The sequence below is a fragment of the Ziziphus jujuba genome, chromosome 9 (assembly GCF_031755915.1).
Source record: "Ziziphus jujuba cultivar Dongzao chromosome 9, ASM3175591v1".
NCBI lineage: Eukaryota > Viridiplantae > Streptophyta > Magnoliopsida > Rosales > Rhamnaceae > Ziziphus > Ziziphus jujuba.
This window is the reverse complement of record NC_083387.1, coordinates 2,457,925-2,593,291: the sequence shown is the minus strand read 5'-3', so window position 1 is coordinate 2,593,291 and position 135,367 is coordinate 2,457,925. Positions and strand designations below refer to the sequence as shown.

General features: G+C 34.5%; 23 protein-coding genes and 1 non-coding gene across 42 annotated transcripts; 9 read left to right on the top strand and 15 right to left on the bottom strand.

The window, feature by feature from the left end:
- Positions 1-23: 23 nt before the first annotated feature.
- On the bottom strand, positions 24-2,945 carry LOC107426069 (gibberellin receptor GID1B). Of its 2 annotated transcripts, XM_048480836.2 has the most exons (3): positions 2,352-2,945; positions 1,956-2,022; positions 24-1,548 (listed from the first exon to the last, which is right to left on the bottom strand). In XM_048480836.2, the coding sequence occupies exons 1-3, from the start codon at positions 2,375-2,377 to the stop codon at positions 553-555; spliced, it is 1,089 nt and encodes a 362-aa protein (XP_048336793.1). In that variant the 5' UTR covers positions 2,378-2,945; the 3' UTR covers positions 24-552. The 2 variants fall into 2 exon arrangements, with proteins under 2 accessions (XP_048336793.1, XP_015891650.1); XM_016036164.4 differs by lacking the exon at positions 1,956-2,022 and having other exon boundaries at positions 2,352-2,941.
- A 14,458-nt stretch (positions 2,946-17,403) lies between these two features.
- Positions 17,404-19,194, top strand: LOC107426030 (protein VAPYRIN-LIKE). Its single transcript, XM_016036117.4, has one exon. The coding sequence runs from the start codon at positions 17,557-17,559 to the stop codon at positions 18,967-18,969; it is 1,413 nt and encodes a 470-aa protein (XP_015891603.3). The 5' UTR covers positions 17,404-17,556; the 3' UTR covers positions 18,970-19,194.
- Positions 19,195-24,941: 5,747 nt separating this feature from the next.
- LOC132805404 (uncharacterized) lies at positions 24,942-25,634 on the bottom strand. The gene has a single exon (XM_060820317.1). It carries the CDS (start codon positions 25,632-25,634, stop codon positions 24,942-24,944), a length of 693 nt encoding a protein of 230 aa, XP_060676300.1.
- A 1,057-nt stretch (positions 25,635-26,691) lies between these two features.
- Positions 26,692-33,458, top strand: LOC107426058 (serine/threonine-protein phosphatase BSL1). Its single transcript, XM_016036148.4, has 21 exons — positions 26,692-27,408; positions 27,570-27,630; positions 27,767-27,845; positions 28,060-28,139; positions 28,231-28,325; positions 28,467-28,566; positions 28,648-28,717; positions 29,171-29,272; positions 29,492-29,573; positions 29,667-29,837; positions 30,148-30,337; positions 30,420-30,621; positions 30,726-30,893; positions 30,973-31,211; positions 31,592-31,676; positions 31,755-31,853; positions 31,922-32,121; positions 32,209-32,284; positions 32,662-32,797; positions 32,875-33,014; positions 33,118-33,458. Exons 1-21 carry the CDS (start codon positions 27,204-27,206, stop codon positions 33,199-33,201), a joined length of 2,664 nt encoding a protein of 887 aa, XP_015891634.1. The 5' UTR covers positions 26,692-27,203; the 3' UTR covers positions 33,202-33,458.
- A 29-nt stretch (positions 33,459-33,487) lies between these two features.
- On the bottom strand, positions 33,488-34,371 carry LOC107426059 (uncharacterized). The gene has a single exon (XM_016036149.4). The coding sequence runs from the start codon at positions 34,098-34,100 to the stop codon at positions 33,654-33,656; it is 447 nt and encodes a 148-aa protein (XP_015891635.3). The 5' UTR covers positions 34,101-34,371; the 3' UTR covers positions 33,488-33,653.
- A 137-nt stretch (positions 34,372-34,508) lies between these two features.
- LOC107426039 (histone H2AX) lies at positions 34,509-35,438 on the top strand. Its single transcript, XM_016036126.4, has 2 exons — positions 34,509-34,833; positions 34,985-35,438. The coding sequence occupies exons 1-2, from the start codon at positions 34,624-34,626 to the stop codon at positions 35,204-35,206; spliced, it is 432 nt and encodes a 143-aa protein (XP_015891612.2). The 5' UTR covers positions 34,509-34,623; the 3' UTR covers positions 35,207-35,438.
- A 1,241-nt stretch (positions 35,439-36,679) lies between these two features.
- LOC107426077 (nodulin homeobox) lies at positions 36,680-45,070 on the bottom strand. 6 transcript variants are annotated; one of them, XM_016036173.4, is made up of 18 exons: positions 44,638-45,069; positions 43,668-43,729; positions 43,233-43,358; positions 42,970-43,128; positions 42,162-42,245; positions 41,957-42,085; positions 41,447-41,665; positions 40,756-40,893; positions 40,525-40,620; positions 40,110-40,268; positions 39,570-39,861; positions 39,352-39,477; positions 39,200-39,269; positions 38,834-38,897; positions 38,641-38,718; positions 37,689-38,222; positions 37,544-37,578; positions 36,680-37,255 (listed from the first exon to the last, which is right to left on the bottom strand). In XM_016036173.4, exons 2-18 carry the CDS (start codon positions 43,707-43,709, stop codon positions 36,724-36,726), a joined length of 2,883 nt encoding a protein of 960 aa, XP_015891659.3. In that variant the 5' UTR covers positions 43,710-43,729; positions 44,638-45,069; the 3' UTR covers positions 36,680-36,723. The 6 variants fall into 6 exon arrangements, with proteins under 6 accessions (XP_015891659.3, XP_015891661.3, XP_015891660.3 ...); XM_016036175.4 differs by having other exon boundaries at positions 37,689-38,213; XM_016036174.4 differs by having other exon boundaries at positions 38,641-38,709.
- Positions 45,071-45,737: 667 nt separating this feature from the next.
- On the top strand, positions 45,738-48,431 carry LOC107426051 (pentatricopeptide repeat-containing protein At2g22410, mitochondrial-like). Its single transcript, XM_016036138.4, has one exon. The coding sequence runs from the start codon at positions 46,130-46,132 to the stop codon at positions 48,125-48,127; it is 1,998 nt and encodes a 665-aa protein (XP_015891624.3). The 5' UTR covers positions 45,738-46,129; the 3' UTR covers positions 48,128-48,431.
- Positions 48,432-48,576: 145 nt separating this feature from the next.
- LOC107426033 (protein SLOW WALKER 1) lies at positions 48,577-50,445 on the top strand. The gene has a single exon (XM_016036119.4). The coding sequence runs from the start codon at positions 48,652-48,654 to the stop codon at positions 50,233-50,235; it is 1,584 nt and encodes a 527-aa protein (XP_015891605.2). The 5' UTR covers positions 48,577-48,651; the 3' UTR covers positions 50,236-50,445.
- Positions 50,446-51,340: 895 nt separating this feature from the next.
- Positions 51,341-60,246, bottom strand: LOC107426076 (sister-chromatid cohesion protein 3). 2 transcript variants are annotated; one of them, XM_016036172.4, is made up of 22 exons: positions 59,974-60,241; positions 59,665-59,881; positions 58,916-59,028; positions 58,540-58,632; positions 58,197-58,360; positions 57,861-58,097; positions 57,579-57,723; positions 57,301-57,479; positions 57,040-57,185; positions 56,798-56,925; positions 56,014-56,187; positions 55,481-55,642; positions 55,198-55,398; positions 54,985-55,122; positions 54,680-54,883; positions 54,420-54,564; positions 53,994-54,100; positions 53,557-53,694; positions 52,834-53,099; positions 52,608-52,732; positions 51,961-52,280; positions 51,341-51,580 (listed from the first exon to the last, which is right to left on the bottom strand). In XM_016036172.4, the coding sequence occupies exons 1-21, from the start codon at positions 60,007-60,009 to the stop codon at positions 52,021-52,023; spliced, it is 3,378 nt and encodes a 1,125-aa protein (XP_015891658.3). In that variant the 5' UTR covers positions 60,010-60,241; the 3' UTR covers positions 51,341-51,580; positions 51,961-52,020. The 2 variants fall into 2 exon arrangements, with proteins under 2 accessions (XP_015891658.3, XP_048336777.1); XM_048480820.2 differs by lacking the exons at positions 51,341-51,580; positions 51,961-52,280; positions 52,608-52,732 and having other exon boundaries at positions 53,009-53,131; positions 59,974-60,246.
- A 654-nt stretch (positions 60,247-60,900) lies between these two features.
- On the bottom strand, positions 60,901-63,725 carry LOC107426032 (NPL4-like protein 2). Its single transcript, XM_016036118.4, has 2 exons — positions 62,526-63,725; positions 60,901-61,331 (listed from the first exon to the last, which is right to left on the bottom strand). Exons 1-2 carry the CDS (start codon positions 63,504-63,506, stop codon positions 61,074-61,076), a joined length of 1,239 nt encoding a protein of 412 aa, XP_015891604.2. The 5' UTR covers positions 63,507-63,725; the 3' UTR covers positions 60,901-61,073.
- A 4,305-nt stretch (positions 63,726-68,030) lies between these two features.
- On the top strand, positions 68,031-71,001 carry LOC107426038 (rho GTPase-activating protein 2). The gene is made up of 4 exons (XM_016036125.4): positions 68,031-68,598; positions 69,184-69,304; positions 69,416-69,766; positions 69,869-71,001. The coding sequence occupies exons 1-4, from the start codon at positions 68,270-68,272 to the stop codon at positions 70,553-70,555; spliced, it is 1,488 nt and encodes a 495-aa protein (XP_015891611.2). The 5' UTR covers positions 68,031-68,269; the 3' UTR covers positions 70,556-71,001.
- A 772-nt stretch (positions 71,002-71,773) lies between these two features.
- Positions 71,774-72,651, bottom strand: LOC107426044 (uncharacterized). Its single transcript, XM_016036131.4, has one exon. It carries the CDS (start codon positions 72,463-72,465, stop codon positions 72,010-72,012), a length of 456 nt encoding a protein of 151 aa, XP_015891617.3. The 5' UTR covers positions 72,466-72,651; the 3' UTR covers positions 71,774-72,009.
- Positions 72,652-78,620: 5,969 nt separating this feature from the next.
- On the bottom strand, positions 78,621-82,510 carry LOC107426034 (RNA-binding protein BRN1). 2 transcript variants are annotated; one of them, XM_060811497.1, is made up of 9 exons: positions 82,154-82,510; positions 81,826-81,908; positions 80,749-80,800; positions 80,446-80,571; positions 80,271-80,350; positions 79,985-80,164; positions 79,424-79,757; positions 79,203-79,346; positions 78,621-79,118 (listed from the first exon to the last, which is right to left on the bottom strand). In XM_060811497.1, exons 1-9 carry the CDS (start codon positions 82,323-82,325, stop codon positions 79,078-79,080), a joined length of 1,212 nt encoding a protein of 403 aa, XP_060667480.1. In that variant the 5' UTR covers positions 82,326-82,510; the 3' UTR covers positions 78,621-79,077. The 2 variants fall into 2 exon arrangements, with proteins under 2 accessions (XP_060667480.1, XP_015891606.3); XM_016036120.4 differs by having other exon boundaries at positions 78,621-79,128; positions 82,154-82,498.
- A 2,607-nt stretch (positions 82,511-85,117) lies between these two features.
- Positions 85,118-89,167, bottom strand: LOC107426036 (uncharacterized). Of its 4 annotated transcripts, none has more exons than XM_016036123.4 (9): positions 89,055-89,167; positions 88,636-88,752; positions 88,028-88,089; positions 87,701-87,937; positions 87,456-87,623; positions 87,247-87,296; positions 86,543-86,675; positions 86,075-86,112; positions 85,118-85,658 (listed from the first exon to the last, which is right to left on the bottom strand). In XM_016036123.4, exons 2-9 carry the CDS (start codon positions 88,745-88,747, stop codon positions 85,562-85,564), a joined length of 897 nt encoding a protein of 298 aa, XP_015891609.2. In that variant the 5' UTR covers positions 88,748-88,752; positions 89,055-89,167; the 3' UTR covers positions 85,118-85,561. The 4 variants fall into 4 exon arrangements, 3 of the variants coding, with proteins under 3 accessions (XP_015891609.2, XP_048336690.2, XP_024933156.2); XR_003057281.3 differs by having other exon boundaries at positions 85,558-85,658; positions 87,222-87,296; XM_025077388.3 differs by lacking the exon at positions 85,118-85,658 and having other exon boundaries at positions 85,665-86,112; positions 87,222-87,296.
- Positions 89,168-89,480: 313 nt separating this feature from the next.
- On the top strand, positions 89,481-91,499 carry LOC107426037 (U1 small nuclear ribonucleoprotein C). The gene is made up of 5 exons (XM_016036124.4): positions 89,481-89,667; positions 89,778-89,820; positions 90,136-90,177; positions 90,268-90,520; positions 91,101-91,499. Exons 1-5 carry the CDS (start codon positions 89,660-89,662, stop codon positions 91,355-91,357), a joined length of 603 nt encoding a protein of 200 aa, XP_015891610.1. The 5' UTR covers positions 89,481-89,659; the 3' UTR covers positions 91,358-91,499.
- A 367-nt stretch (positions 91,500-91,866) lies between these two features.
- LOC107426041 (uncharacterized) lies at positions 91,867-96,434 on the bottom strand. Its single transcript, XM_016036128.4, has 8 exons — positions 96,108-96,434; positions 95,538-95,864; positions 93,754-95,285; positions 93,409-93,678; positions 93,120-93,200; positions 92,911-93,022; positions 92,751-92,817; positions 91,867-92,553 (listed from the first exon to the last, which is right to left on the bottom strand). The coding sequence occupies exons 1-8, from the start codon at positions 96,148-96,150 to the stop codon at positions 92,511-92,513; spliced, it is 2,475 nt and encodes an 824-aa protein (XP_015891614.3). The 5' UTR covers positions 96,151-96,434; the 3' UTR covers positions 91,867-92,510.
- A 61-nt stretch (positions 96,435-96,495) lies between these two features.
- Positions 96,496-96,567, bottom strand: TRNAP-UGG (transfer RNA proline (anticodon UGG)). Its single transcript has one exon. It is a non-coding gene; the product is annotated as a tRNA-Pro (tRNA).
- Positions 96,568-97,107: 540 nt separating this feature from the next.
- LOC107426072 (secoisolariciresinol dehydrogenase) lies at positions 97,108-98,969 on the top strand. Of its 2 annotated transcripts, none has more exons than XM_016036168.4 (3): positions 97,108-97,245; positions 97,574-97,645; positions 97,984-98,969. In XM_016036168.4, exons 1-3 carry the CDS (start codon positions 97,226-97,228, stop codon positions 98,783-98,785), a joined length of 894 nt encoding a protein of 297 aa, XP_015891654.3. In that variant the 5' UTR covers positions 97,108-97,225; the 3' UTR covers positions 98,786-98,969. The 2 variants fall into 2 exon arrangements, with proteins under 2 accessions (XP_015891654.3, XP_015891653.3); XM_016036167.4 differs by having other exon boundaries at positions 97,166-97,245; positions 97,571-97,645.
- Positions 98,970-99,046: 77 nt separating this feature from the next.
- Positions 99,047-105,276, bottom strand: LOC107426070 (bifunctional 3-dehydroquinate dehydratase/shikimate dehydrogenase, chloroplastic). The gene is made up of 10 exons (XM_016036166.4): positions 104,965-105,276; positions 102,715-102,823; positions 102,031-102,249; positions 101,458-101,798; positions 101,145-101,208; positions 100,413-100,521; positions 99,935-100,084; positions 99,708-99,856; positions 99,458-99,620; positions 99,047-99,338 (listed from the first exon to the last, which is right to left on the bottom strand). Exons 1-10 carry the CDS (start codon positions 105,162-105,164, stop codon positions 99,295-99,297), a joined length of 1,548 nt encoding a protein of 515 aa, XP_015891652.3. The 5' UTR covers positions 105,165-105,276; the 3' UTR covers positions 99,047-99,294.
- A 4,791-nt stretch (positions 105,277-110,067) lies between these two features.
- LOC107426043 (uncharacterized) lies at positions 110,068-112,235 on the bottom strand. Its single transcript, XM_016036130.4, has 2 exons — positions 111,789-112,235; positions 110,068-110,735 (listed from the first exon to the last, which is right to left on the bottom strand). Exons 1-2 carry the CDS (start codon positions 112,074-112,076, stop codon positions 110,475-110,477), a joined length of 549 nt encoding a protein of 182 aa, XP_015891616.3. The 5' UTR covers positions 112,077-112,235; the 3' UTR covers positions 110,068-110,474.
- A 912-nt stretch (positions 112,236-113,147) lies between these two features.
- LOC107426029 (auxin response factor 23) lies at positions 113,148-120,194 on the bottom strand. Of its 5 annotated transcripts, none has more exons than XM_048480312.2 (16): positions 120,095-120,194; positions 119,346-119,554; positions 118,646-119,207; positions 117,865-117,977; positions 117,450-117,545; positions 117,232-117,288; positions 116,777-116,932; positions 116,351-116,447; positions 116,131-116,221; positions 115,777-115,941; positions 115,538-115,657; positions 115,176-115,251; positions 114,881-115,052; positions 114,067-114,728; positions 113,590-113,780; positions 113,148-113,483 (listed from the first exon to the last, which is right to left on the bottom strand). In XM_048480312.2, exons 3-16 carry the CDS (start codon positions 118,767-118,769, stop codon positions 113,390-113,392), a joined length of 2,214 nt encoding a protein of 737 aa, XP_048336269.2. In that variant the 5' UTR covers positions 118,770-119,207; positions 119,346-119,554; positions 120,095-120,194; the 3' UTR covers positions 113,148-113,389. The 5 variants fall into 5 exon arrangements, with proteins under 5 accessions (XP_048336269.2, XP_048336272.2, XP_048336271.2 ...); XM_048480315.2 differs by having other exon boundaries at positions 116,351-116,435; XM_048480314.2 differs by having other exon boundaries at positions 119,358-119,554.
- Positions 120,195-120,771: 577 nt separating this feature from the next.
- Positions 120,772-127,952, top strand: LOC107426073 (protease Do-like 2, chloroplastic). Of its 3 annotated transcripts, none has more exons than XR_009640878.1 (21): positions 120,772-121,050; positions 121,174-121,350; positions 121,793-121,864; positions 122,027-122,100; positions 122,202-122,265; positions 122,583-122,627; positions 123,151-123,258; positions 123,824-123,901; positions 124,070-124,136; positions 124,312-124,370; positions 124,490-124,589; positions 124,746-124,825; positions 125,196-125,252; positions 125,742-125,845; positions 126,179-126,266; positions 126,353-126,438; positions 126,567-126,591; positions 126,707-126,778; positions 127,127-127,177; positions 127,249-127,317; positions 127,396-127,483. XR_009640878.1 is itself a non-coding variant. In XM_048480790.2 (21 exons), the coding sequence occupies exons 1-21, from the start codon at positions 120,874-120,876 to the stop codon at positions 127,638-127,640; spliced, it is 1,890 nt and encodes a 629-aa protein (XP_048336747.2). In that variant the 5' UTR covers positions 120,772-120,873; the 3' UTR covers positions 127,641-127,952. The 3 variants fall into 3 exon arrangements, 2 of the variants coding, with proteins under 2 accessions (XP_048336747.2, XP_015891655.2); XM_048480790.2 differs by having other exon boundaries at positions 127,257-127,317; positions 127,396-127,952; XM_016036169.4 differs by having other exon boundaries at positions 120,773-121,050; positions 121,814-121,864; positions 127,257-127,317; positions 127,396-127,952.
- Positions 127,953-128,394: 442 nt separating this feature from the next.
- On the bottom strand, positions 128,395-130,253 carry LOC107426074 (probable indole-3-pyruvate monooxygenase YUCCA10). Its single transcript, XM_016036170.4, has 4 exons — positions 129,466-130,253; positions 129,127-129,363; positions 128,878-129,003; positions 128,395-128,763 (listed from the first exon to the last, which is right to left on the bottom strand). The coding sequence occupies exons 1-4, from the start codon at positions 130,075-130,077 to the stop codon at positions 128,602-128,604; spliced, it is 1,137 nt and encodes a 378-aa protein (XP_015891656.3). The 5' UTR covers positions 130,078-130,253; the 3' UTR covers positions 128,395-128,601.
- Positions 130,254-135,367: the final 5,114 nt, after the last annotated feature.

The following is a 135,367-nucleotide window of genomic DNA, read 5'->3' as shown; positions in this document are numbered from 1 at the left end:
TGACTTGAAAACTAAAATGCAAATGTTGGAAACAGAAATCTTTATATATTAACTCTAGAACACAACGTATAACATACAAGTTCAGAACACCATGGAGACATTCCATTTCACGTTCTGAAATTAGTGCTTATATGAATATTAATATGCTAAACAGACTAAATCAACAATCAAGAATCACCCCCAACACTTCTCTCTTGCCAAAAGAAGTTAACCAGGGTAACCTTCTTCTATATAAACCGATGGTCCTGCCAAACTGGCCGATGAGTCCTGATCCGATGCTTCTGAGTTGCCAAAGCTAAGCCTAGCTCAGGCAGGCATATCTATATGCAGCTCGAAGTTGTATTAATCCTGAGTCCAAGAACCACAAACCAGTCCCTAAATTTGCAGAACCCTCAATGACCACCAACAAGTGTGACATAGTAAGAATTAATACTACACAAACTTACATCTACACACCATTACTGTGAAAGGGAGTAAAAAAAAAAACCCGAGTTGATGAAATGTCAAACTTTTGTTATGTGTGTCTGCCGGTAGGTAAAGTCAAGTAGTCTATTAACAGTTAGAATTCACGAATTCCTTTATCTCCTTCATGAGACAATGAAAGTGGTCATTATTCGGCAAGAAGTAGAACCCTATCGTGGCCTGCTCCAGATAAAGGAGTTTAACTTCACGACCAGATTTCTCGAGTCCTTCAACATAAGCCAGTTGCCAATCCTGAACAAGATCAAAACCAGCCACAACAACAAGACTTTTGGGGAAGTTGACCCCTTTCAGGCTTTTACCCCTGGGACCAAATATATTGCATGCTGGGTGGTCTCTGTCTTCTCCCTCAGGGAGATAGGCTCTCCAATACCAATCACGGTCTTGAATTGTAACAAAGTATTTACCGTCCAATCTCCTCTCCGATTCGGTTCTCTCCTGCCCACCAAACATTGGGTGAAGAAGGATATTTCCCAGCACCTCTACATCTGCTTCAGCTGCTCTTACTGCAACATGGTGAGCAATATTTCCTCCAGAACTATCTCCAGCCAGATATACATAAACTTTTGAATCCTTCCCACTTTGAAGCCATGTTCTTGTTACAACCCATTTGAGAGCAGCCCAGCCATCATCATATGCACATGGATACCTATGTTCAGGCGATCGACGGTAATTTACAGAGACTACAACAGCTTTGCAATTGCTTACAAGGCGACGACAGAAAGTGTCATAGATAGCACTATTGGCTGAGGAGTGTGTGAAGCTTCCACCATGGAAAAATAATATAACCGGGACGATCTTTGTGGTGCTCAAGGGCTTTTCTAGGTTCAAAATACCCCATTGAGCCTCATTTTCGGGCGCCGGTTGGTAAACCCGATTAAGAAGTCCAGTGGCTCGATCAACATGGTCAAATGAGAAAACCCCATCAACCGGATTTGTATTGGCTGCGACTTTACGTTCAAGGAACTCTGCCAACTCTCTGTTGAAAGTTCCATCAGGCCGGCGAAGGAGATTGTAAGCTAGCTTGAAATTGGAGATGAGGACCCATGTGTTTAACGGAACGACCCTCTACAAGAGAAGAAAAAAGTACAGTGATGAGCACTTTAATCGACCAAAAAGTGGATTAGATAATCCATTGCTCTAAAAACAAAAACAAAACAGACTGGTTATAAGCATAAGGAAACAAAAGATTAGAAAGTAAAAACCGAGATTTTTAAGGAAACGATGAAGAAAATCGTGAAAAAAAACTTCACAGACCCACAGAACACTTTCGAAAGGGTAAAGCGAAATCAGTACAAGGGCAAAACAAAACAGCGGCAGGACTAAATTCATCAAAAATTGCCAAAGAATTCTGGACTTTTGCACCAAATGGAACTGCAATTTGGCAAACTTCTACTTTCCAGAACAAGACACTACATGAAAGGCTAGATAGAACTACGAAAAATGAAATCAACCAAATGAAGAATGAACCATACCATATAATTAACCAGAAAAGGATCGGAGCTATGAGCTGAAAAATCAAGGTTTCGGAAAGAAAGGGTCCTGAGAAGTGAAAACAACTAAAAACCCTCCAAATCAAACTAAAAACAAATCAAACATTTTTCCCCAAAATGAAATTCAAATTCGACTTCCAACTTAGCTACAGAACCAGAAGAGACCAAAAAACCCAATAAGGCAAAAATCATAATGATTCAAAAACCAAGCATAAAAAAGAGGGGGGAAAATTTTTCCATGAAACCGAATCATTATACTTCCTCCAAATTTCCATAACAGAAAAAAAAAAAAAAAAAAAAAAAAAGTGGGAAAGAAAATGCAAAAAAGAGAAAGAGGGAAAAAGAAAGAAGACAAAAGCTTGATCAAAGATAAAGTACCCTGGATTCATTGAGGTTGACTTCATTATCACCAGCCATGGAGCTATATTCTCTCACCCCCCACAAACACCAAAATGATTCAAAACCCAGAACAAGAAGGCCTTTAAAACCCCACAATGATCCTGGGAAAAACACCCCGTTGATTGCTCATAATACCGGAGAAGAAGATGTATTCCTGTGTCTTCGCTGATGGGGGGTTGCTAAAGACGATGTGGGAAGGCGACGACTATACAGAAAAAACAGAGAAGCGTTCTGTGTTAGCTGTGTCTTTTTCTGGTGGGCTTCGTACTCTCTCTTTTAAAGTCTCACTGGGTTTTGATTCCTCGTTTGGGGATTACTGAACAAGGAAGAGACACTTCTTCTCTCTGAAATAAGAGGAAACATAGAACCGCTCAGACAGACCACGCAGAGAGAACAAAAATAAAAAAAGATCAAGGATATTAGGGAGAGAAAGTACAGACGAAGAGAGAGAGGGAGAGAGGAAATGGATTCCCAAGATAAGAGTGAGAGAGATTAGGAGAGAGTGTGTTGGGGAGGTGAGAGTCAAATGCAAAGGAACGTCGATGGTGGACGGAGACGAGAGAGACGACAAAGCGGGCGGCCAAATATAAACTGTTTATGTGGGTCCCACCATTCTTTTTAAAAATAAAAAACTCATTTTTATATTAATACTTAATGCTTTTTTATTTAAAAAAATAATAATAAATTTTCTTTTTTAATTATTATTATTATTATTATTTTGGTGTTATGAGACATTTTTCCTTACTATTCGTCTTTATTCTAGTCTCTTTTTTTTTTTTTGGGTTTTCTTGAGAGTTGAGAGAGCTTTCTTTTCTCTTTCTACTCTTGTGTTCATTATCTTTAAATACCAAAAAAGCCTTGTCTTGGGCTCTTGGCTAACTCACATCCTCTCTTTCCTGTTTTTTTTCTATTTTTGATAAACCACACTCTCTTTTCTCTCAGCTTACCCAATATTTTATCTTTTTTGTCATCTGATTCTTAACTCATCTCTAATATCACTTTTATATTTTGTCTTTTTCTTGTTTTTTTGACCTTTTTATCCTTTATTGTTTTTCTTACCTTATTCCCACAAAAACGATTGTACTCGAGTCCACATAACTAATCGCTAAATTATGTTTTTCTTTGTTCTAGATTTAAAAATTTTAAACTTTAATTCCAAATAAAACAGACAAAAAAAATCCACTTTTCCTTGTCATGGATGTATAAATATTGATATAAAGAGTTCATCTCTTACAAAAAAAAAATCTTTGATTTAATTAAATCCGAATGTTTTTATGCCAAATACTTCTTACTAGTTGTAATATTAATTATTATTTTATTAGCATTTCATAAATAAAAATTCTTAATTAAAGAAAATCAAAATTCCCTAACTTGAGAATTATATAGAAAGAACAAAATTGTATATTATTATTAGTCTTCAAAACTATTTTGTTTAATTAGTTCTTAAAAAATCAAAGATTTAAGTTATCAAATATTTTTAAAAAATAAATGCTTTTCTTTTATAAAACGGAAAAGATATTGTAGCATCAAATTTTAATCTAAAAATAAATGTTGTTGTGAACTATGTTGTTTTAAAATAAAAAACTAAAAAATTAAATGTCTTAGAATTAGAAAGTGGTAACAATTATAAAATGAATAATGCTAAAGCAAACTATTAAAATTTTCGCCCCGCCGCCCCACCTCCACGCCGGGGGGTCTAAAGATATACACAAATATTTTGTAAATATTTTATCAATTTAACTTATTATAATTAATAATTTAATTAAAAATAAATATAAATTAAATATTAACACATACCACATTATAAATTTATTGGATAGCTTTTCTATCATTATTATAAAACTTACCCCTATTTTCTGCATTTTTAACTAGAAGGGGGGTGGGGAGGGTTTGGAAAGTAGCCAAAACCGCTGTTGGCAATAGGAGCAACTATTAAAAGAAAATTAATTGATTAATTAATTAATTAATAGATTAAACGAAAAGAGAGCAGACAAGAGTTTCCTGCGTGCGGCCAACGCCAAGGCACGTGGCGACAAAGGGTTGCGTCTCTCGACTCTTTTGCCAAAAAATTGAATTCCGGAAACACCCTTACCATTTCAGCTGAATGCCCGAAACACCACTGAGAACGACACGTGTTTTGGCAGGTAGCGAAAAAGCGCGTGACGGCATGTTTTTTGTCAGAGCCTGAAGGATAGACCTTTTTTTTCCTTTCTTTTCTAAAATATTTTAAAGATGATAAATTAATCCAAAATTAAAATAAAATTCCTAATGAATAATGTGGGCTTTCCATTTTGTCGTATTATATGGAGTCCGTTCTATCTCTCGTCTTATGTTACGGACACGTGGCGAAAGCAAACCTCTCACGTTTTCTAAAGAGGGTCCCACACTAAAGTCATATTCTCAATACACGAAGGAGTTAATACGATGATCAAAGAAACTCTACAGGGTGTGGGACCATGCTCGGAGCCCCCTCGTGATGGCCAGCAAGGTGGTGAGATTGCCACGTGGAGTTCGCGGCATTGCTTTTAGTGGGTGATTGATTAGATCTTTCTTGTGACATTTGATGTGGGACCTTTCAATAGACGTTCTCCGTTGGATTGGGTATAATGGAAAAAATAAAATAAATGAAAATGGTCCAGTATACGGTGGTGCTAATGTTCGGACAAAAACTAAAAAGGAAAAGGAAAGTGTGGGGAACTTCACCAAAAGGACATGGATTTTTGTACTTGAAGTGAATCGGGACCATCGATCTATTCTTAGATGGGAAAATTCTGTAACAATATTATTCCTAAGACAATTCAAAAATTAAAAACCTTTATTTTTATATATATATATTATATAAATAGAAAGAAAAAAAAAATCAGTGGGAAAGTTTACCAATGTTTTGTTTGTTTTGTTTTTCCCATCCTAAAAATACTTTGGAAATAGATTTGTTCACCAAATGAGGAAAATTAAAAAAAATGGTGTGAGCAATCACACCCAAAAGTTGCCAAAAAACCCAATCAAGTCGATGATCATGATTATCCTTGATGCCCATGAAATTAGATAAAAGTCCAATATACAAATAAATACAAAATTCATTCATTGTGAGAGAAAAGAGGGTATAATAAAAGCAAAGTAAGGTAGTGCTTTGTATATTTGGATGGATTTGTTGTCCTTATATGAAAGGGGTGGCTAAGCATGTGCCACACACACACACTCAATTCCACACAGACTATACCAAGTGTATTGCCGTGTACCAATACAACTTCCCAATTTTCTTCCCCCATTTTTAATTTATTTCAAATAAAAATAATATTTATTATTATCTAATAGGACATTTTTTTCATCTTTTGGGATTTAATATCCTTATTTAATTTTTTTGGTGTAGTAAGCATGCGGCCCACATTGGGTTTGGCGTGTTGTGAGTTAGGTCAACAACTAGGAACAGCTTTTGGCTTCTTGTGCCGATTGGGTCAATCTCACCTAGTGGAAACCAGTTATTTCAAATTTGTGTTCTTATTATATAACAATCCCCACAGTTTCTTTTTCCTTAACGCGGTAAATGGGAACCCTCCTCTGTCCCCTTCATTTGGCATACCATTTTTTCCCCTATCTTTTTCTTATTTCCTTTTTTTTTTTATCCTCCTCCATTTTGAATTCTATTTGTATTTTTTTGGCATTTTCTTTTTGTTTTGTATTTTGTTTTTTTGGGGGTCAAAAGGTGCTTTTATTGACAAAGTGCGTGTATATTTATATGTGGAAATTATTCACCACAGATTGTGGTAGGTTAATGTCAAAAGCGGTAGGAAACCACTTGGATAAATCTAGAGTTAATCAGAATAACAATACTTTTATAATGAATAATGGTAGAATAACCGAGATATTCATTGAATTTATTTATCAATGTATCAAATAAAATAATAATATATAATTAATTTATTTTTTTATTTGTTTATATATGGTTGAATTTATTGGTCCATATTTAGACTATATAAAATATCTATCAATCAATAATATTTTAATATATATAATTTGATAAATAAAATTTATAAATATTTTATTCTTTATGTCATTCCCCTCTTGGAATTAGAAATATTATAGCTAATTTGGCTAAAAAAAAGTTAGACATTTGATTCACCACTTGAGTTATTATTAAGAAGTAATTGAATTAACTTTTACTTTCTGAAAATGATAACAAAATAAATTTTGATTTTTGCATTAAAATTGTGATTTTTATTGTAGTGGTTTTGAGGAAGAACAAATTCAAGGAAGCCTATAAGAACTTTGCGAGTTTTGTGATTTCAAATTAAAGAGACGCTATCAATGATGGTTTCACATGTATGCACTTCTAAACTAAATAAATAAATAAAAAGGAAAGAAAGAGTATTGTATTTATTTATTTATTTATTTTGGTAAGAAAGAGTTTGGTCTGGTTTGGTTGCACAAAAGGGTTCCCTTTACATCCACTAAGTTCAACTTTTTTTTCTCAAATTGGTACAAAATATACAAAGAAAGCGATATACAATGAATGTGAAGTGATTAGTGATTAAAACATAACTGCCAAACAATGTACATTGTATGTGAAAGTATTGGGTGATTAGATTATATTAGATTAGATTCTATCTTGAAGTAAAACAAAGCATCACGTGTGTGTTTTAGAATCATCTTTTTTCTGCTCCTTCACCCAATTAATTTTCTCATCTACCAAACATCCAATTCTTTGATTATGTTTTGTTTTTGTTAGGTGACACCAAAATTCTTAAGCATCCCATCATTTGGAACAAGTAAACGGTCCAAAATTCTCTGTATTTTGTCCCAATTATATATAAAGCCGCCTTTAGCAATTATCATTAATCTACTTTATAGTCCAAGTCAATTGGTTGATTTAGTTTCCAATCATGCATTCACGCATTAAAGCTATATACAAAAACAAGACCTGGTTGCTTATATCATGAACCGCCTCAGGCATGCCTTCTTATATTAAAAAGCAAATAGTCCACTTTTTTATTTATGGGAAACCTACTGAACTAAGCCCAAAAATATAAATTAAATAAACAAAAGAAAAAAGAGATTAAGTGAGGTGGGAATGGGATTGACTTTCAGATCAAGTGTCTGAGGTGAAAATATATAGAAATGTTGGTCCTCATCAAAAGGTAGTAACATGAAGAAATCTTGTTTATGAAACTCATTGATCATCTTGTTTACTAGATTTGAGAAGAAATCTGTGGAAGCCATGGATGAGCTTTGAGGTGGAAAAGAAAATAAGTCAATCTGAATAATTATAATGATTTGCAGAGTTTTATTATTCTGTACTTTCGGAGTCTTTTGTTGGGCAAGTGCGTTGTAAACTATTCAATGGGGGTGACATAATGTCTCTAAAAACAAATGATTTGACAACTAGGGCATGTGTTAGTTAAGCCAATTTGGGATAATTTTAGTCATTGTTTGCAAATTACAAGAACCCCCATACATATAAAAAAGTTTTGAGAAAGAAAACCAAAAGCAAAATAAAATAAAAGAGCATAAATGCAATATTTTTAGAATTTTGCTGTCACAAAAAAAAAAAAAGTATTATTTTTTATTTATTATTATTAATTTTTTTATGGCAATAACATGTAGAAACTAGAAAGTGATTTGGGAAAAAGCACTTGGATGAGATCCAATAGCAAGGCACCAAATGAGTTGCATGAGTAGATGATTGCTAGGAATATGGACAATTGGATAATTGGATAGAGTCAGAGCACATTGAAATATGGAATTCCCATTGCTGAAAGATAAACATTGATTTCATTAAAATTAAAAATAAAATTAAGGGCAATAAAATGATGATTGAAGGAGATGATGAAAGCGATGACGACTTTGGTGAAAGAAAACGACGTTTGGGTAAAACATAAATTGGTTCCCTCCGTTGAGTGCAAAGGGTGTGTTTGCACGTTTACAAGATGTCTCCCAATGAGAGTGAGTGAAACCCAATTTCTTGCCAAACCCATTTTCAATTCCCATTCATTAAAAAAATAATAATAAATAAATAAATAAATAAAAAGATAAGCCTCACCTTTTTGTTTTATTTTTTTCAACTTCTGAGCAATTAGACAACTTCAAATTTCAAACAATGTTATTCTTCTATCTTTATCAGTAAAATATGAAAATAAAAAATATCGAATCAGATTCCCGAATCTACCTTTTTATTTTTGATCCATTGAATTTTTCTTTCTAATGTCTTTTTCAATTCTAAAGGGATTGAGGTTTGACAAAATATAGCCCAATTGGAGATATATTTGTGGCCCAATCCAGAGTGAAGTTTGGTATTTCTTTGTCAGGCTTGAAGGTTTACTTTGGGGCTTCGTGAGGCTCGTGTACTCATGAGTAGAGAGGAGGCAACCTTCTGGTGTTTCATTTATATATCGGCTCTCCATCTGGCTAAATGCTAGAATTAAGATAGCTTCCGAGATTGTTTCACTAATGAAGAATTTTGCAATGTAAAAAAATATAAACTTGAAAGTACATAGCGGATCTTGAGGTTTATTTGCAATCTAAACTTGCTAGGCTTGATTTCTCTGCTGTAAATTCATAGGTTTATTGATTGCAGCTCTTATGCTAATAATTGATGGAAAACTTCTTGTAATATTAACTGCATATCTATTCAATTACCAGCTTACAACTAGCAGGTGATTATCATATTGGATTGCTGACTCCGCCGCAACATGTTAGGTCAGCAGCCAATGAGAGCTGCAGCCAAAGCAATAATCATTTCTGGCGTTGCAGTCAGTAATCAATGGATACTACGAATGTGTTTGGGTGTATGACATGACCACAACAAACTGAACTCAAATAGTTTTTTTTGGGTAAATAGTTTGGTGTAAAAGCTTACTTTTAAGTGGTTTTTGTTCTCAAAATAATTTCTACATGAGCTTCTAAGCTATTTACAAATTAAAAATCTTTGACGTGGGTTGATCCTGTCCTGTCCAGCAACCACTGAGGTCCACCGAGGCAGCACACATTGTCTTTCGATTGTCTGTGTTCTTTGTTAAGAATTATTTGTTGTAGAAACTTTTTTTTTGTGGGTGGAGGAGTTTACCTGCTCTATTCCTGAAGCTGCTTTAAGTTTTGATATGGAAGTGGATCGAGCTAGACTGTATTATCACGATTACAGAACAAATGAAAATATATTCTATTTGGCCCAATGGTTTGTTTTATATTTCATGATTTTTTTCTAGTTACAACTAAGGGCTTTTACTTATTGGATCCAAAACTGCCCTTTCACCCAAGAAAATAATTGAAAACCAAAACCAAACATTGATGTTACCAAAACCAGCACTAGCTACCATAATATCATGATACGTATTTTGCTTTAAAAGTATAAATGCTCTTATACCAGCTCAAATCAAAGCTCTGTGTACAAAACAAAAAGTTAAGAAAAAATCAATAACCTTAGCTCTATTGGAAATTATATTTGTCTTGAATAAACTTGGGTCAAAATTTTATGAGAATACAACATTTTTTTTTTGGATTGTTGGTTTAATTAGATCTTTCTCTAATGGCAATTTGTGAAGTCATTAACCCAACTTGAGAAAAAAAAAATTTGACAAACACAAAACAAGTTTTTTTTGCTGGAGGCTTTAATCAATTTATATTTGTTTGAAGGAATATATATATATCTATATGATCATATATATGTTTTAAGAAGGCTAACATAAACATTGCAAAGAGCATATAGTGGACAGCTTAAATTATTTTACCAGGTCTCATTGATGGCGATTCTATTTAACCGTGGTTCAACCCATATACCTTTACGTTGACGAATCCAAACCCCCTTATACGCACAGGTTGGTAGGTTTAATGCTTTCGCAGAAATAATCGTCCGTAAGTCTCCCATTCCAGCTACAGTCCACAAGTGGAAACAGGAACAGTTTGCTGACTGGTTAAACTTAAAACCACCCAAGACGAAGATCAAACGGTTCTGTTTGAATTTGGGATGCCCATTCCGCTTGAAGAGATGGACAAAGTTCGCTCACAGCTATAGAATTAATTACCACTGAATTCTTTTCATGAAAAATATTCCATTTCCTGAACAAACTCAACCTTCTGGTCTTGGGACAAAAACCAGAATTTATCTCTTGTGGTAAGCAGCTCCTTTAAAGATATCTTGTAATTACTAATTAGTCCTCTTTTCTACCCTAGCAGATTAATTTTATTGAAAATAGAAGGGGTCTACTCTGGGGCAATGGTGGCCACCATTGCCATTTGCCGAGTCACACCAAACAATTTTTATACAGTAGCTATATTTATATATATATATATATATAGCCACCATTGCCATTTGCCGAGTCACACCAAACAATTTTTATACAGTAGCTATATTTATATATATATATATATATAGCATACTAATTAACAATTAATGTAGAAAACATATTATAATTTTTTTAAAATGTGCAATTAAATGATTATCGTGTTTTATAAAGAAAACCTATAATTGAAATAGAATTGTTTTAACAATTTTGAAAAAGATGTTCAAATGAAGTGGATCTAATGGTAAGTTTCTCGTACTCGCGCCACGTCGTGGTTGTAACTCAATCAAAGAAAAAAAGTATCTTTCCCCAATTTTTGAGCTCTCTAACCTTAAACAATTTCAATAGTCACCCTTTTTTTATCTTTTCCAAACTTTGCTTTGCCAACTCTGTTTGAACAAATTATTCTTCTACAACCATCAAACCATTCAATTCAACTTATTTTCTTATTATCTACTAAGAAATAAGATGACAAAGTCATTTTCACACCTGATTGCTTGCTCTTACTCTAAATCATAGATTCTTGCACTTTACAAGGGCTTTGATTGTAAAATATTTTATTATTTATACTATTAGTATGTTTGATTGTTGTTTTTAGGTTTAATTATTATGATTAATGTCTACTAGAAAGTATCAATTGGGTATTAAAAAAAATATAAAAAAAAAAGAAAAAGAAAATTTAAGGATTTAATTCAATCTCAACAAAAGTATATGTATAATTAAAGCGTCATTTATTTTTCCTTAGAACCAAAGGGCTCATTTTGGGCCGAGCTAACCCTAAGAAGTTAGCTTGAAATATCGACTTAAATCCAGGTGATAATACTTTCTTTCACGCTTTCCCCACATACCATGATAGAGAAGAACTATTAGTTAAAGAAGATGCTTAAATGCCACATGGTGGCAAGAACATTTTATATGTAGGAACCACTAGAGGTGGGCAAAATCCAATCCAATTCGTTTAACCCGTCCAATCTAATCTATTTTTAACGATTTGCATTGGATTTTTACGTCAATTGGATTTGATTGGGTTCAAAATATTATAAATTATATGAATTGGATTAATTATAGATTGGAAATATAAATCCAATCCAATCCAAATAATATATTATATAATTAAAAAATTATATATTTTTTATTTTTTCATTTTTATATATAGATTTTAATATTTTTTTCATTTTTATATATTAAATTTTAACTTTTGTTTTTCCATTTTTATATATTAATTTTTAATATATATATTTTTTTACATCCCCAAATTTCAAATCGATTATTGAGGGAATGAATTTTGATAAATATATTATTTTACATTATTTGTTCTAACAATTTTAATTTGATTTTGTAGAAATGAGATGATGACATTAATGCCTACTACTTGATAAGTGCATAATGTGTATCATTTACTATATTTTTTTCTTTATTTTTCATTATAGACTATGTTGTATTATTCTAATTGTATTTTATGTTTGGATAATTATAATTTATTATTTATATTTTATATTTAGAAATATTTTTTTTATATTATATATTTATAAATTAATAAGTTTTAAATCGATCAACCAATCCAAACCAAACCGATCATAAATAATTTGGTTTAGTTTAGATTTAATATTTTAATAATTTAGTTTGGATTGCATATTAGAAAAACCTATAAATATAGATTGGATTGTATTTCGATTCAAAATCGAACTAATCCAATCCATGTCTATCTCTAGGAACCACATAACACTCCGGCTTCAAGATGGCATGAAAAAGAAGAAAAAATAATAATGTATGAGGGATAATGATTGCGGCTGTTACAAGTTCATTTTAAGAGAGAGCTTGAATTTTTAAACATTTTGAAAGGTATACATGAAATAATGAAATATTTTCTTAATTAAATGCGCTGAATAAAATGATTATCTAGTCCGAATATTTTGATTGAGAGTGCAATCACATTAAGTATGCAATCACTTTTTCACTTGCTCCTGTATTCGCTGTCTTTAGAGGCTGCCACATTTTCTTATTACTTTTCAGCAGCAGTAACATAGTTAATGTGACACGATTATCTTTCTTCTGCAGACGATTAAATTATATTGATTTTATATATTAAATTTTTTTACTGTTTAGTATAAATAAAAAAGAAAATACCAATAAACTAAAATAAACAAATAGTAAAATGCAAATTATTTAATAACTGATTTCTTAAAAATATTTTTATTTTGACTGAAAAACCAAAACAACTAACATTTACTTTTCATTTGTGAATAAGAAGTATTTACATAAAGCAAATTACTAAAAATATTTAAAATATTAAAAAAGTAATATCTTAAAATAAAATATTTTATATGATACTTGAAAAATCAAATATTAATTATAAATATTAGTTTTAATAAAATGTTTTAATAAAGTAAAATATAAATATATCTATATATATATATATGTGTCAATTGCTGAAATAAGTTATTTTTCTTATTTTTTTATTCAATGCTAATTTTATTTAATTCGTATCTTCTTTTAATTGAGCCAAAAAAAAAATGATAACTTCTTTTTAATTTATAATAAATAAAAAACAGTTGTTTTTAAAATATAAAATAAATATTAGATGTGTATGATTTAAACGAGTGGTAATATTGTAACTGTTTACAAAACAAGGATAATTATTTTACGTTGGTTATGTTATTGTTATCGAAAAAGTGATGATGAGGAAACGTGGCAATCTCTCAAAAGCAGTGAATGCTGGAGTGAATGAAAAAGCGATTGCACCTAAGTATTTCTTGTCTTGATTTTATAAAATCATTATAGAGATTAAAAAAGCAAGATCAAAATGAAAGTAATCTATTTGTCTTTATTGATTTTTTACTTTATAAAATAATATCTGAATTGAATTAGTGTCGTATATAAATGTATCTATCTATCGTGGATATATTTCTCCGCATGAGGCCAGCATGCATGCGGCATAATATGCAACGCAAATATTGTGATTTCTATAGAATATATGAATTGATTGAATTTGATATCATAAGGTAATTCAAAACTCTGAGGATCGAAATTTAAACATTTTTGTAATCATGAAGTATTTTTTCTAACGCTCCTAAAAACAGTTTATATATACATTAATATATATATAGTTGCAATTCAAACGTACAAGATGTCAACATCCGTAAAAGAAGAAAAATTTAAAAGTGTATAGATATAAGTGTGAGCGCCAAAATCCACCACTAATTTAACAATTCTGATTAATAGAGATTCCTAATAATCTAGGTTCAATCCATACACCTTTAAATTGAGGAATCCAAACCAGTTCCTACGTACCCATGGGGAAAAATCCATTTAAATCTAATGTTGTCACCGAGAATTACGTACGGTTCGTAAGTCTCCTATTCCGGCTACTGTCCCACAAATAGAAAGGGCAAAATCGTTCTCCAAGTCCAGCGTCTCCTTGAGAAATATTCTGAGAGGATAAAACCCAATCCTAAAACGATGACCAAGAGGTTCTGTTGGAATTTGGAATTTCTCTTGGACGAGAAGAAGTAAGTTCACTCATAGTCTACGACACCATCCTATACCATGCACTAAAGGAAAATGGTCAATTTCTTGAATAAAATCAGCTTTCTGATTCAACCAGGAAATTTCTTTTTATCCTTAAATTTTATTTTATTTTATTTTTAAAAAACAGAAGAATTTATATATGTGATAAGCAGCTCCTTTTAAACCTGTATGTCCAACCAACTCCGATGAAACTTGATTACCACTTAGGTCCAACTACAGTCATCGTTGGCTCCTTTTAAAATCTTTGCAGGCTGCACGAAATCTTAAAAGATCTACTACTTCCAATTCATCCGCTATATGTGATAAAAGTTCATCTGGTAAGTCAGAGCACCGTTTGATTGTAAGACATTCTGCTTTTTGTTTACCTCATAATTCTATTTTATTTCTTATATTTATACTAATTAATTAAGGTTGTTTACACATCATATCGAGATAGGAGACAAAGACTATTGGCTAAGGTTTTTTTTATGTCATAATTGTTTACTTTTGCATTTATGTTTAAAGCAGTTTTAATTTATTGAGGAATGAGAATAAGAAAAAGTAAAAAACAAAAGTTTCGTTATTATAAAAACAACAATAACAACATGGCTTAAAGTTCGTATAGGGTAACTAAAAATAAATTTAGTTCTCTCGGTATATGTAAGCTGAATGTGACTCACCTACCCTTGTTTTTCTAAAACTGTAGGTTTTTATTTTTTTATTTTATTTTATTTTTATTGTTATTATTTTTTAATTTGGATTCCTTCTTTTGAATTCAATTGGCAATTACAAATTGTCTCGGGACCAGCCTTTTGCCCTCCCACAGATAGATACATCGTTTTCCTTGGACTTTCCATTTTGTAATGTTCCCTATCAGAAAGACAAAAAATTGCATTTGGTTGTCCTACTCGCCTGCCTATGATTATTAAATACAAACACTTTGTGTACGTGGGTAATTTGAAACCTATATAATAATAACAATCAAGAGTAGGGGTGGGTAAAATCCAATCCAACCCGTTCAATCCGCCCAATCCAATCCATTTTTAACAGTTTGGATTGGATTTTTATATTAATTGGATTGGATTGGGTTCAAAATATTATAAATTTTATGGATTTGATTGATTATGGATTGGAAATATAAATCCAATCCAATCCAAATAATATATTATATAACTAAAAAATTATATATTTTTTATTTTTTTCATTTTTATATATTAATTTTAGAATATTTTTTTCATTTTTATATATTAGTTTTTTAAATTTTTTTCCATTTTTATATATTGATTTTTAATATATATATATATTTTTTTTTCTTTTACATCCTCATATCCTAAATTCTAAATCAAATTGTAAGTTGTAATGCTAAACTAAACATTTACTTTTATTGCCGCCCACCACCAGTCCATCACCATCACCATAATATATATATTTTTTTTATATTCCCATCATATATATATCTACATATATTGTATCCAATTGTTACTTATATATATATATATATATAAATGTTTAAATATAATTTATTGCTAATTTTATTGTTTTGATCTTTGTAAAGCTTACAGAATCAACTAAAATTAGTGAACCTGTGAACGTTGATTGACTTATAATTTACCAAAGTTTTAAAGTTAAAAAAAAAAAAAAGAAATTATGCATTGATTCTTGAGTAAATGAATTTTGACGAATATATTATTTTACATTATTTGTTTTAACAATTTTAATTTGATTTTATAAGAGTGAGATGATGACATTAATGTTTGTTATTTAATAAGTGCATGATGTGTATCATTTGCTACATTTTTTTTCTTTATTTTCCATTGTAGACTATGTTGTATTATTCTAATTGTATTTTATGTTTGGATAATTATAATTTATTATTTATATTTTATATTTGGAAAATTTTTTATTTGTATTATATATTTATAAATTAGTAAGTTTCAAACCGATCAACCAATCCAAACCAAACCGATCATAAATGGTTTGGTTTGGTTTGGATTTAATACTTCAATGGTTTGGTTTGGATTGTAAATTAGAAAAACCGATATGTATGGATTGGGTTGTATTTCGGTCCAAAACCAAACCAACCCAATCCGTGCCCACCCCTAATCAAGAGTAGCATATGCTGGAAAACACAAACTGGAGCAAGGTGCAATGAAATAGAACACTAATTACTTCTTGAATTTTTAACAAAAACAATTAATTGACATAGAAAATTATAAACAAATAAATTACATAAGCAGATTGATATTCCCAATAGTAAAAACAGTAGAAGAAGATACAAACAAGACCAACGATCAACAATTACTTTCATGATTTAACAACTTAAACAAACAGAAATCTTTCATGCCCGTTAAACCCTGAGGAGTAACCTACAGAGTACTAAGTATGCTTCAATTTGTTCATCCTATACCAGACAAATAATAAGCCATTACAAGAAAAACAAATGTGCAGCAATCGAATCCCGACATGGCAACATCAATATTAATTGAATGGATTATATAATAATATTATAAAATTTAATAGGGTAGTTTTAATAATCAAATGAAACGTTAATATGTCCTTACTGGCTAAGGAGTATCAAAAGAAGTGGCCAATTAACAATGACAATCTGAGCTCATCATCAAAAGTATTATTTAATATCTCATTAGTCAAATAACAATGATTGTTACATATGCTTATGGAGCCTAACATGAAAATTTCTCAGAAAATTATATTTGAAAGAATAGCGAAGAGCAGAACATTGTGACAAATCATGATCAAAAACATAGTTAGGGGTTAGAGATTGATCATAGGCCATAACATAGAAAACTTAAAATTATTGGGCAGATGAGTCATAACCCATTTACGAAAACTATTTTTGTTTTTAAATTTACATGTTGTATAATATAATATGTATTTTCTAGATAAGCAGATGCTTAATCTCGGTCTAATTTACCTAGCTTAATCAAACAGTCTGAAACTTTTTTTTTTTTTTTTTTAACGTTTTAATAAAAAAGACCAGACTTTGGAAACTTGATCAAAATTCCACCATTTGATTAGGAAGTTCAAGTTGATCTTTCACCTTGAAAACTACCGAAAAGGAATACTTTCTCAAATGTCTTCCCGCTTCGAAGAATAATAATGCTGCTTCGTATTCAAACACTCTTTCATTGTCAAAGTCCCTACCTATCAAAACGTAAACCAATTTCATTAATAAATTATTTTTAACAATTAAAATAATTAAGATAAACAGTTTAAAAAAATATTGAACAAATAGGAAAAACGGAAGACTAAACACCATACGCCAGCCATCACCATTTTCTATCTTCTTCACTTTCATTTTCTTTCAAAGTTCTCTGTTTCTACCAAACCAAACAAAGCTCAAATTTTCTGACAAAAAAAGAAAAAGAAAAAGGAGGGTTTTCACCATGGATAGACTGGTGAAGCCAGATGTAAAAGAGGTGGAGCTGAACTTCAAGAGAGGCCAAAAGTGCAGCACAACTTTCAGGCTAAACAATCTCATGCACACCATGTCTGTTGCAGTGTCGCTGACCACCACAAATCCTTCCCTTTTCTCTTTCCCTCAACAATTCTCTATAATCCCACCTCTCTCTTCGTCATCATACGCCCTCCTCCTCTCTCAGCCGTCTGATCAACCCCCTCTGATTTCCCCTGCTGACGTCATCTACGTCCGCACTTCCATGCTCCCTACCGGCAAAGCTCATCAGGACGATCTCCGCCGTCTGTTTTCCAAACCAGGACCCCACGTTTTCAGGGACGCAACCATACCCATCTCCTTTGTGGGTCCACAGGTCGTTGAATTCCTCATCTCTAACCACGCTGAGGTCCCGGAATTGAGTTCTTCCTTACGCAGAGCCATTTCTGGGTGTTCTCAATCTCAGGTTACAGAGTTGCTCAATCCCGCCATAGATTCCGGTAACGCTTATTTGATTTCTACTCTGATCGACGCCGGAGCTGACGTCCACGGAAGAGAAAATTCGGATAAAGGGTCGATTCTCTCTTCAGCGGTTCGGGCCGGAAACATTGAGATCGTTAAGATTTTGATAGCGTCTGGCTGCGAGATCGATGATTCCGTAGACAAAGTTTTGCACGAAGCTTCGGCGATGAACAGGGTCGATTTGGTCGAGATTCTGTACAAAAGTTTCTCGGATATCGATGTCAATTTGGTGGATTCGGACGGTCGGACTCCGATTCATATCGCCGCGGCTCGCGGCCACGTCGGGGTGCTGAGGTTCTGCCTCTCGGTTGGAGGAAACGCCGACGTTTCGGATAACAACGGGTGGACACCGCTTCACTTCGCAGCAGCAGAGGGTCATTTGGAAGCGGTGGAGTGTCTGTCGGAATGCTCGAATACCAAATACGTGGTCAACAAAGAAGGGAAAACGGCTTTCGCTCTCGCAGCCGATAATGGGCATTCGCATTTGCTCAGTTTGCTTCGTCTAGACGATTTGTTGCAGAGAGCGGCGAGACTTGACGACGTCCATGGGTTGAAGAGTTGCATAGCTCAAGGGGCAATGGTGAATGGGAGAGATCAGAATGGGTGGACCCCACTGCACAGAGCTGCGTTCAAAGGAAGAATTGAGTGTGTGAAGGTGTTGCTTAATCATGGTGCTCTTGTTGATGTCGTTGATGATGCTGGTTTTACTCCTCTCTATTGTGCTGTTGAAGCAGGGCATGTTCAGGTTGCTCTGTTGTTGATTGCCCATGGAGCTCGACCCAATGTCAAGAGTCTCAAAGGAGTTGTGCCTATTAATTTTGATCGTTTTAAGAATCATCCTGCTCTTATTCATCCTTTGAATCATGAAAAGGAACGAGCTTGAATATCCTCTCCCCCCTCCCCCCCCCCTCCCAAAAAAGAAAAAAAAGAATCATCATGATCCAAAACTTGTATATATATATATATATATATAAATATATATGCTTTTTGGTCCTTTGGAGCTTCAGTTAGTTCAATCTCCATGTATATTAGGAGGAGGATCAAGTTTACTAGAAAACAAAATGAACTGAGATTTTTGTTTAGAATTTAAACTTTAGTTTCTCTTTTTGATGTGGTTTGTGATGGGATTTTTGCTCTGTTTTATGTATTTGTGATCGTTGATTATTAACATGTAGTTTATGGGTGGATCAGGTCCAGAAACTTCGAGCTGTGAAGCTTACTGTGACATTCCTAAGTGATTAGTCCCAAACCTCTCGGACTGGAAGTGTTTCTTTTACTTGGCTTTGAGGAGCAAATCATGAAGTCAGAAAAAACGACAAAGCCATATTCGTTTTAGTTAGAAATCTTTGTTTAAAAAAAAAAAATAAAAAATAAAAAATAAAAAAGGTAAAAAGAGTTGTTATTTCTTCCGAGGCGATTCTTGCACAAAGAATAACCAAAACGAATTAAGCATTTGAAGGAAAATGCAAAGCAAAAACTTCCACCAGCCACCGAATGGGACTCGCGTGAATAATACGTGAACGAGAAAGACTAGTGAAATTGTATAATTTGAATTTTGGATCCATAAAAATATGTATGGTTTTCTTTGTCCTTGTGGGGCAGCATGTGGAAAACTTTGACGATCTTTTGAGTGTGAAAGTGTGCCTTTGAAAAATAGTCATATAACGTGTTGCCAAATATGGACCCAAATTGAAGTTATAAATTGAATTCTAATATTTGTAAATCTTATTTGGTAAATAAATATCCAAGTTCTTTGTAATTCAATACTTAAAAAAAAAAAAATGGAAAAATACTGAGTAAAGAGGAAGTTTGAGATTGTATATGTATGGTTGCCAAGTTATACAGTCATAGATTAATCTAGAAGATAATAATAATATTAATAATAATTAAATAAATAAATTTTATCAAAATATTAGATGGTCAATTCAATCAACCAATTTTAATAAAAAAAATTAAGTAATTAATAATCATAATAAACAAAATGGATTTAGAATATATAAGATTGGTCCCCTCCTCTTATTAACAATAACCAATATTAGTAACTCCCATCTGGTTCAAAATCGTGTTGAAATCTCTCTTTTCCAATATATATATATATATATATATGAGATTGGACTTGACATGTAAAAAAATACTTATCTAGAAGTATGCCAAAAAGCAACCAAAAAAAAATAAAAAAATCTTTCAGATGACATTAAAAATTATTATCGTATTAATAAAAAATATAATAAAAAAAAGCAGGTAAAAAATTAATCATTCAAAAGCAATTCCCACAGTAGTATGGAATGGTGTACGCAGGCCACCTCTAGTTTTTACAATTTTATCGGGTTTCTTCACAGGGGAAGTTTTTTATTGTATTAATTTTTTCCTGCAATTTTGTTATCGGTATTATTATTTTCCTAATAGTGGCATTTTAAAATGAAATGTTTGTTGGGTGTTTGAAGGCATGGACAGAGAAGTACATACTGATGAGGAAATAACCCAAAAAAAAAAAAAAAAATGTAAAGTCCTCGATCAATGCCCGATTATGACTTGCAGGTTTGGTTGAACTGCAATGACTGAGCTTTTCTTTTGTTTTTTTTGTTTGGGTCAAGGAACGAAATTTCTTCAATGACCGAGTAGTTTGAAAACTATTTCTGAAGGTTTACTCAATGTGATTGTAAGTTTTAGCAACATGATTGATTTGGCCTTGTCATTGATTTTCAGAACCTGGCCTTTTCATGAGAGACCAATATACAGGGATTATGAGAATATATTACTCTTTTTGTCTTATTGGTTTATGTCGTTGAATAGATTGACAAAACCTTTGTCAACTACCAATTTTATGATCTAAGGTAAGTGATAGTTTAAGAAGTTTAAATGTATGACCTCCTGTAAGTTTAAAAGTTTAACTTTCCTATAAATAATAATTTGCACATATTTCCATGGGGTTGATTTCGAGTCATGGCTCTGATAAACTCAACTTTGCATGGGTGTAATGTCTAATCTAATGGCTGATTATATGTTATAAGTTTTTATTCCATTTTATTTCACAAAAAATGTTTTTATTCAATTTTTGTTTAGCAAAAAAAAAAAAAAATTTTTTTTTATACAATATATATATATATATATATTTATTTATTTATTTCATCAATAATGCGGTCATGGGTTTGAAAGGTTAGACTTACATTTGCGCCCAAAGCCGAAACAAAGGGTAAAACATGCTCCGGGCCAGGGTTTAAAGCCCAAATACAGTACAGGATGGTATGTGCTGGGCCTGAGTTTCTTATTCCATCAACGTCATTGCCACGTCGGCAATACGACTGACACATTTCCTTTTATCCCCATTGGTATCATGCTCAATTTGTATCAATCGCTTTTTCATATTTTTTTTTGCCCAGAGGAAAACGGTTGAGAAAAACAACCAAAATACCCAAAGGCTCTAAAGCCTACAAACGGGAGTTGACCAACAGGCCATTCTCCTGAGTTACAAAAGACGGAAAGATTCTTGGAAGAGAATCTATGGGAATACTCCCTACAAAATTATTAGAAAAACACTATCTGCTAACAAAGTGGGCTAGAAAATTAGCTTCTATAGGGATCCAATGGAAAGTGACACTTTTGGAATTCTTTTTTAAGATTAATAATGTCTGCAATAATTCCATCTGACATCCAGTGGGTATAGCAGCGATGATGATTCTCAATACGCAGGATTACATTCCTTGCATCGGACTTTGCCCAAATCTGCCTTCAACCTCGCTCTTTAGCAAGAAGCAGACCTTGCAAAACGCCATAAGCCTCCGCAACCTCGAGAAGGTCGGTTTGAAACTGAGCTGACTTAATGGCAAGAACTAACCCTGAGTGGTCTCTAGCGATTATGCCAATGAAACAAATACTGTCTTTGACCACCGCATTGATGTTGATCTTGATAAAGTAAGATAGGGGTTGAATCCAAAGGTCTTTGCGATAATGACAATCCGTGCCTGCAAAACTCTCCTTAGAAAGAGTAAATTTAAAATTTGAAAACCTGTGTCAAAGGGTGATCATAGTCTTTTCAATGGAGAAGGTGCTGTTTTCCGTTTTAACTGCATTTCTTATCTTCCATAACTGGTCCAAAATCATAGCGGCATAAAGGAAGAAGTCCTCCTTATCTGAGATGTGCACGGGTAGAATTCCGATTGGGTTGGCCAAAAGATGGAGTTTTTCCTCGACTGAAAGATGAGCCAAAGATTCCCATTTGATGTTCCAGGTAGAAGAGAACCATAGCATCTTAGCCACCTTGCAATGAAAGAAGAGATGATTGTCTGATTCCTCACTATTGCATCCGTGTATGCAGTCCAAATAGCTCACAGCAATGTTGCGCCTTCTTAGATTAAAGGCTGTGGCTAATCCTCCATTCATAAGTTTCCATAGGAAAAATTTCAATCTCTCGTGAATTTTGGATGACCATAGGAATTTCCACCATGGAATTTGAGAGAACTCATTCCAAAACGTTGTTATGAAGGTTGATTTTACTGAGAAGGAACCGTTAGCATTTCCATTCCAGATAATTTTGTCCTCTAGAGGGAGGGTGGCGAGGGGAATCTTGAGAATGTTGTTGACGGTGTCTCTATCGAACAATCGTTGAATTTTCTCCAAATTCCATCTGCCAGCAGAGCTCAAAAGTGAACTCACTGTACCCACTTCATTGTGGTTCTCTTCATGTAGGCGGGTAGGTTTGAAATGAGGATTATTTGGCACCCAAGGGTCTTCCCAATAATCGATGCTATTCCCCATTCCTACTTGATAGCACAGGCCCTTGTGTAAGATTTTCCTAGTCGAGAGAATGCCCTTCCAGTGTCTAGAGGAATTTTTCCTTACGGAACACATCATGAAAGGTCTTCCTGCACAATATTTAGCTCTTAGAGCTTTGACCCAGAGTTTGTTATATTCATTAGCTAAGCTCCACCCTAATTTATTGAGGATGGCCAAATTCATATCTTTCAGTCTTCTCAAGCCGAGGCCTTTTGCTGATTTTGGATGACATACTCGCGACCAAGACATAGGAATAAGGTTATTATCCGAACTGCCTTTGTCCCAAAGGAAACAGTTCTCCATTTGCTCTATTTTCTGGCACCAGCGGATAGGAAGTTGATATGTTGACATTGCGTACAGGGGTATGGCGCTAGTGACCGATTTTAAGAGAGTAGCTTTGTCCACTTGAGAGAGGAGTTTAGATTTCCATCCCTACAGCTTGTTCTCGATTTTCTTTTTCAACTCCTCATAGGATTGAATTGACTTTTTCCGCACAAACAGAGGATTACCAAGGTATTTGGTGTATGCTGAAAGTTCGGCTACCCTGAAAGTTTTCTTTATGGCGCATTTAATGCTTCTTGAAGTATGCTTGGAAAAGAAACAACCTGATTTGTCCAGATTTATTTTTTGGCCGGACCAACTGCAGTATAGATTTAAACACTTCTGAATCTCACGGACCTTGTTGATATTTTCTCGGTGGAAAATGATTATTTTGTCGGCAAAAAACAAGTGGGAAATAGCTGGGCTTGTTCGCCCAATCTTCACTCCGTGGATTTTTCCTTCCTGTTCTAGCTTGAGAAGCATTCTTGATAGAAGCACCGCATACATGATGTATAAGAATGGGGAAAGAGGATCACCCTGTCGGAGTCCCCGGTGGAAAGCTATATTGCTGAACACACTACCATTGAGCAAACGATCAGCTGAGCCAATAGAGATACAACCTAGGATGAGGTCCCTTATCTGGTAGGAGAATCCAAAGTTGGCCAGGAATCTAGATAGGAATCCCTAATCTACTATGTCGTAGGCTTTCATCAAGTCTATCTTGAATCCAACTATGCCGTTTCCCCTGCCTTTCTTCTTCATTGAGTGAATAATCTCGTTAACTAGGATGGTGGTTTCTCCAATCCATCGCCCCGGGATAAAGGCAGATTGATAGGGGGATATGATTTTGTCCATTACTGGTCAGATTCTTTCGGTGATAAGCTTGGCTAAAATCTTGTAAGAGGAGTTACAGAGACTCATTGGTCGAATGTGATTGAAAATGGTGACTTGCTTGACTTTAGGAATGAGCACCAGAAAGGTTTGGTTAATGGCCTGAGGGACCAAGGCTGATCTGAAGGCATTTTGAATCATTTTGATTGTGGCTTCTCCCATTGTGTTCCAGTACTACTGGAAGAAAAAAGCAGGCATCTCGTCTGGCCCCGGGGCTTTGATGGGATGCATGCTCTTAACTATACCGAGAATTTCTTTAGGGGAAGGTATAGCTCCCAATCTTGCATTATCTGAGTCCGAGATTCCTCTTAGTATGAAGTCCTGGAGAAAGCCGCAGAATGAAAGAGATTCGTCTTGGTATAATTCTTCGAACTTCTGAGTCAGAAAACCTCCAATCTCTGTTCTATAGCTTAGCCAATTGCCGTTATCATCCTTTAAGGAGGCTATGAAATTCTTCCTTCGTTTTTCAATCGTAGAGGCATGGAAAAATTTCGAATTGCGATCGCCTACTTTAAGCCAGATTTCTCTCGATTTTTGTTTCCATACCAGTTCCATTCGTAACCGCCACTTGTCAATGTCTCGTTGAAGAGATTGTTACAGACAGATATTACCTTCGGTGGCAGGTAGACTAGCTGCATGAGCTATTTAGAGCTCTAAATCCCGAATTTTGTGTTGGCAGAAACCGAAACTGTCTTTGTTCCACTTCCGCAAGGCCTTCGTTGTGTTCTTAATTCTCATGTAAAGGGGAATACAATTGCCCTCCCAGGATTCACATTTCCACGCATCATATATGACTTTTTCGCATGATGGGTCCCTGGTCCATGCTTCAAAGAAACGAAAAGGACGGGGGCAGGGAGGATGATCATGTTTTCAAAAGAGTTGTATGGGCAGATGGTCAGATCCTGATGGCGGCAAATGTACAACACCAGCCTGATTGAATAAAATCCTCCACTCGGAGCTTGCAATAACGCGATCTATGCGTTCTTGAATGTTGGCGTTGCCCCATCTCCTATTGCACCGAGTATAAGAATAACCACTGTAGCCAATGTCAATTGCACCCATCTCGAGCATAAAGTTGCTAAGGTAGTGGTTGGATTTGCTGTTGACCAGTTGTCCCATTGACTTTTCTTCTTGACTTACGACGTCTTTAAAGTCGCCCATGCACATCCATATGTGGCTCCCTGAATTAACGGCGTTCACCAACTCTTGCCAAAAATCTTTCCTCAACGTTCTTTTGGCGGGGCAGTAGCAAAACCAACAATTGACGACCTTTCCATTGTTTAAAATGGCTTCAACCTCTATTATCCAATCTGACTTATAAACTACTGTCCAGTCCAGTTCTTTTGACCATAAAAGAGCAAGACTTCCTGTTGAATGGTGTGCATCTATGGTGCCAATATTATCAAAAGGTAAATTTTTTGCAATTTTATGGATGCGAGAATCCACCGCTTTGGTTTCAATCAGGAAGAGATCAAGCAGGGAAGATTTCCCAACGAGGTATAGCAAACCTCGCACTGTCGAGGCTTTTTCCAGGCCTCGACAATTCCAAGATAGTATACTCATTTGGGGGGGGGCTTGGTAAGGCCTGCCTTCTCGGCTGTTGGAGTTTCCCTTGTTGCTGCCTCTTTCTTTGGGTTTGGGTTGATTATGAAAGTGTCCTGGTCTTGAGGGCAAATCTGATGTACCCCTTGTGTTGGCAAAGTCGTGTAGGTGGTAGTGGAAAAAAGTAGTCCCCTACTGGTCCTGTTCCGCGCTAAATCCTTCAATTTCTTCCTTGGAGTGGGTGTAACTTAATTGTGAGAATTAGCATCTTCGGTCATCTTCATAGTTGTTTGTTGGCTTCGATTCTCGTCACCTTTCCTTGTTAGGGCCTGAGCATGTATGCTGGTGCCATGCGTTTGAAGGTTGGAGTGTTCTAACTCTCCATTTTCTATACTATTAGTGAGACCTATTTCTGGCTATAAATCAAGTTGAAAGACTTCATATCTCAATCCCATTACTAGTTTGTATTAGTGAAAGCCTAATCTCTATAAAAATCGATACAGATACTATTACAAATTGTGAAAATGCAAGAATACCCAAAAAAAAAAAAAAAGAAAAAAAAAAAAGAAAAAAAGAAAAAATCTCACTACTTGTTCTTTGCTTTTCCTTCAATAACATTCCACCAATAGGCGTATCCCATCCATTTCCCGTATTTGTAGTTGGGTTTGCATCTCTATCCATCACTCGTCGTTTAAATAGTGTTTCTACATGAACTCAAATATTTTGTTAATTTATTTTAGGATTTCGATTAATTTATTAAATTACTAACAAATTATAATATAATTTTTTAATAGCAGATATATCTTTAAGATAAATTACTTATTTAAATAAAAAAAAAATGATGTTTAGGTTAGAAGAAGGAGTCATTGACAATATGTTCAAAAAGTGACTCATCTTTCCGTGACCATGAAGTTGTTACATTCAACCTACTAGAGGCTTCTTTTATGAGCCAGTCCAGAATTATAAAATCCTTATGGTCTTTGATAATCTTAAAATCCTAGTCGGTAGACCAGTTATATGCGTGTAGAAATTAAGGGGCTAGTGGTTTTACATTTGTATAGTTTTATTAATAAATTTGTATTATTTTTAATTTGTGTTCAGACACAGAGGTATTAGTCAAAACTATTCAGTCAGAGGGTGTTCCTTTCAGATAATGAAAAACAAAAAAAAGAAAAAGAAAAACCAGATACCTCTCTTTTTTTTTTCTTTTTTTTTCTTTTTTCTTCCTGTTTTTTTTGTTTTTAAAGAAATAAACAAAACTTTTGGTTACAAACAGAGGGAAAACTAATTTGTATATCAGTTCACAAACCCGCCCTCAAAAAACACCGCAATTTATGAAAAAAAAAGAAAAAGAAAAAAAATCCAGCCATTAAATTGGAAAAAATAAAGGAAAAAAAAAAAAATCAGCTGAGAGAGGCATTAGAGGGTCCGGAGCTCAAGCCCGGGCCCCACCTCCAGCATCGCCATCATCATTGCCGATCTTAGGGTTCTAATTCATTGTACCATTTTAGTGATTGGTTTCTGCAAGTATTAGAAGAAAGTGTGTGTGATCTGGTAGAAATCTGATATCTGAGCGGGTTTTAGGATTCGATGGGCTCGAAGCCTTGGCTATACCCGGCTCCGACCTATTGTGGCTTGGAGACCTACTGGGATACCGAAGAGGACGCCCCTGGTCCTCGCTGTGGTCACACCCTCACCGCCGTCGCTGCCACTAAAACCTATGGTCCTCGTCTGATCCTCTTTGGTGGAGCCACTGCCATTGAAGGCGGAGCTTCTTCTTCCGCCCCTGGCATCAGTATGTAGATATATATATATATATATATATATATTTATTTTATTTTATTTTATTTTATTTTATTTCTCTCTCTTTTACTTTGTTCTACTGTTAATTGAAGTTAGCATTTTTGTAATTAAATTCTGTAATTTTTTATCTTTGTTGTGATTGATTGAATGTAGGGTTAGCCGGTGTGACAAATTCTGTTCATTCCTATGATGTTCTTACTCGGAAGTGGACTAGGTAACTTCCTATTTGCAGTTTTCTTTTACATTTTTTTTTTTGGCATGGATTTTTGTGGAGCTGAATTTTGATGGATTTGGAACTGAATTTTGATGTCCTTGATCATTTCGCTGCTTTGGGTGTTGGAATTATGCAGAATCAGGCCCGCTGGTGAGCCACCATCTCCGAGGGCAGCACATGCCGCAGCTGCAGTGGGCACTATGGTTGTCTTTCAGGTGCTTAAAGGAATAGCTGAAATGGGGGAAAATGGGATTTCGAGATTTTTTGTTACTGTGTTATTGGATGTTGGGCTGATATTGATGGATTTTTGGTATTTTTGATTACCGTGTTATTGGATGTTAGGCTGATATTGATGGATTTTTGGTATTTTTGATTACCGTGTTATTGGATGTTGGGCTGATATTGATGGATTTTCTTTTGTACGGCTAGGGTGGCATAGGTCCCGCTGGGCATTCTACAGATGATCTTTACGTTCTCGACTTAACCAATGATAAGTTCAAGTGGCATAGGTGAGATTTCTTTTTACTCATTCTGGGTTCTTGAATTTTGATTTGACTTGCGATTATCAATACTTTTTCTTCTCTTACAATGTGAATGTAGAGTGGTAGTGCAAGGGCAGGGACCAGGGCCTCGATATGGCCATGTAATGGACTTGGTTGCTCAAAGATATCTTGTTACTGTCAGTGGCAATGATGGTGAGGGCATTTCTGTTCGGTTTTATTTATCTCTCTGATTATCTTAATGTGAGAAATATGATCATTTTCCATATGTCCATCTGCTGTGCGAGAGTGCATGTTTATGCAGACAATGTAATGGTGAATTTGTTGTTCTTTCAGGAAAAAGAGTTCTGTCTGATGCTTGGGCTTTAGATACTGCTCAGAAACCTTATGCATGGCAGAGGCTGAGCCCAGAAGGTGATAGACCTTCTGCTAGAATGTGAGTGCTATTTTGCATATCAATGATTCATATGGATTTCTTTATTTTTCAGATGGCTAAAGTTTATTTTTTATTTTGTAGGTATGCAACAGCTAGTGCCCGCTCAGATGGCATGTTTTTGCTCTGTGGTGGAAGAGACACTTCTGGAGCAGTATGTTGATTCTTCTCATGAATACTTGAAGAACCAAATTGATAATAAATATTAAGCATGTGCATATGACATTATGGTGTATTGTGGTGTGCTAAATAAAATGTGAACTTCTAATAAAATTTTATTATGTTTTCAATGATGTAAAATTTTGATAGAAAGGGAGGAGTACTAGACATGGGGGTTCTGGAAAAGCTTTTTTAAATATATGTGAGCTACTTCTACAATTTTGTTGGTGTTCCAAATATGTGTACCCGAATTTACAGAAGTTGTCTCTCAGTCAAAAGTAGATTTTCGTCAAGTATATGGAATTCTATGATATACGCGTGCTAAGTGACTTCTCTTCTTGAAGGGTTATGGATAAAATGTATGCATTTTGTGTGTCACTTGCTAATTTTAGACCTTTCAATGAAATGTTGTTGTCTCGTTCTTGTAATTGTATGTGTTCTTCCGCAGCCATTGGCAGATGCTTATGGGCTACTTATGCATAGGAATGGTCAGTGGGAATGGACCCTTGCTCCTGGAGTGTCTCCTTCACCTAGGTATCAACATGCTGCGGTAAGTGATGAGATATAGATCAGAATAATATAGTTACCTGTTTTTTTCCATTATTTGATTAATTATCTTTTTCTAAGCATGATGCTTCTTTGTGTTGCTCAATATTTATACAGTGACTGTTATTTATTATAGGTTTTGATGATGGTTTTCTTTTGCATTAGACAGCCCTTTTTTTTTAAAGGCAATTTTTATAGCATACTTGTATTTCTATGCTAGCAGGTTTTCGTTGGTGCGCGTTTACATGTGACTGGAGGTGTTCTGAGGGGAGGGCGTTCAGTAGAAGGTGAAGCAGCTGTTGCAGGTACGTATCTGGTCATCTCCATTGTCATGAAAATGATTGTATTTTAAGGAACTTGTTCTTGATTAAAGGTGTCATATCCCCCTGTTTTGATAGTATTGGACACTGCTGCTGGAGTTTGGCTAGACAGAAATGGGCTCGTGACATCGGCACGCACTAGCAAGGGACTTACTGAAAATGATCCTTCTTTGGAGCTTATGCGTCGTTGTCGTCATGCAGCTGCATCTGTTGGTGTTCGCTTATATATCTATGGTGGCCTGAGAGGGGGTAAGGGATTTAAGACACAGTTGACAATAAAAGGGTTTTGCTTATAGAACTATAAATATCTTTATTTTGATTTTGAAGACCAGGCATACTGAACTTAGTTGTCTAAATGAAGTATTGTCAGTTGCAGAATAGATTTCTTTTATAACTGTTATATTTCGCATAATGGCTTTCTCCCTCGTCATTGTAAGGTTCTTTGTTTCACTTTCTGTTAGATTTTTGTTTGCTATAAATAATTCTGAAGTTTGACATCATGTATTGGTGTTCTCTTGCAATCTTGATTATATTTGCATCATATTGTTGTTTTACACAGACATACTGCTAGATGATTTTCTGGTTGCTGAAAATTCACCATGTCAGCCTGAAGTAAATTCTCCAGTTTTGACATCCGAGAGATCTACACCTATAACAAGTCCCAAAATAAATCATTCTAACAGAAATTCACAAGCAATATCATCATTGGATGGTGGCCCAGAGACTCCCTCTTCTGGTGGTGGCTTGAGGTATTTTGTTATACCATCTCATTCAAATCCTGACTCGGTTTGATGTTTGTAAGAATTAAGGGATTGACATTAATCTTTACAGCATGGACAAAAATTCTTTGGAGAAACTAAGGCTGGCTTCTGCTGCTGAAGCTGAGGCAGCTACCGCTGTGTGGCAAGCAGTGCAGGCTGCTTCTAGTGCTCCTGCTGAAGAAACATCAGTATCAGATGACAATTCACAAGCCGCAGAAACAATTTCAGATGGCAGTGATAATGAGGCAGATGTGCGGCTCCATCCCAGAGCTGTATGTCCTTTGAACCAATTAATGTTTACAAATTTTTTTTTTTTTTGTTTTTTTGTTTTTTTCTGAAGCTGCATGATTAAAATTATTAAATTTTGTTATCACAGGTTGTAGTTGCTAAAGAGACTATGGGAAACCTAGGAGGGATGGTGAGGCAATTATCATTGGATCAGTTTGAAAATGAGAGCAGACGAATGATTCCCGTAAATAATGATTTGTCTTATCCTACCAAAAAGTTCACCAGGCAGAAGTCTCCTCAAGGCTTACATAAGAAGGCAAGCAACATTTTAGGTTTAATTTTTATATATTATGTCCTGTGTTCTTGTTTTTCATCATACCTATTTCCTTGTGTAGATTATATCTGCATTGCTGAGGCCTCGGAACTGGAAAGCACCTGCCAATAGGAGGTTTTTCTTGGATTCCTATGAAGTTGGTGAGCTCTGTTATGCTGCTGAACAGATCTTTATGCATGAGCCAACAGTTCTTCAGCTGAAAGCTCCTGTAAAAGTATTTGGTGATCTTCATGGACAATTTGGTGACTTGATGCGGCTATTTGATGAATATGGATTTCCATCAACAGCAGGAGACATAACGTAAGTTCGGCAATTGTGCTCATGCAATGTCTGACTTTCTACTCGTAGTTTGTTTGTATGAATAAAACAGAGGCATTACAAAGAACTGACTATTAGAACTTTGGATTATATGAAATTAGTTATCATAGAGTAGTAATTGTTTATGGTTACATTGACTTAATTGTGGATTGAAATACAAAATTGGGAACTTTGTGACATCCAAAGTGAGAAGCCTGCTGTTTGTGTATGATATAGGTTGTAGCTGCTGTTTGCTTTTCTTGCAGGACCTTGGTATAGAAGTCCTTCAAAAAAAATTATTTCTTGATCTCTGTTGTTACTTCAGTAGATGGACTGAGTTTCTTTGTTTGTAGTTTTATTTATCGAGTCTAATAATGTTGCAGGTATATTGACTACTTGTTTTTGGGGGACTATGTTGATCGAGGTCAACACAGCTTGGAGACCATAACTTTGCTCCTGGCACTCAAGGCAAGCTTCTTCCTTTGAGTATTTGAAATTTTTTATATAGTTCTACTCTCTCACTTAGTGCCTTTGTTGATCTTGCAGATTGAGTATCCTGAGAATGTTCACTTAATACGTGGAAACCATGAGGCTGCTGACATAAATGCACTTTTTGGTTTTCGCATAGAGTGCATTGAGAGAATGGTATGTATATGTACACTTCATAAATAAGTATTGATGGTTTGAGTGTGTTAGTGATTAATTTACTTTAGGGAGAGAACGATGGGATATGGGCATGGACACGATTCAATCAACTTTTCAACTATCTACCACTTGCTGCGCTAATTGAGAAGAAAATTATCTGTATGCATGGTGGCATTGGAAGGTCTATACACTCAGTAGAGCAGATAGAGAAGCTTGAGAGACCAATAACAATGGATGCTGGATCTATAATTTTAATGGACCTTCTATGGTATTCTAATGTTCATATCATGTTTTATTTGTTATTTATTATTTTTATGTTTATGTTTATTTGGTCTTTTGACATCTCTGTATACAGGTCTGATCCTACAGAAAACGATAGCGTAGAGGGTTTGAGACCAAACGCTAGAGGGCCTGGTCTTGTCACTTTTGGGGTATGCACATTTTAGTTCATTGAAATATATTGAAGAAAAGGTTACATATACATGTACATATACATATGATGTTGTTATATGTTCTCTAGAAATGAATTTTAAGGAGAAAGTGTTTTCTAGCAGTTTGCTTTTATTTCTTACATAGGTATATGGTAGATTTACCTTGAGGACCAGTTGAAAAGTAAAAGAATTATATTAAGGAACATATGTAGCTTATTTCCTTTGGAACTTTCTTTACTTGCTTGCAATATCGGCTAAAAGTGGATCTTGAATCCCCTTTGGAAATTTGTCAGCATCTTTACTTGCACACTAGTGGATTTCCGTGTTCATTACTCTGCATACTTTTAACATCCCACCGCTATCCTTCCAAATTGCAGCCTGATCGTGTAACAGAATTCTGCAAGAAAAACAAATTGCAGCTCATTATAAGGGCTCATGAATGTGTCATGGATGGATTTGAACGCTTTGCACAGGGACAGTTGATTACTCTCTTTTCGGCTACAAACTATTGTGGTAAGCAAACTTGCATTGGTTTCTTATTTTTGTTTGCTGGTAATTCCAATCTCATATGGCATAATTTATCTGCATAGGGACGGCAAACAATGCGGGAGCTATACTTGTGGTTGGCAGGGGTTTAGTTGTAGTTCCGAAATTAATCCACCCCTTGCCTCCCCCTCTTCAATCACCTGAAACCTCTCCAGAACGTGTCATTGAGGACACATGGATGCAGGTAAACGATTTTCCTCACTTCCAATACACATTAATCTATAGAATCAATTCTGCCTTCTGTGTAGCATCTCATTCCGTTTCCTTATATTTATTGTTTACTGCAGGAGCTTAACATTCAGAGACCACCTACTCCTACCCGTGGTCGCCCCCAGCCTGACCTTGACCGGAATTCCCTTGCATATATATGATATCCCTGACAACGGAATGTTTGTATTTCTAGTTTTAGACGAGTTAGAAAATTGGAGGAAAGAAAAATAGTTGTTCCTGAAATTTAGTTTGTAAATTATGTGTACAATATGGCCCGCAGAGGGGATGTAATTTATGCTGTGTGACAGAGATAAAATTATAGGAGGGAAATTGGTGGGTACAGTTTTTTTGGGTGTTGTAGTATAAATAATAATGTTATACCATAAATTTTCGATATAGAAGTATTTGTTTCCTTTTAGTGAGTCATTTTTTATGATCAAGTTGAGATTGTCCATGTAAAATATTCTTTATTGCTATAAAATGCAGATCTCTGATTGGATGCCTCATTATAGGTCACAAGGCCGCCAGCTGACAGTTTATTTAACCCAAAAAAAAAGTAAGAAGAGTAACAATTTATTAGAGTTCCACGAAAGCAGAAAACTGGGACTGATTTTCAAGATTTTGGTGGAAAGATGCGGGAGTGAGGAGAAATCACAGCCTCCTGCACGTATCGCTTGGAGTTATTGGGATCAGGGACCCATCGGATTTCGCTCATGTTGGGAGTCTCGACGAAAGCCATTGTGAATTCTCCAACCTTCACTATCTTCCCTCTCTTGCCGGCCCTAAGCACCAGATTGTTCCTGGTGTATGAAAATATTCCATGTTCCAAACATATTATGTCCCCGGCTTCGAACGCTTCGCACTCTTCACCCCAGAACTGGAAGTGTACAGCGGCGGTCTCGTCGGCCACGAGTGCCAAGCATGTTTTATTCTGGCCTTCTGTGGTTATCCTTCCCTTCTCTAGGAGTATGAATTGTGTGTTTATGTTGTTCTGAGCTGCAGGCACTATATCTCTGAGTGATGATGATTCAATTTTTTTGGTTTCTGACACCATGGCCATTCTTCGAACACCTTATGCGCACCACCTCCTTTTTACGAGTCTAAAACCGCGTTAGCCCAGAGGGATTTTTGACCGTGGTAGCTATGAGCTTACGTAATATATACATACATATGTTAAGAAATAAATAAAATAATATATTTAGAAAAAATAGAGGGAAGAAAACCTTAAAAAAAAAAAAAAAAAAATTAGAAAGAGAGGGATAAAAAAAAAAAAAAAAAAAAACCTAAAAAATGCAAATTCCGGAATTAAAATTTAGACCAAAATTCCCGCGCCAAATCAAGTAGAAATTTGAAATCCGCGAAAAGTTAAATCCGAAAACTTGCTTCCACGTTGGCGATCCGTGTGATACCCCGATTAACCAATCAAAAACGCTCTTCTCCACCTACGCTCTGCCTATATAAATTCCCTTTCTCTCCGGCATTTTTCATCCCGCCAAACTAACCAAAATCTTCGCTTCTCGCAGAAAGATCAGAATTTGAAAATCTCATAGAAATCCAACCAGAACACCCCAAATCGGGCAACTATGAGCACCCCAGCAGTTGCTGCAACCACCACAAAGGGAGGCAGAGGCAGACGCAAGGACTCCAAGTCCGTGAGCAGATCTCAGAAGGCAGGTCTTCAGTTCCCCGTCGGCCGAGTCGCTCGCTTCCTCAAGGCCGGTCGCTATGCTCAGCGTGTGGGTTCCGGCTCCCCTGTCTACCTCTCTGCCGTTCTTGAATACCTTGCCGCTGAGGTCTTTTTTCTCATTTACTCTCAAACATCCTTCGTTTTTTCTTCGTTTGGCTAAGCAAAATTTCGATTTGTCGGGAATTGCTTCACATTTTGGGTTTATTATACCATGTGGTGATTGTTTCTTTATATTATTATTATGGGGTTAAATTCAGGTGTTGGAGTTGGCTGGGAATGCTGCTAGGGACAACAAGAAGAACAGGATTGCTCCAAGGCACATTCAGCTTGCGGTGAGGAACGACGAGGAGTTCAGCAAGCTTTTGGGATCGGTGACTATTACAAATGGAGGAGTATTACCAAATATTCATCAATCTTTGCTTCCAAAGAAGGCTGCCAAAGGGAAGGCCGAGATCGGCTCTGTGTCCCAGGAGTACTAAAGCGTAGCGCGGTTCGATTTTCTCTTAAGGAAATAAACAGGCTGACCTTTTAGATGTGTAGTTTTTGAAATTTTGATGGGTATTATAGTTTAGTAGCAGTTTGTAATGAAACTAGTATTTTTCTTTTGTAAAGCCTACTCTACCAAATTTCCATTCTGATTCTACTTGTTCAGATTTGAAATGAAAAATAGAAAAGAAAAAAAAAAAAAAATCTCTGAAGCCGTTTATGTTCCATCTTTTTTTAATGTCTCAAATGCTATTGCTGAGCGATGCGACATCTTACTGATTCTATATGATCTTTTACATTTATTTGAAGTTACTTTTCATGAATTTTAGTGCTTTTCGATCCTTTTAAACAAAATTTCCATCCACCACATCTAAAAACCTAAAATGATAGAATACCCATGCGGCGTAGCATTGAATCAGCTTCTTGCTTGTGATTATTTTGAAGATGTATTTTCAATAATACGGTTTTGGTTCTGAAACATGTTATCCTTTTGGTGTTTGTCTAAAGACATATGTTTTACATGAACCTTGGAAGATAACTTGGGCAGTCATTATGGAGTCAAGCCCACTATAATGAGCCTTGATTCGATTAAAGTGATTTTTCCAAATACAGCTAAAATATATCTGTTCACACCCATAATTTCTTACTGTAAATTGGAATTGAAACCGACCTGTAAGTGTGTATGCCATACACATTATAGGTGTATTTAGAAATGCAATGAGTAATTCTGTTCTTTGTGGCAAATGAAAATTCGTTGATCTAATCGAGTAAATTTGTTGTATACAATAATTAAATATGTACTTTTCCAAATAAACCCAAAGTATTTATTGTATATGAAACATTCGTTCCCGTTCCCAAAGAATTCTGTATTGAACCAACCAAATAGGACCGATGCAGCAAATTTCCTGATGATTATTTATTTCTTTGTATACAGTAAACAATATGGTGACAAACAACATTTATGGTCAAGGGTGTATCATACGGTAATTTTCTTTTCATTTCTTAGTCATCAGCCGCTAAAATGAGCCCAGCAAGCAGATCGTAAATATACTGTTGCAAGCTTACCTTGGGTGTATACAGTAATATCTTAATACTTTCTAAATACAACCCTGATAAATCTTATAATGCATGGAATATTGTTTTACGGGTTTCTACACATGCATGCCTCAGAAATTTGTTGGTGCCCCTTTTGACTTTATTTTTACTGTTCCAGATACACGAAGAACTTTTAAAAAGACAAAATCCTAAGGGTGTTGAAAGGAAAATAGAGTTCCTACCACCTAGAATAAGTATCACCCTCTCCGCTTTTGGAACACGTTTTCAAGTGAAAGAAATTATATCGAAATGGAGGAGATTGAATGCTAAAATCTACACTAAACCTATTCTCTAAAAAAGACGGTCTACTAACTGCACTGCATACAAAACAAAAGAGCTTTCAGGTAACCCCAAAAAAAAAAAAAAAAACAAAAAAAGAAAATTTCTCAGTGAAATCATATAAGCATTCTTTACATCATTTAGGACGTAATACGAAAATTCTGTTGGCATCCCACATCACTCTCATCACACCTATTTTTGTTACAGCTTCCTCAAATGATACTCCAGTGGCTACGCACGGGTATGGCAGCCTCGTCCCTCTCTTGGCTTTCAGCTCTTTAACGTCTATTACACACGTTCTTAATTCCTCCAAGTTCCTTCCATACCATTGGCCATGTACCTGAAATACCCTCCCTTTACCAATTTCTTCTCCAACCGAGTCTACAAGCATAACATATTGACCCGGTTTTGTCTGAAGTTCTGGAAGACCCATAGGAACAGCTTCTGATGGGGAAGAATCAGTGATTCTGGCGGCACCACTTCTCAGCATAGTTTGAGGATCTCTACTGGAATTTGATTGGATGTTAGCATCTTCACCAGGACTCTCAGGAGTATCATGGGACCTAAGTCCTGGCCCAACCTGTTTGTCTGGGAAAGAAGTTTCACCCTCTAAAGTCGCACGGTGATCCCTACCTGTGCGGGCGAGCCTTGCTTTTCTATTGTTCAGCCTGTAGATTACACATAACGATAAAAAAAAAAGAAAAAGATTATAATATATATCTGCACAAGAAAGGAGTGTACCTTGTATCAAATAAATAACTAAATTAAAAAAGATTTTCTGGTGACGTTTTATATTTGGTTTTTCAAAGATGGTGTTGGAAGCAAACTTGAAATCTTCAAAAACGACACAAATTCTGTTCCATTATAAGATTGTAAATTTATGCCATCTGATTGCTAACTGTAGAATTAAATTATACTTAGCACTTGGGCATATGCAAAAGATCAGGCATCCTCACCAATTTTTTAACTGAGACGATGTGACTTCAGAACCCTGCAAAAAACACAACGGAGAAACTTCTTAGGAAAGAAATTGTGTTTTTGTTCAAAATAGCGAAAATTTACTTTGAATTATTGATAAAGTTTGAAGAGCGTTTCACTTACATGACTACTTAATTTATCAGCCCATGATTGAACCAAAGCTGCATTTCGTTGCATTTCAGGTTCATCTACAAGGGCTCTCTCAATTAGAGAGATTTGTTTATCGTTCATGATAGTTCGCTTTCGTTTTCTCCGCTGCTTTTCTTCACACTGAACAGTTTCAACCTTCTCATCTTCTAGATTACTGCCATTCCCACTCTCTTTGATGGGCAGGCTTGATTTTGGGAATTCACCGTTGTCCATTTGATCAACGGCATTCTTTCCTCTTGTGGTGCTTGTATCTGAACCACTTGTTTCAACATTCTGAGCATCTCTATCAATCTCTGCCATGCCTCCAGATGCACTCCTTCCAGATTTACCTTTGTCTTCCATTATTGCATCAGCTCCTTGATCCTCTTGTTCATTCACAAAAGTTTGGTCGGCATCTTGAAAAGCAGAATTCTCACACATTTCCTCTTTCAAATTACCACTTTTGTTATTAAGATCTGTAGGTTCTTTTTGCAACGGTGATGAGCATCCCCCTGCACTCTGAGCCTCCTACCAGGAATCAAACTTTACTTCTCAGGTCACTATGTTGAGAAATAGCTACATCACCATTCAAAAACTCAATAAGCCAATTTGAGAATTGGCTGATTTAAGTCATTTATAAAAACAAGGAATTACATAGAATTGAAGGTTTATTCAAATTACGTATGCAGGTTATTTTTCAAAGTTTCTTTTTTCTATCTTCCAAATATATAATTCCTAGCACTTTTATGACCTTTGATATTCAAGTTAACAAGGCAACAAAAATAATTCATTTGTATGAACTTCACCAAGTGGTTTTAAAAATAATAAACACGTATCAACAAACATTCTGAAATCTAGATCAACAAATTAACATTATCGAGCGTGAAAGGAACAATTTCTGCAAAACAAAAATGTGTGAAAGAACGAAATGAACTTCCAGCATTACCTGATGATGCTCGCTGATGTTGAGTTTAGCAAACTTATCCCAAGATATTGACTCCTCATATTTCTTTTCCTGAATTTGCTTAAGAATAATGATTTGAAATATTTTAAAAAATTGATAAAGAAAAGAGAGATTTGAATGTGAAACAAATGAAAAAGAAAGAAAAGAAAAATCTAGAGAACATTGGTTTTTTTACTTGGACTCGATTTTCTTCAAATTCAGTTGAACTAAGTAACGATTGCAGCTGGTTAAAAAACACCCTGCAACAAAAATGACCAAAAGGACATTGTCAGAGGCCCAGAAGTCCAGAAGAAAATAATGCAAGGCAACTTCATTACTCATGTACCCATGTCGTAACCCAGCAATTTAGTACTACAGAAAAGTTAATTTTCGTTTACAAAATTTAAGCATCCACACTGGTCTATTATAATAAAATTTTATTTTAATAGAGGTAACATTCTCCACAATTATATTCTGGCAAGAAGTTATCAGAACATTCTTGAAAGAATTTGAGCAGAAAAATTATAGGAAAGAAAATTAATATGGTTGAGGAAAAAATCACCTTAAGAGCTGTAAATCCTCCTCATTCAAAAAATTAGGAATTAACGATTCTGCATGACTTAGCAAGGAACCTACATGTAAAAGTTACTTGTGAGGAAGGAAATAATATCTGCAATTTCATCCACAAGAAAAATTTTTGGAATTGATAATTACGCAGATTCCTGCAGACAGTGGGAGCTTTGGGAGAATGCGAATTATGTATAAAACCAGGCAACTCATCAGATTGATCCATTTGCAAGCATTCCATGAACTTGTTAAGAAAAAGGTTCCTCTCCTGCTCTGTGAATGAAGAAACAGAGTCTGATCAATATACATTTCAGATGCACCGAACAATTGATGACAAATTGCAAATTGATAAGCAAGGAATCAACCTTCACAGATGGTGGGGACAAAACAATGAAGATTTGCAATTACTTTCACAAATAATGATGTTCTCTGGTGTGCATAGGAAGCCTGGGACATATTATTTGAGACTGCAGTAAAATCCAAACTTGGTGGGTTTCTTGGGTTGATTGATGAAAATACATCCAAAACCCATCCAGCCGCTGCAAATGAATCGTATTCAATAGAACCATCTTCTTCCTTCACTGGGAGTTCAGAAGAACACCAAGTGGATAAAAAATCTCCATGTGGAAGCGAAAATATTGCAGTCAGAACCTTCGTCTGGAGGGACATACAAACAACACAGTCACAAACATATTCAAGACAGATGCTTGTAAAGGAAAATACATGATGATATATGTGTCAAATATTGATAATGCATTTAGTTTTCATGAATCGAGATATTACTGCTTCTTCGGTCTAAATATCAACCCATGATGATAATGATTGAAAAACGACTGCTACTCTTATTAAAGTAGAGTTAAAAAAAAAATGGAGTACTGAAGCTCAAGAATGATAATAGTACGTACAAAATATACTGTAATGTAAGATCGGAAGTTTGAATCATCAGAGAAGATGTCAGCTAGGCGCATTGCATTGAGTTGCAAAAACCCCATTGGGAAAGTTCTATTAGAATAAGCAGTATGCTTGGGATTTCTACCAAGTGCAGTCTTCAACAACTCAAGAATCTGCACCATGATAAATGAATTGATATCGAACAGCATGACCATAACAGGTGCGCATAAAAATATCATTTGGTTTCTTCATGATCAACCTACAATTGTTCTTTTTACTTATTTATAGTAATAAATTGATAAAAAGGAAAAATTGCAGCTAGCAGATCAGCAGTCAAATAGATCATCAATAGACCTACCACACAAAGTCTGATCCTTAATCAATTAACCATCACTTTTAACTCCAGTCTATAAATAAAAGATAGCTAACCTCTAATGAAACAGACTTAGCCAGATCCAGGCTTCCAGGCGAGCTGGCAACTTCATCCAGGTAAGAAATGCTTTCTGCTTCACACAGACTCAACAACTGCAGAAAAGGGAGTTATGTCTGGATATAAATTGAGGATTGTGCACGGAGGTATTATTACACAATAGAAAGCTGTATTAGATTCTAAAGCAGCTTTCATCTCTAACTAAATAGATAGCTATCTTTATGACTCACAATTGATAACACTTTCGCTTTCAGCCTAGATACAGCAGCCACGACTCTGGCACACTCTACAAAATGTGGCATTGGCATATCGTTTAACTTCAAGATGGCTTGAGCTAGAAACAGAACACCACCCTTTCCACATAGTTCCTGTATCGTACCAAAATCATATAGTTTATTCAAATGATAAGAACAGTGAACTACATATGGCAATTAACCAAATTAAAATAAGAATTTAAATACCAAAACACTTTACAAGGATCTATCAAGACAATCTTAGATGAAACTAATGTAGTGAAAGAACTTAAAACTTTGTCTCATTAACTTTCTGATCAAAACTATGACCTATTAACCCAAACCCAACTATTGGCTATCTAGAATTTAGCACATCTTGCTTACATACTTGACCTACTCATGCATTCCATGCAAGTGAGTTTAAGAGAAATGGGTATCTGCATCAGTATTTAACAAGAGAACTTCCTTTCAGTTAAGACCACACACAAGTCTGTTTCCCCTTTTTTTTTTTCTTTTTTTTCTTTTTTCTTTTTTTAAAGAGGTGCAATCTATGTCCACGTGTTTTTTCCCCCCACTTCAAACTTGCAGAGTACATGTACAAGACAGCTCCTGAATAAAAGTGCTTCTTTTTTTTTTTTTTTTTTTTTTTTTTTTTAATAAAAGAGAGAAAGAGATGCTGTTTGAAAACCTTATTGCTGAGTAGTCGCTCACGAAACAATTTTTGCTGGCAAAGCGACTGAAGAAACTGTAAAGAGGCCTCACATTGTTGGCAGAGATAGTTAACCATTTGTTCGGCGGTCAAACTTGATTTGTTACCAAAATCAGTATGTTGTGTTGACAGCTCGATCTCAAGAAATTTAATGGCTACACAAACTGCTCCAAAAGCTGCATCCATAAATATGTCAACCTGTCACAGAAAGCTCTACGATCAACAAGTGCATAAATGTGTCAGCAAAGAACATAACAAGCTTAGAAAATTATGGATAATGTTCATTAAAGTTTTGGAAACACAGATTACTTATTCAAAAAACATATGTATATATATATATATATTTATATATTATCTATGACAAAAAAATGCATAACAATCTCATGAACATGCAAACGAATGGTTATGAAAAGAGACTGCCAAAATTATCTAACTGAACCCTGTTACCAAAAAGAGCAACTTAAACTGAGCCTCTGAACCAAATTTTACCTTAGGATGTGCGAGCAATACATGCACAAGATCTTGCCACTGTGAAGATATACATGCCGTTAATAGATGTAGACTGCATGCCACCAGTGTAGAATGTAGAAGGGGAAGAGTACTGAAATTATGGTTTTCCTGCACCAAGAAAGCAAGGCTGAGAGTAGAGAAACAGAAAAGAAGATAGACCTTGAAAATAAGAATTTAGTTGAACCTGTTCATAACAGGCCAAAACGATTAGCATATAGATCGTCATGTCAAGCAGTTGCTCTGACACTTTCACATCATCTAGCAAAATCTGTGACCAAAATCCAGTGATGAATGAAAATCAGAATAAAATTTTATTTCACCCCTGCATTCTGTCAGAAGAACATCCAAATCGTTGGAAATTGAGAGATGAAAGGCAACATATTTCTCTAAGAATCCATAACAATCAAAGTGACAGATAAATAGAAAAATTTTTAGTCAACTAACCAGAAAACTTACAACATTCACTTTAGGTCCCAATTAAAAGTTACTTAATAAGAAATTAATAGCTAAAATCACATGCGCTATAACAAGTTTCAAACACATACAATCAAGTAATGACATAACGTGCTTGTGAGTTGTGAGAACATGTCAATCTAAAACTGCAATAAAAAGGCTAAAATGAACTTGCTCTTTGATTCAAAGTTAAAACACCCATAGTGCCCTCCTCTATAAATCAGCACAGATGGCCAAAAATTGTAGCGACAACTCTCCTTCTTCTCCCATTAACATTTGTCAAATTTAGATTACCAGAAATTCCAAAATTATTTAATAGTAAAGAGTGGAGATGTCTGCTGGCAAATCCGCCAAAAGTTATATCATATGTGGTTCCAATTCAATGAGTAAACCCTCAATGATTAGATATGTTTATCTTCTAATAATTTGTAACCTTCTTGTAATGCATGAAAGTAAAAAAAAAAAATATATATATATATATAATAAAGGAACAGAAAAATATGAAGAAAAATAACTATAGAAGCAGTAGCATAAGCAACCTGTTCAAGCTTAGCATGCCGAGGTGCTAAATCACACAAGGAATGCAAGAACCGAATGCCACATAACAAATATCTCAGCAAGGCTTCATCTCTATCTGATGACATGAGTACTGCAATTAGGTGCAATGGAAGTGACGCTGCAAGCTTTTCCATGTCAATCTGAAACATTACATAGATTTTAAAATATGAGTGATTGTAAAAAGGCAATCACATAACAGATAATAGCAGAATGATGTCAAATACAATTAGAAAAGATGTTTAACCTTTAATAAAGATTCTTTCTCAGTAACATACTGTACTGTAAAATTTTCTGAGTCCCTCAATAATATATTAAGATCCTGAGAACTGAGCCCATTTAACTCCCTCACTGCTGAAATTAAGTCAATGACCTGTTCATAGAAATAAAATTGAACTTCATCATGCTAGACAGGAAAACTGAGTCCTAGGAAGTAGGAATGGATAGAAGTTAATAAGGAACACCAGGTAAAAAGAAAAATAAATTAAAATTGGAAGAAATAAAGAAAGAAAACTATAAAGAGGATGACCTAAAAACAAAAAAGGAACCACACAGGCAACTCTTAGTTATTGAAAATACTTAATTGTGGAAAGAAACAAAGAAAAAACCAAAAAGTGGGTAACTTGAAAATAAATATATAAAAGGAAACATAAAGGTAACTGTTAGATATTGAAATGCTTACTTGTGGAGCACTGCATGATGCCTCTTCCTTACTATGTCTCATTCTTCAAAATCTAAAACCAACTGAAAAAGGAAAGAAATATAATAATAACAATAATAAAAAAAGATGAAATAAGTAGCTTACATAATTGAATCAAATTAGACCCGTTTTAGATTCCTGGGCAAAACATGTCTACAAATACACCCTTTAAGAAGCCTAAGAGCCTGAATCAGCTGAAGCCACTGTTCTAGCACATAATGAGGTATACAATTGGACCAACTGTAAGCTAGTATTCACATGCACACTGAAGTGATATACATATACGTACTATATCTATGTATTATACATATACATATAGATATACATACACACACACACACACACACATACATATATATATAGCAGATGTACTGTAAGTACATAATAGATAGTTAATATACATATGTGTGCGTGCATGATTGTCAAAAACACATGCAGAGAAAATTCTGCAACATTCAACTTTAAGTACATTTGCAAATATATAGGGATACGTGAATATGATTTTTTTTTTTTTTTTAAAAAGTAAAATACTCTCAAGAAATCTGAAAAGTACGCATTTTAGCTAGTACCTAACCAACCAATTTCGGTATACGCCAAAATTTAACTCGTAAAATCTAATTGTAGATTTATCCAGTAAAAAAGCCATTATACATATATTTCTCGAAGAAAAACAAAAGTTAAATAGAACTCCGATATGCATAAAAATCTTTAAGAACCCATTTTTAAACCCTAGATTTAAACCAAACAAAAAAACGAACTGAACGTTAAAACCCTATCAAATGCAGAGACTTTCCAGAGACCGCACAGTAGGAATATAAAAACACAAGCAACTAAACGAAAACAAGAAGTTATATCAAAGCAAATAATTAAAAAAAAAAATAGTAAAAAAAAGAAAAGAAAAGAAAAACCAGTTTACATACAAGTGAAAGAATTCAAATTTGAGAAAGCTGACCTGAGAAAGGTATCGAGGAGGTTCGAAGAGCGAGATTCGAAGCTCGAAAAGGAAGAAAATAAAAAATAATAAATATAATAAAAAGAAAAAGAAAGAGAAAATGAGAAGGAAAATAATTTCGCGGGTTTTCTCGGTGGAGGTCTTGATTCGTGAATTGAAAATGTGTGATTGAAGCCCACGTTAATGTTAGCATACGCTTTGTTTCTTCTGTAGTTGCCGTTTTATTTTGGTGGTTGTGTGAACGGCGATACTGTCTAACGTGCGCTGATAGGGATCTCCGCTTATCCTGAGCTCTACAAAACGTATAAACCCCTTGCCTTGCCAGAGCCAAGTGTATAAAAAAAAAAAAAAAATTGTCTGGTTTATTTGTTTTCAAGCCAAGCCTCTCTGTTTGTTTTTGTTCTGTATCCTTTTCTTTTTCATGGGTTTTTCTAATATCTCCTTTCTAACAATATTTTTAGTAAATTTATATTATATTATATGTATATATATTTTTCAGATTTTTTTTTTTTTTGAAAATATTTTCTGAGATATTTAATATGGAGATTTATTATTACTCCAAATTTAGATGTTTAGAGGATTTTAAATGAAAAGGAGTCGGAAAATAACTTTTATTTTGCTTTATATATAGCAATTGGAAGCATAAAAATAATAATGAAACAAAATCATGAAAGTTTAGAGCCAAATGATTTATAACCCAAATCATTTAATATGCCGTCTTAACCTTTTTTTTTTTTTTTTTTTTTTTTGGGGGCAATAATGTGACCTTGACAACTATTCTTATATATTAACTTTAAAAAAATAAATAAATAAATAAAATTTTTTTCTTAATAGTCCAATTTCTTTAGGGTTCTATATGGTTTTTAAAAATTTATGTATATTTAGTTAAATAACTTTTCATTTTTTAATTCCAAAAGCATAAAAGAAGTCCATTATCGTATTCATACCTCATATTTATTGTAATCTATTATTCTCTTCTTGTATCTCTTTATTAAATACGTGTTCCCATATACGTGTATACGTTTTTTAAAAGTCATATAGAACTTAATTATCTATTTTTAGAATCACCGCCATATAATTATATTTTTCAAACTATTGCTTGGAAATAAAATCTAAAGATTCTTCATTACAAAAATAAAAATAAAAATAGAGAGGACATGGGATTAAAATTGCTACAAATAAAATACATATATTCATACAAGTACAACTTGATTTAAAACATATTGTAACCGGAGATTCAAAAGTAAAATGCGGAGACATGAGAGTTAAAATGGAAAATGTGATTTGTTTTCACTTATTTATTTATTTATTTTTGAAATAGATATGAAAACATGATTTGTTTTCACTTTTCGACCATTGTTTTCAGAAAACTGGGAATCAGGGCCAGTGGAATATTCTTTCTCTGTGAATTTTGTTGAGCTGAGGCGGAGGAGTTTGGATTTTACTTTAATAAAAGTAACTGGCCGTTTTCAAATCTCATTAGCGACTTCACATGAAACATCTGATCAGTCATTCTCTACACTCAACTCCATTAGCTCTGCAATCGCTGAGGTGGTTCTCATCAAACAAACTCCAATTCCAATGGAAATCAAAAACCAACGTAATAATCACAAACCCAGTTTTGCTAGTCATGGAGTCTTGCACGACAATGCTCCAGCTGAAGCAAATCCAAGCGCACATGACTCGCACTGGCCTCATTACGCACACTTTCCCGGCAAGTCGGGTCTTGGCCTTCTGTGCTCTTGCCGGTGCCGGTGACATTCAGTATGCGCATACCTTTTTTACCCAGATTGAAAAACCCAATACTTATATCTGGAACACAATGATAAGAGGCTACTCTATAGCTCAGATTCCTTCAATGGCTGTTTCATTTTTCCGCCAAATGATCCGGGAACGCGTCGAAATGGACAGCCTTAGTTTTGTTTTTGCCCTCAAGGCGTGTGACCAGTTTCCGGGAATTTTAGAGGGTAATTCGGTCCATTGCGTGATTTGGAAATCGGGTTTTTATCCTGATTTGTTGGTACGGAATGGGCTAATACGTTATTTTGCTGAACGCGGCTGCTTATTGTTTGCACGCAAGAAATTTGATGAAAGTTCTATAAGGGATGTGGTTACATGGACGACAATGATTGATGGGTATGCAATGCATAATTGCTCAGAGGAGGCTGTGAATTTATTTGAGTTGATGCTGTTGAGTAACGTTGCGCCAAATGAAGTTACCATGATCACCGTGCTTTCGGCCTGTTCTCGGAAAGGAGATATTGGTATGGCACAGAGAATTCACGATTACATAAAAAAGAAGAATGCAGATTGCAGCCTGAATTTGCTTAATGCTATGTTGAATACGTATGTAAAATGTGGTTGCTTGATCATGGCAAAAGAGATTTTTGACAACATGAAAACCAGAGATGTGTTTTCCTGGACTAGCATTGTTAATGGCTACGCTAAAAGTGGTGACTTAGATTCAGCAAGGAAGTTTTTTGATGCTATGCCTGAAAAGAACCTGATATCTTGGAATGCAATGATAGCAGGTCACTCTCAGAATAATCAACCAAAGGAAGCATTGAAGTTGTTTCATGAAATGGTGGAAGCAGGTTTGGTTCCAATTGAGAATACTTTGGTGTGTGTACTCTCTGCTTGTGGTCAATTAGGCTGCCTGGATTTGGGTCAATGGGTTCACCAATACTACATCAATACAAAAGGGATTCAACTTAGTGTGATTTTATCGAATGCATTCATAGACATGTATGCTAAATGTGGAAATATTGATGCTGCCGCTAATTTCTTTAATGAAATGTCAGAAAGGAATTTGGTTTCTTGGAATATCATGATTGCTGGATATGCTGCTCATGGTCATGCAAAGCAAGCTCTTACCCTTTTTGAGCAAATGAAAAATATGAGATTAAAGCCTGACCATATCACATTTCTTGCAGTCTTATCGGCTTGCAGCCATGGTGGGTTCGTTTCTGAAGGCAGAGAATACTTCAAAAGCATGGTTAGGGATTTTGGACTCGAGCCTAAAGTGGAACATTATGCATGCATGATAGATTTGCTCGGCCGATTCGGAATGCTTGAAGAAGCTTATGAATTGGTAACAATTATGCCAATGGAACCAAGTGAATCTGCTTGGGGTGCGCTTCTAAATGCATGTACGAAGCATAAGAATGTTGAACTGGCTAAGCTTTCTGCTCAGAAACTCTTAGACTTGGATCCTCAAGACAGTGGAATTTATGTGCTGCTGGCAAATGTGTGTGCAAATAGTAAAAGATGGGGTGATGTAAGAAGGGTTAGGAGCTTGATGAGAGAGAGAAGAGTCAAGAAGATTCCTGGACATAGCTCTATAGAGTTGGACGGTAAGTTTCATGACTTTTTGGTCGCTGATGAATCACACCCTCAGGCTGAAGAGATTTATAGAGTATTAAAGGAAATTCTTTTGGTCTCTAATTTGGAGGACTATATACCAAACATATCTCAAACTTTTTTAACATAACGTGTATGATAATGATTTATTAACAAATAGTCAATTGATTTCGGAGAGGATAAAGTGCTATAGAATTATGTTAACGTTGATAACTCTTTAGTTGACATTTTTGTTTAGTTTGAACAATAACTTTAAATTTAATGACAGTCATAGTATAAATTTTATGAACATAGGATTATAAAATCTGTCATGTTAATCTCAACACCCGCCTTTTTTTTTTTTTTTTTGTCTGCCGCACAATTTTCACCTATATTTTTAATATACCTATATATATAATACATTTATATTTATGAGAAACTAGGACATCAAAATAATAACAACAAAGATTTATGTCCAAAGAATTTTAAAAAATATAGTTTCTATACTTTTTTTTTTTTTTTTTTTTTTTGTGTTTCACTTTTTTTATGCACATTTATCTATATATATATATATATATAAACGGCGCCGTATTTAACTTTTCCTCGTCAATACTCAAAACCCTAACTTAAAAACTAAAACCCCTAGAGACAGATCCTTTTACTCCAGCTCCATCAATGGCGGAACCTCAACCATCCAAGACGTTCCCTGTGAAACCCAAGCTCAAACCTAAGCCTAGAACACCGAAACAAACCCCGGAATCCAAATACTGGTCCTCCTTCAAGTCCCAACAAATCCCAAACCTCATCTCATCGATAACCTCTCTCACCTACTCCCCTTCTTCCTCTCATCCCTTCGCTGCTACCCACTCGGCGTCTCTCACCCTCTTCAGCTCCCAAACCTTCTCTCCCACCGCCACAATCTCCTCCTTCTCCGACGTCGTTTCCTCCGCCTCGTTTCGCTGCGATGGCCTTCTCATCGCCGCGTCTGACCTCTCGGGTCTGGTCCAAGTCTTCGATGTCAAAAGCCGAAACCCACTGCGAAAACTGCGCTCCCACACACGCCCAGTTCGATTTGTTAAATACCCAGTTGCCGATAAGCTCCATTTGATATCCGGTGGCGACGATGCGCTTGTTAAGTACTGGGATGTAGCGGGTGAGACCCCGATTTCGCAATTGCAGGGCCATAAGGACTACGTGAGGTGCGGTGATTGCTCACCGGTGAGTTTGGAGATGTTTGTCACTGGGTCCTATGATCATACTGTGAAGCTTTGGGATGTGAGAGTAACTGATTCGAGGTCAGTGATGGAAGTCAATCATGGAAGTCCGGTAGAAGATGTAATTTTCTTGCCCTCCGGAGGTCTAATTGCGACAGCCGGTGGCAATTCCGTCAAGATTTGGGACGTGATTGGTGGTGGGAAGATGGTGTATACCATGGAAAGCCATAACAAGACTGTGACTTCGCTTTGTGTTGGAAAAATTGGAAAAGACAGTGGGGAGGAATCACAGCAATATAGAATTATGAGTGTGGCATTGGACGGGTACATGAAGGTTTTCGATTATGCGAAGATGAAGATTACTCATTCAATGAGATTCCCGGCACCCTTAATGTCGGTGGCGTTTTCGCCGGATTGTAGGACCAGAGTTATTGGAACATCAAATGGAATCATATATGGAGGAAAGAGGAAGACAAAGGAGGAAGCTGTGGAGAGTAACTTGGGGGATTTGATGGGTTTAGGATCGGTAGAGGAACCGCAGAGGCGGGTTTTAAGACCTTCTTACTTCAGGTATTTTCATAGAGGGCAAGGAGAGAAACCAACTGAGGGAGATTACTTGGTTATGAAACCAAAGAAAGTGAAATTGGCTGAGCATGATAAGCTGTTGAAGAAGTTCATGCATAAGGAAGCTTTGGTTTCGGTGTTGGGTAGTAAGAATCCAGAGAAAGTGGTTGCTGTAATGGAGGAATTGGTGGCCAGAAGGAAATTGTTGAAATGTGTTTCAAATTTGGATATAGAGGAACTTGGATTGCTGCTGGTGTTTTTGCATAAGCACTCAACCATACCAAGATACTCGGCCATGTTGATGGGTTTGACAAAAAAGGTTCTTGAAATTCGAGATGAAGATATTAGAGGTTCTGATGCCTTGAAGTTTCATATTAGAAACCTTAAACGTTCTGTTGACGAGGAGGTGAAAATCCAACAATCTTTGCTGGAGATACAGGGTATAATCTCTCCTTTATTGAGGGTTGCTGGAAGAAGATGAAACTTTTATCGCATTTTTTTTTTTTTTTGGTTAGCTTTCACCTTCATCTCTCTCTCTCTCTCTCTCTCTCTTTTTACAAGAAAATTTTGGCCATTTTGTGTTCGATCTAAATTATTCTATGTATTTTCGTCTTAACATTTTAAAGACATTTTGTATTTCATGAGGAGAATTGAGAAATCTAATATCATAATTGTTATTTTCCCTGTCAAACTTCAGTTATGCTTATCTTGATGTCTCAAGCATTTTTTCTAGGAAGATATATATTTGATGATGTGCCTGTATTACGACGTCCTTATTCCAGATCAATATTCAATGCAATAGTTCCTCGTCTATTCACGCTGTTCTTTTAAAATTTGTAAGGATTAAGGGATTGCTAAGCTGTCTTCTTCTGAAAATTTGATTGATCTTGCTTCATCTGGCTATCAAAACTTAAATGTAAATGGAGGATGACACGAGATTTGCAGGCTTATATTCATCCAAGGCAGGAGAGGGGAAGTTTGATTAAAATTCAGAGGTCTCAATAAGTTTTTGATTCCCATCCTTCAAAAATGTTCTTAACTAAAGTAATAATAACAAATAAATAATGTTCATTTGACTGGCGGCTCAATGTTCCAGAATTTTTGTAAGGTGAACAGAGCGACATTATTATCAATTTCCATGTTTCAAATAGACTGAAACATTTTTGTAAAATGTTCTTACCTAAATCATTTTTTTTTTCATCTTTTTACTTGATTTCTCTCATTTATTCTATTATTTTTCCGTCTATTTAACTTGTGGAAATATAATGAAAAGTTAGTTGTTTACTTCTTGTTAAATGAAAGCAATAATAAATAATTCAACTTTTACATTCTTTTTTTTCAACGAGCAAGAAATATATATAGAAAAAAATAAAAAAATAGCATATTGAAAATACTCTTAAAAAAAATTTTTTTGGGGGGATAATAAAAAAATTAAAAAGAAAAGTACACCCTGTCTTATACAACAAAATTTTTTTTAAATAAAAATAAAAATAACCCTCCGACCCTCACGTCGCATATTTTGTGCTTCTTAAAATAAGAAAAACGGGAGAAACAACGTTATCTTAACAAATGCAATACTGCCAAGGTGAAAATGATGGTTGGATATGCTGAGATTTGAAAACGCCAGCGCATTAAGACAGGTATAACTGATACGCCAATTTGTACAAATTAAAGATTACATTCTCCATCCCCCACTAGACACCACCCTGACAACCCACTGCAAAACTCGATTATATGAAAACAATCTTATCTTACAAAACCTATACAAAATGCTGTGCCTTGAAACATACACAAATGCTGCAATTTACAGTTCTGACTTGAGGACCCTGCGAAAAATAAAAGTGAAAACCATTCAGTTAGCTAAACAAAACATACAAGAAATTAACAAGTAATTATGGTGAATTATATCAGATCGAGGCACAAAATAAACCCGTGGAATTTTCTTTTTTCGGTTCACGAAAAGAAGGAGAAAAGAGATCTAATGGTATATGCTACTATAACTCAATACTACTATGCAGAACCTGTAATTACTTTAAGGAGACAAATGTAATTGTATGATGCGTAATCCCCAACTATTCATTTTGATAAGGGCAATGCTAATGCAAAATCTCATTTCGGAGCCACACACATCCCATCAAATCTCAAAATTTACAAAAATCCTCTTAACCAAAGAAAATGGCATTGAAGTCAATGATGTATTTCATACCTGATGTTCTAGAAGCTGTTAAATTATTATCCTTTGCTCTTCCTGAATCTCATGTACTAATCAAGCTTTTTTTTCTTCTCTTGAAACTCTTAATGACCTCAACTTGGATGATGACCTAATTGAATTTATCAAAGGAGCATCTTCCTCCACCTCATCATCTTGCTTCTGTTCCTCTTGAGCATCTTCATGATCAGATACACTTATTGAATCCTCTTCCTCACTTGAACTGTGTTCATCAAAGAGTTTCTTTCCCTGTATGTTACGCTGTTTTCGTGGACGACCCCTTTTCCTTACAGTCATCCCTTCTTTTTCATCTCCAACTAATAAAAAATTAAAAATTACACCGTAGCACAAAAAGAAAAATTAGATCAGTTCTCATTGGTCATCCTCATGAAACTATATATACATATAAAGAATGAAGCTTCTAAATTAATATTAGTAAAAACAAAAGGAGCCTAATTTACAATTACAAAGTGGAAAAGCCTTGCAAGGATGGGAAGAAGAGAAGCACACTTCAACCATTATGGCAGAAAGTCCAAATGCAAACAGACAATCGAAAAATTGGCTCCCAATAAACTATTTCCTTCAGTTAAACAAGTAACTGTAAAATATTTAAGCGTTGAAGGACAATGGAAGTTTCATGTTACCTTGGAAACCTTCATTCTTTGCATACTTTTCACGTAAGTTGTCAACAAAGGTGTAATAGGGGCGCCAGCCACTTGGATCTTCATCTGTATCTACACTCTCTGTACGTTTTTGGACATCTTTCATACTGTTTGCAAAGAAATATAAAGCATTAAGAGTGTGACATACAGAAAGTTTAACTAAAATTCTCAATATGATATTGATGAATTGTAAAAAAAAAACTCTTACACGTCCAGGATGTCAGGTGTAGGCAGTTTGGATACAAAATGGAGAACTGAGCCTTCGAGAAAAGACAATTGCTTTGGAGCATCTATGAAAGCATGTTCAATTCCATACTTGACAATTTTTAAAATGTCCAATCTATGCTTATTCCGAGCAGCACCAATGAATGTTCCAGAAAGCCGAGCAGCAAGTTCTTTACATTCTTGAAAATACTTGTTAGCTAATGATTCATCATCCCCCTTGATATGTTCAACCATATACCGATGGTACGCCTAGTCAAATCCACAAGAAAAAATTTTTACAGCTGAAAAGATTAATGAGCAAATTAACACGAAAAAGTAAAGAAAGTGGACTTCAATGTCTTAACAAACTATTGCCATACATGACCTATGAGTGAACCATATTTATTCAGAAGTGAGATAAGGTTTTTCTATCTGGACTTTTTAAAATCTGCCTCAAATCACAGTATAAGAGATTTATTATTACAAGCTACACCATATTTATTCAGAAGTGAGATAAGGTTATTCAAGCAAAAAAAAATGAGGCAAAATCATATAGGACAATTTTAATCCGTGTAAGCATTTTTCTTTTGTCTGTGAGCCCTTATCAATAAGTGAGAGAAAATAAAAATATTGAACAAAGATCCTTTTGATACTGTTTTACCAGCAGAAATATGTATATTTGCTTAAACTAGCCAAACAAAGACCCTAAATCCATATCGGATCTTACTTTTTTAAGAGCTTCCAGAAAGATGTTGGGAAGATCGCAATCTTTTTTCTTTAGAACGGTAATCAGATGCTTAACAATCTCTGCTACACTTGTTCCATGCATAACAAAGTGCGAAATGATCTCTGGACCAAGATATTCCTGCATTAAATGCCATAATACATACCATTAGAGAAATTAGAAATACAAAATCTAGCAAGCAAATCATAAAATTTATATTCTGGAAATTTCACATGCTTAATAGAGATTTCAAATGCCCATATTGAAAACTACAAGCCAATACAATACAGATGGATATCCTAATTCCAAGTCCATCTCCCTTGCTCTTGCAAAGAACAAACAGATGCAAAGGCAAAAGCTTACTATTTTTTTAACTTTTCCTGTTAAACGAGTATAAATTATCATTCTTCAGTATTGAAAAAGGAAAAAGTTAGGTTCACCTTAGAAACTGTCTCACTAGCAACCAACTTTGCAGCAGCAATCATGACTGCATCTCTATTTGTCTCCTCAACATACTCTTTATTTGCATCTTCATCTTCTGTCTCATCTGTTAACAAGCAATTGGGAAAAAACCAAAGCAAAACAAAACAGCTTACATATCTCAAAGCAGAAACCTAAGCAACATAACTAGAAGCATGAAATCTGGCTTTCAATCTTGATCATGGCTATATGCTTACCTTTGAGGATGTAAATTATATTTTAGTTAAGCATAAACTAGAATAAGGAGGATTTTACGGCACCTCTTAAAAGGTGCTATCAATATAATATACAAGTAGGATACCTTTAAAAGTTACTATCAATCAAGTTTACTACAGAGATTAGGATATCAGATTCAGCACAACAGAAGAAATAAATACGTAAATCACCTGAAATATTGAGCTGTTGCTGACAGAGTTTCCAAAACTTTTGTAGAACTGACACATCTGGACAATATCCTAATCTTTCCAGCTTTGTTGAAGAGAAATTTGTCTTTCTGAACAAAAACCATAATTCTGCAAGTATAGTACAAACCTGAAACAGAAGATATATATTATTGCCTGAATTTGGAGCAATAAAGTCTGATATATCAAATGGCAGCAGTGTTCTAGTGTTGAAAATTCAAATTATGAAGTGGAAAAATGCTTACCCTGCAGGCTAGCAGATTACCATGATTGCTCACTCCTTCCACTTCAGAAGGGCTGTTAAGAAAGTACTCTAGTTGCTCAAAAAGAGTATTTCTTTTCAGTAATAGAGACGACAATGATGGCTCAGTGACAGTCTCATTGCTTATGATCAATTGCAGAGACCAGGCCAAATGCATATACATGTTCAGAAGCAGAAAACTGACAACCTGAACAGCATTAGCAGCAAATTAATACCTAATGGCAAAAAAAGAAATTTGGGAGCACAAACGCAGACTTCTTAAACCTTAGGCAAGCAACATTAACACACCTCATCATCCATGGTTCTAAAACTTTGAAGAGTTAGGACAAAATCTTCATACAAGCTTTCAATTGGGACAGCCCTTGACAACTGAAGCTCATACAATCTTTTTAAATTTACAAGAAGAGAATACTCGTCACCACCATCCTGCAATTCTAAAAGATATTAATGTCATTCATTTGGATAATGGGGGAAAGAGAAAAGCTGTGGGCCTAAACATACCGCCACTTCTTTCAGAGCAGATTTAAGCTTAGCAATGATCTCATCCTCCAGTTCCTTCAACTTGGTACGGGCATAATCTTGTAGCTCTCCTTGACTCTCTGTGGAACAAAAGTTAATAGCTTTCACACAAGATCGTATAGCCTCCTTCTCACCATGCTTAAAATATGCCTCTTTCATCAGTTGAAGGACATTTTTGAAATTCTGAATAAGGAAAACATATAAGCATCTGCATCATGAAATGAATTAGAAAAGAATTATTTATAGTGAGGAACTAGCAACTTACCTGCTCTTGCCTCTTAAGAGAATAAAGCTCAAGATTCATATGCACAATAATATCAACTAGTGATGATACTTTTGCCTTGTCGGAAATGAATTTGCGTAGAAGCAAGGGGAGATTCTTCATCATGGCAATAGTTATATCCTTTCTGTTGTTTTCGAATACCTCCTAAATATAAACTTATTACAGTGAAATCTTATTGAATGAAAATGCACAATAAACAAATGGTAAGAAAGCATGTTAATATTAGATTAAAAAATATTCTCTGCATCATGTGCTTGCCAGTTGACACAAGTACCACTAGCAAGAAGAAATCAAACATAGATGGTGAAATATTCTGAATTTTAAATTGAAAAAGTAATATGAATGAATGAAATCAAGAAACATTGAATATTGTAAGTATTGTATTGTTGAACTTATAAAAACATTGAACACTCTATGCTCAATTAGAATCATAACAAATCATTAGAGTAGACAATTATGACTAAAATTTACCAGCGGAATAAAATGAACAAAAGAGGAACTAACAAATCACATACTTTTTGAGCTTTAGTGTAATATTGCTTTCGATTATCAGTAGCAGGGACTATCCTCTCACCAACAGCCTTTTTGACAGACGCACCAAGAAGTCGTACCAAGTTCGTTGAATCCTCATCAGTAAGCTCAATCAATGGATTCCCATCCAAAAGCATGGAGATGATACACTTCCAGTCCTGCAAGTAAAGTATAACAATGACAACTTGCTTTTGATAAGGTCAGAAACCATCATAATTTTTTTTCAATTTTTTCTTTAAACTAACGGTTAATGCATAAATGAATTTTAGATAACTAAAACATATAAAATTAAGCTTGAAGTTCAACCATTCCCCATTTCTTAGCGATAAAATAGTTCAATTTCAAACACCTCTATCCCAGTGCAAATTAAACATGGCAAAAAAGATTTTTTTTACCAGCTCAACCACAATAGTTGGCCATAGACTGAATGAGTACATTCCATTCTCTAATCTTTCCATAATGACTCCATTAACAAAAATTAAATAAATAGCTTGCAGGATTTGACACTACTGCATCCAACAGAAGGTTGTTAGATGCACTAAGTAAATCCTAAAAAAAAATCTATACATGAGTTACATTGGGACTAAATTGGCTGTGCCAATTGCCCGAAGTCTTAACACAACCATCACTCAGGTTGAAAATATTAAGCCACTCATAAATGCAAACAAAAAAATTAGCCCCTGCATGCCCAGGCTCCAGATAGCAGGCAGGACATGTCCCATCCTTCCTCTAACCTTTCACAGCAGCACTATACTAAAAGCTAGATACCTTCATGGCTTTCATGTACTCCCAAACATCATCAATGACATAGATGCTTAGAATTTGATCTGTGGAAAACTCTCTTAGTATCTGCAACATTCTACCAAGATGAACCTCAGACGAACCGCTTCCATCACCTGGAAAGAATATTAAAATCTTTGTTAGCATACATTTATAAACATAAGAAGTAATTCAGCTAATATAATCAGGATCTCAATATGGAATAATATCACTCCAGAATATATGTCAACCTTTTGAGCTAGATTGGGAGCTATTAAATTTTTGAGCAATTAAGTGATCATAGACTAATGCTCCTATAGCATGCCTGATCTCTGGTGGATCATCAATAAGCAAATCATATAAAGGACCCAAGTCATCATCAGGCAGAAGCTGATGCCTGCAGCAAGCCAAAAAGTCAATTTCAGTCAGTGAATATTCTCAAAAACTAATGAAAAGTAGCCAAATTCTATTACTAAAATGAGAAGTACAAAAACACTTAAACAGGCAGTAACCTTAGCAGTTCTTTTACAAGGCCTATGGCACATACAGCCACAGAAATGTCAATATCATCAGCAAGTTCAATCATCCTATTAGAAAATCTTTCTGTGAACAGACCAAGAGTTGGCACATTATCATCCACCTCATATAGATTTTGCAATGCAAGGACAGAAGCTTTTCTAACACCAGCACTCTACAAATATAGTAAAAAGAAAAAGAGCAAGTTAGACTGTCCTGCACATAATCAGCAACGCTAAACTAGTACTTGACTAATTAACAGTTTTAGCCTCACTTTATCATTCAGTGTCCATCCAAGATATTTCAAGTATAAATCTTGCAAGAACAGTGAAGGGTAAGAGAAAATCCACTCCCCAAGTGATTCTATGCAACACATCCGAATATTTGGATCAATATCCCGGTAACGATGCATGAATAACCTTCAAAAAAGCATCATGACAATAACTTAGCCATTGAAGAATAAAAGTAACAACCATGTTTATATGAAAATGACTTTGTCATGGTCAAATAGTTCTTCTTTGCTTCTTTCTTATTTTACCAATTTGGAAAATCATACCCAGTGAATATTTTGCGCATCATCTCCTCTAGTGCTGTTATCTTTTCATGAGTCATCGAGAACCTTTTGTTCAGTGACTCCACACGAGGCCCCTCAGCACGTTTTTTCTTTTCAGCATCTAACTGTCTACGAGTAGTTTCTCGTTGAGCACCAAGCATTTTAGCAATAGTTATGAAGGATGTGACAAGTTGGAGACCCATAAATGTAGCAACTTGACGGTAGACTCTTGGGGGAGTGCTGCATAGCATACGAACCAGAAAGTTCAACCAGAGGCACAGAGCAAGTTATATCATAGTTTTAGCTATATAATGGAGCTATGAACACTTGAATACATACCATGACAAAGCAATTACATAGTCCATGCACTTGTCAAACAAAACCTGATCAAACAATGGCCCATGTTGGCACTCACGGACCAAAACATCCCAAAATGATTGAAGATTATCTTTGAAATTCTTAAACTCCTTCCTTTTTGAACTTTGGTAATCTTCAACCTGCCCCTAAGGTTCCCGAAGAGTCAAGCAAAAGCTTTGGGCACAAGTCTAGACAAAAGAATTATTACATTATAAAAGAACATAAAGAAGTACAAAGTTGAAAAAATAGATTGAAAGGGAATAAGTAATTCCATTGAAATAGCAGAAGAAATAAAAAGAACATAGTAATGAGTGTGGCAGGATACTCTTCTAGCAAGATCAACCAGAGCAACCACCACATCATCCACATCAGTCTCATCTAAGAACTCTCCTTTAATATAGTACTTGGCGCCACATGCCTGTACATTTATCAGTCTCATCAATCACAAGCTCACATCACAAAATAAAGTATGATTGAGAGTTTAATAATCTTTAAAAGAAAACAAGGGTGACCAGCAGTGAATTTCCAACTAACGATAGAAGAATCCACACTTAACTAACTTAGAAAAATAAATAAATAAATAAATAAATAATTTCTACACTACCCTTGAGCTCACATTTGGAACTAGCAAATTCTGTTACTCTTTGAATTTCCCATTGACCATTTTGGTTTAGTAATTTCTTAAAACAACTTCATAGTACCTCAAAAAGCATTGTCAAGAGTTGGACTATTGCAGATTTTGGATCACTTTCATATTGCTCAACCCACAACTTCACTGCTTGAGGAATAAGTTTGCCATTGCCTTTAATAACCTCTGCAGAAAATTACATACCAGAGACAACTTTGATTTCATGGACTACACTTTTGAATTCACGATCCAAACTACCAAGATGAGTTCAAAAAGTCAAAGGTCACGGTAATTAATGTAAACAAAGGTCTTAGACGAAATAATATATACCTAGTACCATAACTGAAGTGCATATATGCCTTCACATGGCAATTTTTAACACTAAAGCATATATATCAGCTGCAAAGTTGGCATGCACAAGCACAGATACTTCACACAATGACTGAAGTAGATTATAAGGTAAGAAAAGAAATGCAATTACGTGGCAGTAGTATCTTATTAATTCATTGTCGAATTAGAGGCAGGGACACTACAAAATTCAATTTGCACTCATAAGATTTATTTATACTTCTACGAAATAGGTATAGTTTATTGGATAAAATCGGTTCCTTATCATAGAATTTTCCATCGTCCTTAGCTATCAACATGAATTTTCATGATAACTGACCAGTACCCAAAAAAAACCACTCCCAACAGGTATCAGAACCCTAAAACTGTAAAGAAACTATGTAAATCAGATTGTTTCCTAAACAGATCTAGATTCTTTGAGAAAGATAAAATAAAACAAAACAAAACAATACGATACTGCATTAGTTAAACTACCAATCAAGTTCTGAGCGGTGGCTTTATGAGTTGCGTCTGAAGCTCCTTCCTCAGGGCGACTTCGCTTAGCTCTGGGACGAGTCTCTTCGAAATCATCAGGCGAACTCTCGCGGTCCACCCTCTCACTGGCATCGCTGACCCTGTCATGGTCGCCATCAGTACCATTCGCTTTTCCTCCTTGATTCTCAGCGTTCTGAGTCTGAGCCCTACTTCTTTTCTGCTTGAATTACAATGAGAAAAAAAAATATATATATATCAAGTCAAATTCGTTAACGAATTTAAATGAGAGAAATGGAGAAAGAAACTCACGGCGCGGCGAGTCGATGTTTCAGCTGGTTCCTCCATAACCAAAAAATCTGAAGCACAATATTTTCCCCCAAAAATTACAGAGAAACAGAGAGAGGTTTTGCCCTAGCAACCACTAGAGGGAGAGAGCAGAAACGAGAAACTCCCGCCAAAAAAAAAAAAAAAAAAGAGCAAAATGAAAATGAAAATTCTTAAGAAATAATGAGACCACACAGATCCTAATCATAGAATGCGCGGGGTGTTATCGGTTTGATAGAGAGCCAAGCGGTAGTGGAAACGTCCTCTAGAAGCGGAACCCAAATAAAACAAAATATAATTTTTAAAAATATGTTGGTGATTTTTTTTATAGAAAAAAAAAAAAAATATATATATATATATATTGGTTTTATAAGCATTATTATTAAGCTTAAAAACTTTATTTTATTATATGGTACTATTAATTTAATTTCCATTCACCCAAAAAACAATAATTTTATTTTTTATAATGATTTTGTTATATTTATATTACAAAATTTAATTAGCATATTATTTAAATATTTTAGTGGGATTATGTTTTTGCCTGCCTTTAACAATAATGTGTTCAACATTACTTCTTTTAAATTTATTTAAAAAAACATTTACTTATTTAAAATATATATATATATATATATAAATAATTGGTAATTGAACACATCAGATTTCTTTTATTTTTTTAATTATAAAATTTGAAGACAACCAAGTCTTAACTTAACAAAATAAAACCAGTGAAAATATAATTTTATATATATATTAATATATAAAAAGTTTATTAATATCCCTTCAGGAAAAGAAAAGAAAATATTGCCAGCATTATTCATAGTAAGCATAAAGGCTAAAAATAAAAAGTAAAATCCTCGAAAGCAAGTATTAGAACAACAAAGAACCATAATCAACTCAAACATTCTCACCACATTCAAAGCAAAGAAAGAAAAATAAACTTAACTAAAATATATTGTTAACATAATTTAATTCATATAGTTGATATAAAAATAATATACAATTTAAAAAAGCCTCATTTTTGTTTATTTTTACTTTCTAGCTCAAGACCACAGGTAAAGTTGAGTCGCTGGCTATTAAGGGAAACATTAAGCAGCAGCATTAGCCATGGACTCGATTAAGAGCTGGTAGCCTTCAGGTACAGGCGTCTGTGTGTGCACACACTCCGCCAAAGCATGAACATCTGAACCCAGATCTAAGAACCTGGCCAGCAACAGCAGCAAATGAAAATCTGAAATTCGCTTCACAAATGGAAGACTCTTTGCCCGGTCAAGATGGTTTTTCAGTGCCTTCATTGTAACTGGGGTGATGCGATTCTCAATTGGAAAGGTGGCTGAAAGTGGGCCCTGCAATTGCAATTCAAGTTCATGTGAGCACAACAGCAAATATTTATTGCAATGCAAAAACGCAAAGTAAACAATAAGGTCATAAATTTATACACGCAGAATATGGTATGCACAAACATTTATGCAGAAAAGAAAATTTTCCGCAAAAATTCTATAGGAAAAAACACACAACCATCACTCCTAGTTGCATCTTGCCATTGTTGAACATCTAAATCAAAAAGTGGCCGTGAAAAATCAACTTAATGCTTAAATATCCAAAGCAGAGATCTGGATAATGAAAATTCTAAAGAAAGTGGTGATAAAGTACAAAACAAGATGGTTGAATACATCAGATTGATACTTTCGTCAAAATACTTCAGATTGATACAACTCTAACGAAAGCTTATGCAAAAGTGCTCAGGCACGGCTATCTATTCTAGCAACTTCCCTAACCATCAGAAACCAGCCAGTGCCCTCAAATGCCTGCCATCATGATACACACACCTAACATGCAGAAAAGCATAATGATACATGGCCCAAGAATGTGAATCCAAAGCACAAGTTTTTTCAGCTATCACGTGGCAGGTTTCTTGATAGACTTAGGAGTTCGCCTTTGTGCTACAGAGTCCTCAATCCAGTCCCCTCTTAAACCTAGGCAGTAGGCTAGTCTCTCAAATTTTTCTAGTAAATCCCGAAGCCAGATTGGCCTTTCATACAACCATATAACTACAGTTTCCAAGGGGCTTCTATCACTCTTCACATGAATGGTCTCCAAATTGCAAGTAAAATGTTTGACCCACAAAGCGATGAACATCTTGTATCACCAAGAATTCATTAACCACAAGTAGCTACAAAGCACTGGCTTCAAAAGGCAAAATCAATCTCTAACTTTGGCAAGTAAAAAATACTAATAAATAGGCCCAGATATGTAATGATGTATGAGAAAACAACTGGATAAATAAGGGCTTCTCCTAATATGAAAGTATTACTACTTATTGATTGGTTGATTGTTAGTATCAACATAAAAACTCAAGGCCATTAATCAGAGAAAGTAAGGTATTTCTCCTTTAGTTAATGAATCAACGAACACAATCTAGGAAGCAATGTAACATGATCAAACTGAGTATAAGAACAACCTAATTCACATAGTTATAAGAAAGAGAAAGAAAATAATGCAAGTATAAAAGATGAACAAAATAAACTAGAGAAACATACCTGGTGATCAAAAATCTTGACCAACACCAAGAAAAAATCATTATCTACTTCTCTGGTATCCTTGACTCCAACAACAACATCTTTCTTCATTTTTGACAGCTTGGGATCAACATCCTCACCAATCTCCGTCTCAAACCAACCTTCCTTAAACAACCTAATGCACATATCACTCATCTGAAACGCCTCAAAATGCACATCAGCATTACCATCTTCATTCACCTCCAACTTCACCACAGCAGTCACCCACTCCTTCAATCCGCTCTCAGCATGGAGCTCCGCAGCCTGAAGAACTTCCCTATTAGACAAGGTGTAATCTTTCTTATCCTGACTAATGGTCTGCGTGAATATAAACCCAACTTTCCTCATCCCCAACCCAACAGCAATGGCTTCCACCAACTTTTCCTCATCTGGGTCTCTCAAAAGGAGTAAATTTTCTTCAGTCCCTTGCTGAGGCGGCTCATATATGAAATCCACCTCCACTTTTCCCACCTCCGACACCGTTCCATACATAAACCCACCACGTTTGACCGCAAAAACGAGCGTTTCATTCACATAATGCTGAAACACATTGGCGCAATCGCGATCGAACGAGACCAATTCGCAATGTGGATTTTCTTGGCGTGTGATCCTCATCTGCTTGGCAATAAGATCGTCCATGGTCATCTTGCGACCGAAAGACCCAGAAGGGTTAACAGGCGGTCCAGCAACAGTTCGCTCGCCGTCGTAGTAAAGGAATACAATAGACCCGTGAGACAGATTGAGAGAGGAGAGAAGGGTATTTGGGTCGGACATGTCGGTAAAGCGGGAAATTTCGTCATGGGTTTTGGCCAAAAGGAGGTTTTGGTTGGTAGAGAGGGTTTGATTGTGGAAAGGGATTTGGAGCTGGGACTGAATTAGCGATTTGAGTTGAGCAACTGTGATGTGCGGGTTGTCTACGGTGACTCGCTCGAGACCGTCTCTGCTTCGAATTCTGAGCATCATCTTCGCTCTGCAACAATTGGAAAACTGATTCTAAAAACCTACAGAAAATTGGAGAGCTCAATGAATAATGAAATAAAAAGAAATCGAAGGAATAAAGTAGTAATCTGGTTCTTGGAGTTGGATTGGAGACTGGGAAAGATGGCTCTGGAATTTATTAAAAACTTGGGGAAGGGGAAAGATGTAGAGTTAAAAAAAGAGTTTCAGGGGATTTCAAGTTACTTCTTCTTGAAGTGAAACTACTTCACTTGGACTAGTTTCCTTATCGTAATGGGTTTTGGATTTGAAAACCTAGTTGTTGTATCCAATTGGGCTTTTAGTGCGAACCCGTTTGATCCATTAGACAAGTTGTTTCGTTTTGGGTTTGAAATTGGATACCCAATAGGGTACCAACTCTTTTACGGGTCCTTTTACCTAAAAAAGATCTTTTTTAATGGGTCCAAATTTAAAGTCTTTTAATCAAAATTTTAATTTTGCTTTAAGAATACGAAACTATCCAATAATTCAAACACTTCAATTGTCCTTTAAGCTTTTGATAATTGATTTAAGGATTTCGAAGCTTCATTTGTTGACGACGGATTGTTTGAAATAATAAACCGTTAGACACAAAAGATATATCATTATAGAAGGTACATGAATTTATAGCATTGCTGATGTGAAACCAATGTAATTATAAGTTTTTTTTTTTTTTTTCTCTTTTGGTATTAAGTTTTAGGTGCAATAGTTGTTTATTGATATTTATATCATATTTAACATGCTGTGAATCAAATCTACTAAAGAGTAGTTTATTAGAAAAGCTTTTCCAATAAGCTAAAGTTTTAAATAAATAGAAGCAAAAGTTATCCTAATAAAATCTTAATTCTTCAACTTATTGGTTTTGGTTCCTTACAAATAAAGACAAGGTTCCATTTAAAAAAAAATGAAATGGATGGAAAACATTTATAGTGGAATTTTAATTATTTATTTATGTGAAAATGGGAGTTCAAGCCCCCCAAAAAAGCCATAACTACAAAAAAATTTCACGGGAAGAGCAAACTCAAACTAAACAATAAAATAATAAGGATTCTATTGAAAAGATTTTTGTATGGAATTGTTATATGGGTAATATGATATAATAAATTATTTATTATTTAACATGCAATAATATTTATGTAGAATCTACAAACTTTGATTTATTATTGTGTAATATTATACATAATTATAAGTTATTAAATTGAACATGTAATAATATTTATGTAGAATTTACAAATTTTGATTTATTATCGCATAATATTGCACATAATTATAAATTATTAAATTTATATCACACATGATAATTTTAAAAAATATAGATAATATAATTTAATAGTAATTACATGTAATACTTTTTCATTTCCTATAGTAAAAATTAAACACCTAGAAAAAAAAATATATACTCAAATTAGACAACCAACTAACAATTTTTTTGCATTTCCCATTGACATAAATAGCTACCAATTCTCAATCCTTTCTCATGAGCTCCTTGCATCCTTTTCATGATACCATCATAACAGGGATGCCTGACATCCACATCATCATTAATCCAATCAATGACGATAGTTGAATCTATCTCCATAATAATCTTCTTGAATATCATTCTTCGAGCTATTTACAGCCCATGAAAAAGACCCCAAACTTCTGCTAGGATACAGCTAGCATTCCCCGAGTGGATTCAATTTTAAGCTCACTATACTCAACTATATTTTTTATTTTTTATTTTTAATTTTTTTGCAATAATACTACTCTCAAATCTTGACATAGAATTCATCAATTAATGCAATAATGAAAAATCAACCTTAAGAATTATAGGTACCAACTTATAGCGGGACCCCATTAAAGCAAGTTTAATTACGAGTAATTTTATAGGGGTAACAGCTTGCATCATTAGCGATAAAAAATAATATGGTATGGTATATTGATGTGGTGACTAAATGCATTGAATAACTGATAAACAATGCAGTGTGATGTTAACTTTAGTAAGATTTAGAAAAAGATTTCAAATCGATTTTATATTATAATGGAAGAGCAAAAAATAAATGGGGATGCCGGATGAACATCTAATGGGGACAACAAAATCTCTGTCACAATCATGTTATATTGGTCCATCAACTCATATATTATATGATATATCTTGCATCCCATTGATTTTTTTTTTCTCCATTATTTTATTTGCTAAGATATCAGATCTATGTTGTATTGTTATTATTATTATTATTATTTTCAACATTAGATCCATCTATTTGAATGATTGAATCAGTGCTCCTAACAAACAGGCTGAGCAAAAACAAAAGCTTTCTATTTTTATTATTTTTTTTAAATTAAAATTAAAGGGGGTTAAAATTTAAAGAAATAAATTTGAAAGTGGCTTAGCAATCTAACGGCTAGCAAACGCAGTGTACGTAAGAGAAAGAGTGGCCAGTGTAAAAATGTGGGAGGGCCGGAAGGGAAGTGTGAAAAAAAAGGCATGAATCATGAAGAAAGAAGCCTAACGATAATAATTTTGAAATTCGAACAGGATCATTTTGGAGGGATATACGTAGAATCCCATACTATTGTGGGTCCCACACGATTACTCAAACACAGGACAGAGATTCAATCTGGTCCGCTCCTTCCCCTTGTTTTCCTACACGTGGCCCTCGTTTTCCTTTTCAAGGTTGTATTTGGTTTTTCATTCCATCTTAACACTCACATGTTCGGACCAACATATGACACCCATTTCATCCAAAAAAAAAAAAAAAAAAACATATCACGCCCATTTTTATTTGTTATTATTATTGTTACTTTTATACATTTAGAAAATAAACGTCTCTTTTTTTTTTTTCTGCTTCCGTAATTTTTTTAATCGTTCTATATTTTCTTTATTTTTATAAATATAATATTGGTAATCTGATGGTTTCTACTTCATTAAATAACATCGAAAAATAAACTATAAAACAGTGACAAGAAGGGACAACATTTATAGGTAACATGACCTTTTTTTTTCCCATTTAATTATTAACATGGAACAGATTCATTTTCCATATAAATTTTCAGTTTTTTTTTTTTTTTGGCGTAAACATATAAATTTTTAGTTTTGAATAAGTTATATGTATATATATTCATTATTTTAATTAAAAAATAAGTATATATTAAACATCAAATAAAAGAGTAAGTGTCAATATAATATTTACTCATTAGAAAAATTTTCCATTATGAGTGAGCAGTCTGTAGCTAGCCACTTCTAGAATCCAAACTTTAAAGGTCATTGGTGGATCCAAATCATGCAGAAATTCTTATGTTTTTCATCGGAAATACCACCGTACGGTTCTATAAGAGAAAATAGGATGCAAAGGGACCCAATGTTTCTATACAAAATGACAAATATTTTGGAAACAATAAAATGCCATATATTCTAATATTATTAAAAAAAAAAGGTATGGATTTTTTTTTTTTTTTTGGCTTCTTGTTAATTTCCTTTAATCACGCAAAGGACATAATAGGACTCCTCGTGATATTGGAAATATTTCGAAGTTGGGACCAATAAAATAATTCCAAATTTGCTTTATTTTCCAATGAAAAAAAGTTATGTCTCGTGGAATTTCTTGAAAATGATATCTATTCATAGTTCTTTTCTTTCCAAGTTGATCCTCATGTGAGTATGGTGTCCTTATTTTGGTCTAGCGCATACTTCATTTTTATTTTTATTTTTATTATTTTTGGTTTTCTATCAAAATACTTGACTTCATTGGGGGTGAGAATTAGCGTTTCTTCCGTTTTTTATTATATATTTCTTAACCAAATTAATATTATTGGATTGATATCATAATCTATTCAAACCGGTTTAACCATCAAATAGCAATTCCAAATCCCGATTTCTTTATTCCAACAATTTTCTTTGAAAGAATTTTTTACTTCATCATGCAAAAAAAAAAAAAAAGGAAAAAAAGACCAATTGCAGAATAACTGGTTTTGCTTTTTTGGTCATTTTTTTTCCATTTCCTTCTTTAGAATTTTAAGATATAATTTTAATTTTGCAATACTAAATGCAGAATTTTATAAAGATTTGAAGTTCTAACTAAAACCAGCGTTAAAACAATAAAGACAAATAATTATATTAAATGTAACAACATTTTTTTCCCCTAAAAAGTATGTAATTGATTATGATTCGGTTTGTTCCATTTATGCATAATTTTTTTTTGATCTTAGATCCTTAATCGTCAATGAAAGAATAAAAACAATCATGAACCAAACTTTTTTGTTTTTTTTGTTTTTTGAAATCATCATGATCCAAAACTAGTGGAATTAAATTACATTAATTAGATTGAAGAAAATTTATTTTATTTATCTGGATTTTTTTACCTATCCATCCATGAGGGCCATAATTGGCCATGATGCAATATTACTGGGCATTACAGCCAGGCAAATTACAGTGGCATTAACGTTATTCTTGTGAAGTAGGAGGTGAAATAGTCGACACTGTGGATAAAGTAAGCTCTTAAAAAGAAGAATTTGAAACGGGTGGCCGTTTGAACTTTGGAAAGAGGCTTCGAACTTCAAAAACCCAAACGGTCTCTTCAATGCAACAAACCAAAAACCATTAAAACCAAAGCAAAATCCTCACCACTGAAATTTTGAAAAATCTCTCTCTTCCACAATACTCCAAGTCTTAGAGAGAGAGAGAGAGAAACCCAAAAGAGAGAGAGGACTAGATTTTCTCAGACAGACAAAGATATTCTACTCCAAAGAGCTAGAAAGAGATAGAGAGAGAAATGACAGGTCCTGTAATGGTGACTAGAGGAGGAGGATGTGGTGGTGGAGCTTCTTCTGGTAAAGGAGCTAACAAGGGAGCCAAAAGCTCGGATGAAGAGCAAAACCAGCTTCCACTGCTGACTTTTCTCGTCGCTGCTCTGAGGAAATCCATGGTTGCCTGCAGAGTTGATAGAGGGGAAGATGTTATCTCCACCGTTCATCACATGGAAATCGGATGGCCAACAAATGTTCGCCACATAACCCATGTCACATTTGACCGCTTCAATGGATTTCTGGGTCTTCCTGTTGAGTTCGAGGTTGAGATTCCTGGTCGAGTTCCCAGTGCGAGGTGAGAAAAGTTCCTGTTTCTGTCTTCTGGTTACCCTAAAATTTATGAAATTTGATGTGGGTTTTGCTTAAATTTTATCGATGTGTAACCTTTATTCTGTGTACTTTTAGATCTAGAGACTAGAAAGCTACTTTTTTCTTTTTTTGGTAAATGCGGGTGGGTCTGTGAGGGAGACATCGTTTGAGCTCAGAAAGAACAGCATGTGAGCTGAGATTTAGCTTTATGAACTATAATGATGTGGAATTCGTTTGGGATTTCATGTTTGTAAAACTCTTAACCACCGTTTGGTTGCTGAGAAAGAGGAGGGAGATATTGTTTCATATGACACCCCTTGATGGGAATAACATTTGTATCACATATAAGTGAATAGATGAACCTTAGGCTTCCCCAAGTCTAGTGTCCATTTGTCACTACGATTCATGTGTTTGATGTTAGATTGGAACTCTTTTAGGACATCGGATGTTCCATTTAAGGTCTTAAAGGGATAATATGCCTTAAATTTCGGACTTTTCCTATATTGCTGCATATCCATCAACTTATTTCTTTGTATGAGTATAATTTGCGAATTGTCTGTTCCTTTTATAGTGCAAGCGTCTTTGGCGTCTCAGCAGAATCAATGCAATGTTCATATGATTCTAAAGGGAACAGTGTACCTACCATTCTCCTCCTGATGCAAGAGCGGCTATACTCACAAGGAGGATTGAAGGTAAAGTTACCTATAAAAATTAGCACTATTATTTTCTGTGTCACTGTAACTACTTGTTTTTGGCTTTTGTTTCTGAGCGAGTTTTGGTTTTCGTATTCAAATGCTTTGCAGAAAGAAGGTATATTCCGGATAAACCCGGAAAACAGCCAAGAGGAGCATGTAAGAGACCAGTTGAACAGAGGAATTGTGCCCGATGATATTGACGTCCATTGTTTAGCAGGTCTAATTAAGGCCTGGTTTCGTGAGCTTCCTTCAGGGGTGCTAGATGGACTTTCCCCTGAACAAGTACTACAATGCAACACAGAAGAAGAATCCGTTGAGCTCGTGAAGCAACTAAAGCCTACCGAGGCTGCATTACTTAACTGGGCTATTGATCTTATGGCTGATGTTGTTGAGGAAGAGGAAGCCAACAAAATGAATGCAAGAAATATTGCCATGGTTTTTGCTCCCAACATGACTCAGGTGTGTAAATAGCAGAGAATTCTCTGCTGTTTGCTAATACAACTTAAATAAAAATGCTAATGATTGATTGACTCGATTCTTTTGTTTTCTTTTCCTGTTCAGATGTCTGATCCATTGACGGCACTGATGCATGCGGTTCAAGTAATGAATTTGCTCAAGACCCTTATCACGAAAACGGTGAGAGAACGCGAGGAGAATGCAACTGGAGGATATTCACCAATGTCTTCTTGTTCATCTGATCATCAAACTGATGAAGATTTTGATAGTCAGCAAGAGATGGATACCAGCAGTGAATTTCAAGAGCAAGCATCAGATTATGATGACAATGCCCATTACAGCCATGGCAGTGAAGATTGCAGTGAAGACGAAGATGAAGCTGAAGATGAAAATAAAGATGGTGATGGCGATGGCAATGATGATGAAGTTCAATCACTCACTGAAATAGAAGAAAGCTTTTTAAGGCAATTGGATGGAGACAAAACTGTCACAAATAGCTTTATGGATCATTCTGCTGGTGATTTGCAAGAGGAGGAGTGTATGAGTCCTCGATGTTGCTCAGGCAGCAAAGTGGAGTCTGGCATATCATTTTCTGACAGCAAAGATGGAAATTCTGCATTAAGTACAAGTGATGGGGAAGCCTACTCAGGCAAAAGTCTGGTAACCATGGGAAAGAATGTTCATACAGAGAGCCCCTCAATAGAATGTGCAAAAATGAAAGACAAGGAGATGAACAGATTTGTGGAGTCTATTTCACCAGTTCCATTATTTTCATCTAATGAATCTATCTGATCTGGACATTTTCTTCTCCAAAGTGATATGGAGAATGCTTAGCTCCGTAATTTTGGTTTGCTCTCTATAGTCATGTTTGCTTCTGTAAATTAATATGATGCCCCTGCAAGTAGCTTATTAAACTGATCTTCGGAACGTTTGTTTGTGATTTTTGATTGTGGCTTGTGAGAGAGAGTCAGGATTCAGCTTTAGGCTGAAGGTTGTGATTGATGATGATGATTATCTGTGTTCAGCTGTAGAAAGGATTTCTAACCTTTGACATTTCAGATTGTAATGAATTATTGTCAAAGTCTTGGTTCCATTACCATTTTATGGAATGTTTGTGAAGTCTTAGGATAGTGTTTGTGTACTGTGCTTGACTAGCATGATCTCTCGAATTGAGTGGAGTGCTTGATTGTATTTCAATTCTAATGCTCATAATCACAGTTTTTCACGAAGTAACTCAATATTGGTTCTAATTTTCTTCTCATTTTTAAAGATGTGCTTTTTCTATATGGTTGGTTAGAGATCAAAGCACTCTTAACTGATCGTGCTGTTTACCGGCATGGAAAAGACCGCACAGAACAATACAGTAAAAGATTTTCTTGGATTTGATTAGTGCTATATATACATCAAAAGTTGCATAATATAAATAGATATTGCACAACATAATATATGCAGGAAAAAATCCCATCCATCCAAGAGTTTTCATCATTATTTATATTTTCAGGAGAGATTTGTGATGCACGTTAAGTGATAACATAAATTACTTTATTGACTATAATGAATATTTTAAATCATTTATTGAAAGAAAATCGTTTTAACAAAGCATGTGTTTTTAACGCATTGCTAGCTTACATTAATGGGTTTATTCTATCATCAAGATGGATAGTGGAACCTGGTGGTCTTAATGCTAATCACTGCTGGACTATTGCATTTTTCAAATCCACTTGTAGCTAAAAAGAGTACATTACCAAGCAGATTCTTAAAATCCAAAAACGCATAGGCCACGAAAAAGAGTTTCTGAAACTGCCTACCCTGCATTTTGCCAAGTAAAATAAATTTGACTCCCATTGCTTAAATCTAAGATACTGTGATTGATTCCAAGGGAATCAGAACCAACTAATATGTACCTGTACCCAGAAAGAAAAAAAAAACAGCATATTCCATTCTTTCAATTCCAATCAAAGAGATATAAAAGCACAAATCCACTGCATAATTTTTTTTTTTAAAAAAAAAAAAAAAAAAGTTCATAGTATCATTCAGAAAAACTGTTATTTACAATTGTCAGCATCTATACCGTGATATATATATATATTTGACATTTTTCACTGCCCAACCACCATTTTTTTTTTCAAAACCCAAAAACGAAAAAAAAAAAAAAAAAATCTAAAAAAGGGAAGTTTGCTTGGCCAAAGAAAAAGAGGAACAAGAAGTTTATTCCTTCTCCCAATTGCAAGTATCGGATAGACTTTCTAAGATGCCAAGCAAGTCTCCCAGAATATCCTGTTCTTCTCCATCTCGTTTAACAACTCGAATTCCCGAGTCGAATCCACAGAAACACAGGATTTCTGGTGGTTTAGACGATTATTATTACCACCCCATGCTTGATAAACTGGTTTCACTACATCATCATCATCATCATCATCTTCTTGTTCTTCTTCTTCCCTATGACGACCATCATCATCATAAACGTATTCTTCAACACGATCACCACCGTTGATCAGCTCATGATCAAGTACAGTGGGGGCATCAGATAAATCCCAGCTGCATGATTCAGCATCATCTTCACCCATCACAATGTCACAGTGATCTGCATCACGATCAACCATGGTGGAGTCGACACAATTGCTATCAGCCTCATCAGAATCACCAGTGGCTTCAAAGAGCAAGAAAGTAGACACATCCACCACCTTCTTCTTCATGTCCATATCTTTTTTTTTTTTTTTTTTTTTTTTTTTTTGGTGGTTCTTTTTCCAAACTTAGTCTTTTCCTCTAAAAAATTTGAAGTGGGAAGGACGGAAATGTAAGGCAAATGAGGGTCTTATAAAGGGTTTGTGGATTGTGGTTGGGTGTGTCTCTTTCAACCATACAGTCGATGAAAATTGAAAAGGAAAAATAATAGTAAATAATAAAATGAAACAAAGTAAAATAGATAAAAAAGGGTTTGAAAGACATATTCGGAGACTAAACCATGTGTTTTGTCTTCTAGAAGGAAAGGACAACTAGGATGATATGCACAAAAAAAGAACAAAACCTCAAAGTCTTCTAGAATGGATGGCAGTGTTTTGAGGGTCTGTGTTGAATGGATCAACTTTTCATTCTCTTACAAGAAAGTCTAACCAGTTGCTCTTTCTATTTCTTCCACCTGTCCCGCACTTTTTTTTTTTTGGATTTTTGTTTTTTATTTTTTTTCCCCCTAATCCTAATTTGTAAATCTGCTTAGGAGTTGGAATAGAATTTCAGCTTGTTTTGGTTTCACTGTTAGTATTTTTAATTTTAGTGCTGCAAATAACTTTTTTTTTTTTTTTTTGGTAACAAATTTTTGGTTTCTATGATCATGTTCCACATAAATCCTTGCAAAAATATTATCCAAGATTTTTGTTACAAAACCTATCTGATTTAAGATAATTTGTTTTCTGTTTGATGACCCAGCAAATAAAAATGATTTTTATAAAAATTATTTACTTGAAAAAGAATATTCCGAGTCAAAAAAAAGTGTATGTATTATGGTTTTCGGAATATGATTTTTAATATTGATTATACAATTGTGGGCGTTATTTCAACGGGAATTAAAGAAAGAAAATGGATTAAGAAAAAAAAAAAGAAAATAAATTATTCTCCGAGAAAATGACAACTTGCTAATGCTGCTTTAAAGTTTGCAATAATTTTCAAATTGCTGACCAAGAAACTGTTTGCATCATTACCATCTAAAATTCAAACTATCCGCCCCGTAAATATAAATATCTTGTGAGAAAATTTCTTGTTAAAATATGTTTGAATAGTATTATAAGATTCAAAATAGGTTGATCAGTAGTAAAACCATCTATAATACATTTTTAAGTTTAAGATTCAAAACTCAATTCGAAGAAAAATTCCATCCGTAAATTATAATAATACAAAAAATTAATATTATAAGACCGATTTATATTTTATACAAAAACGTTTGGATGCTAAAATAAGAAATATTCTTAGTCATGCTTTAAACACATAAACCTTAAATTACAACACAATCTTAATCAATCTAGACAAAAAACTGAATTGGGAATTACTAATTCTTATTATTATTATTTTAAAAAAAGAAAAGAAACATAATTTTGCATTTCATAATGATGAAGTTAATAGTCTAAAACGAAAAAGTTTCCCATAATGAGGAATAGCAAGGGAAGACTTAGTCATGTTGTGAAGGAAAGAATACCAAAATTCTTGTGAACTCCAAAATGGGAAATCGAATTAGTGGCTACAGACAAAACAAAATAGTAGAAACAACTTTTTTTTTTTTTTTTTGTTGGCTTTGAAAATTAGTAGTATTTATAATACATGTTTGAAACGTGAAATTTACGGAGTAAGTTTGGCAGTTTTCAAAGAGGTGAACAATATATTTATTTATATAATATTTATTTATCAATTAGTTCAAAACTTGACTTTCGTGGCAATCGCTATTTCCAAGCTTTAATAATATTACTTTTCCCATATTTTATTTTTTATTTTTTATTTTTTGGGTGAATTACTTTTTCTTTTCCACCACTTGCCATTCTTGTCAGTCTCGTCCATCATATTACGTGTATTAACTGCACACGAAAACGTATTAATACCCTTCTCACTAGAAACCGTCCGATTCAAGAAATCTGTTAACAACCTACCACGTCTTGTTGGATCGGACGGTGCTGATGATGACTTTTGGAATCATGAACCTAATAAAGCTTTGATTGATGAGTAATACATACTTTTGTAGGTAATCAAAACAAAAACTTTTAGAGAGAGGCAAAATCCTGACCTGAGAGTCTATTTCATATTAACCAACAAGAAATAATGATCAGAATTACGAGAATCAGAATAAAAATAAAGACAAAAAAGAGAGGAAAATCAGGATCACAAACTGGGGGGGGAGGAAAGGCTCTTCGTTATTGATGGTAGAAATAATTTGATACATAAGAAAGTTTATGTGAATATTAAAAAATATATAAATTAAAGTTTGTTAGTTGATAAATTATTTATATTGAAATATTATACATTCAAGTATGAATGAAGAATTATTATAATTGTTTTAAAAAAAGTTTTAAAAATATTAGAAATTTTTTTTTTCTATGTAAAAAGACTAGAATATGTTTTAAAAGACCATTCTCCTTGTATAAAAGCTTAACAAAAGAAAAAGGAAAAGATTCAGGTTAATCACCCTAGTAACAGTCACTAATCCTCATCCACATAACAAGTTGATGAGACCATTAGCTTCTGCAAAAATATGGTGTCAAAAACTGTACGGCATTTTAAGTATTAGACCAAAAAAAACCCAAAAGACCTTCAGATTTCCAGTGAAGCCTGGAGTGCAGATGAAGTGGAAAAGCTACGATAATGAGAATAATTTAGTCCGCATTATAAAATTTCTAATAGTTCATATTTTAAATAAAAATATTATTTTCTATATGACCCTCACTGCCCGAATTACTACGTTATCAGAATTTTAAAGTCCGAGAATAATTTAAGAAAAAGCACAAAGTCCATGTGAAGTTATTCCACTTAGTACTGCTCTAAATTAATAACTTGACTACAACATTGCCTCCATTGACTTACCGACTTTAAATGAATAATTATAATACAGTGAGGCATTCAAAATATGTGTCATTAGTATCTATCAAAATAGATCCAAATATATAATCCAAGGGCATTGTTTACAAGTTACTATAAAAAAAAAAAAAAAAAAAAAGTTTCAAAGACAGAGTCATAAATGAAAGTGGCATTGATACGTAGAGCATGGCAGGCAGCAACAGGCAAGGGTTAAAATGTAAATTCGAAAAAAAAAAGAGAAAATAACATGCAGGGTCGGTTGGTCAAATCTGAAATTAATTTTTGAAGATATTCCAAATACGAGAGGGTAAGATACTCAATAATATTATGGACATCGAATATTTTTTTCTTTTTTCTTTTGCTAAGATGGACATCAAATTGTTTACAGTACTTGAGCAAATTCTATATGTTATGATATTACCTGTTTTTATTTAGTTATTTTCTAAAATATTCTCCAATTCATATTTAATTTTATATTAAAATTTTATTTTAATGAAATAATAAGAATCACTTTGGCACAGCATTGATATGACAAATAAAAACATTCACAACATATATATATATATTGAATATAAAACAATTTCTTTTACGGAGTTTTAAAAGTATACATTTAATATACTTAACTATTACAAATTATAATTTTTAAAAAAAATTCAAATTGAATACACTGTTAATCCTTTCAAAAACTAATAATAACAATAATATGATAAAAAATAATAATAATAAGTTAGTCAAATAATTTTCATAAAACGAAAAGTCTAAAATGGCAATTTAGCGAGCTGCAAGTCTGCAACCCCACGTGACAATTTTCATTGTAATTATTAGAGCCCAGATTTCGAGTCGGCAAGCGGCCAAGTAAAACGATAAAAAAAAATAAAATAAAAAAATAGTAGTCCGAATTTTTGGTTTTTATATTTATAAGAATATTGTTTACTAGAAAAATAGTAACAAAGAACAAACAAGTGAACAACAACAAATGGTAAGAGGCAGCAGTCTATGAGCTGGGTTCGAACCTCACCAGCAACAACAAAAAAAAAAAAAAAAAAAAGAAAAAAAAAAAAAAGAAAAAGAAAAAAGAAAAAAAGCTACAACAAATAAAATAAAAAAGACAAGGAGAAGCATATGCCTTAGAGATCAGGTGCTTATCATCAGTCAGATTTCATACAATTCTAAGCATCCAACAACTAAAAAATGACACTCGCATCTTATTTGGATTCCTTTAATGGGAAACACCCAGATAGATTTTGGTAATGCAGAAGAAACAATCAGCTACCTGTTTTGATATTTATATTCTTGTATACAAAAAGGAAAGAAAAAAGAAGAAAAATAACAAAAAGGCAACAAAAAAACAAAAGAGGTGCATTTCCTATTATTTATTGATGTTATTGAACTTGTACACATACTGTTGGTTCAAAAAATGCAAGTCCAACCTTATGCACTGCAAATTTTAGGAAACCCAATTTGGTAGACTCCCGTTGAAGTATAGAGGGTTTTACAAATTACGACAACTGGGAGTAAAATCCAAGCTACGGAGCTAGGTTCCAACTTTTACACGAGCAAAATAAAAAAAAGAGTGGTATAGCGAAAGTCCAGGAAGAAAACTGAGAGAAAGCAAAAAAGCGATTTAATATATATAATATAAGCCCAAGTTAAAATTACATTCTTAATTTTGCTACATTAATAACATCCTCGTTCTTTTTACTCAGAACCTTAAACCAAAAAAAAAAAAAAAAAAAAAAGAAAAAAAGAAAAAAAAGGGCAAGCCAGTGGGATGCCCGTACAGCTGAAAGATACAAAAAGTCTCACCGCACAAATAAAAGAAATGATGAAGTACATATTCAGTAAGATCACATGTTATTCGTGCACAACGACAGTGGAAGATCCTTTTTATAAGCATAAAATTTCCTCAAAAAAAAAAAAAAAAAAAAAAAAAAACTAGAGCAGAGATATAAATTGTTATCATATTTGGCCAGAACATATCCATGAATAACAATCAATCTGTTTTTTGAATAAATAAAAATATATCATCTACGGAAAATCAACTAGAACGTTTTTTTTTTTTTTTTGAGCAAAATAAATCAACCACAATGCGGACACACATGAATGACTGAAATAATCAATATATGAATGTGCAAGCTGGTTCACCTTATAAAGATTTCAGAGACTTGGGATCTACTCCTTTTTAAGTAGCTAGCCATCGGATTCAAAATAATGAAATACAAATGAATTACATATTACATACCTAACCAAGCACCAGTGCTCTCGACCCAGTGTGACCAAGACTGAGCTTTTGCTAGCCATGGTAAAGACTGATCTTGACCTCCTTATCAATCTGAACTGCATGCATGTGCACCAAAAGAACATCTTATTTAGGATGTGGTCCTATAAGAAGAATTAACTTTTTATCTGGTCAATCCCTACAAACCACCACCAGGGTGAGCCACTAGAGGATATCGAAGTGAAGCCTCACAAGACCTTTGAAAAATATCCTGACCATAATTTGAAAAACATCTCATACAAGTCAATTAACAAACTTCCCATCTAAATCCAAGTGTTGTGCTACAGTACAAACAGGGAGGTAGTTTCACAACTCATCCACTGAATTATAAGGAAAAACATGTTCCTATACCTTCAATTGTAACCCTAAATGTGGCAGTTTCATTGTTTCATTGACAGTAGAAAAACCCAATCTTACCCCAAAGATTGCAAGAGTTATCAGCAACTGAGACGATTTCTAGAGCTGCCCAAACAGAGAAACATCCTTGCAGGTTATCAGGAAAATCAACAGCAGACTCTTAAAACAGTTGCTGAAACTTCAACGACCAAATACCTGCACCTTGAAAACAAGTGGAACCATCAAAGGAACATACGTTATGATTCTGAAATGTATTGAGGTATCAGCATGATAGATGTTACCTTAAAGAATCTTAAAAGCAAATGTAACAGTGAGTATGATCTACACAAGATTTGTGCTATAAAGGAAAATGAATATCCATTTATTAGTCTTAGATCTAATTGACCTCAGCAAGCACAATTGTTTGCACGTTATGAGCAACCAAAGTGGTAAATCGATTACGCCAATTGCATAGGATTATGACAACAAACTCACATGTGAATGAGATGCACAAGGTCCACAAAGATGAGGATATGTTATCAAAACAAGAATGCTAACCATGGCTACTTAACATCATTTGCCATATACTGGGGACAAGATGATTCACATAAATAATGTACAAGGATATATGCTTGACAGTTCTAAAAAATATTCAGCTCCACTTCACCAAAATACAGCAAAAAAAAATTAAGGAATGTATTGTACAATTTAGCCATTGAATTGTGGAAACAAAAGAATCAGGAACCATTCAATCATGAATGTTTCCACAAAATTATACAACTGGCACATGTCCATGAGGGAAGAATCAATAAATTGACAGTCACTGTCTAAATGAACGTCAATGATACACAAGTTACAGATTTGTTGGCACAAAGTGCACCATGAATTACAAATGTCAGGGGTTTCATTCCCATTGAGGCAATCACAAGCAGGATAGAATAATGCACATAAGAACAGATCATCGCAATCCATCCCACAATGTTGATATTGCAGTGACTCCCACCTATCCAGCTTGCATGGCCACTTGGTATAAAGAATTCAGCCTCCTTCCGATACTCACCTTCAAGTCAATAAGGTTTATTCTGTTTGTTGTCTCTCTTAAGCTGAACCTTTAATTTCTTACCACCTAATTGGCATCCATTCATCATACTAATAGCAGATTGAGCATCCTCTGGTGAGTCATAACTGACAAACCCTGCATTAAAGGTTGATCATAACAGACACTTCCAGGTAACTTATATCAAATTCAGAAGTAAAGACTGCTCTCACCAAAACATTTGCTGACACCAGTTGCTTTATCTACAAAAACTTTAGTGCTTAAGACCCTACCAAACGCTTGAAATGCATTGGCAAGTTCTTGATCTCCAAATTCTTGAGGTATATGATAAATAAATAAATTGGCACCAGGTGGACCTAATTCAAAGATAAAACAATTATCAAACTTTATCTTTGAAAAACCAAAACTTTAATTACTAAACAAATATAACAACCTTCAATTTGACCCCCAGTACTTTTACTCGTCCCTGAAGAAGTTGAAGAATTGCTGCTCACAACTGCATGTTGAACTGAACCAGGTGAACCGCTTAAAGGTCTGTGACTCATAATTCCTCCAGCATATGCCATTGGATGCTGAAGACCAGGCACTGCAGGATAAGCAGAGCCCACATAACTTGCCGGAGGCATAGCATAACTTCTAGGGGCAAGGTCAGGTGTAATTCCACGCAATGCATTTCCTTGGTTTACTGTAGGTATCATATTATGAAAACCAGGTTGATTCTGCATTGGTGATAGGGGGTATTGCATGGGACCATAAGTTCCAGGAGCCTACAGAAAAAAACAAAATGATAATAAATTTCACATTCCTTTAAATAGAAGAAAGTTTATAAAACATGACACATTGAGAAAACCCATCTATCAAGTCGCAAATCAGAGTAATTCATCTACCAAATCGAGAAATTATTAATGCTGACAGACTACTCTTATGAAAAGGATCAGCGAAGTTATGATATTTTAGCTTATGTATACTTTTTACAAATAAAAATAAAATTGACCTGGTAACCATAACCATTATATTGTGGAACATAACCCATTGGCAAGGCTCCAAATAAAGAAGGATGTTGTGAATCATTATTTGGTGCATTGGATGCCTGCGATTGAGCTTTCAGAGCTTTTCTAGCTTGCCTTTCCTTCTCTGTATCCGCCCATTTGACAACCAAAGGAACACTTGAACCCTGAAGAAGCAAAAGATAATGATCAGATTACAAATTATCCAACCAACCATCCAACTACCATCACAGCTTCACTAGAAACTTATATCAAGCAATCCTGAAAACAAACCTCCATTTTATACTTTCCATTAATGGCCTCTAAGGCTGCAAGGGCTTGTTCTTTTGTTTCATACTTCAGAAAAGCACAACCTTTCATAAAAACCAAAAAAGGGAGCAAGCATTACTTTAGTTCAGAACCAGGTTGTAGGATTCAATGGTTTTCAAATCGATCATAAAATAAGTACCCTTGCTTGTTTGCTGAGAACCTCTTAAAATTTGCAGGTCCTTTATTGTTCCATATTTAGTGAACAGGGCAGAAACTTCAGCTTCAGAGACATTCTTAGGGAGCATACCAACAAAAAGCTTGTGCTCTGCATTTCATGGAGAGTAAGAGAATAATTATAAATGGCCCACTGGCTTAATATAGAATAATAAACTAGACAAAGTAGATACAGCATCAGATAAAAATTAACATAGAAACAAAATCAAAATCAAATAAACCATTTCAGGTACATGATATGTAATTTCATAATGGAATTATATTACACCTAGCCTTTCCAACTCGCCATCCGCATACTTCACTTGCAACGGACTAGATGCCTGAATTGGACAGAAAGAACAGGATGCCTTTCAATCAGAGTATGAGAAAAATGAACACATTGCACAAAAATAGAGCAAAGTTGCACGAAATTAGTGCTAACTGGGAAACAATGCAAGTGACTAAAAAAATCCAAACGGACTACATTCTCCATCAAGCTCATTACAGGCAAACAAAAGTACATTTTACAATTACAGACACAGGCAAGAGCCCAACTGAGAAGCTTGCCTGGGCAACCACTTGAAGGTCCAGCAAGGCCTATATAAGGCTTCTCCAATCACTCTAATACCTAGGCCAGGAAAATGGCAAGTTGCATGAGCATAGATCTTCCATAAAAGTTGTCCAATCATCATGCTTGCTAACTTATAATTCTCAGAGGATTAAGTGTACCCAGGAAGGAAAGAAAAAGAAAAAGGAAAAATAAAAGATAAAGAGCCTAAAACGTGAATCACATTGTAAATATTTTCACTTAAGTGATCCTAACAAAGTCAGGGTGATCCACACCTTCTCCATCATGCTTCAAATTAAATTTATTATCTATAACCTAAAATGGTATTTTATTTTATTTAATTCGTTTGAGAGTTCGCTTTTGAAATATAGTAGAGAAGCACGTGAGTTGGTTAGAGTTAAAACAGTTCGATTACTACTCCTGAAGTTGAAAATTTATAGGCGGCAATTGTATTTATAAATCGTAAGCGTCCAAGCATATTGAAGGACATAATTACAAATAGATTTTAATACCAACATATCCCACATTGCAAGATACGTCGGTGGTACGAGATTCGTTAGAAATGTCCTAATGTACAGATGTCATAAAGAGATATTATGACAGACTAAATACACGCACTTCTAAAGGAAAAAAGGATACTACTACTTTTCTTTACTTTAATGGTAGTCAGAAACCGATAATTAAACCGTTAGGCAAGATTGCAATCACATTGAATCACATTCTTTACAATTATCAATATTTAACTCAAAAAAGAAAACAAAGTAAAAGGGCAAGAAGGCAGATCGAAGTTCCACTAACCCCGGGCAATGTTTTCTTGTTGTGACAAGCATTGACCGCCTTATCCGCCTCCTGCCTAGAGGGACAAATAACAAAGCAACAGCCTGCAAACAAACCACCCAGAAATCCAAAAACCAAAAACAACGAAAACACGGAAACAAATTAGGGTTTTTCTACACCAAAAGACAAGCTCAAACACAGGAATCTCAAAGCCAAACTTATTAAATCATAGCAAATCAAAGGCATTAGCTACCAGCAAGAAATTCGAGAAAATAAAAATGAAAGAAAAAAAATACAGCGAGAAATGCTAATAATGTATGAAGGAGATTCCAATGGAGGAGGAGAAAACCTCGAGAGGCGCGTGTGGCTTTGTCCTTGATGATGTTGACCTCGTCGACCAAAGCAAATTCTTGGAACATTGCAAGGAGCTGAGCTTCAGTCATGTGCTTCGGCACCTGACCTACGAACAGCTTCACGCTCTCCTCGCTGTTCGATTTTCTCTCTTTCTTCCCCTCCGCCATTAATGCCTTAACTCTCTGTCTCTCTCTCTTTCTCTCTCTAACTTCCTTTTTATTTTCTCTTTCTCTCTGTAGCAGAGGTTTCTTCGTGGAGTCGTCGCAGGGGAAATTGGGGGTTTCTGGATGGCAAAGTTGGATCTTCAATAGATTTATTATTATTTAATCACCATCTTTCACCCTCTGATTTCCCAATTTTTCACGGGAATGCCACTACAGCTGTCTCAGTTCTGGTCTTTTGTGTCGATGTACTTGGGTCAGTCTGAGTTGTAACAAAGATTTGGACCTTTTAAGGGATTTTCCTCTCAAATTACTTCATTACCCCTCAACTCTTTAAGAGATTCGAATCCATGCCAAGTCCCAAGTGCCAAGTGTATGTTCTATGTCTTTATATTTTCCAATGTGGCACAGTTTTTTTTTTTCTTTTAACGAAACCTATAATACATTAAACAATTATTGATATACTTATATCCCATCAATTGTATTATGAAATATTACGAGGATAATTTTGAGTTGCAGTTTTTTTTTTTAATTGATTTATGTTTGAAGAAAAAAAAAAAGAAAAAAAGAAGCCAACTTTATGAAGATGGGATGTGCTCCCTCATAGATAACATCGATGTGCCAATAAAGACAAAAGGGATTCAAACAAAATAAGACAAAAAGGTGTTACCCTCAACTTTGCCTGCTTATTATTGGTAACTTTGTGTCCAAATTTCAGTTATTGGGAAACAATGCTTTTGCATTTATTAAACAAAAGCATGTCTCACACTTTTTTTTTTTCCCCTCATTTTTTGTTTCAACATGCCCTTGCATTCCCATATATATGTAAATAGAGGGGAAGAATTAGATATAATTTATGTTTGACCTCTTTATATTTGTTTTTTATTTTATTTTTATCATTAGTTTTCCAACTTGCAAGATGGTTTTTGGAATATACTTATGGTGGATAATGCAAACTTATACTCCTCCATGTAATAAACGTATAGTTCGTTGTTCTTGTGTTAATTGGTTGATGAGTTGGTTTGCCTAATTTTATGCTACTATATTGAAGAAAAAAGAAAAAAAAAAATAATAATTTATAGAGATTAATTAAATAACAAAGTTGGGGGACATCCTCCTCATCCTATAAATTGTCATATTTTAATTATGAATTTATGCATGTCATTAACGCTAATCCTGTTATTGTTTTTTGTAATAAATGTTACTATTTTGAGATTGATTATGGATTACAACCGACATTTAGGATAAGGGATTTAAATATTTAATATTGAAAAAGGAAAAGGAAAAATGGGATATTTGGGGGCGGTGTTGACCAATGCCGAAATGGAGGTGGAAAGTCATTTTCAGGAAAGGAGTGGGAAAATGAGACCTTTTCTTTAATGTAAGTGGGGCCGAAAAGCAGCAATATGGATAGGCCTTGTAATTGGGCGAGGAATAGAGAGAGGGGTTAAAACGGTAAATAAAGGAGGAGGAAGGGTACAATGGTAGTTTAGCGTTGAAACCGAGGGAGAAAGATAAGTACGCCAGACTGTCCCGCCAAGGCTTCTTCTCCTCCAAGGTTTTACTTTTATTATATTTATTTATTATTATTTTTTTCCTTTGGGGCTTAAGAGAAAGTGTTTGCCTTTGCAACTTGCACTCTCAGAGTGGAAGAAAAAGTATTCGGTCACCCAACACCAACATTTGAATATCAACATCTCCAACTCCTCTTTCTCTGTCTTTTTCCGTTTTGAATATGTAACTTCAATAGAAAGAAACTATTATTTTTCTCTCAAATTCTTTTTTGGAAGCCTTTAAAATCGTTGATATTTGGACATTCAGATTTTGTTTTTTTTCCCCTTTTTTTCTTATTTTCTAAGCTTTATACGCCAAAAAAAAAAAAGAAAAAAGAAAGAAAGGAGGATTTCACAATAAAAAGAGCTTTTCTTTTATGGCGGTTTTTGTTTGAAGTCAATGGAATAATACGTACGTTATTTGAAGCAAAACATGATGATGCAATTTGTTGGGCAGTACCACACGATGTGCTTACCCAGTTTAGCAATTGGGGGCTTACCTAATTTATAATGAATTTTAACAAAGGAAGCAATATGAAATATAGTGGATAAATGCCTCTTTTCAGATATTTATGAAAGGCCAGCAAGAGCCGCCTAACAATGAGTATAGAGTAGGGACATAATCTTTGCATGGCCATGCGCCATGGTGGAATATCTCCTGCCCCAAGTCAAGAGTCCTGAAAATGCTTGATGGTGACACACTGACTTCCAAGTATGTTTTCTATCCCTAGCTTTTGTTTTCCATTGGATAGTGTTGCCTATTTTCTTTCTACATGGTGGCCATTGGACCTATTGGTTAGATTTTAAGAGAATGGAGATTGGGATTTGTTGTATTTGTTTCTGATCAATATCAAAACTAGGTCAGACCCAGTTTTTATCTTTTTAGGCGAATAGGTCAGACCCAGTTAAACCCAGAAGAGGGAGAGGAAAAAGAAAACATAAGTAAAAATAAAAAAAAAAACGTAAAAGCAAAAGAAAAGAACTAAAGAAGGACGCAGTTACCATCCAAATCCCAGCATGGATTTGAAACTCAATTTTCATGAAGAGCCAATGTGAAAGTAAAATGAAAGTTAGTGGCAGCTAAATCTCTAATCAAATGAATTTCTGTAAGACACATACTAAGAGATCCTAGGTTTCAGGTTGCTGTTCCTTTGACTGGCTTTCAATAGGTCTTGCTCATCAAAATAATTTTATTGAGAATATGCTCAACAATGATGAGGAAAAAGACAGGTAAATACAAGGAGAAAAAAAAAAAAAAATTCCTTTTATTGATTTATAACCAAGAAAAATCCTTTTATTGATGTAATGTTGACAAGATATGATAGCAGATACAACAACAATTTCTCAAAAAGAAGTACAACAAGAAGTCCTATTCAACTGGATCCAGCCGGAACCAATGAAAAGAATGCGTGATAAGGTATGTATGAATTCACTACACAACTTGATCGAATAATTGGGCCCTCAAGTGTAACGACAAACCTAGACCGTTCCACTGGAATTCAGAAATAATGGTTCCAGTGAAAGGTAAAAATACTGCAAACGGCTTAAGAGACTGAAGGGAAAAAAAAAAAATATATGTAACCAAATTTCTCTAAATAAGGCATTCTTGTTATGTGGGCGGTGCTTCACCACTTCAAACAAGTCACCTATCCAGAAGCATGGTCAATTTGCAGAAGGCCAATCCTGAGGCTAGATTGCACTCAAGCCGGCAAGCATGCGTAGCTTCTCACAGAGTATAAAGGTAATTGTAGTTTGCGGACCCAATCTCGCAAAAATCGCAAGGCTCCTGAATGAATATCAATGTAAAAATCTTAAAAAATAAATGGATAGGGAGAAACTTTATATAATATATGATTTTGCTGAATCTGTATGTTATTTTCAATGTCTCAAATATTCAAGGAGATGATAAGTAACAAGTTAGTATGCCTCACAATGGCGATAGGTGTTTTTCTTTTTTGGTAAATAAATATGATAGGTGTTAGAAAGTCTTGCGATGGAGACAATATTTCAAACAAGAGCAGAATCTGAAGCTAAAAAAATGATAGTCTTAGCCTTTACACTGACTTCACAGAATCCCAGCAGTGTTACATGAATGGCAGAGGATATATGGGTTACTTTGGTACTTGAATGTTGTTTATTATAAGGAACCAAATGCACCAAAATGAAATAGTGGTGAGCATGCAGGCATTGACAAAAACTCACCCCTTGTAAAGGGCTTTAGGACCTTCCGTAAGTGCAACCTGGAACCACACATCGCAGTGCATCAGATCAGAAAGAAAGGCAACATCAACTATGCACAGAAGGGAAAAAAAAAATAGAAGAGAGCAGTGGCACTTTAAGTATCAAACTAGTTATGAAATCTACTAAGAGCCATCTTATGGAAAGCTAGCATAAGAAGTGAGATAGCATGATAAAACCACCAAGAAGTTGACTTGCCAATTGCACTAACCAATGACTCATCATGTTAAATCTTTTACAAAACTAACCCCAGTACTCAGTACTCATCATATGCCCTCTATACCCTTCCAATTCAACATGTACGGTGAGACACAGATATTACTATATGTAAAGGTTTAAGAAATATACATTTGTATGACACAGATGTAAATATGAAAATAACATCAAGAATGACGTGAGACCATTGAAAAGAAGTAGAAGGCAAAATAATACCTGATATGCACAGTGGAATCCGTTTTTATAACTTTGAGCTAGTTTAGATTCTCGTTGCAACATGAGTCGGGTTTTTACCATGTCCATGGGAGCTGTTATAAATGTACTCACTGTGCCCGCAGCCATACTCGCGCTTCATAAAGAGCAGATTGGATTTAGTTTTCATAAATAAGATTTTAAGAAACATATAATATGACACTTTATGACAGTATATGATGGGGATCTGCTTTTGGATTACAGAAGGGAAATCATAGATTGGTTTTGAATAGTATGATGCTCAACCTGGAAAGCAAAGTTGTGAAATATTTTGGGTTTACTGGTTTATGGAAAATCCAGTCACATGTATGTAAATATTATAACTTTTCAAATCAACAACTGCCTCCCTCCCTCCCTCTTTCTTTCAGTTTGCCTTACAAAATTACTTTCATCATCACCCATGACCAGTAACTTTAACTAGTTAATGTGAAAGGCAATTTTCAAAACAACAAATATTAGTCTACTTAAACACTTTACCCTCCCTCCCTCCCTCTTTTAGTTTACCTTGCAAAATAACTTTCATCATCATCCCATGACCAACTGCCTTAAATAGTTAATGTCAAAGGCAATTTTCGAAACAACATATTAGTCTACTTCAACACAGCTTAAGTTAATGACATGACGGAAAAATAATAAATCTCACAACAGAGTTCATAGTAGTGGTATACAAGAGATGTAGATATAATCCTTCTTCAAGTGATGTCCACCTGGTCAAAATCTGCAAAAATAGAAGTTGAAACAAAAGTTGAGAATCAGGCTGAATGGATAATGTAGAGAGAAAACAAATTACTTTCAGACAACAAATTGAATGTTGAACTGACAAAATGGAAATTACTTCGTTATTCAAAGTGAAAAATAGCATTGCTTAGAACTTGACCCTCTTGGTTTCATCATATGTTGCCAGTTGGGATGCAGTCAAAGTAGCAGCTCTGGCAGTAGCAGGTCCAACCCCCTTCCAAAGAGCTTTTATTCCCTCTTTGGAAGTAATTCTGCGCAGTTCATCAATTGGACCTCTGGTTGAGGTTGGATTCATCTGTAACCGTACCTGATGACAGGAAATTTATTTCTAAGATACACTTCAATCAAGAAGAGAACTTAAAAAGTCCTTACATGTAGCATTACCTTCAAAACCTCAACTGGATTTGTTAGTGCAGTTGCAATGGCACCAGCAAATCCTCCGGATGCAACCTTAACTAAGATATTGGTAGACCCTAAAGCCCAATCACATGCATACTTTGAAGGTTCATACAACCCTAGGCGGAGACCTCCATAAAGAACTGACCTTATCAGTGCAGGTGTCATACCTAGATACAAAGATCTTGATCCTTCATTTTTCAATACTTGAACAAATACTTGCCCCTGCATTTGAATATCTTAACTTCATAACATATTCTGATAAATTCAATTAAGATACAAAATAACACATGCACTAAAAGCTTGGCAAGATACCATTCCATTCAAAGGACCTCTCTGACCAACAAGTTGCATCTGCAGCCTAACTTTGAGGACATCTACAGTTCCAAATTGAAACGCGTTAAACTAAAACCAATGAAAAGGAGATGAAAACTTTCTTTATTTTTATAATATTTAGGAGGCATGGTGGTAAAACATAACCAATTGCATGGTGGCATGGGTTCATAATTTGAATCTTTGTCAGAGTACCAAAGTTTTGAGAGAGCCCTCAACTGATACAACGTGACAAAATGGAAGGGGAATAATTCACTGTTAGTTATGCTTTCACTAGTGTAAAGCTCAGCAAAACAATTTTGTGTTAAAGCTTAAACCTTTTTCATGAATATAAGAAAAGTTCCAGACATAAATCCACAAACAAGTTACAAGGTTGCATCTCTGTTGTTCGACAGAGTGCCAAAGCTGTTGTCTAAGACAGAGCTACTGATATTGGAGGGTATTTAGCTAATTTCAAGAAATGAGTGATTAAGCAAGCTACAAACCGCATCAAAGGTGCATATATATATATAAAACTTAAAAAAGGAGAAGAAGAAAGGGAAAAAAAAAAAATCTTTCTTTTTCCTTCTTCTTTTGGCCTAGAGTTTTACCTAGAGGGTGAGTAATCCCAGTTGCAACCGCTACAGAAAGTCCACTGGTACCAAAATGATAAGCAGCATTTGACGGCGAGACCGCCCAAATCTGCTTCTCCTCGACTTTCATTGTCACTGAAAATTTCAATTAAACCATGTTAAATAACATACCAAATATTTCTGTGGCGGCCGAGAAAATGCTGGAATTCCATTTCTTAAATATTGGGTATCCGACAAAATCATGGTTTCAAAGATAAGTAAATTAAAACCCAACGTTGACTTTCCAATGAATAATAATTACATAAAAATAAACAAAAGGCGACCAAAAAGAAAAAACATATGATTCAAAAACCCCGAATGTTTTCCATTCCTCGGTTTTCTCAGAAAACCAAACATGAATTTCTGATCTGAAAAAGAAGAAGTGGGGTGCGTGTAACCTGAGAAAAAGATTATTTTTCCGAGGAATGATTGCTTCGTCAGCTTCTCTGCTCTTCCGAGGAAAAATCGGTTCAAAGGACCAACGGAATTTTATTACCTTATATATATATAGTTATAAAATTGAGAAATAAAACGACACCGTTTAGCATATTTATTAGGGGATTTGTTGCTGCAAAAGCCAGTGAGTCCGACTTGGTTGGGTCACGTTAGCAGGTCTTCAACTTAAAAGCCCAATATTGGCTGATTGGCTGAGTGGGCTGGATATTCACTAAAGAAGCCCAGACTCTTGTATATCATTCGGCTCCAAAAGCCCTTCTTCGCCGTCGTCTAGTCGTGTTCTCTCCGTCATTCGACGAGGTCCAAAAAAAAAAATTGTTTTTATTAATTTAAGTTATTCCTATCGTTTTGGTTCTGTTTTAATATTTTTTTCCCCCAACAAATTTTATTTATTTATTACTTGGGCAGAAGCTTTTATCTCGCGCTCTCTATCTCTGGTTAGGGTTTTTGCTACAGTAATACAGATATCTGATCCTCTTCTTCCTTTGGGGGTTTTCTGGCCTTGGACTAATTAATAAAATTTTTCAGTTCCAGCCAACGCACAGCAATGCCTCGGTAAAGATATTATTATCATTGTTTGAAATTTGTAGCAATAACATATTATTATCAAAATATTCTGTTTTGTTTTTGGTTTATTAATGTACATCTTTTGTTTGAATTTGCAGATATTACTGTGATTATTGCGATACTTATTTGACCCACGATTCTGTAAGACCTCTCTATTCTTTAAAATTCTGTTTGATGTTTTGTATTGGCAATGATTGGTTTTAGAACAATTTGATCTGGGGACCTTTAGGTTTTTGCCATTTGATCCAAATTTTAAAATTATTTGTTTACATGCCCATGTGTGGTTCTCTCAATTCTATTCAACTTGGTAATGTTATAGTTAGAGATTATCATGGGTCACCAGCATTTTTGTTAATGGTAGTGTATCTAGTTTCTTTTATAACATAAACAAAAGTCGTAAAGAGGCGGCATTATAAAAAGTAAGAAGTGCTGACAAGTTGGGTTTATATTTTTCAGCCATCTGTGAGAAAGCAACACAATGCAGGATACAAACACAAGGTAAGTTAAGTTATATGGACTATGTGTGACCTTCTGACTGTTACCTTTGCACATCATCTTTAAGTGTTTTGGCTGTATTTTTTATTTCAGGCAAATGTGCGAACGTACTATCAGCAATTTGAGGAACAACAAACCCAAAGTTTGATTGACCAAAGGATTAAGGAACATCTTGGGCAAGCTGCAGCTTTTCAGCAAGTTGGTGCTGCTTACAATCAACATCTACTGGCTCAGAGGCCCCGTCTTCCTGTTCTGCCGACACCCGTCATGCCACAGATTCCTGGTGCTCCATTGATTCCAGGGGTCAGGCCTCCGGTTTTGCCGAGACCAGTTCCTGGTGTTCCTGGTAAGTTTGAATTTTGACAAATACTTTTTTTCCACCAGCATCATGTTATCCTGCTAATACAGTGCCTTAAAAATACATGCCTTTGTTTGTAGATTTCTAAATTTTGTAGTACTTGTTCCAACTGTTACTTGCATGTTATGAACTTGTCTTGTAGGTGGTATGCACAATTCTTTTCATAATTGAACTTTTTATCAATCCTCATGCTGACTTGAGATGATACTTTAGTTTCTGGCATTATGAAGCTAGGGAGGAAGGAATGCTCTATTATGGGCCAACTATTTATGGTTTCTCGTGATCTGTCATTTGTTATCTTTCACTTGACAGTCTGACCAGTTACTTAATATTGTGTCTATCACAAGCACTGTCAATCCATTTGCTTGTCTTTCACCGGTGGCTGAAGGGCATAGGGTCGTACTGTTTATGCTGACAATTTTAGAACGAATTTCTGCCAACCTGTATAATCAATTTTATAGAAATACCATATATCTCATCTGGATGTAGTGTTCGAATGCATTACTACATACAATGAATCCTGTTTCAAAATTTTTCAGCATTCAATCTTTTCTTTTGCTGTTGGCAGGATATGCCTCTGGCCCAATGCCATCGATGATGGCTCCACCAGGTGCTCCTTCCTTACCTGGTGCTCCACCTGGCGCTCCCTTGAGGCCTCCTGCTGTGAATGTGCCCACCTCAATTCCTGGGAGCACAGCAACACCCACTTCTTCTAGCAGTGCCCCAACTTTACAAGCAATGTATCAAGCCAATCCAGCAGCACCAACAAGTGGAGGTTATGATAGTTTCAATGCTAATACTCAAGCTTCTGAATCAAACCAGTAGGCTGATTCAAAGTGGTGAGCTTAGGTGTCTAAGAAAATTGGAGTGTATCGTTATGTGTTACAACGGTTTGCATGGGATGTTAAACATTTGAGATTTGTAATTAAATATGGCCAATTCATGAAGTAACAACGAATTTTGATCTTGCTAGTGTTGTTCCTTTTTTTTTTTTTTTTTGGTTGCTGGGCAGCTGATGATGACATCCTGAAGCAAGAATGGATCATAAAAACAATCTTACAAATAGAATTTGACATTTCTATTGTTGACTAAACTAACTCGTGAGGGGACAAATGTGCTAGATGAACTAAAATTTCATCCCAAAACGGTCTTCTTGATCGTATTGAGTTTCATGCTCTCGTGAGGGACGACTTCCCTACTTCTTTTTCTGCTTGTGGGATAGTAGTAGCTGGAATAATTGGAGACTTACGGACTGTCATTTACTTTACAACTTTTATTTCATTTTTTTCTTTATTATAGAGGTTGTTCTATGGTTGAATTGCAACTAATGTACGTTTTTTTTTTTCTCTTTATTTTAATGTTTATGGAATAACTTGTGAATGTTCATTGTTAATTTACTATAGCAAATAAATTAATATTTCAGCCTTTAATGGCTCCTATGTCCACAACAAAGAGTATAATCAGTATAACCATTCTTTTCGTTTTGCTTTATTTGAAGGATTATTCCTTGTGGAACTATCTATGCATTTAGGACACGAGGTCTGTAACAACATCAATATTATTCTAACTAAAATGTCGATTTTTTTTAATAATTTTTTTAATATTTTTCATTTGAGACTGCTTCCAAGCCATTTTGTTTAAACTTTTTGAAACAATCAAATTTTATATAATCTGTTGCACACTTTTCTAATGCACTTGAGGGCTGGAAGAGCAGAGTTGTCTAATTTGTAAGAGGATAGTCACTTTCAGATGCAACACATGATAATATTGTACATGTACAAAAAAATGGATTGTGAACCTTCTTTTTTTCTTAGGGGGTGAACGAAATGTATTTTGTTTTCCCTCTTCGAATGATAAATATGCGGTAGAGGAAATTCCATCCAAAAGGTTTTATATTATATATATATATAAACTATAACATTTTGTTTACGGGAAGATAATTAGTAGCTTTCTCTCTCAGGTTATGGGGGGTAGAGTGCTAGGAGCAATACCTCCTTTCCTCCTTTGTAAAGAGCTGATGTCTGCAAAGCAAGTAAAACCAAAACAAATAGTTATAAGCTCGCTAGCCAGAAGAAAAGCATAAATAAAACTGTTTTTTGGAACACAATGCTATAGTTTCTACGAGCAGTATTCTACCCTATCCCTGATGCACATAACTGATAGTTTTGAGCATTATAAATCAAAACTAATTCGATTTAGTCTTTATATTACTTCTGACCTTTCGTACTCCAGTTTTTGAGTAACTATCCCATTCAGTAGCAGCTCTGAGCTGTAAGCTGATGCTCCTGCAATTATAGATAAGCCCACAAATTTTCACAACTTTCTAATTAAATGGTCTAGTGTTTTATAGAAAAAAAGATGGAGAGGTAATAATATACCTTTTTCAACAAAAGGTAGACAGATGGCTTCATCATCAATACAAGAAAGGATGAATAGATCATAGGGTATTCCTTTATCTTTTAGATCGGTTATCTGAACTTTCTCCACTGGCTGGAACATGGTTTCATTGACTCGACAATTTAAAAATCCGCAAATGTAAAATTCAACTGTCAACCAACTCAATATTAGTGGAGGCAAATATACTTACCTCACCATGAACTGCCTTGACCAAATTAGTAATTGTTTCTTTGTCAGGTTTTATGTTTGGGGTGATAAAGACTCTTAGACCCTGCAAAGAAGCAGCAAACAGGTTATAAGTTATAACAACCAGATATAAGTGTACAACAGCTGACAGATTTTGGCATAAAAGCATCAGACATCAACATGTGAGAGCAATCCATTGTCATGGAAGACGTCTAGTGTTCTAACAAAAGCAAGGAAAAACAAGAAAAAACCTATCAAGTTTAAGCTATACTGACACAAGTTTGCACACTCACCTGTAAAAGAGGATGCTGGTTTGCACGAGTCAAGGTAACAGGCATGCTAAAGCCGATTTCCTTTTCCTTTTTAGCATCCCTTAAAATGTAGTTTTTCTCATCAATAAAACAGCTTGCTTGTGCACAGCTCTCGAGCCATAAGTGTGTCACCACTGGTTTACCAAGCGCAATAGCTTCCAGCATATTTCTAGTGCGCACAAATTTATTGGCTATGAAATGTGTTGCATTCATAGAATTTGATGCAATGGATATGCCCAGTCTCGACACAATCTAATGCGAGATAAAAGATGACATTAAATTGTGATTTATAAAACTTTTGCTATTAAAGAAAGACCCAAAAGTTACCTTTTTCTGCTGCTTGATGGTATCATCCTCCAAATGCTGGCTAAACAGGACTCGAACATGTGCCAAATCTTTTTTCCTTCTCACATCTTTCCATGACAGTGCAGGTATTGACTCGGGGACACCTAGTCTAATAAGCTCTCTTAAAAGGGATGATTTGGGTACATTCCTGTTGCATGGCTTTTTGTGGTAATTATAACCCATAAAATTGGATGATTCCGCATTTTTCCCACTTTTAGAGCTAAATGTAGTAGCGCATTCTGAATCAGATGGCTCAAGAGTCATGTTAGACACCGATACTGACATGCATTTACTTTCTACCCCATCTGCTGGTGATGTAGAATCTTTGTCAGATCGCATGGAGACCTGATATAGAGCTGGGTCCAGAAGAGAAACTCTCATATTTGTCTTGGCTCTTGCACGTATAGTTGAACCTGCTGAACTGGGTTTATCAGAATTCTGGCCTAAAAAGCTTCCGTTTGACCCATCCTTTGAAGAATTCCAAGGTACACAAGGGCTAGTACATGATGACAACTCTGCTTTGCCCTTCATATCACTGTCGCCTCCCATCCTTTCTTGGTACTGCAACTTACTGTCTTTTCCATCAACTAATCTGAACAAGGCATTCAAGCTATTAGTGCCACTTGAATGGTTTGGAATGGTGCGGCGCGTTCTTTTTCTTCTAGTACAGTCCCATATATTTTCCAAGTTTGAGAAATTGGTTAATTTCCTCTTGTGAACTTCCTCACTGGCGTAATCTACTTTACAAATTTTTTCTCCCGCACTTGAAATTAAACAACTGCGTCTTCTTCTATAGACAAGCATGCCATTCTCCAGAATATCCATCATCCTTTCTCCTGGATTAACTGATTGACCCTCACTCCTTTTTAACCTTCCCCTTAACCCTGACCGTTTACTTTGGTGGGCACCAGGTGAAACAATCACAGAATGTCCTTTGAACTGTCCATTTCCGAGTGGTATTGATGAACTCGTATTATTCCCAAAGACCCTAAGTTTCTTCCTTCTCAAATCTCCTTCTGCCTTTCTTTGCTTAATAATAGGCCTAAGAGATCTTCTGCCTGAACTTTCATTTTCTTTAGCAGAATTACTACAACATAACTGAGTCTCACCAAACAATTTGAACCTCTTCCCTTGCATTTTTGGTGCCAACTCAGAACCTAACTCCAGAAACTGTGACTGCTCTTTGGCTGGGATGGAAGATCCTCTACTAATTCTAGCAGAACGTTTTTTACGCTTTGCATTTTTTGCAATTTTTCCTATATAGTCTCTCTCCTCTGTAACACCTCTTACCAAATTATTGACAGTGGTATCTTGACCTTGATAAGCATCTGCAGGACTGCAGCCAATAGTGTGGCCACATGCTAGGACTTCAATAGCTTCAGCAGCCATTTGAGTGTCGAAACCGATATCATACATGTCAAAAGTTGCTGTTCGGGCAGCACTAACTTTCGACTGCTTTTCTGTTGATTTCGAATCGACTTGTTCTTCCAACTCCTCAGCAGAAACTCCATTCCCTTCAAATCATTCATGGATAAAAGTTTGACAAAAAATAATCAGTTTTCATCCTGAGGGATTCAAGAAACATATATATATATATATATATATATATGTATATATGTATATATATAGATATATATAAATATTTATTTAAAATCGAAGGATACAAAATTAGGTGTAATCACAAACGAACAAAACCCATAAAAGAAATTAAAAAATCTGACTGACAGTCACAACCCCATGTGAGACACAAGCTAGAGAACACTGACCTTCACAGCTTTGATCGCAGGCATATGCCTGAGAATTCATCACCTTCTGGTTTGCCAGCTTCCTAAGCTGAAAGTCCAATCCACATCCTTGAATCCCTTTACCAGCAACGGTGATATTCTTTGGTCTCGTTCCATTTGTTTCTTCATCATCACTATCAAGCACCACTTGTTCGTCATACGCACATGCCCAACCCGAAGAACCTTGCACAGGCTCAGTGTCAAAATCAAGATTATCCAACGAAGTTTCAGCCAAGGGGCTATCAATTGCAACAGTATCTTGAAACCTTGACCAATCGCCGTTTTCATCGCCATCTTTGATTTGAAATCCTAATTTTACACAGCCAAAAAAAATAAAAATAAAAATAAAAATTCGATTACACAAATTTAATCTGAATATTGGTATTTAAAAACCCCTGATCATTTATAAGATTGAAACAAATTCTTCCAAACACCATTTTCCCCTTAATCCATAAACTTAAAATAAACGATTTTTATATGAAAAAGAAAACATAAAAAATAAAAAATAAAAAATAAAAACATTATTGAATTTGAGAGTAAAGAGATAATTACCAGATGGGGATGAAAATGGGTGAGACTGAGAATCAACAGCCATATTGGAATACAAACTCACTCTCCACGACTCCACCACTATATTCTTTAAACAGAGATTATCTTTTTAAGATCACTTTCTTTTGACTGGGGCAAAAAAAATTGGAAAGAACAGAGAGAGAGAGAAATGGTGGTGAAAATGGTGATGGGATTGGGAGGATTTGATTGTGTTTGGATTTTTGGAGGGGACATGAAAAAGTGTGTGAAAAGATTAAAATGTGTTTTTGGAGGGAATTTTTATATAATATATATTTATTCGTATAAACTAGCGACGTGTCTGATTAATTTGATACGACGAAAATCATGATGCGTTTTAAGAGTGGGAAAAAAATATAATAATTTAGGCGGTGGGGCATTCCGAGAATCGAACTCGGGACCTCTCGCACCCAAAGCGAGAATCATACCACTAGACCAAATGCCCGGTTATTTTTTATTGGTGTTCTGTTTTTAATAACATTTCTAATCAAACTTCCTGATTTGATTCCCACCTCAAGTTTCATAACCATCGAACAAGTGTTGAACTGGATCAACTTTTGTGTTTAAATATCTCAAACTCTCTAATTTAATTTAATGAATAAAGTGAGAAATACAATCTTTGTTCACAACTCGAACATTAATTTTCGTTTTTTTCTTTTTCTTATTTCCCATCACGTTTTCTGAATTTAATTCTCATAAAAACTCCATTAGAGGCAGCTCAGGGACCTATACCATTATAGTTCTAAATGCATGGGTCACAACGCACTTGGTCACTTGCACTATTTGTTGGACACATGCTCAAGTTGGCAATCTGTTCAATGCGTTTTTCTCTATTTTCTTTCACTTATTATAGTTTATTTTTTATTTTTTTATTAATTTTTATTTAAAAAGACAAAACAGGTTGTCTCTTGATTGATTAATTATTCGATATTGAGTTATCATATTACCACTTGAAAATGTTTTGACTTATAAAGTCCAATTTGAAACTTGCACAACTTGGCAAGGGCAATTAATGTCCATCACATTTTTATGTCTATCTGCCCCATGTGTTGTCCGTCTTTTTCTGTTTGCTAACAGCATCTCTTTCAGCTCTGCAGGACACAATGTTGGGGGTCGGCTTAAGGTTTGCTTCTCTTTGAATTTTCATGTTTTGTTGATCCATACAAATAATAAGTTGAATAGCCCCTTCTGTTCCTCTTATCATTTTCAGATTATTATTGTTGGACAGAGCTTCTGCTCATGTCCATGGCCTCCTAGGACTTTTATTCTTATTATTACTAACTTTTTTTTTTTTTTTTCATCTTGTAATTCTGGGTTTCTGTAGTGAAAGAACTTTGGGTCATTTTCTCCCATTTGTGTAGATTTTTAATCATTTGGTTTTTAGTTATCTGTTCTGCATTTGGTAGATTAGTATATGCAGAGCTGACTGTCTTTGGTTGTGCTTGAAGCAGAAAAAGGCTTACCATCTCAAGTGCTTTACTTGCTCAAAGCTTCAACAGGGGATTATCCTCCCAGACTCAAAGGTGTGTGCATCATAAATGAAAGGCTACCTTTTCCCTTATTTTGCTCCAAATGCTTGTAGTGGTGGTTTCCAGAAATTTATGCTATTATTTCGATTTTATGCTTTGGACTTGCTATTTGAAGGGTGTTATTGTTTCCACGATTAATTTTGCTTTGCCATAAGCTTACAACGTTCTTCAAACTTTGACCCTTTGTTTAATTACTTGGCATCTTCTTTTCCCTTTTTACTGATTTTGAAACATTTATACGTTTGTTAATAAAGCCAGCTTTAAAAGTATCAATGAAGCTATTTCTTGAGAATTTAAACTCCACATTGGTTCTATTATCTGTGACAAAGCAGGCTTGAAGGCAAGGTAGCACTAATTACTGGAGCAGCAACTGGCATAGGGAAGGCAACTGCATCAAAATTCATTAGTAATGGTGCCAAAGTTGTTATAGCTGATATCCAACATGAACTCGGACAGAACACAGTGAAAGAGCTCGGTCCAAATGCCACCTTCATTGCATGCGATGTTACTAAAGAGACTGATATTTCAAATGCCATAGATTTTACCATATCTGAACACAGACAACTTGATATAATGTACAACAATGCTGGAGTACCCTGCAAAACTCCCCCAAGCATAGTGGACCTCGACCTGGAAGTGTTTGACAGGATTATCGACATCAATGTGAGAGGAGTCATCGCTGGGATGAAACATGCATCGCGTGTGATGATCCCACGTAGAACTGGCTCCATTCTTTGCACGGCAAGTGTCACAGGACTAATGGGAGGGTTAGCACAGCACACATATTCTGTGTCAAAGTCGGCTGTGATAGGCATTGTCAAGTCTGTTGCTTCGGAGCTATGCAAATATGGAATCAGGGTTAACTGCATATCGCCATTTGCTATTCCAACTGCATTTGTGATGGAAGACATGAATCGGTTTTTTCCAGGAGTTGGTGATGAGCAGATAATGGAAATGGTACACGGATTTGGTGTCTTAGAGGGAACAAAATGTGAACCCAATGATATAGCTAATGCTGCACTGTATCTTGCATCAGATGATGCCAAGTACGTCAGTGGACATAACTTGGTAGTAGATGGAGGATTTACGTCTTTCAAGAATTTGGGATTGACCAAACAAAATCAGGTGCAATGAAAGTCCTATTTTCGTATACATTTTTTAAATGTTTAAACAAGACTCTTAAAGATTGGGGACTGGGGAGGGTGTTCCATAATTAGTACAGATAATGGGTTTGTAACGTAAAAGAATCAAACTTGTTCTTGTACCCAGCTTGGGGAAAGTGTCAAAAAAATGCTACAACCTTGTTAGGTAACCTTTATGTTTCTGGTTTTCTGTTTTCAGTATTTGTTTGAAAGATCAAGCATACGTGAAAGGATTTATCCAATCAAACTCAAGTGGAGAGAATAACCATATATATATATTTAAAATGCTTAGGAGTTTGTGACATAGCTTTCTGAGCTGAAGAGTTTATACATCAAGCTTTTTCCCATTAAATTTTTCCTGTACCTGTCACCTTAAAAAAGGATGACGCAAATTTGGGTTATCATTTTCTTTTATTTTTCGTCAATTCTTGAAAATTGGCACAGGACTCCATAATTAGTACATACAAAACATTCAATTCATACCATGGTAATGCAAAAGCATCAAACTTGTTCTTGAACCAGTTTGCGCACAAACTCTTCCGGGGCTGCAGGGTGACAAATGTAAAAGCAAAGTAAGCCAAATGGATTATCTGTAAACTTGAAAATAGAAGCCTTATATTTGAAGAAACTTAGAAGTCTTCAGTAAAACTAATGAAATTGGCACCTGGACCACCAGTGAACAGCCTGAATTGACCAAGGGCTTGCCTGATGAACATCTCAACTCCACTTACAACAATGGCTCCAACCTCAACTGCCTCTTGCAGGAGCCGTGTATTTCGAGGAGTGTAAACCGCATCAAAAACCAGTTCATATGATCTTAAGGCCTCCTAAATGAGCATGGAAACATCATAAGGACACAGTGGATAATATATCTACATTTTTATTTTCCAAAATGCAATAGGAAAGAGAGAAACCTTTGAAACTGGAGTCTCATTCAATCTTGGTTCCATTCCCACAGCAGAAGCATTTGCAAGAATCATCCCATTTTCAGGGCAGAACCTTTCTAAATATTTATATGGCAGTGCTTCCCCACAAACCGCCGCTGCAAGAGCTTTTGCTCTCTCTTTTCAAATGAAGATTTGGGTTAGAGAGGCAAAAAATGCTTCATATATTTATATATTAGAAAATATATATACTTTACCATAATTGCGGTTAAAAATAATAACTCGAGCTCCTCTGTCTTTGGCACCAAAAGCAATTGCTCTTCCTGCACCTCCTGCTCCAACCAACACAAATAGTTTTCCAGCTATAGGAGAATTACGTGTTATTCCCCCATTGGAGGCTTGTTTTTCTGTTCACCATGTGAAAAATAATTATTTTAGCCAAAGTTAATCAATAAAAGAAACCTGGCTTTTATAAAATTATCCTTTCCAGATAACCTGTAATTGGGGTTTTGGAACTCATTTGTTCAATGTACTGACTACAAATGACCGGACTTCATGAACTGTACTCAAATGGATCATAGTGAACTGGGGTATTACTGCAAAATTTTAAATTGATTACTTCATTATCCTAAGAGTTGAATAGTCATTTCAGATCCCTGAAACTGTCATCCCTTCACGTGGAATGAAAACACACTAAAAGAATTAAAGGAAATAAAGAATGTGGTAATGTAGTACCTCTTATTGCATCCTCTATTGCAGTAATACAAGCCTCACAATCTGTATTATAACCAACCAGCTTTCCATCAGTTGGCCTCCTCACTATGGTATTTACAGCTCCTATGGACTGATTGGCAAGGCATGCCATAGTTCAGAAGCTTTATATATACTGTTATAATAGTGAAACAACATTTAGATAGCTCTAAGTAACACCAAATTTACATTCTTCTTTTTCCCCTCTTAATTTTACCTGTTGTTGTTCTGTTCTACTTTACATTAGTTCAATGTCTATAATATCTGTCTCTCAGCGGAAGGTTATTTATGCCTATTTTTTGCTCCTCTCTTTTGGCCAGATAGATGTACAACTAAGCTATACACAAGAACTCTATGCTGCCAAGAAATTATACAAATTACAGCTAGCAAAGATTTAATGTTTGATAATAAAAGGCAAATAGGAGGGGGAAAAAATTAGAGAAACTCTGAAAAACAGCTTATTTTGCCTAAAATCAAACTTTCAAATTTGCTTTGACGTGAAGCTCAAATTATACTTGTTTTGGATTTAAAAATGAAACACAGAAAAAGCTTCCAATCCTGATGGCATATGATTATTGGTTAGTTAGTGATATCCCTGCTGCATCATTATTTGTAATCTACATATATGGCGCTAAAGTTAATAAAGAAAGCCATGAGAATAAGACTTCTTATTTATGAAGGGAAACCAAAAACATTATTAACATTCAGGGTCCAAACCTTTGCAAGTGGATGGACTTCATCACAACATCCTATTGCTGCTTCCTTATGTGGTATTCCGACACTAGTTTCACCAAGCGGAAAGACAACAATATATTAGTTGTAGTTCATACCATGTTGTGAGTGACTCGATTAGTGGCGTAAACAGAAAGTATTGAAAACAGTAAAAGGAAGTATCAGCTTGGCAATTAGTAGTTAGAAATTTATTTTTCTTCAACAAAAGGGAATTCCAAACAAAATAATCTTCCATTTCAGTAACAGAATATAACCAATAACTGCATATATATATATATATATATATAAATATATATACCTGAAACCTGCAAAGTCCATCCATGTATAGGTTTTGAAGAACTTAGCAACATCATCAACCAGCATGGGAACATAAATTCCGTTATATCCAGCATGTCTAAGGGCAAGATTGTGTAAAATAGGGCTTTTACTATGGCCTACCGGATTTGAAACGAGGCCAAAAACTTTCGTATCCACATTTATGTGTTCAAGCTTATAAACTTGTTTAAGGCTGACCAACGATGGTAAACCAGGAATCAACTGGCTTCCCACAGACCCATATACAAAAAATCCACCAAACTTTGGTCCCAATAGTTGGCTTATAAGACCTCTACTGCCTACTGCAAAAGCAATTAATGGCACCTGGAGAAATACAAAACCATAAACAAAACTGTTGAATAAATTACAAAAAGAAGACGATATGACTCACAAACAGAGACGGGGAAATAAGATAAACAGTATACAATACCTGTTTCATCAATAAGGCATCGGCAAGTTTTATAGAAAAACAGAAAGGCATTTTCGTGTTGCATTCTTTTAGCTAGAATTGATTTTCAGCCAAAATGCATTCAAATTAATCAAATTGTGCCCTTACATGACAGTGTGTAAGCATTTGAAAAATGGGAGGTAGATCTGTGATATAATCCACATCAACTGCGAGCTTGATGAAATCTGCACCAATGGATTGCATGCAAGCAATTAGATGACCAAGTTTCTCCATTGAAGGTTTCCCACCATTGACATAGCTTGATATTATTATTTGGCTATTAGAACACTTGAACCTATGCTTATCCATGATGATATCGAAAGCCACCTGAAAAAAAGGTTCCGTTTCAGTTGGAGAAAATTTCAGGTAAAATGTATGACAGTTTCAGTATTGCATACTTCAAATATCCAACTGAATCTGACAAAATGGGAGTTCTTAGTTACAAATCACATTTATGAATGCTGAAATTCTGAATAAAAAGGGTCCACAACTTAGTTACAAATCATATTTATGAATGCTATAGTTAAGCTGAAATTCTCTGACTTCACAGTGAACTACTTTCAACAGTTGTACTATGTTATTTGTGGATATATTTGCATTGTTTGCGGAATATTTGTAGTGGATTTACTAAGTGGGGGGAAAAAAAAAATTCCTAGAACATGAAAGCTCTAAGGCTATAAAATAATTAATATGAAACGGTAAGATTTATAATATTCAATATAATGCATATAGAAGAAGAAATGGAAGTACTTAAGAAATGAAATGTAATTTAATGGCACATGAGTACCCTACCTCATATTCCATTTCAACAAATTCTACATCTAACTCCAGAGCCAGCCTTAACACTTGCAAACCAGTGCTCTTGGATTCACTTTTGATGGAGATCCCTGATGAATTCAGCCTGAGAGAAATGCCAAACTCATGTTTTTCGCAATGTTTATCTTTGCATTGCAGTTTATTCGCAACTTAAAAAACTAACAAAAATAAAAAGGCTTCATTATACCATAAAAGACTTATTCCCTTTTTTTTTTTTTGTTTTTTTTTTTCATAAAAACATTTATAATTTTGTATTTTCCTCTTTCACATTGTCACTTATTCCATGAATGTCATCATTACTTACTCCTGCACATTCAATTATCATATCACATTATGGAGTAAAGAAGAATTAATGCAGTAAATACATCTTCAAAATTACTTTCCCTTCTATATTTTTCTACAAGAAAAGTTTTAAGCACTTCGTTCTTCTTCATTTTTAATTAATTATCTGCAAGTACATGTATAAATTGTTCTTCACGTTTATTTTATTATTATTATTATTATTTTCCCATTTTTCAACCCTAAGCGGGTCCAACAGAGTCAAATCTTAAGCAGTTTATAGAGAAAGAAAAACGAAATTAGAGGAATCTGGTTTCCAGCTCAATGACATCCACATGATTATTCTACGATCATTATTTTTTGACAACGACGTCCACATTGGTTATCATTAACAAAAATAATTGATAGGAAATAGGAATCAGTGCTTACGCACGTGATGAAAATAATTTGGCATAGATTTTTTTTATTAAAAAAAAAAAAGAAATTAAATATTCGTTCAATCATACGCATGGCAGTGGTTGGTTTGAGTCAAAATCAACGCGATAAGCCATCAGACAACTTAAAAGGGCATATGTGGTCATCTTATCTCTCTGACGGTAGCTTTTTACTGGACCACGTGTCCCTCTTTTATGACACGTCTCTTTCTTTCTTAACACGTAAACACATGTTCAATTATTTTTCCGTCGGTCATGGCTTTTATAATCCACATAAAACTTTGAATCATCGTGTTATTATCCGACAAATTACGTCGGCGTCCCACAAATACTAGTCCATTATTTGTTAGGAATTGGCATAATTTTTAATCGAATTCCACATGTTTTGTCATTTTAATTTTTAAATTCAAAATTTGATGCTTAAATTCTTCACTTTAAATTTTATTTACATAAGTAGTTTTTAAATTAAATTTTAATTGTACAAATGATTGTTTAACTGATTATGTTATAGCACTTTAAAAATCACTTTTCAAAAAAAAAAATAAAAAAAATCCAACTTTAAGGATCAAAGTGCATAAATAGTTTTTAAATTGATTATGTTTTAGCACTGATTATATTTTAGCACTTTAAAAATTATCTTATAAGTGAAATTCAACTTCAAAAATCAAAGTGTTAAAAACAAGAAACTTCAAAGACTAAAATGCCAAAATATGTTCAGTTCAGAAAGAAAACACTCCAATTATCTTTATTTATTTATTTAACATTTTCTAACTGTCATTTATTTTAATTTATTAGGAATAATTTTTATATTATTGACATGTCAAATATTGATAAATGCTATTTATTCAAATAATGAATAACTGATTAATTAAGGTGACACTAACATATATGTTTCATCTTAATCCTAAAAGCTATATACCAAATAACGCATGTGCTAGTTGTCACCAATGGATAGGTAAAGGCAAAAAAGACGTACCAGGTGGAGATAAAATAGGTAATCTCTTCACCATCTACTTTTGCATGCTACTTCTATAAAATTTTTTTTACATATAATAAAAATTTAAAATTTAAAATTATATTAATTATTTTAAAATCATATCAATCACTTTTTTTATCCTGTGTCAATGACACATAATTTAAACAAAAACATTGTAAAATAGGTGATTCAAGGATCTGAATTTACTTAACTAGTCCACCTAAAAGAAAGTACAGATATTGCTGATCGCATTTATTTCGAAGATAAAAAGTTTCAAAAGAGAGGGAGAGAGCTAACTTGGCCAGGATAAAGCACTAGAAAGAAAAGACTGATTTATTTTTTATTTTTTATTTTTTATATAATTTTAATCAAGAACTAGAAGAACTCACCATGCAAATCCAAAGGGTTTCAAAGTATCTATCAGCTTTTGTTCGATATGCAAAGAAACTTGTAACTGATCATTACTTAATTAAAGCTGTTATCAGGGGGAGGATGGGAGAATAGATTAGTAATTTAAGCAAATAGAATATTTCGTACCTGAAAGAGACAATAGCAGGCAAGGTTCTCTGTTTGATGAGGCTCTCAACCTCAGAAATGTGAGAGAATGACATGGAATCTATGCGAAGCTCCACAAGATCTGCACCTTCTGCTTTGGCTTTGTCCATGGAAGCAAGCATTTTTTCCATGGTTGGAGCTTCTAATGGCGTGCAGACTAGGAGACTTTTCTTCAATGCCATAGAGAGGAAGGGGGGGAAGGGGAAGAAAAAAAAAGGAGGAGGAGAGAAAAGAATGAGTAAATTAGTAGTTTTAGAGAGAGAAGAAGAAGTTTTAGAATATATGCTTACAAACACCGGAAACAGTTGGTTCAAGTTTTATATACATCTTACGTCATTATATATATATATATACACACACACATCTATATGCTGTCCTTCATTATTAGAGGTGTTACTTTGATACAATGATACCGTGTTGCTATATATCTGACCAATAAGATTCATTCATTTTATCAGTGTCGCATGTAAGAAACTAAACTGTAATTAATAAAAGAAAAAAAAAATTAAATCGATTGAGGAATATGTTCATGAAAGATTATTTAATAAAATCTAGCTTAGGTCAAAAATATTATTCGCATTATTTTTCTGCCAAAGTATTAAAAATCAGCAAGAGGGGTAAATTTTGTTTAAAAGCCAGATTAGGAGGACCTCGTATTTATATTATAACTTCGAATTTTTGCCAGCCACATGTATTTTCATTTAGGAACAGTTTTTGGTCTGTTTGTCTCAAACTCAAACAGAAGACAAGGAGATTTGATACTGCAGAGGTACTTCCGAAGGAACGAGACTATCTGTTCTTGGTATATAATCAAACCCCAGAAACCAAAAGTAAATAAATAAATAAAATTAAAAAATCAAAATCAATTCGCATTTAAAGAAACTTTCATTTTCCAAATTTTTCATGTCGTCAATTAAATTCTGAATCCTTTTTATTACCTTTTTCAGTGCAAGTTATGCAACGGCCAGGAGCAGTTAAATCTTTGATGAACCTTGATAAAGGGTTTGGGGACCACTGTGATTGAAACGGTGATAAGGCAAAAAGCCAACATTACCGGAAACATCGTCTCCTATACAGTTTTGTCTTTTAGCTGGAACATTGTCTTTTTGTCTGTACATTTTTAACCAATTGAAGTGACTCCTATAATCCCACTAACCACAACCTTGAGCAATAGGCAATAGGATATCCTGACCCACCTGTTGATAAGGCAGTATAGTTGTGTAATCTTAAAGGTTGTTTATATCCTTAGATAGGCTTACTTTGTTATAAGAAGTTATCTCTAATCCTTATGTCAAACAGTACATATACACAATTTTGGTTCAATAATATGTGTGCTTTCTCATAGGTGCTAAATCTTTATACACTATCATAGCATAAATTACTCAACCAAGCTTTCTTTCTTCTTTCTGTTTTGACATTATGTCAAACTCAACTACCCCAGTTTTTAAAAAATCTATTGTTACTGATCCTTATAACCATTATTAACGAACCAATGTGTACCAATAGCACACTTGTGGTTATCAATGTTGCTACCCAAGCCCCATTAAAGCTTTACTAAAACAACATATTTTCCTTGAAAGAAGCAATTTGATGGTCTTCTAGTAGGTTATGATTTATACGGCTTTATTGATGGCACGATTCCCTTTCTCTCACCGACTATTCCCGATGAGTCTTCCAATCCAGACTATCTTTTTTAGATTCGTTAGAACTTCTTACTTCTTGCAGCTTTTCTTGCATCCTTATCACTAAAGGTTTATCGGTTTGTTTCAACAGCAGACATGTCAGAGGAGGCTTGGCAAAAACTTGCGTTAGCTTTTGCGAAACCCTCGTGGTCTCGAGTTCATTATCTGAGAGAATTCTTATCAAGTCTCAAGGCTCATGCCTTGTTTTGTAATATCTAAATGATGTGAAAACAGCTACTGACGAGCTTATTTTGATTGATCTAACAGTAACAGATGATGATATTACTCTTTACATACTTAATGGATTGTCCTCTGAATTGGAGAGTATTTCTGCTATTTTTCGCTCTTGAGATAATCCGATCAGCTTTGAGGAGTTAATATGAAAAAATTATTGAACATTCTAACTACATAAAAATGCACGAGACCAAACTCCAAGACTCTCCTGTTACTGCGAACACGACAAACAGGTTTAATTCTTCATTATCTTCTTCAAATTCCAAAAATATCAGTCCTCTCTCTCAACCATGATGACCCAACTCTTCTTGTTCTAGTGGGTACAAAGGTTGTTGTCAGTTAGGTGCTCAACAAGGGCATTTTACTCGCTTTTACCCTTTACTCAAGCAATAGTGGATCTTCACGCCCAAGCAATAGCAGCTGCCAGCTTTGCCTTGAAATTCTCTTCCCAAGCCTTTCACATAGGATCCATCTTAGGCCAGCTCCAAAAAATCAGAATCATTCTCAACCTTGCTTTTTGATTCTGGTGTGTCTTATCATGTGGCATAAGATCTTCTGATCCTCTCCTTTCACTCCGAATATGACAGTACCGATGAAATAGCCATTGTAATGGGAACAAGCTCTCAATTACTCATATTAGCTCCACAACTTTACCTTCAAATTCTTATTCTTTTCATCTATCCAATGTTCTTTGTGTTTCCCAGATGACTCATAATTTATTCTCAGTATCTAAATTTTGTCAAAATAATAATATCTCTATTGAGTCCTTACCATCTTCTTTCTTCGTAAAGGATCTTAGAAGGGGGTTCAATACTTCTCAAAGGCCCACTTAACAATGTGGTATATGTATGGCCAGCAGCGGCTTCATCTTCTCTTGTTGCTTACTCCTCTACTCACACCACTATTTAAGATTGGCATCATTGATTTGATCATCCGTTTAATAAAATCTTACGTCATATTTTGTCTACCTACGCTCTTCTTGTGCACTTCTTGTCACTGTAATAAGCCTCATAAACTTCCATTTGGTTTGTTTGTTTCCCTATTTAGCTCTCAACCTTTACAATTAATATATTCTAATGTTTGGGGTATTACTTCTACTATTTTTATGATGGTTATAAATTTTATATAATTTTTGTTAACCATTATACGAAGTAACGTGGTTATTTCATATCTATCAAAAATTTAATGTTATTTCAGTTTTTCTTAAATTCAAATCCATTGTGAAAAAATTCTTTTAATTACCAATTATATTTTTTTTCATTCAGATAATGGAAGAGAATTAGTTAAACTGAAATCTTTCTTTCAAAATAATGGCATAAGCCCTTTTTTTTCTTTCAAAATAATCATAAGCCATTTTTTAACCACTCCTCACATATCTCAACAAAATGACTTTGCTAAGAGGCATCATTGTCACATTTGTGAAATTGGAATGGCGTTGATGACACAAGCTAGCCTGCCTCCTAAATTTGGTCTTTTGCTTTTATCATTGTCTCATATCTCATCATACGTCTCCCGACACCCACTTTCAATAATCTTTTTCCTTTTGAAAAATTATTTTAAGAATCACCATATTATACGAAATTAAAAAAATTTCGATGTCTATGTTATTCTGGGCTTAAACCTTATAATCATGCTAAATTAGACTCTCTTTCAACCATATGTTTATTTGGGCAGTCTTCAAAATCAAAGTAGATCCCGGTATTATGATCCTCATTCAGATAGCACGCATTTCTCATTACATGTGGTTTATGTTGAATTATTCTTCCCCTTTACTACTCTTTCAAAACAATCTGAACACTCCTCTCGCTTATCTTCTACATCCTCGTCAACTCCTTCCTATGACTCTGCCCACACACTCATCCCCTTTCAAACTCCTAATCCATCTGAAACTCTATGACTATCCCTTTCTCCATCTCCTTTGCATTCCTCTCACTCTAAAACTCTATCACATCTCAAATGAGACAGACGCTCTTCCACTTCTTCTCTACAACGTCACTCCTCGCCTACTGTTCAGATCTCTCCACGCCAACTCCCACCTCCGTACGCCACTGGTCAATCATCTTCATTGTTGGGTAGGACCAATAAGATTCGTTTATTTTATCCTAATACTGTCCCATGTAAGAAAAATGTAATTATTAAAGGGAAAAAAAAAATAAATCCTTTTACGAATATGTTCAGGAAAGATTATTTAACAAAATCTAGCTTATGTCGAAAATATTATTCACATTATTTTTCTGTCAAAAGTATTAAAAATCAGCAAGAAGGGTAAATTTTGTTTGAAAGCACGATTAGGAGGACCTCGTATTCATATTATAACTTTGAAGACAGAAGACAAGGAGATTTTATACCATAGAGGTACTTCCGAAGGAGACTATCAATTCTTGGTAAATAATCAAACCCCATAAACGGGGAAAAAAAAAAATAAAATAAAAATCAATTCGCATTTTTAAGAAATTTTCATTTTCCAAGAATTTCATATCGTCAACTAAATTCTGAATCTTTTTTGTTACCTAAACTCAAATCTTTGATGAGCCTTGATGAAGGGTAGGGGGACCACTGTGATTGAAATGATAAAGCAAAAAGCCAAGATAACAGGAAACATCGTCTCCTGTTTTTCTTTTTGTTTGTTTGTTCAATTACTCCTATGATCCCATTAACCACAAACTTGACTAATGGGCAATAGATATCCTGACCTACCTGCGAATCGAATGGATTCCCAATACATCTTCTGCACCTACCAAGCATTTGTGTTTAGCACATTCGGCAGATGAACTGCATTCAAATCTTTTTTCGCATTTCAGCATACAACTTTTCTGATTGCCGCAGGTAACATGATGCCCCACCATTACCATTTATGACCCTCTTTCATTTGTGTACACTATTCAACCTACCCACAGAGCTGGTCCCAAAGCCTATCTATTTCTTCTTTCCATGCGTAGATGAAAAATAAATAAAAATAAACCCTTCAATTATTAATGGCTATTCAGAATTAGTTATTTGCAACTTCAAAAAGATGACAAAAATGCCAGAGTGACTCGTGACTAATTGTAATGCCTCTTTACTTTGTTTGCACTGTGTATTTGTTAAGTATCAAGATCATGTGATATTTTGAGCTTATACGAGTACTTAGTTTTTTAGACATACATTTTCTAAAATTAAAATAGATCGCTTTGGAGATATAGATAAAATCTTATAACTTGTAATTTGTGAGCCATCTAGAGGGTGTAAATGTAATGTTGATGTATGGGAGATTGATAGCAGAAAAGTGGAAGCACATATGATTTAGTTGAGGAAATAGCAAGCAGAAAGATAGTTCCAAACCTTCGATCAAATTTGATCGATTAGACAGCTATGCTTGCTCTATATGTTGGACAATCAAATTCACAGCAGCATTGGTCGATGAGAACGCACCGTGAAAACTTTCTTGATAGGAAATAGATTCCAATTCCCAAGCCATCTTCAACAAAATCTTACCCAAGTCTGTCTTTTTCTCCAGCAAACCAGAATAGAATCAGTGAGCAACAACCTTGCTTATTTTCCACATTGGTGGCCTCTGGGCAGTGATCGATTATGTAGCTATGCTTGCTCTATCCGTTGGACAATCAAATTCACAGCAGCATTGGCTGATGAGAACGCACCGTGAAAACTTTCTTGATAGGAAATAGATTCCAATTCCTTGGCCATCTTCAACAAAATCTCGCCCAAGTCTGTCTTTTTCTCTAGCAAACTAGTATAGAATGAGTGAGCAGCAACCTTGCTTATTTCCACATTGGTGGCCTCTGGGCAGTACTCATCATCCAACCACTTATGCAGTGTAACCCTGAGCCATTCAGATTCCTGAATAGATATTGAAAAGGGTCAATTTTAGAACAAGAATGGATGGAAGAACCCATAGATATCAGATTTCAAGCAAAGTTCCTATAAATTCTAGCGCATCATTCTTATTCTTCTAGGATTGAAAACAGCAACTTGCAAGTCCCATAAAGATCTTTCATGATTCCAGAAATGAAAGAACACAACATTAACGTGTCTGGCTAGGTGAGATAGCAGTTTTGAGGCAAGTGACCCAAGTTAGAAACCATGACTGAACCATAACATTTTGTATTAAAATAGGAGAGAAATTGATGTTTTCGAATGCTTCGAGGGCTGTTTTTAGCAAGCAATGAACAGAAACAAACTTCTGTCCTCCATCCATGTCAACAAATAGAGACAAACAAGAAACAAAGCTAGCTACATTTCCTTTTACTATGCTGCTCGTCGCAGCGTGAAGTAATGCTGGATCATTAAAATTAAACAAAGAAGTTGCACAAGAGCTTCAACTCCCACAATTCAAGAAGAACCACAACCAATCTCAGATCAGCTAGGGAATTGAAATCTTAAAACAAAATGATGCTTTTTTCACAAGTTGGGATAATTGACAGATATTTATCCACAATGATATAGGATTTAGCGTCCTCAAAGGGCCAGAACACCCTTAATTTAAAGAACATTCCAGACAATCACCGTTGCCACCAAAAATTTAGATCCCAACCGTTTCACAGCGATGAAAACTAGATGAACAATCCTTAAAAAGTCTTTTTCTTTCTAAAAGAAACTGAAGCCACTCAAGAAGAGCACTATTAATTCCATTATTATGCTCAACAATTAATATCACATTGTGATCAAGTACAAACCGAAATGTTGATCATGATTTTAGCATCCAAAATGACAAGTTATTACGGAAGAAAAATCAAATCAAATGGTGATTAACAAAGTACTCGTTCAGTAAAGTTTTATAAAGTCACGCTCTCTTTAATAAAAAAGTAAAAACATAAATTTAGCAAAGTAACTATAAAGATAATATAAAAATTTAGAAGGAAAAGCTCCAAGAAATTGAAGGAATATATATACCTCCAAAGCCCTGGTAGGAACCAACCAATGGTCTGGGACCCTAAGGTCTTGAACTTGGGCATCTGGGTTTTCTTCCACTTGCTGTTCTTGCTTATTTCTAGGTGGGTTTGAACGACACTGTGATCTCAGAACAGTGTACGACAGATTGGGTGTTCTCTTACTTAGCAGCGACGAGATGAAGAAATTGAAGGTAGATGGAGGAACAGTGAGTGTAGAAGAAATTGTGGAGCAAGGAATGGAATTGCAGTTAGAAACGGCCATAGAGCGAGTGTAATACAAAGAATTCATGGCTTTGTCTGTTCCGTGAAACTGAGATGGTTTGGTGGCGGGAAAGAAATGAACGGTGAGAGAGTATCAGAAGGAGCTGTACGTAGGTGAGGGATAGGAAATTGCTTTCCTAGCATCGATTGAAGGAAGATAATACCAGGCCATCCACTCCAATGGAGGCCTTTGGGCCCAATCTCTGTTATACATTTTTTTTGGCTTTAATCGGATTGAAATCTAGCAGAAATTTTTTTTTTTTTTTAAGTGACTATTTTTAATTTTTTAAAAACAATTCTACACATATCGTAAATCGTGCATATTAATATTAAAGTTTCTCTAAGTTTTTTTTTTTTTAAATGTATTTCTAGGTTTAGTTTTTCAAATTTTTTTTTTAAGTTTTTCTGAGTTTTTCTAAATTTTTAAAGTTTTTACAATTTTTTTGATAAATAAATAAGTTTTTATAAATTTTTTACTGTTTTTCAAATTATTTTTAATTCTTTTTTTAAGGTTTTTTCTAAAAATTTTCTCTATTTTTTTAATTTTTTTCTATTTTTTTAATGTTTTCCTCATAAGTTTTTTTTTTAAGTTCACTTTTTGAAAAATTTTCTTTATGTTTACTTTATATATATATATATATATTTGATAATTTATTAGGACAATCTTTAAATTAAAAAATAATATAACTATAATATTTGAGTACATAAATAATTTAAATATTTAGGAATTTTGATATTTTAAAAAAGCAAATATAAATCATTTTAAAATTTATTATTGAATATTCATTTTGTTTAAATACATTTTATAAATTAAAACAAGAAAATATTTTTAGGTTGTTGACAATATTTTTAATGCTTTCCCAAGTATCATGCATTGTAGCAAATTTAATAAATATGAAAGAAAATTAAAATCAATTTAATCCTAGTATAATACTCTCCCATTTATGATTTAGCACAATGTCACTGATTAACCAAAATATATATTCTATCAGGCATAACAATCCCATAGATAGAGATTCTGTATTATCTATAAACATGTCCCAAGTCCATAATTCTATCCCCCAAAAAAAAAAAAAAAAAAAATAGGTGGAGTTCAAACTGGAAATTTCACTAAGGACTGGACCATAGATGGTGTAATGTATGTATAGGCCATATCCACATTACATAGAGGTACACAGCACAAGTTCACAGATATAAGTGCATGGTAACACCATGCACGAGTTTACATATATAAAATATTACCCCCAAAAAAAAAAAAAAAAAAGTTCACATATATAAAAGTACACAGTACAAGTTCACGAATGACTCGTAAGAAATGGATGAGCCACCAGCATTTCTCCACTAGAGAGATGGTGGCAATGATGAGCTTGGCTTCGATTTGTCGATTTCTTCCTTAGGACAGATAAACATCCTTTGGACCGCAGAGCAGAATTTCCTGCATATTGTATAACATGATACCAAATTGGAAAGTTAGACCAGTGCTGGTTTAGACTCTAACAAAGCATATTCAGAGCTGAACCAATTTGATTTATGGTACTTACTCCCATTGGCAATCTCCTAGAAGCATCATGTCTCTTTCGTTATCGATGTAGCTTACTTGCCATCCATTGCTTCCAGACTTCAAGCTTCCGTTGAAATCGAACATGAGATCAAGCTCAGAAATGAGGTCATCATACCCATCAAAGCGAGAGAGATCTACTGATCTCCCAAGAACAGTTCCATATTTGAGCACCTGGATGGAAAAGTGAGAGAAATTCCTAACTTAGCTTCTGCAGTCACAACAGCCTTTGGATGCTGCAAATGCAACAATTTATAAAAGGATAACTTAAAGAGGAATAATGACTTATATAGGCTACTTCATATGCGTTCCTAATGTTTCTTGTCATATGAAGAGACACGTTATCCTTTCAAAATCTTTAACTCACAATTTGAAAATAAACATACAGCCCCTAGCTCAAAAATAAAAGTAATTCAACATGAAATAATTCTTGCTTGAATTTAATCTAAAAATATTGTACCTTTGTGCAACTCCTGTTAATAACGGAGCAACATTTCTTGCATTGTTTGTTAGAAAGAACACGAGAGATACTCTTAGATGTCTCTGAAACCTGGATGGTTTCAGAAACACTTGATTGGGATGTTGGAGGAATGGAACAAGGACTTAAATGCTCACTAGAAGTGGCAACTTGTGGTGAAGGGAGCTCCGGGTGACTGCTATTGACTAAATTGACTCCAAAAAGCATGCATCTGCCACAGCCATTAGGTTGGGCAATTGGAGTTTCATCCTTACTCTTTGGCTCAAAAACAGTACATTCTTGGGACCCAGAATTGCTAGAGTTGACATTTGAAACAGAAAAGCTTCTGCTGTTCGTAACATTGTCACAGGCACTGTAAGTAGTAAATGTAGGGTGGCAATGGTTTATGAGGCTTGAAGTCACCATATTGTCAACAGGAAATGCTATAGCACGGTGAGGACACTGATAAAATGGATTTTGCATTGGAAGGTAGAGTTGATTTTTCATTCGGAATTGTGTATGGTTCCAATCCTTGATTAAGTTTGGTAGTAATGATGGATTTTGTGCACCAGCTGGCTCATGAGCATGTACATTTCCAATTTCTTGACCTTGCAAGACCTCTTTACACCTTTGAAGTGTATACTCGACTGAATTCGGCAATAAGCCTGCAGAAAAGGAGATTTTATTAGTCAGACACAAACTATGTATGATCATAAAACTAAGAATAAGATATCCTAAAGCTCTTTTTTTAATTCTGCAGGTCCATCCATAAAACATTTGGAGCCCACAAGTAAAAAGACATACAAAGAGTACTAACCTCTTCCGGCCAAGTTTGAAAAATCAGTTGATGATAGATCATGAGCACGCGCCCTCTTTGGTTGTGGAATGACAAAATTGTTGTTGGTGTTAGTGGATTCCATTGGCTTGATGCTCCAAGGAGAAAGACTTTCAGGAAGCAAAGCGGCATCTGTTGCAGCATCCCATTGCACCTGGAAGAAGTGCATGTTAATGAACTAATTAAAAGTAACTAGATGGATAGATTTACATAGCAACTATCAATTTTAAGGAGTCATACTATCAATTTTGACAGTTATAAAAAACAAGCTTCCTACCTTGAGGCGCCTCCATTCTGAATTGGGCCACCTCATGCAATCACGATCTTCAATACCTACTATAGTACCTGCAGATCTAATTGACAAAAATACCAAAGTCATTTAGGAAAATAAAATAAATAAAAAAGCTGGCTGCTTTGAGTTGGCAGATTATCAGAAACATATATCTTTTGTTTTCTGTATTATTTCTATGCATTCACAAGTCACAGAATTCTAGTCTTGGACAAAACTTAGGCTCCCAAACTAATAAACAGATAAAGATATTCTTGTATATCCTTTATCAGATACATTTATTTCTTCAATAATTGGTTAACATAAAACCAAAACATGAGATAAAATATCCACGAATAGCGCAAACTTGCCTCTTTTCTGCACTTTCTTCCCCTTCAAAACGAATTCTGAATCTCATTCCAACAAAATAGTCATTTTGAGCTGATTTCATGTACTTGTCAAAAGGTATAATATACTCAGCAGGACTTGTCCTGCACAAGCATAAAAAGGTTTTAAGCTTAAAACCTTAGAATATCCATATACCCAATACTACTGGTTGATGCACAACCTACAATTGTCCTAGCCTCTTGCATTTGATATTTCAACATACCAGGGACGGTAGTACACAGTAAACATGGTTCCAGTAGTAACGGCATGGCATGCACTGGCAAGTATGCCATGTTGCATGCTTTGTCCGGATATGACCGTCGCTGATGTATTGTTCTGTGTTGCCATACAGCGACGGATCCCAACTCGAAGTTCTCCATTTTCTCCTCTGCAAACAAAACATTGATATAGATTATTAAAACTGAAGGAAGCTCAATTTTAGAAAGTTCCTGCTAATCAGTCTTTTTGATGCATTTGCCACATGACTTATGTCCATATTCAAATGCTCGCAATAACAACAAAACTGCCTAGGACACATACACCTTCAGATGGAAGAGAGTGAAGTGAGAAAGAAAACCTAACAAAGACACATGCATCCCCGGCTAAAAGCTTCTTGGATGTGACAAATGTACTCCAACCGCTAGTGAGCAAATGCCGCTTTGGCTGACCTACATTAATTGTAGAAGAAATACAACTCCACATCAAGATTAGATTTCTAAGAAATAAAGGATAAGGAGTAAAAACACATGAGAAATTAGTTTTCTGAGAACTTCAGGACTGTCTGAAGTTAAAAATACCACGAAATATATGGCGAAAATGCCACTCCAACCCGTGCAAGTCAACTGCAACCAGTTCCTGTAGTGGTGGCTGCTGTGACATGTCCTGCAACAACACCTATAAACAGTGAATGAAATGGATTCTCAGTTAAACCATTGCATACAAATTTGATGTAGTAGAAAGTTGTATGTGGGAATAGAAGTTAAACTACATTCACAAGACAGAGCACTAACATCCTGTTTACATTTCTCAAAGCCTGAGAAAATTACTTTTTCTACAAGCAAGCTACAAAATAAAATATATCAAATGTTTTCCCCAATATGCCTCACATAAACTAAAACTTAGTCCCAACTACAAAGGATTGATTGCCTTTTTTTTATAATTTTGGCTCAGAGGCGAGGTTTTAGAATGCTATTTATGTAGAAAATCATTAATACAGTACGAACCAGTGGTGGAAGGTACTCATCAGCATATCGCTTGGGAACAGAGAATCCACCATGTGTGCTAGTGTCAGATGGAGTCAGTTTCTTGCTAAATGATCGCAAACCAGTTCTCTGAGGCAACTGTCTTGCAGTCTCATCCTCCAAACTTTGTTCATCTTGCTGCCAAGAACCAATGCAGTATTTATCGAAAGACATTCCATACAAATAAAAGCGACAATTGGAAACAAAAAGGTAATTAATTATATAAGTTCAAACTTCTGGCGAATGCAAAAAATCCTGACATCAATAGCCATTGAATTTCATTGATACATTATTAAATTACTTTTAAACTAATTACAAGCCTCAATCTTGCAAGTATAAATGAATTTTGGTAATATAATTGAATAATCTCACTTTTACTAAGAGTTTCAGGAGCCCTGTGGTAAAATTTCTCAACAGTCAGCTCTCAATTAACTAACCTCTGTCAGTGGAAGCAAAGTGATCTGAGCAAACACCTCGTCTGAGTGAACTTCAGCCTGAAAAATCATATGAATTATCCTCAGCACTTCAAAATACAAAATGGGAAAAAAATAACTTAAGACAAGTCAATGAACCAAATAATTTTCTCAGAAATAATTAAGCAATCCAATTTTCAAATCCAAACACTAATAAACATTCAGAAAAGAAGTGATATTACCTTAAGCTGAACATAAACAACCTTGCATAGGATCTTAGAAGGCAAATTGTAGATTGGCATCTCTGTTCTACCATCTTGGTTTGCATAAGCTTCAACCTGTACCAGATTTAGTCAACCACGTAAGGGGCAGCAATCTTTTCATGTAATAATTTAACTAGAGAATGATCACATTATTTATACAAATAGCATCAGGCATAGTAATGGATGCATATAATAAATTATACAAATGCAGCGAGTGTCCTCATATTATTACATATCATAACAATTTCTAGACTTGTAAACCAAAATGATCATATTTATCAACCAAAAAAACTACTTAGCAATAATAATTGGTTCCAATTGATGGGAATTACAACTTTACACCATATTTCGTACATATAATTCATTTTACATAAAAGGTCAGGGCAGAGCAAACCTGTTCCATGTGACCCTGAGGAAAGTAGAAAACCTTCTCACCAGGGCGTGGAACATAAACATGAGGCCCCGCACAGGCGTACCATAGCTCAGTATACAAATCATCTTTCTCACCTAAAAACCAAAATGAGTATGCCCAACATCATAGTCATAAAACTTTACCCAGAAAGGAAAATTACAAGCAAAATTAAAAAGGAAAAAAAAATTATTATTATGATAAAAAAGGAAAACCCATAGCAGAGAGATGATGGACCTGAAGATTTTTGGGACCAGCATTATAACACCACATAAGCATTTCATGGGGTTCGAACTCCAGATTTTGGAAATAAAACCAAAACACAGATGGATAGGTGTATACGACTCATTGACCATGCCCAAGCAAAGCCATTAGCAATTATAACGAAAATGACAAGTCAAAAAAAAAAAAAAAAAGTCTCCGTTGAAAATAATAAAGATTGCCCATCACGGGTAAACCTTGTGACATCACATAATCGGAAAAATAAATATTAATAATATGATTTTTTCATCGGCAAACAGAATTATTTTTGACTTTTTTTATTCTTTATTTAATGTATTTATTTCTCCTATCAGGCAAGCCACCACAAATTAATATATAAAATATTAAATTTGATAATCAATGTCCTCTGGAGAAGTATACCACCACCACCAGACCTCAATAGTTCAAAAGCAAAAATAATAATATAATAATAATAAAAAAATAAAATATATATATATATTTTTTTTAAAAGAAAAAGCTCAAATCATCTGGCAGGAGAGGTGACCTTGGTTGTTGTTGTTGTTGTTGTTGTTGTTGGTATCAGGGAAGCCACCGCCGTCAGTACACCTTCGCTCACTACTACAGGTGGTGGTCATGGTAGTCAATCCCATTCCTTGCTTTCCAGCCATATATCTCAATCACCTCTCTATCCTTCTCTTTTTAAAAATAGACTATATAATCCAAAATATATTTTTTTTTTCTCAGAGAAATGCAAAAAAAAAAAACAGAAAGGAAGAAGCTCATCATATATATATATATATATATATACATATAAAACGAACAAAAAAAAAAATAAACCACAAAGAGAGATAGATAAAAAGAGGACAAATAAGCTTTAACAATCAAAGAGCTAGCGTTCAATGTGAGATGCTGAACTCTTTGTAACCCCCCTCTCTGTTTCTCTGTCTTTGAAAGACCGTACGTTTCTCTCTCTAAAAGTTAAGCTAAGCAGTGAGGAAAAAGAGAACGAGAAGACCCAGCTGAGAGAGCGTATGTGTGGCATGGGGGGTAGAAGGTTGTTGTTTGTAACGTTTCACATATTTATGCTCTTTGCTATCTCTCTCTCTCTGCAACACCGCCATTAACAACAACAATAGCAACCAGAAAGGGAAAAAAAAAAGAAAAAAAGAACCAAAAAAAAAAAAAAAAAAGAAGCAAAAACCCAAAACCCAAAACCCAAACAAAAAGACCAGATAAAGATTTACACTGTATTGTACCCCGGCTGGCCTTTTGTATCTCTCTTCTCTCTCTCCACTACGTTATCCACGAGTCCTTCCCCATTATCTCTCTCTCTCTCATCTGTATTTGCTATGCTGGCGATATTTGCTATTCTGCGCCGATACGTTCTATGCCGCTTTATTTGCCTGCATTCTCATGCAACGCCGATTTCACTCTCTCTCCTTCTCCGCCCGGCCTGGATTATAACAAGGGAAACATTCATTTAATTATAATTAATTTTCTATCACCAGTCTTTTGTGTCAGCTTGTATTCATCACTGCCGTCAGTGTGGCAAATATGCTGTGGACCCCATCTGTGATCAGCGGTGACGGATAAGCATGATCAATCTTTCTGTCAATTTTCTGATCATCATAAGGCTAAAGTCTCTGATTTTGTATGCTTTTGATTTAAAAGTGGAACCTCCAAAAACGTACGTACCTATCTTACCCACCTCATGAAAAATTTTCAATGGGCTTCTTTGCATGGACAACAAGCGTCATTCAATTCGCTGTATAACTGATTTTTCATTATTTCATTATTAATTTATTTATTTTTCTTTTGGATAAAAATTATAATTGATTAATTTATTATTATTATTATTATTATTTTAGCTCTGCTGAAGGATCATGAGCTAATTAGCTAAAGAGCAAAAATAAGAGAAATCGCCGAGGATTTCATATATTCCTCGAGAAAAGGTGAGGAAAACGACAAAAAAATGAGAGCAGAAACCACTTACGAAGGTGAGGACGACACGCCTTTGAAGCATGCTAGGGGCATTAATGGAAAAGGCGGCTCTGTGTTACTGTCCACGTCGACGTTCAGTGTATGTAACCCGCCGTGATCAGACACTATTTTCCGGATGCTTATATACATATATATTTATATATATTTAACGCCGTTACTTTGCAGTTGCCGCCCGACCGTCTCTCTGCTGTGCTTCATATCAGACCCGACAAAAGAATGGAGTTTTCACACTGACACGTGGATGTCGTACTGTCCTTGGCCAATGACAATCACACACACAGAGACAGTTGCCTTATGAGGCGAGACAGCCGTTACGCTTCGGGTTTTCGCGGGCTTTTAAGTCGAGGGATCGTGATATTTTACGACGGTTTTTCCTTCTTTTTTTTTTTTTTTTCTTTTAATTTAAAGAATGGAAAGATAATCTTTACAAATTTTTCCACAATTTTTATTAAAAAAAAAAAATCCACAATTTGAAACCTGCATATCTTTAAATTGGGCTTCGTCGGCTTATCATCCAATGGGAGCCCAGATTTTCATAGACCGGGCCACAAATCATAAAAATGGAAATACTGATGGGCCCCATGAACTCACCGCAGCTAAAAAAAGGGGCAATTTGGACGTAGCTGGATCCAAAAACAAAATCTCGCAGGTCTTATAACCCAATTGGTCTCGTATCTAGGAATGAAGGAATGAAGAGCCAGCAAGGCGGATAAGGAAACCCGGCGCAGCAACGTTCTGATTTTGTTGGTTTCTCACTTGTGAAGTTTCAAAATGGCCGTAGCAGTGGGTAACTGCTGCTTCTCTGTGCTCACTTCCTCCGTAAAATTCCGTTGCTCCGCTTCTACTCAACGCCGCTTCGCCACGTTGCACGGACGTAGTAACTCCATCAATGACAGATTGAATAAAGCGAGAGGGCCTTCTTCATGCTCTGGTAAATCCGACTGCAAGGTATAAACCATAAGCATCTGGATTTTCTCTCTGTCACTTTTTTTTTTTTTTTTTCCCCCTTCTGAGAGCTTCGATCCTAGAATTTTTGCTAATCAGTGTTCGTCTCTGGTTCGATGAATGTAGAAAGAAGCCGCTTGTAAGAAAGAATTACGAGGAAAAGCAAAGGATGGAAGGTGTTATTTGTATGCGGAAGGCTACAAAGGCAGTGCTGATACGGCAAAAACTCAATCAGCAGGTTATAAATTTGGAATGCAAAGGAAGGACAAGATAGAGTTGCAGTATGATTTGAAGGACCGGCAGGTATTGAAAAGTTCAGCTTTTTTTTTTTTTTTTAAAGAATTCAATTTCTTGTTTGTTTAGGTCGGATAAGATTGTGTGGAAGTGAAATATTGGTATAGAATTTGCTCTTTTTAATGCAAAAAGAGCAATGTCTTGTTTGTTTAGGTCGGATGAGATTGTGTGGAAGTGGAATATTAGTTTGGAATTTGCTCTTTTTAATGCAAAATATGAAGATAATTTAGTCAAGCTCAAGCGATTTTGTGGTGCCATAGAGGAGGTAGGAAGTAGCAAGTGTTTTAAGATGGTTTAATTATAAGAAAACAAGAAGAATGAAAGGCAATGTTTGAATTGGAAGGTACTGTATCATAAATAAAAGTGATCTTCTACCCCTTTCTTTTTTTTCGTAGTGAAGAAAAGAGGATATCGATGAATTCTACTTTTAACCTTATTTTGATAGTTTTAGGTGCTTTGTTCTCAATTTCAGGTTGAATCAGGAAATCTTCAAGATGCAGCTTTTCTTAATGCTGTCGTAAAGGTAAAGTAAACTCTGGTATTTAATTTTTCAGTGGTAGGATTCATGAGCATTGAACACAGATATTTTCTGTTTGGAGTTCAGTGATCATGAATTCTATCTTTTAAATGGAAAAATATTTGCACAACCTATTACATCCAACCACTTTGTTTCTTAAATAATTAGGTTTACTGCACCCATACTGCACCTGACTATTCTCTTCCTTGGCAAAAACAAAGACAATATACAAGTACTGGCAGGCAAGTTTTGAAAATCTTCTTCAATTATCTTTTCCCTTAAATAATTTGGAATTATACTTCTTTCTTAGATGGAGATATAAGCTGTATTTTCCTTATTGCAGTGCATTTATGATTGGGGATGGGAAACTATTGACAAATGCACATTGTGTTGAACATGATACACAGGTAATCTACTATGCCATCTGTAGCCTAATACATATGTGACAACTATAAGACTAAATGTCATAGCAACTTCATATTTCCTTGTCATATAAAAACCACTATTTCCTGATTTTGTCTGGATGCTTAATTTTGCTTGTTTATTAAAGTATTCAACTCAACAAACAACTAGGATGTATTAATCTTACCACATTTTGATAGCACATCTTTTAGTTTTAATTTAAGTTTTTGTTGTCTTTAGATGAATTTGCAAAACCGTGTTATGGCATGTTCCCAATGAATGAGTGCCATTGAATATTTCCCCCTTCTTGGTATGATTTCAGGTTAAGGTGAAGAGGAGGGGAGATGATACCAAATATGTTGCCAAGGTATATCTCTATCATAATTATTTGTGTTATCTCAGTATGTTCTTGCTGCCCCTCATAGGTTTGAGGTGGCTTCCTTTATCTTCTTGAAGTAGTTGAACAGCCAAATATTATGTTCTTTAATGTATACTCTTTAGCATTTGAGCACTCAAAGTCACAAACCATATGTGGGACAAGTGTAACAAGAATAAGCATCGTGAGATGTTAATGAAACTGTTGGCAGGCATTAGTGGGATAGTTGGAGTTATTTCATAGTATTTGCAGGTTGTAGATAATGGGAAATGAAAAACAAGGGCTTTGTAACTCTCTTCAATTCTGCCTTATGATCTTGATTTTATGGCCTTGATGAATTTCAATTTGCATTTCACATTTGCAAAACAAGTTGTGAGATTCTTATTATGATATCACTCTTTAAATTTTGGTGAGATTTTCTGAGGTGGTTTCTTCAAATTGGTACCTTACTTCTTTCCTTTGAACATTAATAAAGTTTCAGAAGCTTATATTCCTTTCAGTGATTGAATTACAGGTTTTAGCCAGAGGCGTTGATTGTGATATAGCTTTGCTATCAGTAGAAAGCAAGGAATTTTGGAAGGAAGCTGAACCTCTTTATTTAGGACATTTGCCACGTCTTCAGGTTTTAAATTGCTGTCTTTCTTTGGTGGAATATGTTGGAATCTGTTGTTTGTTCTATTCAATGTGTATGGATTTGTCCTTTCGCATTATCCCTTTCATCTCTGTGCAGAAGCTAAAATCTGTTATATAAGAAACTAACAAATCATCAGTAGATGATCCTTTTGATGCCTTGGTTGAATTGTTGTAGCTTGTTGACTAATAACAAAGATAAATTGCCAAAGGCATAAAGAGCTAGAGGCGATTTAGTATCCTTAACTTCTGGATCATGATGTCATTTCTTGATTCATATCTGATTTTAAATCTATTAATATTGGTATATGACTGACGTAATGTCATCAGATTGAATTGAATTCCTCCCTTTGCCTATCTCATTTTTAATAATACCAGGTGTATCAACTTAATGTAGCTATACAATTTCCACCAATGTGTAAATCTAGAATTAATTTAGTTATTATGTGATTGTTAAATACAGAGGTTAAAGTATGTGGATTGGTATATCTATTTGACTATTCCTGTCAGTAAATCACTTTTTTGAAATCTGAACTGCATGGCTTTCTTATGAGCAGGATTCGGTAACTGTTGTAGGATATCCCCTTGGAGGAGACACCATTTCAGTAACAAAGGGTGTCGTATCACGTATAGAGGTGTGATTTTTCGTACTAGCACACAATCATGTCGTTTATCAATTCTATAACATGTCATTATCTTATTTGGCATTGCTACTCATATTCACTTTCATGTCTTTAAATAAGATTTTATGCTAGCTAACAAACATAAAATATCAAGTTTCTTATAAATTTTTTTCTGATCAGGTAACATCATATGCTCATGGGTCATCCGATTTGTTGGGCATTCAAATTGATGCAGCAATAAATCCTGGTTCGTTTGTACCTGAAATTTACAGTTCTACTCCTTTCTTTATTGATACTTCTCCAATTTATGTATTTTCCTTCCAGAAATAGCTCACCTGCCTCAAATATTTTAAACTTTTTTCTTTTAGTGACATTTCTCTATATATTCGTGATTACCTTTGCTTATAGATTTTAGATTTTAGGTAATAGTGGTGGTCCTGCTTTCAATGACCAAGGAGAGTGCATTGGTGTGGCATTTCAGGTAAAATGAGATTCTTAGTTCTATCGACTGGTCAAGTTTCTCTTAATTTGTAAAATTCTTACAGGGAGTTTTATATATCTTTTCCCTGCTATATTTTTTTTACAAGACATTTTCTTTAGGTCTACAGATCTGAGGAGGTTGAAAATATTGGATATGTAATTCCCACGACAGTTGTCTCTCATTTTTTGAATGACTACGAGAGGAATAGAAAGTACACTGGTAAGGAACTCTTAGACCTTGCATATGCCGATTTTTTATTTATCTCAGTAATTGAGCCTGATATGTTCCATTTTCACGTGTAGGTATAGATTCCCAAATTTACTATAATGAACCTTACATGGAGTTATTCCAAATTATTCAAACATTGACTTTCAGGTTTCCCTTGCCTTGGCGTGTTGTTACAAAAGTTGGAGAATCCAGCATTACGAGCATGTTTAAAAGTACAGTCTAATGAGGTATGTTTCTCTATCCAGCTGAAAATTTTTCCTGGTTAGCATGTGTAAGAATAAACTTCTGCTTATCTAAGGACCTTTCATTCAGTTAAATTTCTGGTCTCAGCACTTTTTGTCAATAAGTGGGTTGTCTGCCTTGTTCAGTTAAATTTCGTAGCTTATATTTTGATCTGTGAGGGTGTCTCATCTTGAAGACCTCATGTAATAACTAACTTATCTGAAAACACATGGCAAGGTGCATTTTCTCGTGATAAACCTGCTTTCATTATATCAGTATATATATATATATATATATTCATGTATGATTGAAAAACCTGTACATTCTTAGTAGCTTATTTCTCAGATTTTTATTTCATTTAACTTTCTTGTGCAGGGAGTTTTGGTGCGTAGAGTTGAACCTACTTCTGATGCACATAATGTCCTAAAGGAGGTATGTCTACTATTTGTAGTTTCATATCTTCTTTGTACTCAAGTATCATTCAACAGCTTCCTAAGGGAAATCTTAGATAACCATTTTAGTGCATCCTAGCAGAATCAGCTTAATGAATCTTTTGTTGATATTATTTTCATATCTTTTGAAACTTTAAGAATTTGGAATGGGAGCAAAAGAAAGTAAACATAAAAAGTAAGAAATTATAATAATGTAGGGCAAAAGAAATGAAAAGAAAGAATGATAAAATATATTGTATGCAAAGGCTTCTTAACTATTTTCTGTGGAGTCAAAAGCTATATGGCTAATACAGTTTGGAGAAGTCTAATCCATAAAATGTTATTTGGCTCCTCATTCTCTAATCCATAAGATGTTATTTGGCTCCTCATTCATTACTAATAAATGTACTACTAGGCATGCTATAATATTCTGATCAACGGAATGATGCTGCTTATCTTAATAACACTAACATCATCCACACTTTTCCAGGGAGACGTGATTGTAAGCTTTGATGATGTTCATGTGGGTTGTGAAGGAACAGTGCCATTCCGATCAAACGAGCGTATTGCATTTCGCTACCTCATTAGTCAAAAGTAATGGACTGCTTATCTGTGAAAGATCTATCAAATTTTCTTTCGTTTTGCTCTCTATTTGACTTGAGTGCCAGTAAGAATATTATATTTCAATGGACCTATTAAAATAACCTGTCTAATTTTCACTTTAAAAGTACCTGTTCATTAGGCATGTGCATTCTCCTAAACGAACTACTTTTTCTCCTGGCTTCTTCCTAATGTGCCCTCCCTATTGAACCTTTGCTGTTGTATTGTCCTGGATATATTGCTTTTAATTTTCATTTTTTTTATTTTGTTTTATTTTTAAATTTTCACTTAATGCTCAATCTATTATGTTATAACAATATTATACAGATTTGCAGGTGATGTTGCAGAACTTGGTATCATCAGAGCAGGGGAATTTATGAAAGTTAAAGTAGTTTTGAATCCACGAGTGCATTTGGTATGCCATTTGAACTTGGATTTAAACACCATCAGTTTCACAAGATTTTGATCTCTGATGCTAATTATTTTGGTTCCCTACCCTAGGTTCCTTATCATATTGATGGAGGTCAACCATCCTACCTGATCATTGCTGGTTTGGTCTTTACCCCACTTTCAGAACCATTGATAGAGTATGTTGTCTATATGCTTTTCTTGCACTTGCAAACATATCAGGTCTTTTGGTATATGCATTTCTACATTAAGCTACACTTGGTTTTAACACACTTGTATTAATTTTTATCTTTAATTCTTTTCACAGTGAGGAGTGTGAAGACTCTATTGGGGTATGTTTTGCAGTCAAAAACACCTTAAACGTTATATTACTTTACTCTAAATTTCTTGACCAGAATGCATATATTTTGGTTTCGATTTTGATTAGTTGATCTCTTTCTTGATCAGTTAAAGCTCTTGGCAAAGGCTCGATACTCTCTGGCTAGGTTTAAAGGGGAACAGATTGTAATCTTGTCCCAGGTTAGCTAAATTCTGTTTTTTCGTAAACTGTAGAGATAATGAAAGTTGCTTGAATTTCAATAGAAAGTTGTTACATTATATATACGATGCCAGTTTCATTTCTGCTTCCTTAGTAGTATTTCATACTGATTTTTAATCATCAAATTGAAGAAAATCATATACAGTTGTATCAACTGATTGTTTTCTGCTTCCTTAGTAGTATTTGGAATAGACAGAGTTTGTCCTGATTTTTACTCATCGATTTGAAGAAAAATCATATATAGTTTTATCAACTGATTGTTTTCTTCAGACCTTAAACTATTGACTTTGTAAATGTACTAACACCATTTTTTTTTTTTTTTTGGGTAGGTCTTAGCAAATGAAGTTAACATTGGATACGAAGATATGAGCAATCAACAGGCAAGTTAGCTTAATACCATCAATGGTTATGTCTCTGCTGACAAATATGCATTTACTGAGCTGCAATGTAGAATTGCAGGTTTTGAAGTTGAATGGAACTCAAATAAAGAACATTCATCACTTGGCACACCTTGTAGATTGTAAGTTGGTGAAACGCCTTACCTCTTTTTCTGTTCTTACATTCTTTAATTTTGAATGTTGTTCATTGTCTTAAACAGCATGCAAGGACAAGTACTTGGTCTTCGAATTCGAAGACAATTATATAGCTGTCTTGGAGAGGGAAACAGCTAGCACAGCTTCATCCTCTATTCTCAAAGGTTATGGCATTCCATCTGAAAGATCTTCTGATCTGCTGGAGCCATATGTAGATTCTCCGGAAGACAATGTAGCAGTAGACAAGGGTTCTAGTGATAGCCCAGTTTCCAATTTGGAAATTGGCTTGGATGGACTCCTTTGGGCGTAGTTATATGTTTAGAAGTGCAACTTGGAAATTTTTTACTGCATCATAATAGGAGACAGATTGCTTATGGGTATAATTTAATGCCATAAGATCAGGGTTTTCTTTCTTTATTTTTCTTTTGTTTCTTCTTTCTCGGTGAAACAACCGAGGGTGAAAATTTTGGGGGTTTCTTTTTGGTTGGTTTTGGTGGAGGGGATAAATTATGTTTGGATGTTGCAAAGCTGAGCGTGAAATCGTTAATGTAATTGATGTACAATATCAGAGAGTTAAATTGTTTATCATTTAATTTAATTAAGAAATGAATCCTTTTTTTTTTTTTTAATTAATTGCCTATTCAGCTTGAGAAGCCTGATCAGAAAATAAATGTTTTCTTTTTAAAATCTGTCGTATTGATACTATTACACGCTGCGTACTTTTTGTTTTTTTTTTTTTTTTTTTTTTTTTTTTGGCTAAAGATTACACGCTGTGTACTTGTGACAATTAAAAAACATTTTGTCATTTAACAAACAAGTATACAATCACTCATGATAAGGCCTGTGAAAGAATAATGCAAATATGGATTATAATTCCTACCAGCCCAAAAAAAAAAACGATACGGATTATGATTACCAAAAACAGAAAATGTGGGCTTATTTATCCCCAAAAAAAAAATGTGGGTTCTAATATTGATATAGTTTGCTATTTACTTTTGACTACCCACCGACCTATTTAACAACCCACCCACCAAATTAAATATTTCTTGTGAAAAGCAAAACTATTCCTCTTCAAGTAGTTCTCATTCATTTACCCAAAAAAAAAAAAAAAAGTCGCTTTCATCCTAACAAATTATGCCGAAATTAACTGTCTGACTTGCCAAATATAAAGTCTATATCTGAATAGCTAAACAAAAAAATTACACAGTATAGAGTATAGTGTATGTGTGCCCAAAAGTTGAACATGTTTGTCGTGATAGAAACATTTTTCATTACAGAAGGGACTTGATATCATTTGCTACGTTTATAGCATCTACCTTAGCTCCATACAGCCCTCTTCCTGATAATCCCACACAATACAACCCATTCTTTCCCTTCCAATGATTGGGATAACTTTGTTTTGCAAATCCATCTTCATTCAAAAGACAATCATCCTGCTCATACCAACAAAAAAGGTAATTAAGCCAAAGAAAAAAAAAAAAAAAAAAAAAAAAAAAAAAAAGAACCAATTCTATTAATGCTTCCCCTTCCATTTGCATCAGTATTACCTTGAGCCACAAATTTGTGGATCTTTTAAAGCCAGTACAAAAAACAATAGCGTCAAATTGGTACGACTTTCCATTCCTCAACACTACCTCATTGCCTTTAATGCATTCGATTCCTTCAGGCAAAACCTGCATATAATAATAAAATAATACCAACACAAAAAAATAAGAAAAAAAGAATCCAATTAAGCACGAGTACTAAAACGTTGAATAGATTAAGCAATACAATATAAATTACACACACACACATACCTGAATCTCCCCCTTTTTGATCTTATCACAGGTTCCTAAATCCAAAATCGGATACTGGCCGTGCTTAACCTTCATATAGAAAGGCCCACCTTCTGTAGGTCTCCTTATTCCATATTTACTAAGGTCCCCAAAAACCAGTTTGCTCAGCAACACAGCTAATGAATCCACTGTGTTAAATGATACATACTTGAACAACATTCCAGTCCAATACATTATCTCCCTTGTCAGAATATGAACCTGCAGGTTCAATTCAAAAATTCAATCATGGACCCCCAAAAAAAAAAAAAAAAAAAGTTAAAATCCAATTAGCTAGGTAGATTAGTATCTATGTATCATTACTGGGCTTCTGATGAGTATAGAAGTTTTGGCACCATAGTTTGCTAGATCCAAAGCAATTTCCATGCCGGAATTTCCAGATCCAACAACCAAAACGTTCTTGTTTTCGAAACCCTTCCCGTTTTTGTACTGGGTCGAATGAAGAACATCGCCGGGAAAAGTTTCCAAACCTTCAACTTTAGGTACATGAGGGTTCGCCGTTTCGCCGGAAGCCACCACAAGAAACCTTCCGAGATGTTCCTCAATCTCGCCGGAACCGCCGTGCCTCGCTATCACCTTCCATTTCTTGGAAACCTCGTCGAAACTCGCGGATTCAACGGATCTTTGGAACAGAGGAGCGATTTTGAAGTGGGAAGCGTAATCGTCCATGTATTGTACGAACTGGTTTTTGGGTACGTAGTTTGGGAAATCGGAGGGAAAAGGCATGTGGGGAAGCTCGCAGACGTGCTTTCGGAGGTGAAGGTGGAGACGATCGTAGGTGTATTTCCTCCATAGTGAAGCAGAGCAGTCTTCCCTTTCGAGAACTGTGTGTGGTATCGATAAATGGCTCAGACAACCGGCGGCGGCTAGCCCCGACGGACCAGCTCCGACTGTTATTACCAAGTGTTCCGGCATAATTTTTTTTATTTTTTATTTTTTGGAGCTTAATTGAGCTTGTTGCAGGGACTAGACAACAGTAATCTCCGATTTTGCACCGACAAGATCTTTTCCCAGAATTAATACCGAATGTATTTACTAATAAAATTTACTCTCTTTTTTTCATGAAAAAAAAAAAGGCAAAAATGTTGGAGATATTTTTCTTCGCAATTATTTGCGGGAACGCTACGTCTCCTTTATTATTATTATTATTATTATTATTTGTTTGAAATTCTATCTTATTATTTTGGAGGGAGACATAACTCTTTAAATTACAATAAATAAAAAGTTTCTAGTAAAATTTTTCAAATTAAAATTATTTTATGTGTTCTGGTGGAAACTATACATGTTATCAAAATCAAAACTGATATATATGTATTATTTAAATATTTTGTTTAAATATCAATTTTATAAAGAAAAATTTTTAATTACATTGTATTTTCACCGTAAACAGTATTCTCTTTATAGAGAAAAGAAAATTGTTCGTACTTGATTGTTGTAGGTCCACTCCATGCATGTGAAAAATGATTATATGGAAATGTAACATATATATATATATATATATATATATGCGTGTTAAATATGTATATATGAATTCTAAGACCCAAAAAGATATGTATATATGAATAGGAGCCATGAATATCCCATGAGTGGTTGAAATTAATTGACAAATCCAGTTTCGTTGTTGTTGCGAGTAAGGAACAATAAGGTAGAAAAACGACGAAGAAAAAAGGAACGGGTCAAATGGAGAGTCAATGACTGTGGTACGACAAAGATAGTGAGAATTTTAGCCCAAAAAAAAAAAAGTGTGAACTGGGATTCGCAGCTACTCTTTCACCGCTATAGCCAAACCCCAGAAACATCCACACAATTCTATTTGTAGCTCAACCAACCACGAAAAACTAAACTTGCCTACTTTTTACGTTTTTTTTTTTTTTTTTAGTACTTCACTTTTTAGGTGTATAAATACCTGAGATAAAAAAATAAATACCCAAAAATAAGGATTTTCTCACCCAAATAAATAAAGAAGATGAGCAACAGCAATATTAATGACTAGAATCTTAAGGTCCAATGTCAATCTAGCCTTGCTAGTTAGGTTGTGTAAATAGACCAATACAGTTCGTAAGGTTGAAAACTTAAATTTTGATATATTTTTTCCAGACCTTTTGATTGGATTCAGAAATTATTATTATTTTTTTTCTAAAGTAAAAATAATACAAAGTTTGTTATATAGAAACTCCCATCAAGTTTGACAAACCTTAAAGCAGAATATTATGCAATGTAATTGAGCTGTCTTGCCACTAATCACATCTCTAAAGGGTGGCATACAAGCAAGCATACAATTGTATATATTATACATTCTAACTACTATCTACTAGAAATAAACATAAATATTATACATATAGATATATGCTTTTCTGAAAAAAAAATAAACATAAATATTATACATATAGATATATGCTTTTCTGAAAAATAATATGTGGTAAGTAGTTTATTTTTGTTTTATTTTGAAGGACTATATCAGAATGTGCTTGATGTGATTGGCAATGTTTGAAGCATCCGAAGCAGCTCCATATAAGCCTTGTCTCAAATCATAATTACATGACTTCCCATTCTTCAATACCACTTCCTTACTAAAACAAATTATACAACTTTTAACTACATATAAAATTGAACCAAACCCATAAATAAATTATTACCCAAAAAAAAAAAAAAACATAAATAAATTTTAATAAAAATAAATAAAGTTTTTTTTTTTTTTCCCTATCACATGCACATACCTGAATCTCCCTGAACTTGATCTGATACAACTTGTCCTTCAAAATGAAGGGTCAGAATCTAGGCCTGTTTCGATACCTTACTAGGTGAGGTCACCATAGACTCTCTTACCTAGCATGAGAATCAATGAGCTCAGTATTATGCCAGCTATCTGATAGACGATTCAATAAAATCAATTGAAGCCAAAGACACCATCCTTCTCGATAGATAATGAATGTGCATATATAACGGACCACATTTTTTATACTAGTAAAAACTTATTAATTATGACAAAATTAATCACCTATGGATAAAATATAATAAATTTTTTCTTTTTTTTCTTACCAGCGGGCTTAGAATAATAATGCAAGTTTTTGCACCCCCGATTTGAAAGTCAACTCCAATATCCATGCCGGCCGGAATTCTCAGACCCAACAACCAAAATATTCTTATTATTTGGTAAAAAAAAATAGCGAGGGAATTTAATATTGTTTTATTCATTCATTCAGTTATTTTATCAACCATATATTTTTTATATCATATACTAATACTAATATATATCAATCTTGGAGTATAATTTAATAAATTTATTTGATATAAAGTATTTTAATGGGCTGATATATATATTTATATGTATATATAAATAAATTTGATTTGTTTAAAAAGAATTGGGTTTTCATAGGACCCACATGAAAATAATCTAATAAAGAAAACAGAGGATTTGAGAGGTTCCAATTCAGAACATGATGGGTAGGTGGTGACTGAGGTGCATTTTTAAGCTTGGTGAAGTAGATATAGGAGTGAAGGATAGCTTGGGGACGATGCTTAGATGTTTGTTTAAATAAAACTAGCCGTTATGCAACGACATCTTCCATCAATTTTTTATGCGTTTTAATCTAGCTGTCATTTTGTTTATTTATTGGCTTCGTTTTCTCCCTTTCTTTATGTGATTTTACCTGTGTTTGAGACCGCTGATTAAAACGGGTCGTTTCATGTACTTTTCCTGCTTGAGATGGACGCATTTTATCACCCCACCTTTTCTTCTTTCTTTTTTTCTTTCTTTTTTTTTCTTTTTTTCAGGCTAATATTCCCTCTGGTGCTAAATGTTAATATAAGATTTGGTTCTTTAATCTGATACTTACTACATCAAAGCTTACATACTAATCACATTATAACATATATATAATTTTTTATTAAAAAAAGTAATAAGGAAAAAAATGATAGTATTAATTAATTATAATGGTGATTAATTGATTAGTAGATCAATATATTAATAGATATGGTCCAGTTCAAGGTTCAAATTTCAGCTTGAGTGAAAGTCACGTCCTCCCCTACTCTAGTTGTAATAATATATATATATATATATATATATATTGTGGTGTATTAAATTAGATTAAGAAACTACATAAATCAAACTCCCATTAAAAAAAAAATCTCATTAATTTATATTTATTTATGTGGTGTTGTTTGTTAATGTATTCAGATTTTTTTTTGTTTTTTTTTTTAAATTTTTGTAAATTGTATGTAGTTTATTTAATGTAATTGTTTGTTAGTAGTAGTTAAAATTTGTTAAATATATTAATTAACTATAAATATGAAGGAAAAAAACTAAAAATCAATATAATTTTAAATTATATTTTATTTTGTGTTTATTTTTTCCTCTTAAATTTATAGATAATAGAAATATTTAACTGCATTCAATTAATATTAACAAACTATTAAAGTAAATAAATTACATCCAATTTAAAAGAAAAGAAAAAAAATAGTGATTGTACGTTTTAATTTAAATGGTCCCAGTTGTTAGTAGTTTGGTTACCACGGTTTTGCAAAATATGATCATGTTATCTATGGTTTTAGGTATACCTGATAATTTGAGTTGGTGGGTCGTGTTCGTGTCAACCCGTTTAATAATCGTGTCAAAAATGCCTAACCCGAACACGACCCATTTATTAATCGTGTCAGGTACCTAAAACACTAACCCGACCTGTTTATAAACAGGTCAACCCGACACGACCCGTTTAACACGATTATTTTAACGGGTTGTGTTGACCTATTAACCCGTTAACCTGAACTTGACCTATTAACCCGAAAACTAACTTATTAACCTGTTAACCCGAAAATTAACCTATTAACCTGAAATTTTTTTTTATTTTATTTTTATTTTTATGTTTTTGTTTTATTAAAGATGTATTTTTTGTTTTTAAAAAATTAGTAATAGAAAATTATTTTTATAAAATTTTTAATTTATAATATTTTTTAGTTATTAAATATTATATTAGTGATAAAATATTAATTTAAAATTAAATTTAAATGGGTTGTAATAGGTATATAATCGTGTCGGGTTGAAACTGACACGTTTAATAAATGGGTCGTAACGGGTCAATTTCGAGTTAAACAGGTCAACCCGAAAATGACACGATTAATAATCGTGTTAAACGGGTTGACCCGATTATGACCCGAACCCATTTATAATAAACCCAAACCTATTTATTTCGTGTCGTTTTCGAATCGTGTCGCCGTGTCATGATCCAAATTGCCATGTCTAGTTTTAGGGAGTTTGTTGTTTTGCTTATATAATAACATAAGTTCATGTTATTTTGTTGTGTACCTATAAAAAGGCTACGTGTTATCTAAATGAAGAGATCGAGGCATTGTGGTTTCTCCTGCTTTCTCTTATTTCTTTTGTCTTTTATTCCATTTCATTGTTGATGGTTTCTGAAGTTACATTGCATATATAGCTTTCTAAACTTGTACTGTAGTTTTCTAAATTAGTCGAGTTCAATCCCAGTGTATATAACAATATATATTTATATTATATACACTCAATGTAATCACATTTAATTCATAATAATATACAATTTTAATTTCTTATTTCAATCTTATAATTAATTATTTACTTCGAAACTACATTAGTAAATTGCGGACTGAATTTCATAACAAATATATTCATAATTCATATAACTTCGTTTGTTGGGCTTTCATCGATTTGAATTATTGAAACTCTCCTTCACACGTTGTAGTCGGAATAAATTTCAGCACAAGTACATATTAGCCAACTAAACAATATTAATTCAGTTTAATCAATGAGTGAGTTACAAGCATTAAAATTTTATCACCCCAAAATGAAGGGGAAGAAAAATAAAAAGAGTCAGAACATGATTAATGCCTCAAATCAAGGAAGTGATCTGTTGGTCAAAGGTCAATGTCGCCTTTCTAGTTAGGTTGTGTGAGGTAACCAATATGTTACACGAGGCTGAAAAGTTTATTTCTTTTTCCACATGTTTTGATTGGATTGTGAGATTTAAAAACTAAAATAAAATAAGACAAAGCTTGTTATATAAAAATTGCCCCTTGGATTGTTGTTTGTGTTGATAAAGAAAATTTGATGGTAGCTCTTGTGAAACAGCTCTGTTTTCTTAGCAATCCATTAATTATTGAGTTGTGAGTGATTCTTAGATAGCAGTCTATGTTATTCAAGATTATAATGTATTTCTAGGTTTTAATTGTTTTT

Excerpts from the sequence above, each read along its gene's own strand:
- LOC107426032 (XM_016036118.4), bottom strand. The coding sequence starts at position 63,506 with ATGATGCTCAGAATTCGAAGCAGAGACGGTCTCGAGCGAGTCACCGTA. Across the intron at positions 61,332-62,525 it reads TCAAGATTTTTGATCACCAG|GGCCCACTTTCAGCCACCTT; the intron begins GTATGTTTCTCT and ends TTGCAATTGCAG.
- LOC107426073 (XM_048480790.2), top strand. The coding sequence starts at position 120,874 with ATGGCCGTAGCAGTGGGTAACTGCTGCTTCTCTGTGCTCACTTCCTCC. Across the intron at positions 124,371-124,489 it reads GCATTGGTGTGGCATTTCAG|GTCTACAGATCTGAGGAGGT; the intron begins GTAAAATGAGAT and ends CATTTTCTTTAG. Across the intron at positions 126,439-126,566 it reads CTTTCAGAACCATTGATAGA|TGAGGAGTGTGAAGACTCTA; the intron begins GTATGTTGTCTA and ends TTCTTTTCACAG.
- LOC107426076 (XM_016036172.4), bottom strand. The coding sequence starts at position 60,009 with ATGGAGGAACCAGCTGAAACATCGACTCGCCGCGCC. Across the intron at positions 58,361-58,539 it reads TGGTTGATCTTGCTAGAAGA|GGGCAGGTTGAAGATTACCA; the intron begins GTATCCTGCCAC and ends CGGGAACCTTAG. Across the intron at positions 56,926-57,039 it reads CTCCCAATCTAGCTCAAAAG|GTGATGGAAGCGGTTCGTCT; the intron begins GTTGACATATAT and ends TATTCTTTCCAG.
- LOC107426069 (XM_048480836.2), bottom strand. The coding sequence starts at position 2,377 with ATGAAGTCAACCTCAATGAATCCAGG. Across the intron at positions 2,023-2,351 it reads TCAACCTCAATGAATCCAGG|GACCCTTTCTTTCCGAAACC; the intron begins GTACTTTATCTT and ends TTCACTTCTCAG. Across the intron at positions 1,549-1,955 it reads CTTTTCTGGTTAATTATATG|AGGGTCGTTCCGTTAAACAC; the intron begins GTATGGTTCATT and ends CTTCTCTTGTAG.
- LOC107426058 (XM_016036148.4), top strand. The coding sequence starts at position 27,204 with ATGGGCTCGAAGCCTTGGCTATACCCGGCTCCGACCTATTGTGGCTTG. Across the intron at positions 30,894-30,972 it reads CTCAAGGCTTACATAAGAAG|ATTATATCTGCATTGCTGAG; the intron begins GCAAGCAACATT and ends TTCCTTGTGTAG. Across the intron at positions 32,798-32,874 it reads TTCGGCTACAAACTATTGTG|GGACGGCAAACAATGCGGGA; the intron begins GTAAGCAAACTT and ends TTATCTGCATAG.
- LOC107426043 (XM_016036130.4), bottom strand. The coding sequence starts at position 112,076 with ATGAATTCTTTGTATTACACTCGCTCTATGGCCGTTTCTAACTGCAAT. Across the intron at positions 110,736-111,788 it reads TTCCTACCAGGGCTTTGGAG|GAATCTGAATGGCTCAGGGT; the intron begins GTATATATATTC and ends ATATCTATTCAG.
- LOC107426036 (XM_016036123.4), bottom strand. The coding sequence starts at position 88,747 with ATGAAAGTCGAGGAGAAGCAGATTTGGGCGGTCTCGCCGTCAAATGCT. Across the intron at positions 88,090-88,635 it reads TGGGATTACTCACCCTCTAG|ATGTCCTCAAAGTTAGGCTG; the intron begins GTAAAACTCTAG and ends TTGGAACTGTAG. Across the intron at positions 86,113-86,542 it reads GATTCCACTGTGCATATCAG|GTTGCACTTACGGAAGGTCC; the intron begins GTATTATTTTGC and ends GTGTGGTTCCAG.
- LOC107426037 (XM_016036124.4), top strand. Across the intron at positions 89,821-90,135 it reads CTTATTTGACCCACGATTCT|CCATCTGTGAGAAAGCAACA; the intron begins GTAAGACCTCTC and ends TATATTTTTCAG. Across the intron at positions 90,178-90,267 it reads ATGCAGGATACAAACACAAG|GCAAATGTGCGAACGTACTA; the intron begins GTAAGTTAAGTT and ends TTTTTATTTCAG.
- LOC107426034 (XM_016036120.4), bottom strand. The coding sequence starts at position 82,325 with ATGGCGGAGGGGAAGAAAGAGAGAAAATCGAACAGCGAGGAGAGCGTG. Across the intron at positions 80,801-81,825 it reads ACAAGAAAACATTGCCCGGG|GCATCTAGTCCGTTGCAAGT; the intron begins GTTAGTGGAACT and ends TGTCCAATTCAG. Across the intron at positions 79,129-79,202 it reads TGGTGTCAGCAAATGTTTTG|GGTTTGTCAGTTATGACTCA; the intron begins GTGAGAGCAGTC and ends CCTTTAATGCAG.
- LOC107426072 (XM_016036167.4), top strand. The coding sequence starts at position 97,226 with ATGTTGGGGGTCGGCTTAAG. Across the intron at positions 97,246-97,570 it reads ATGTTGGGGGTCGGCTTAAG|CAGAAAAAGGCTTACCATCT; the intron begins GTTTGCTTCTCT and ends TTGTGCTTGAAG. Across the intron at positions 97,646-97,983 it reads TTATCCTCCCAGACTCAAAG|GCTTGAAGGCAAGGTAGCAC; the intron begins GTGTGTGCATCA and ends GTGACAAAGCAG.
- LOC107426070 (XM_016036166.4), bottom strand. The coding sequence starts at position 105,164 with ATGGCATTGAAGAAAAGTCTCCTAGTCTGCACGCCATTAGAAGCTCCA. Across the intron at positions 100,085-100,412 it reads AATAGAGGATGCAATAAGAG|AAAAACAAGCCTCCAATGGG; the intron begins GTACTACATTAC and ends CATGGTGAACAG. Across the intron at positions 99,621-99,707 it reads ATGAGACTCCAGTTTCAAAG|GAGGCCTTAAGATCATATGA; the intron begins GTTTCTCTCTTT and ends ATGCTCATTTAG.
- LOC132805404 (XM_060820317.1), bottom strand. The coding sequence starts at position 25,634 with ATGAGTATACTATCTTGGAATTGTCGAGGCCTGGAAAAAGCCTCGACA.
- LOC107426051 (XM_016036138.4), top strand. The coding sequence starts at position 46,130 with ATGAAACATCTGATCAGTCATTCTCTACACTCAACTCCATTAGCTCTG.
- LOC107426039 (XM_016036126.4), top strand. The coding sequence starts at position 34,624 with ATGAGCACCCCAGCAGTTGCTGCAACCACCACAAAGGGAGGCAGAGGC. Across the intron at positions 34,834-34,984 it reads TTGAATACCTTGCCGCTGAG|GTGTTGGAGTTGGCTGGGAA; the intron begins GTCTTTTTTCTC and ends GGTTAAATTCAG.
- LOC107426074 (XM_016036170.4), bottom strand. The coding sequence starts at position 130,077 with ATGCCGGAACACTTGGTAATAACAGTCGGAGCTGGTCCGTCGGGGCTA. Across the intron at positions 129,004-129,126 it reads TCAAAAAGGGGGAGATTCAG|GTTTTGCCTGAAGGAATCGA; the intron begins GTATGTGTGTGT and ends TATTATATGCAG. Across the intron at positions 128,764-128,877 it reads CCACAAATTTGTGGCTCAAG|GATGATTGTCTTTTGAATGA; the intron begins GTAATACTGATG and ends TGGTATGAGCAG.
- LOC107426038 (XM_016036125.4), top strand. The coding sequence starts at position 68,270 with ATGACAGGTCCTGTAATGGTGACTAGAGGAGGAGGATGTGGTGGTGGA. Across the intron at positions 69,305-69,415 it reads ACTCACAAGGAGGATTGAAG|AAAGAAGGTATATTCCGGAT; the intron begins GTAAAGTTACCT and ends AATGCTTTGCAG. Across the intron at positions 69,767-69,868 it reads TTGCTCCCAACATGACTCAG|ATGTCTGATCCATTGACGGC; the intron begins GTGTGTAAATAG and ends TTTCCTGTTCAG.
- LOC107426059 (XM_016036149.4), bottom strand. The coding sequence starts at position 34,100 with ATGGCCATGGTGTCAGAAACCAAAAAAATTGAATCATCATCACTCAGA.
- LOC107426029 (XM_048480313.2), bottom strand. The coding sequence starts at position 118,769 with ATGGCTGGAAAGCAAGGAATGGGATTGACTACCATGACCACCACCTGT. Across the intron at positions 117,289-117,449 it reads TTGTTTATGTTCAGCTTAAG|GCTGAAGTTCACTCAGACGA; the intron begins GTAATATCACTT and ends ATGATTTTTCAG. Across the intron at positions 115,658-115,776 it reads ACTGTGTACTACCGTCCCTG|GACAAGTCCTGCTGAGTATA; the intron begins GTATGTTGAAAT and ends ATGCTTGTGCAG.
- LOC107426077 (XM_016036173.4), bottom strand. The coding sequence starts at position 43,709 with ATGAGACATAGTAAGGAAGAGGCATCATGCAGTGCTCCACAA. Across the intron at positions 40,894-41,446 it reads AGCGACTACTCAGCAATAAG|GAACTATGTGGAAAGGGTGG; the intron begins GTTTTCAAACAG and ends GGTACGATACAG. Across the intron at positions 40,621-40,755 it reads AAGCGAAAGTGTTATCAATT|TTGTTGAGTCTGTGTGAAGC; the intron begins GTGAGTCATAAA and ends CCTTTTCTGCAG.
- LOC107426044 (XM_016036131.4), bottom strand. The coding sequence starts at position 72,465 with ATGGACATGAAGAAGAAGGTGGTGGATGTGTCTACTTTCTTGCTCTTT.
- LOC107426030 (XM_016036117.4), top strand. The coding sequence starts at position 17,557 with ATGGATAGACTGGTGAAGCCAGATGTAAAAGAGGTGGAGCTGAACTTC.
- LOC107426041 (XM_016036128.4), bottom strand. The coding sequence starts at position 96,150 with ATGGCTGTTGATTCTCAGTCTCACCCATTTTCATCCCCATCTG. Across the intron at positions 93,679-93,753 it reads CCATCAAGCAGCAGAAAAAG|ATTGTGTCGAGACTGGGCAT; the intron begins GTAACTTTTGGG and ends ATCTCGCATTAG. Across the intron at positions 92,554-92,750 it reads CAAAAACTGGAGTACGAAAG|ACATCAGCTCTTTACAAAGG; the intron begins GTCAGAAGTAAT and ends CTTGCTTTGCAG.
- LOC107426033 (XM_016036119.4), top strand. The coding sequence starts at position 48,652 with ATGGCGGAACCTCAACCATCCAAGACGTTCCCTGTGAAACCCAAGCTC.